Here is a 144,179-nt window from a genome sequence, read left to right as displayed (position 1 = left end):
CTGTTGAGGAGACTTCCCCTCATACAATCTCCCCCAGTCACGTCAGAAAACTCGTGGAGTCTCGAGGTGAAGGCAGGTAAGCTTCTCCACAAAACTGTTCGATGCTCTCTCTTGTTCACAGGCTCTGGGGCGGGAGTTAAGTTAATTAGTGCAGCACGATGAAAGACGATCTCGAGGCAAACACGCTGCCTCGCATCGTAGACCTAACGAAGCGTTTGGCTTTCCTTTTCTGCTTCACGCCACCGTTACCCTGACTCTGTGAAGCGCAGAGCGCAGCGCGTCGCTTGGATTGCTTAATCCCTCTTTAACACGCCGCCGGCTGAAACAGCTAGATTCCTCTCAGGCGCCGTTAATTTCTTCACACTCTGCCTGCGCGCTAACTGTGCCCTGAATGACACCCGACTATGGCGCGCTGGTATCAGGAGCCACGCTGGACTGTGTGAAGGGAAATCCCGGTGCCCGGCCCGACACCCGATAGTGGTTCCCACCGCCCTTCTCACCTTGTGGGCTGAATCACAGGAGGATAGACGCTGTAGGGTCACGACCTCTTACTAGAAGTGCTTTGAAGTCAGCACCGTTCACGCTCGCGCCGCATCAATCTTCTCCACCAGCGCTTGATTCTGACTCCGCTCTTCTTTTAAAAGCGTCTCCTCAGCTTCGCCTCCTTAAGACATCAAAACTTTTATTGACAGCATTGACTTCACCAGGGGACGACATCCGCTGTCCCTGGCACAGCTTTCCTCGTCCTCGTCGCCAAAGAATGTAGTAATTCACAGCACTACATATGAAGGTTAACAAGTTCTTTATTCATAGGTTTACAAGGATGTCGTCAGCTGTCTTCTGAGAGTGGCGCTGCTCTGTCAACATTCTAGAGCGAGCGCCTGTTGACACATGGGGTGTACCAAGTACAGCTGTAAGGGAGGGGGGAACGGGCACATGGGTGAAGGGCCAAGCCAAGGGGCTAGTTACAACACTCTGCTTCGTGATTTGTTCTTGTCGACTTTCCCGCCCTCATTTTCCTTTACTTTTCTTTATTCCTCTGCTGCCTCCTTGCTTTCGGCTCCTGCTAGCTTTCATATACAGTTCTTCACTCTCAGTTTCCCTGTTCTCATCATCTCCTCTCCCCTTCTCTCTTCGTTCCTTTTCTTGACTTCTCTCTGCTTGTCCTCTTTCCCTCCCCCTTTCCCTGCCTTCTTCTCATTAAAGCTCCCCGGTCTCAGCTGTAAGCTTCCTTCCTTCAGTATGCAGCTCACCTCCGCGTGCAGGTCTCGTTAGTGGAACCTGTTCCCTTCTTAGCATCTGAGCAGACTTCTAACTAAGCCTTTAGCATAAGCAGTGTCCCGGGGGCAGATCTCGGGGGACACCGAGCTGGGGTTACATGCCATGAAGGCCGCAGAATCTCACCAGGTGATGCAAGGAGCTCGGAAGCTGTCGTGAGGCAACTTCTCTTTTGCCTGCCCGAGCAAATACTGCACAGAAGCAACATTAGATTGAATTATTCCTGCAAAGCCCCAGCTAAATCCTCATCATTATGGAAGTTCAGGAAGGTAGCATTTATACCTTCTCGTTTGATGCCTGGCTGTTAAAATAGGACTTCCGTACCGGCTGAGGAACTGCCGTTGTGGCTGGGTTGTGTTGTAAATAGTGTTGTATAGTGTTCCAAGCTCCTACAAAGGGTTATCAGGTCTGAGTATGAGAAGCACTGCTGTTTAATATCTGATTCCTGTGATTATGGAGGATTGTGTTTCTAATGTATAAAATATTCAGGGGTGTACCTTAGTCAGTGAGTTTCCAGGGGGGCTGGTGGGTGAATCTCACAATTACCAACTGGAAACGCAGTGGGCTGGAGGGTGGAGGGATGAAATAACCAAGGTTTGGGATGGACTGTTTCCATGAGGAATAAGGTCAGTACTGATTTGCATTAGGCGGGTCTGGCACAGTCGGAGCAAAACAATGGGTTGGAATACTACTAGAGCGTTTGCCACCTAATAACTATTCACAAGTATTCATCCCATCAACTTTTGGGTGTTTGATTGGCAGTAGTGAGCCTGGAAACCTGGGACCGGTGAAGCTTTCCAAGCCAACTACTGCCAATGTTTGTAAATTCCTAAAAGCAGTACATTTGCATCAATTCAAGGAGTACGTCAGTGGGTGCAGATGTACTACTTTTTTTGATAAACCGGTCCCCCTATATGTTTATGATCCCAAGCCAAAAGATGATCATGTTAGAAACCTCTTACTGAAATGAAAACAACTAGAAAACTGACGCAGCCATAGCAGACCCGACTCAGGGTCCCCAGACCCAACTATCAAGCCAAGAATGCATTTATTTGGGGGTGTCACACCTCAAACTCCACTCGCTTCCCGCCAAAGCTACTCCTCTGAATGTATTAATACAGGCAATGGTGAGGAAAAGGGCAACATTGTTCTTTATATCTGTAACAGAACTGTGTAGTTATAATACGAATTAGTTGGTAATTTGAGGCCTGTCTTTCAAGTGTGATTGAGACTGTGACTAATGGATGTGCTAGCAAATTGTATGTGCCTGGCCCCTGTGACAGCCTTTCTAACCGAGCCATCTCTTTCTCTGTTTGTGTTTTGTGCAGGTGATGCAGAGGGTGACCACTGGAGGGTTGAGCATGCATAACCCAATCCTGGCATGCTGGCAGCCTATATTACTCCTGGTGCTGGGATCGGTCCTGTCGGGCTCTGCCACGGGGTGCCCTCGTCACTGTGAGTGCTTGGCCCAAGAGCGCTCTGTCCTTTGCCACCGCAAGAAGTTTGTGAGCATCCCCGAAGGGATCCCAACAGAGACCCGGCTCTTGGACCTGGGCAAGAACCGGATAAAGAATATCAACCAGGATGACTTTTCCAGCTACCCCCACTTGGAAGAGCTGGACCTAAATGAGAATGTTTTGAACTCCATAGAGCCTGGGGCATTCAACAATCTTTACAACCTCAGGACACTTCTCCTCCGGAACAATCGGCTGAAACTGATCCCTCTGGGGGTTTTCACTGGCCTCAGCAATCTCACCAAGCTGGACATCAGTGAAAACAAGATTGTGATACTCTTGGATCATATGTTCCAGGACTTGTTTAACCTCAAGTCTTTAGAGGTTGGGGACAATGACCTGGTCTACATATCCCACCGGGCCTTCAACGGCCTCACTAGTCTTGAACAGCTGACCTTGGAAAAGTGTAACCTGACTTACATCCCCACCGAGGCCTTGTCTCACTTACACAATCTGATCATCCTGAGGCTCCGCCATCTGAATATCAATTCCATCAGGGACCACTCCTTCAAAAAGTTGCACCGGCTCAAGGTCCTCGAAATCTCTAACTGGCCTTACCTGGATACTATGACCTCCAATTGCCTCTATGGGCTTAACCTGACCTCCCTGTCCATCACTTATTGCAATCTGACGTCCATTCCATATGTGGCAATGCGACACCTGGTGTACCTCAGGTTCCTCAATTTGTCCTACAATCCCATTCTCACAATTGAAGGCTCCATGTTGCATGACCTACTCCGGCTGCAGGAGATTCACATGGTAGGTGGGCAGCTCACCATGGTAGAGCCTTATGCCTTCCGTGGCCTCAACTACCTTCACATCCTCAATGTGTCCAACAACCTCCTCACCACCCTGGAGGAGACCGCTTTCCATTCAGTTGGGAACCTGGAGACACTGATCTTAGACAACAACCCACTTGCCTGTGACTGCCGTCTTTTCTGGGTCTTCAGGCGCCGCTGGAGGTTAAACTTCAACAAGCAGCAGCCAACATGCGCGACCCCAGAGTTTGTACAGGGAAAAGAATTCAAAGACTTCCCGGATGTGCTTTTGCCTAACTACTTCACCTGCCGCAAAGCAAAAATACGGGACCGTAAGGCCCAGCAGATCCATGTCGATGAAGGTCATACAGTGTACTTTGTTTGCAGGGCAGATGGGGACCCTCCACCCACTATCATGTGGCAGTCCCCACGTCGACAGATTCTCTCCAGCAAGACCAATGGACGCCTCACGGTCTCCCCAGATGGCACCCTTGAGGTACGCTATGCTCAGATCCAGGACAATGGTACCTACCTATGCATCGCCAGCAATGCCGGTGGCAACGATACCTCCCTGGCCCACCTGCATGTTCGCAGCTACTCCCCGGACTGGCCGCATCAACCCAATAAGACCTTTGCTTTCATCTCTAACCAGCCCAATGAGAGTGATGCCAACAGCACCCGTGCCACCGTGCCTTTCCCATTTGACATCAAGACTTTAATTATTGCCACCACTATGGGATTCATCTCTTTCCTGGGTGTCGTCCTTTTCTGCCTGGTGCTCCTGTTCTTGTGGAGTCGGGGGAAAGGCAACACCAAGCACAATATAGAGATTGAGTATGTCCCTCGCAAGTCAGATGCTGGCATCAGCTCCGCGGATGCCCCACGGAAATTTAACATGAAAATGATCTGAACTGAGGGCACTTTAAGGACAAGGAGACATCACAGATCTGCCTCGAAAGAAGGGAAGGCACGGATAAAGACACAGTTACCTCTTTTTATTTTTCTCCTTCCCTCCTCCTATGACCTTTGATCCAGCAGCCCCTCCCCCTTCCAGTCTTTTTACTCGGACCCTCCGGAGCCGGGTACTGCTGGTGCCGCTCTTCCTAAGGGCGTGATTCTGACAGACTACATGGAGTGCAGCTATGGGAGGGGGTTGGGGCTGTCCAACGCCAATCAGAGAGGGCCACCAATGAACTGAGCTCTATTACTTTACCAGTTTCAATACTTGTGGATTTTTATGGAAAACGAAATAAAAAAACATTGAAAAAAATACCTTATATCAGATCCCAATTTGCTGTGTTTGTAGGGGGCGTATAGGCCAAGGATGTGTTACTGCCACTCTCAAATGTGGATTTGTAGTAGGGTATGAATGGCTAAAAAGATACTGAATCTTAATATGGAGAGCAAATTAAAACAAAAATGTTTCTTAATCTATTGTGATGATAAAAAGTATATTGCACATGTCTTCCATATTGGACACCCAAAACCACAACGCTTCCTGAAATAAATGACACTGCCTATTTACCCCACTTACTCAAACGTCCTCAAATATGCTCTGGCATATTTCTGTGACCCCCTGAACTGACTGACCAATTGTTTTATCACTCTATTCACTCCTAAATGCCAGTCCTGTCTTTCCCTCTCCAACGTATGGCACTTCCACACCATGACCACTCACAAAACACTTTCTGTGGCCTCCACCCATAAGCGACTTGTCGACCTCTGAGCTCATGTGTGTGCTTCCCTCAGTACACTTCCATTCGCTCTACCTCCCCCTCAGGTCCTGCAAGTGTCTAGCAGAGACTGCTGCCCCACCGGGTGTCCTTTCCTATCCAGTATTTGCCACGCTTACTCCAGTTTGTTTTAAAATTGAATGCGACGCAGATTTGATTAACTATTTACGAAGAATATTTGCTCTCCTACCTCTTTCTGAGAATAAGAAAACAGTGGGTTTAGCTTTCACTTGAGAGGACATTTCCATGGTGATAATCCCAGTCTTGAAGGCTTTGCCTTTTTTTTATTAGTTTCCCAGGTCCTTAATGAGGCGAGAAGGCCTTACAAAAATATGTTGATTATTCTTACAAGTCGAAGAAAAAGTACAAAATGTTTATAAATATGTTTTATGCGAGTTAAGCATGGTTGCCCCAGCAACAAAGGAAGTTTGGCAGTTTTCCCTCATATTGTTGGGTTAGCCCAGTATGAAGTGCGATTTTATTCATGCTGTACTTGGTCATTATATTTAGATCTTCTACATAAAATGTCTGATTGTGAATTATATTTTGGTTATTACTCATTAAAGCAGCTACTGCTTCAATTATGTGCAAACTTCTAAACTCTGGAGACCTCAGTGATGTAGCCTACACCTTCTAACTGGTACAGAGGTCCTCTGGGCTCTTCCCCTGACTATCTTGTGACTTACCACCAATAAAACCAGTTCAGTGTCTTTTTTCAAGGGGCAGGTGAGGCCTATAAAATAACTGGAGGCGAGATGTCAGCGACCACAGTGGCGACCCTGATGACTCGTAAGAATTGGGAGCTGAAGATTGTGCCAGGTAAGCAGTCTTCTCATCTAGCCTCAATTTGTCTGTGCTAGGTCAAAGAGAGTTGGCCCAAACACTACCAGACAATCCACACAATCATGGGGCATTACAATGAGCACCCCAAGTGCTGGTAGTAGGAATTGTTGCAAATAATTTAGTGAGCATTTGTTGAGGGTTTATTGCATCACTTAATTCAATTACTGAAGTAGAATGACATTGAATACTTCAACTCATAGCCAATATGTCATTGTGGCATCAAATTATGGTAAAAGATGCATAGGGTGCTGTTTCTCCAATCTAATGAAAACCTATGGTATACAACGTTGACAACGCGAGCGTTACAACGAAGTACCATTACCACGCGGTTATAACAACGAAAGTTGTTACAACGAATTGCGCTGGGTGGCGCTCAAGGATAATAAATGATTTCATTTACTATCCCAACACCTTCCCTACTATCCACGGGGACTGGTGTTGGAATAGTAAATTATATTTTTTAAATTTGCGCCCCCCCAACGCAAGTCGTTGTAACGACTTGTGTTGTTACAACCGCGTTGTAATGGTACGCATGGTAATGGTACGCGTGGTAGTGACATACATCCAAACCTATTGATCGACAATCGGGCCCTTCCGTCACCCAAAGGGCCTTTAATCTGTGCTATTTTCAAGGCAAGCTTCTTTTTTACCTGACATGTGTCCACATTTTCTCTGCACTGGAAAGAGTGCAGAGAAAATTTGTGACCAATTGTCCATCTCCAGGTTTTGAGGGAACCGGAATGAGGATCGGTTGTCATCATTCGTTCCACAATGATGAGTATTTGGCAGCCATTCTGCAAATCGTTATCACATCACTGTTACTATGGCGATAACATGAAGACCAATTGGTATGGTTTGAGTCACTCTTGTCTTATGGGATGAGGTGTGGTTGTCTTCAATGTTCTTCTCCATGTTGGTTAAAGTATCAGTGAATCATAAGGTCTTTCCTAAGTTGATGGAATGAGAACTCCTGTTAGTGGTTAGTCCTTCAAGATGAGCAAAACATATTTATTTCTCCATTTCATAATTTTTGGGTACGGAGGGAAAGCCAATCCCGTTAAATGAAATCATTTTGTTTATTGATTTATTATTTCAGCTAAGAGCCTTACAATAGTTGAAACTGTGATAAAAACAACTCAAAGTACAGACTTCTTTCTTAAAAGACACATGCAATTCAACTAAGGAGCATAACAACATTAAAGCACTGCATTCCATTCCAAGAAAAACAATCTACAAATTCATCAGAAATGTTAAAATGCAAATGTAGAGGAACATTAGGAGAGTATACAGTTCAGACCGCCATTAGCAGCTCAATGCAAAATGAGATGAGCATAAAACCACATAGACAGTTATCTGATTGAATTGATGCCTATCGTGGTGAGCATCTCTCTCAAGTAGGGTCACACAGCCCATAAAAAAAGACGCTACGGAGTTGAAGACATACATATCATGCGGCCTAATCCAAGGCACCAGTGCCGATTTAACACATTTAATCCTATGAAATTTGAAAAGGGGTAGGAGCCATCGCCTACACGCAGGGTCGTACTTTTTGCAGAACATAATGAAATGAGTTACTTTGTCTACCCTCCTAAGCTGCAACCACAATGATCAGATCAGACAGCGAGCCTGTGGGTTTGAAGTAGATGATCCCTGGTCAGCATAATACCCAGCTAGAATTTAACATACAGCGTTCGCTTAAGTTCAGGGTAAACCAAATCAGTGGTGCAGCTAGGCACTTTGCCGCCCATGGCGGTTCGTGTCTTTGCCGCCCTGCGGCCGGCGCTGAGGAGCAGGGGGCACCGCCCCAAAACTCCTGCTGCCTGATGCTGACCACCCTCCCCTTTGTTAAGCCACTGTACCAAATCCAGCTACCCAGTAAAAAGAGAGCGGCCAGCGTTGTTAAAATAATTGCATATAATAGATCTATATAGAATAGGCGCTTCCTCATCTTCATGCATTCGTGATATCGGTCTTTGGTCATCCTGCCTTACTCTGCTGGGATCTACCCACAAACACTCCATCTGCAACTCATTTAAAAGATTCGGTACATGGGATGGCCATGTGCTCCCCGCCACAAACGCCACTAGAAGTAGATTCTTCCAGGATTCTTAAATATACTACTGCCTTAGGGTTACTAATCAGCCTGACCCAGTAAAGGACTCATTGGGCTGAAACTAAGTTCTGCATAAAGTGCCAGCAAGGGAGTGCCTGGCTGTAGCCTCCGAAATGCTCCTAAGAAGTTGTTCTCGCCACTTGCAGTAGGAGTACATCTGCATACCCTCAGAGCTCCATCCTGTAATGTATTGCCACCACTGCTCTTTGTCTATTTGTAAGATAACACTAATGCTTCCGGCACCTGCCTTGTGCTTGAACTTCAAAACCAAATGTGGTTGCCTTTGGAATGTGACTACTCTAGTTTAAGTTCTCGGAAAACCCGATAACCAGGTAATCAAACCGCTTAACATTTTCCAAGAGCACGCGATCGATCATAGACTTCCGCTTAAAGCTGAAGGATGGCTTCAATACCATACAGTATTCCTAAAAGCGCGTTAGTAGCCCATGGGTGGCATTTTCTGTTTTCGCCATCAGTACTGCGTCATCAGCAAATATTTGTATTGGAACCCTCCTTCTGGCTATAGTGGGGATATTTAGGGGTTCTTCTGCCAAGTAGCCTGCTACATCATTTAAAAAGAGGCTAAAAAGTAAGGGCTCCAGCCCACAGCCTTCCCAGGTGCTCCTTTCTACTGGATAAGGTTCTGTACACTCACCACCTTGGCCAGACCTAACTCTGGCCGTACTGCTAGAGTGAAGAAGCTTTAAAGCCATTACCAGAGTAATGTCAACTCCAGTATCTACCTGGGATCTCCACTATTTTTCTCCGTTTAACTAGGTCAAAAGCTTCTTTCAGGTCTAGAAATATTAGAAACAGTGAAGACTCTACACAACTGTGAATTTGTATGAGATCATGTATAGTCGGAGGGCCTGATCGATGGTCCCTTTTTGTGACTGAAAACAGGCTTGCACTTCTGTCATAATGTTGCGGGAATCCACACAGCCCTGTAGGCGGTGAGCAGAACTTTCCTAAGAGCTTTACCTGCCCCATCCAGAATGGAGATCAGGCAGTAATTGGAAGGACTGCCACAATCGCCCTTCTTGTAGATTGGTACTTTAATGGCTGAACCCCAGGAGGAAGATACGGCGTTGCCAGTAAGCGCTGAGTTGGTCATTTTTGGTAAGAACACCGGTCCTTAGATGGAACTCCTCGGGGTAAATATCAATAGGCATAAGGTCCGAGTTGGCGCCTTGTGTTTCTTTATAGCACTCAGTGCTCTTTCCACCTTCGGTACCTAGATGTCGATTGCACAAGGCCCAATGCAAAGATCTTCATGCACCAACTGGGCACCAGAGGAGCCTGTGGGATTGGCTCTATATAGATCGCTGAAATGACTGGTCCATGCAGATGGACAAACATACGTTTCCAAAATATGCACTGCCTCCTTCTCGGCCTGCTTTACCTATTCCCACAATCTTTTCGTACTTTTCACAAGCAGGACCTCCCTCAGTTCCTCCCATAATGCCAGTTGGCGTAGAGATTTGTTAGTATTTAAAAGGCTTTTATATACATCACTGTATTTCTGAAATAGCAATTCAATTGGGGGCTACAGTGTTGCCGCACTAAGGTATACAATACAGCTCTCTTCATTTTAAAACATTCTTCAATCATACCAATTAGCCCCTGTAATCCATCATCCTCCAGTAAACCCGCAGTTTTAGGTCTGATAGGCTTGGACCACAGCGCCTTCAGCTCATTTACCATTTCATTGTAAGCTGCTAAGGTCCCAATAGTTGTCAGTCAGGGATTTCATAATTATGGCCTCATACATGGCCACTATACATTCTAGTAGTTTGTTGTATTCCAATAAAGAGATCCAAAGGAATAGTTAATGTAAGATACGTTTATTGAAGAGCACAGAGATAAGGCAGCTCATCCATTGCAGGCAGTTCGATTCTCTCCCAATGAAATTCACACATGTCACAGAACACAACAACATAGAAGTTTGAAGGATGCAAAATACTTAAAGTGGCAGAATGCATTTACGATTATAATATACATAGATACATATATCTATATATTCTTAAATGTAATTTAAGAATATCACACAGATGTCAATATTCTCCTGCTACTATTATCTGGGGTGATCACAAAACTCTCCTCTCCTGGGTTGTACACGCCGGCACACAACTTGGAACACAACATCAATCAGAGTACTACAGGACCGTGGTCACTCTCCACCCTTCTGACATAGTACACATCTGTATTTTTTTAGTTTAGAAAGGTTTATTGAAATATGTATAGAAAACATGTTACAGAAAAATAATAAGGAGAATAATAACTAAACCCAATGATAACAAAAGATACAAATACGTAAGATTTCATAAATTGCAAGAATAAAACCAATATGAAAGGGAAAACAAAGTCAAAGAGTACCGTATTAAAAATAGCTTTTTTATTATTTTTTGCTTTTTTGAGTTAGAAAGACAGGAAAAGGAAGGGGAAAAAAATGAAGGAAGAAAAAGAGAGAAGGGAAAAGAAAGAAAGAAACAGAATCCAATATCGACATCACATGCTATATACTGGTAGAACTGTCCAATGACAATATAATACAAAAAGCAATAAACAGTAAACAATCCTGTAATAAGTTCGTAAATTGAAGGTATGGACAAAGCAATCATGGCGGTTGAAAAACAAAGTTAGTGTCCTTGTTATGTAGTGCAGCGGAAGAAATATAGTTAATGAGAGAAGACCAAAAGGCCTCGTTATGAATAAGTTGCTGGGAGGTGGTTACAAAGGCTCTGTATTGCCTGTGATGATGTGTGAAATCAATAACGACTAGCCTATTTGTGAATTTGTATAGACTCAAGACTGTAAAACAGGGTACAAACCCTTTTGTTTGTTCATGAAGCCCTCACCCACCAACCTGGTTGATGGCATGCTTCATCATCGGGTCCACCCAGTGACACTGAGTGTGTCCCGGGTGTGCTTCGATGCCTTAATACAGCGGAGCAGGTATGTTTCTGAGTGTGCAGTGTAGTGACGTGAAGGTGAAGGCAGGAACCACCACCCATGACCTGTGTCCCCACCTATAATACAGCGTCAAATCAAGTTTCTAGTATTATCCGCAAACATTGGAAGATAATCAATTCAGGCACCAGAGAATGGGAGACCCAGCGCTTTGCATTTAAACGTGCTAACAACCTTAAAGACAAACTAGTGTCAACACGACCACGTGCCAGTCCTAAATCTATTGACAATACAGCCCTCAACTGTTGGGGCCTCCCCAAAGTCACTGGCCATTACCTATGTAACAACTGCAGTGTGTGCCAACTCACTAAACCAACAAAAAATCTCAACCTTGAACCTGGCAAAACCTGGACACAATGCCAACACACGAACTGCAACTCCAGCAACCTTGTGTACCTCATAACATGCCCCTGCGGGCTCCGTTATGTGGGCATGACGACCCGCAAAATCAGGACTAGAGTTTTTGAACACAAAAGCACGATCAGGTGTGGCAAAAACATCAGCAGACTGACAGAGCACTACCTCATGGCACACCACACCCCCCATGACATGTCCAGGACTGTCATTTAACAATTTGGCATTAACCAAACAGACAATGACCGGATCCTTCAAACAAAAGAACAGAGATGGATCTATCACCTCTCCACCCAGCAACTGGGTTTGGGCTTGAATGACTCCATACCTTGGAGCTCGCTGAAGACATGACTTTTTTCTCCCCACATGAAACACTACTGTTGATTCCTCTGCGTGCTAGATGTCCCTCTGTTGTATTAGCCAGTTATAATACTCCAGGCCGCACAACTTAACCCTACAGCGCTTTTTAAGTCCTTTTTTCACCATTAGAGCTCTCTAATTCTCAACCGTTCATGTTACTATACCTGTACACTAATGTGTGTACACTGGATACAGCTTACATAGCCACACCCAATGCGCAGGCGCCGACATTGGGTACCGCGCATGCTCATAGCAGAATACACTACTATCCCGCCCATGGGCTTGCTCACAGCAAGAAACACTACTCTCCCGCACATGCTCAACACAGCCATGACTCAGCTTGTCCCCGCACATGAGCATGCTCACAGCAGGATACACTTCTCTCCCGCACATTTGCAGCATAGCCATGACTCAGCGTGTCCCCACACAGTCTGTTTTCTCTGTCCTACCCTGAACAGGTGTTCTGAATGATGCAGACTGCATTTAAGACACAAACACGGCCCAGGACAGTCTTACGGAGGCCGCAGAGACAACAAGAGGTTGAATGCAGACACTGACCGAAAGTTTTGTGAGTAAACCGAGCGCTTCAGCTACAAGCCGGGTAAGCTCTCTCTCCTCCACAGGTCCCTAACCCCCTGTGGCCCCTTTTTCTTTCCAGGGTCCACTCCTCCGCCGGACTACTCCATGGGGCTAATTTGGCAAAAAGCCAACACGAGGATAATCTTCCTTTCATGCACCTACCACAGTTTTTTTGTGTTGATGCGCTTATGATGTTTAGCCCACCACAAAACTTCATGTATATATGATAACTTTCACGGACTAGCTACCTAGTCCTCTCTCTCTCCTTTGATAGTGGGATATAGCCTGTGATGATAACATGGAAGATTCCACCAGGCAGAAAAAGAGACTTTGGAGGTATCTTTCCAGTTCGATGTTATAACCTGAAATGCAATGGCAATAGAAAAATCTATAAATTACCCTATTTTGCAAGCAGCCAACCAACGCTTAGAGGAACTACCCACAAATATAGAGGGAATATCAAAATGGAATGGAATGGAAGAGTATTTATATAGCGCCTAACTACCCGGAAGCCTGGTAGCGCTGAGGAAGAGGAAGTGGTTGAACAAATAAAGGCAATAGTCTTGCATACTTTTGTCCCAAAAATGAAAATATTAGGGCAAAGAAAAAAGGAATGAAGATATTTACCAGGAGTATTTTTGCAAGACCAGAAGTTAGGGGATAGGGAAGGGATACATTTAGAAACAGCCAATGAAGTTAAAAATAGTCTCTGATAAAAATAGTAAAGTGTTTGAGTAGTGCTGGCATTGCATGAAATGTGGTGAATCCGAGTCCAAATAGAGTTCCGGTTAAGTTGTATGTAGACTGAAATTACTGGAAAGAAAGAAATTGCTTAATATGTAATAGATGTTTAACCTGTAAAACACCTTTTAAAATCCAGTCTTTCCAGAAAAGAGTACGGTTGGACACTTTGATGGATTTATTATACCAAATAGAGGACTCCAAAAATAACTGAAGAGGAGAACGTAATTTGGTAAGAATCTGATCAAAAGTAGATATGAGATATGAAATAGTAGGGGAATTAAAAGAATGGGGAGGATGAGGAAGGCACTCTAGCAAAGAGAAGGGAAATAGATAAATAAGCGATTCCTCTTATTTATGCCATACTGATAAGGGAGGATCATCAGATGAGGAAAAATAGGGTAAGGCTTGTCGAAGTAGGAATGAGGATTGATATTGGCGAAAGTTGGGAAAAAAAACCCCACCTTTATCCTATGTGGCAGAGAGAGCAGAAAGAGAGATACAAGCTTGATTTTAAAGGAACCCTTATCGGTAACATAGAAAGGTAAAAATGAACTACCGGAAACGTTATCATCTTGGAGGTATCCAGCCTACCCCACCAGGACAGAAATAAAAGGGACCATTTCTCCACAATGGCAGAAATTTTAGATAAAACCTCATTCAGGTTCATTTGAACAGTTGTAGCAATTGAAGCAGAATATGTTATCCCTAAACATGTAATGCAGTTACAGTTCCATTTAAAATCCATCCCATCAAACACACTACTAAGACAATATGTATTAAGCAGAAAGAACTCAAACTTGGAAAAATGTAACTTATATCCAGAAACTGCAGCATATGAAGATAGAAAGAAGATCAACAAAAGCGGGCAAGGATGTAGAGGGATTAGAAATAAATAACAAGATATCATCAGCATAAGCAGTGAACTTAATTTCAATAGCTTTATGAGTAAAGCCACGAAAGGAAGGAAAATTTTGAAGAGAATGAAGAAAAGGCTCAAGGGAAAGAATAAAAAGTAAAGGAGACTAGGGTCAACCTTGACGAGTATCCTCGTTGTAAAGTAAATAATTAAAACATTGAAGGCCATTGACAAAAACTGAAGTAGTGGAAAAAGAATACAACAAACTAATAAGTGATAAAATGGTAGGGCCAGATTTATGCCACTTAAGGGCAAGCTGTCTTTCAAAAAAGAGTTTGGCCCTTATGGACAGAAGTGGGGTAAGGGCCCAAATGCTTTATACAAAAAGAGAAAGGAACCCACACTTCACTGTATTTCATACCATACAATTTTGGATGAAAAAGATAAACAAAGCTTAATATGTTTATCAGGGCGATTATTTACGCCGTTTTTATTCATCAATTTTATGAAAAAGGTAAATTTGGTGGATATTATTTATGACAAGAGAAATTACACTGCTATTTACGTACTGACCAAAAAAGTCGTGATGTCTACTTTTTACAACACATAAATCAAATTACATGAACAATGTGAAGACATATAACTAGTATGAACAATTTGTACAAAAAAGTGATAACATTTCAAAAAAAGAAGGGAAAGTTGTCAAGGTACTTTTCAGTGACATCAATATGAGCATTTAAGCACACGTATATTTAATCATACAAGAAATATTTGACCATAACGCAGCCTTTAACTTGAGTCTGCGAGAAAAAACAAACAACCTCTCGGAAAAAATGTTATTGGGCTATGAATTCCTAAGTATTTTATCTGTATTGCTTAGGACTTGATCCAGTTCGCCATTGGCGAACTGGATCAAGTCCTAAGCAATACAGATAAAATACTTAGGAATTCATAGCCCAATAACATTTTTTCCGAGAGGTTGTTTGTTTTTTCTCGCAGACTCAAGTTAAAGTGTGCTTAAATGCTCATATTGATGTCACTGAAAAGTACCTTGACAACTTTCCCTTCTTTTTTTGAAATGTTATCACTTTTTTGTACAAATTGTTCACACTAGTTATATGTCTTCACATTGTTCATGTAATTTGATTTATGTGTTGTAAAAAGTAGACACCACGACTTTTTTGGTCAGTACGTAAATAGCAGTGTAATTTCTCTTGTCATAAATAATATCCACCAAATTTACCTTTTTCATAAAATTGATGAATAAAAACGGCGTAAATAATCGCCCTGATAAACATATTAAGCTTTGTTTATCTTTTTCATCCAAAATTGAATGGTATGAAATACAGTGAAGTGTTGGTTCCTTTCTCTTTTTGTATAAAACTTAAGGGCACGCATCATAAAGAGCCAGTGAACACGATCAAAAGCTTTTTCCTCATCCAAGGTGATAGCTGCCATTGGGGCAGAGCTTTTGGAAGCAAGATGTATGATATTCAAAAAAGCCCTGGAATTATCCGCAATCATTCTCCCTTTAACAAAACCTGTTTGCTCATAACCAATTAAATCAAGAATAACCTTATTAATATGAAGGGCAAGGACTTTAGCAAAAATCTTACAAGCTGAATTGATTAAAGAAATGGGGCAATAATTAGTGCTGGAAGAAGGATCCTTGCCTTTCTTAGGAATGAGACAGATCATGGCTTCCAGGAAGGATCCACAAGCTTCCTTGGATGACAAGAAGTATTGAAATAAAGATAAAGGGTGAGAAAGCAAAAATTGGGAAAAGCAGAAATAAAATTCAGCCGTGAAGCCATCTACACCAGGAGATTTGTCCTTTAGAAGTAAGGCTAAGACGGACTTGATTTCAGGGAGGGAGAGATCCTCTTCTAATTTTGAACAATCAGGAAGTTCAGAGTAACGTGGGGGGAGTGCATCAAAGAAAAAATCCATCGCCGCTTCAGAGGGGGAGGATTCTGGAGTTTAAAGCATCTTGTAAAAATCTGTAAAACAGCCTAATATTTCATCATCTTTGAAATGAGCAACGGCACTAGAGTCAGTAATTTTGACCACCTTAGAGCATTGAGATTTAACCTTTAAATAATTAGCTAATAGCTTACCAGCTTTGTGAGAAGTTGGCCTGGTATATGATGATCACTATTCTAGTGAGCACCGTGCATCAGTCCAAACGACCCTTATGGTGATTGGTTGTAAGTCAACCTTATAGACCAGCTATCCTAGGGGTAGCATGAACAAAATCAGTCTTAGGCTAAACTCAAGAGGGCATGTGAAGCCAGCTGTTTTAGCATATGCAATCCTTTTAAATACCAAATGAAAGGACACCACACAATTTATATATTACAAAATATATGTATTTATTTCTAGAATAATCCCCTATACTCTTTATGAGCACAGAAGCACAACCGTTAAACAAACAACACAGTATAACATACAATAAGCTGCACAATTATGGATAGGCCAGGTGGCCTCTCAAACCATATATTAAGAAAGTGGTATAAGTACCACGTCACGAACAATGAACAGGCCTAGGGCCTTGGGAATCGCTCGGCCTACACTGGACTAACAAAGGTTAGGACATAGCAGGCCCACAGGATGCGGGTGCAGTGTCTATAGGCAACCGCGTTTACCATACAAGTGAATGGTGCTTAAAAATCAGGTTTCTGAGACTTCCGACTGGACTAGAACTTAGCCACTTAAAACCTGGAAACTAGAGGTGTAAACCACTATAGGAGCACCGGAGTTACCTCACCCACAGGAAGCGGGTGCATAGGTGCCAAAGTGTGTCGGGTTTCGTCGTGGAGTTCTATGGAGCCTGGAGGAAAAGATGCTGCAGGCGGCCAGGAGAGAAGAGTCCGGTTGGATCCAAGGGTGTATCGAAGATGAAGAGTACCTGAAAGCAGAGGGGACAGAGTGGAGAAGTGTGGCTCAATGATTAGAGCGGCAGACCCTGATGCAGAGGTCTAGCCCGGGACCAGGGTTCAATTCGCCGCCTCGGCGGGTCTTGGGCTCAAAATTCCACGGACCTGATAATTCTTGCCTCGGTGCCTATTCCAATCATGGAGTCCCACTCTCCAACTCTGGGCAATAGCTTGCTTAATCTCCACAACAGCCCCCACAACGCTAAGGATGCCTGGCCTCCACCTTGGGGGTGCCCAGGAGTGGACGCCTCACAGGGAATGCCAGGATGGGTTCCACAGTGGTATTCGTACAAGCGCCTTGAGACCCTTGCAGGTGAGTAGTGCGCTATACAAGTATACATTTTTTTTTTTACAGAATCTAGGTCACTAGCCAGTGACCAGGATGGAACCAGGACGGAACCAGGCAATGTCGGGTTGCGATCAGGTGCTGTCGAGTAGTTTGTCTCCGATGCCACGTGGACCAAGAAGAATCGAGGATGACCAGCTGGTAAATACTATCTGTCCTACGAAGGCTCTCGCTGTTGACAGTGTCGGTACTCGAATCGGAGTCACCAAGCCTTGGCAAAGGCAACCCACGCAGGACTCGAAGATGTCTTCTTGATCGGACCGGGAAGGTCAGATCGATGGCTCCTTTTCAGGGGAGCTGGGGCCAGTCTGGAGCAACCAGACCAGCAGTGTAGTTTTGATGGATCGTCGTTACAGATGCCACTAGCCAACGGGCAAGCGACCGGTCAACGCGTCAAGCAGGAAAAGTGCAAAAGGGCCCCACTCAGCACTCGGAGAGCGTGGAGAGGTGATCTTTGGAGCACAGGCTGCTCGGGGCTGGGGCTTCTCAAACCTCAAAGCACAGCGTCGAGGGAGCCTCGGGAGCTGCACAGGAAGCACTTCGTCGACTTTGCAAGATGGCCGGTCCCACATCTCACATCGCCCCCACGGGTCTAAGCTTTGCTAGGACTGTGGATCGGGCTGTTGGAAGTCTGAGAGTCCATGTCTTGTCGGTCTCTGTCGTTCGAGCTCCGGCGGGAGCAACAGCAAAGGAAGTCTCGATGCGCTGATGGTGCCTGCTTGCACAGGGTGGCCACTCCTTGACAACAAGGTAGATTCTTCAGTCTTCTACGTTGAGTATCTTATCTTGTCTTATCTTAGGTGAAATTTGTAAAGGGCACTGACGCCGAGGCTTCCTGGCGCTGAGAGACAGAGTAAGTGAGTGAGGGGGAAACCAGAATAGCGGGATTCTAAATAGAGGGAGGAAAAAGGTGAGTTTTAAGTAGTTTTCTGAAGTTCAAAAGAGATGAGGAAGATTTGCTGGAGAGAATGAGGGGGTTCCAAAGTCCCGGGGCTAAGTAGGAGAAACGGCGGCCGCCAAGTTTCTTGGTTCTGATTTTGGGGCTGGCTAACAGGTGACAGTGGGCAGATCGGAGGTCACGCTGTGGACAGTAGGGGCGGATAAGAGATTTTACAAACGCAGGGCCGGGACAGTGGAGGGTTTTGAAAGTGAGGCAAGCCACCTTGAAGGCTGCCCTTTGGTCTATTGGGAGCCAATGAAGACTGTGAAGTAGGGGTTTGGCTGATTGCTATCTGGGGTGTTATGAATTAAGCGGGCCGCTTGATTCTGGACAACCTGGAGGCGGTGTTTCAGGGTTGATGGGAGTCCATGGTAGATGGAGTTAGAGAAGTCCAGACGGGAGAGCGCAAGTGAGATAACAACTTGGGTAAGTGCAGCAGGGGGAAGTAGGTGCGGACTTTGCGGATCTTCCGGAGCTGGTACATGCAGGAAGATATTACCGCTCCCACCTGTGCTCTGAGAGAAAGTTCAGCGTCAATGATCACTCCCAGACTCTTTACCACTTTCACCGGGATTGGGGGGGAGCCCAGCTCCAGAGGCCAGAACTGCGGCCCCCAGTGAGCGTGACTGAGTCCCGGGAGGAGGAGCTCAGTTTTCCCGGGTTAAGTTTCAATTGGTTCTGGTTCATCCAACATTGGATGTGGATCATGACTGCGTGAAATGTGTTGATGGCATGAGGTGAATTGAGCGGAAGGATGATCTGTAAGTCGTCAGCATAATTGTAGACGACGATGTCCCATTTCTGAAGAGATTGGATCAGGGGCCGGAGGTATAGATTAAATAAAAGTGGTGATAGGGAGGAGCCCTCGGGGACTCCACAACGCGTGGGGGTTTTAGTGGCAGTGTAGGACCCCAGGCGGACCGCCTGTGTTCTTCCAGTAAGGAAGGACTTGACCCAGTCAGAAGCGGTGCCCTGGATGCCAGTCTGCCCGACACGGTGGAGAAGGATGTTATGGTCCACCGTGTCGAACGCGGCTGACAGATCCAGGCAGTGAGTAGGATGTCGAAGGGTCCAGAATTTCATTTCAAAGTTTCAGTCAGGATGATCTAAGTTGCATTGGCAGAGCTCCTACCTTTATTCCAAATCAAGGGGCTGGATCACCTGCTAGGTCCCTCCTATGGGTGGGACCCAGGAAGGGGGTGGTTACACCCCTTTCCCTTTGTCCAGTTTCGTGCCAGAGCTGGGGCTGGAGTGCCCCAGCACCGGTTTGAACTGGACTATGCATGGGACGCTTTGTGCGCCCCAGGCAGTGTCTAGTTTCTTTCAGCCCTCCCTGCCCCAATCCACTATCTCCTGTCTGGGGTGGTGTAACACCACCCTGTGACAGGATACCATTTGTCCAGGCCTCCCCTGCTGAAGTTTCGGTCAGCAGCAGGAGGCCAGACTTGTGTCGGTGGCAGCAGCATCCATTTTGTGATTCTGAGGCTCTGGTTAGATTTAACCGCGTTTAAGCAAAGTAACATGTCTTCTCCCTCTAGAAGAATGGAATGCTACCCCCGTCGTCAGAACTGGCAAGGGGGTAGTATTCCAAAGCGTATGACACCTTACACGACATTTTTCGATAAAGCCAAACCAAAGTTAGCAAGTAACTGCGAGGATTATAATGCACTTAAGAGTATATGGTATCGCAATATTCCAGAACAGCTAATGGAGTTGGTCCCGAAAGCTGCAGACAGGCCCAGCTCATGCTAGAGCACCATCTCACATAAAACCAAGCACTCTGCCTCCAGGATTGTTAAGGCCTGCCATAGGAGTGACTTATAGGTGTATATGTGTCCAGATATAGGTTTAGATATAGGTATACTATATCTAAGCAAGGGGTGATTACACCACCTTGCCCCAGCTGAGTGATCAGCCAGTTGTGTCAGATTGGATAGCCAGCCAGGGGTGGCAAAAGATATGCTGCAGCCCCTGGTAGGCCTTGGATGCACCTATGCCCTGGGTACCTATAGTACGCTGTACAGGGGCTGATAAGGTGTCCCAATATCCAATTGGAGATGTACCTAGGGTACATGGAGTCCATTTTACAGAGAGAGCAGATAGCCTGGGACCCTGATTAACAGGATCCTAGGCCAACTAAGTCGAAAACCAGCTAAACACTAGGCAAAAAATCTGGGGTAACCATAGTCAGGTATCCACCTTCCTACAAGATTTGTTACGACCAATGTAGAATTAAGAATTAATCTTAAGTAAGGTGCTCGAAGCCTCCTCGTTGATTTTTTTTATTGAAGAACATCTTAGCTTGAATTGTTTTTTTTAAGGTTGTCCTCATTATTGGACGTGATGTAGGCATGTTCTAGACGCTTGATATAGGCTAGTAGCGAAGCAGTCTTTTCTGCACTGCTTCTTTTTAGTTGCAACATTATCAATATTAAAAATTCTGGCTGTAGCCCTAAAGGCATCGCAAATAGTGGAAAAAGGAATATTCGGAAAGGCATTCTTCAAGAAGAAATTTAGCAAGAACTCTTTGAAACGTTCCAGGAATTTAGGGTCCTTGAGTAAATAATTATTAAAACGCCATCTACGTGATTTGGAGGATTCAGAGGAAAGATCTAGATTGATCAAAACTAGAGCGTGATCGGAAATAAGAATGGACCCATTATCCGCATGAGTTAAATTAGGAAGGAGAGAAGGGCTCAAAAAGATATAATAAATTCTAGAGGAAGATTTATGAGTAGGAGAGTAGAAAGAGCATTCTAATTTGTCTGGATGAGATATTCTCCAAACGTCAACCAACCCTCTTGATTGAATTGTAGTCATAAAAAATGTTTGCATTTTGTTGGGGATGTATCCTGCATTAGATTTCCTATCTGTGAAGGGGCCCATGACTTGATTACAGTCCCCACCCACTAATAAGTTGAGATCGGGACAGGAGTGGAGAGTAAGTGACATATTCTTCCTCAATTGTACGTCAACACCAGTAGGGCCATAGATATTAAGAAGGGAAATGGGGGAACCATTTAAAATGAGGTGTAAAAGAAGCCATCTACATCCCTCTCTTCTTTTTGCACAACAAGGCAAAGTGATTTATGAATCAAAGTAATCACTCCATTTTTTCTATCCTTGGATGAGGAAAAAACAAAAGAAATATCCAACCCATTGATTTTTAGGAGAGTTAATCTCATTATCTGTAAGATGAGTCTCTTGAAACATTACTATTTTACACTGCAACCTAGACAAATGTGAGAGAACCCTCTGCTTTTTAACGGGATTGCGTAATCCCTTTACATTCCATGAAACAATACGAACATTTTCAGTCATGGTAACCAGGAGAAAGCACAATTAAACAACAGGATAAGCAATATATAGCATTTAGAGATATCTGGAACATTTGATAAAACTGAAAAAAAATAGTAAACATATGGTGAACACAGAAATGCATGTATTAAATAACATTAAGGAATACATATTGAAGTGCAAGGAGAACAATTGATAGTAAAATGAAGAGAGAGGTGAAAAGAATGGAGATAAGTTAGCATAATGCATTACAGGAAAGGAAGAAATGTTGTCAGAGAACAGTAAGAAGACAGTAAAGAGGTAGAAAAGATAGAATAGGTAAATGATAGATAAAGTAAAGCTGACAAGAAGCCCAAAGACTTCAGTCAAGAAAAACAGTATAAATAGCCAGAGTAAAGAAAATAAAATGTGTGAACGGGAAGCTGAAAAAGAAAGAAAGACGGCCACACCAACCAGGACAACCGAGAGCAACCAGAGCCAAATACTAGAGAAACAGATAAGAAAATGAGGAACCAATTATGAGAACAATACAGTGAAAGAGATTAACTACATAACAGACCTGAACCCATGAACGTTAAGCAGGCAAACAACAACAACCATAATATGAGAAAAATTACTAAACACTAACCATACTTGAGGGTAACTGAGAACATTAGGATTAAAACGGAGAGGCGGGAGAGAAGGAAACATCTAGGGAATGGGTCTGAACATGAGGTAAGCACATCTGTGGAAAAAGACATAAAAAAACAGTAAGAGTTAAAACCGACCATTATAACAAACAAACTACCATAGACTAGAAAAAATAACTGCAAAAAAACGAGACCAGCAACATTGGGAGAATTACAACATATTCAAAGAGATATGAAAAAGAGATGAACTCAGGGAACATAAAACATAATACATACAACAAGTTGATCAGGTCCCTCCAAAGTCCATCTCATCCCCTTTATGACAAGAAATAAATTGTCTTAAGTCTTCAGGACGGTCGAAAGATTAGGACTTCTCTTTGTAAGTGACTTTAAAGTAACAAGGATGTATCAAGCCGTATCTGGCATTTATGAAACTACGCGCCGGGCGGAGAGAGAGAAACTCCTTGTGATGAATTGCAGTAGCACGGGCAACATCTTGAGAAAAGACCTTCTGACCAGACCATAACATCTGTTTTCTTTGTTTGGCCACTGAAAGGATCATTATCAGTTCAGTATATTCCAGAAATAAGACGATTATCCATCTGGGACGATTGGTTGACATTCAAGCAGAAGAAGAACCTCTAGATTTAGGACCAATGCGGTGATCACCTTGCAGATTGAGATTACATCCTTCCTTAAGACCAACAATTTTGGCAATAAGTGTCTTTAAGAAGGCGATCATATCGGACCCTTCCTCCCCCTCAGGAATGCCATAAATTCGAAGATTATTGCGCCTATTGCGGTTTTCTAAATCCGCCGTTTGCGTTTTGAGAAGCTTTAGCCATGGCAGCAACCGCAGGGATCAGATCTTGAGTGTCACTAATTCTCTGCTCCATCTCCAATACTCTAGAATCTAGATTACACCATTTCTGATTCAACCTCTGAAGAGTAGCATTGGTTTCAATAACAAAGGGTTTAATCAGCTCAATCTCCTCCATCAGATCTTCCAGAGAGATGGGTAGTGGAGACTTGGTAGGCGAACTAGGTTCTTTCTTGTGTCGTTTGGGAGGGGCAGCAGGGTTGGAATCCTTGTGGAGAGAAGACATACTAGATGCAGTTATTTTTCAGGCCAAACGAAGAAGATGAATCCATATGGCAAGGAGTAAATATGCAAAAAAGTGTACAGAGGATGAGCAAAAAAAATAAAGGCAGAATAAGACAGTTAAAAAGGCAGCAAAAGGCAATAATGAAGATAGCTCCTCTGAAAATCACCTTACACAGCAGTGGCACAACAGCAGAAACCACTAATGCCCAAATGAAAACCAAAAAGTCAATTACTGTGGCCAATTGTAATGATCACAAGCATACAGTTGAAGGAGACTCGCAGTGTGCAGAATAATCCAGTGATTAAAAACAGCAGAGTAATCATGAGGAAAAGAACCAGAGAAAACAAGTCTTGAGAGGACGAAATAAAGTTTGCAGGGTTTCATTATTAAGCAGTTAGTTGTCCCCAGCACAGAAAAGAAGAGAAAATTCGCCCTTTTTATTATTTCGTTTTTTCTGTTTAAAAAAAAAGGAAAACCAATTTTTGAAGATCCGCTCCGCTCTTGCAGTAGCGCAGGAAACTATCTGTTGAGGAGAAATTGCAGCTGCGACACACCGCAATCAAAATGGCGGGCTCCACCGGCAGTTATGAGGGGAGTGCGGCGCACGGAGCAAAATGTGGAAGGCAGCGCTGAAAATGTCTGAAAATGTAGCTACCTGAGCTCTGGCGCCGGCTCCCCTATTTCGACAGGTTCATGCGGCGTGGAACATGGTGAGAAGGCTTCAAAATGCAAAACTGCTCAAGTCACGGAGCGGAGCCTCCGCCGGTTGTGGCCATCTTTGAAGCGACTCAAGCCACGCCCTGCACACATCTGTATTGACTATAAAACAGTCAATTGATGACAAACTTCCCACGTTTTCAAAGGTCGTGATAGCAGTGCTATCAGAGGTGGCGTGACTGTCAATAAAATGCAAATGATTATTTATGAGGAAATTGGAGAATGCACCACCTTTTTTGGTAGATTTAAAATAACTCAGGGCTGTCTCAGGAATACCTAGACAACAATCTTCCATTGGGACCTCACTGGATTTGATAGCATCAGATGGTTGTGTATTGAAATCTCCACAAATCATTACCAGATACTTCCCCTATTTGCCCACCTCTGTTAACTAACAATCAACCACATCCTCCCTAACACTGCCGGTATAAGAGACAAAATTCCCTCAAATAACCTCAAATAACCTGGACCTCTGGGTACCACCCCAGTGTTGTGTTTACATTCAAAATTTCAACCACACCACCTTCAGGGCTGGTGAACTACATACTCACATGTTGTACATTAGGCATCAAACGAACAGCCCCCAATTGCTCTATCCTGCATTTCAGTTTACAAGATACCCACACAGCCAGCCCTCCCTAAGACTGCCTCTTTCTGGAACGGGACAGCCTGAGTGCTAATGTCAAGGAAACCATTTGCACCTATTCCCTTGATGACCTATGCTTCCTGAAAGCAGCATATGGTGTATCGATCAATAAACTTCAGCCAGTCCTCGTCATTCATTATACTAGCCAGGCCCGCAATGGCCCAGGATTAAACATACATAGATTAATTACCAGTCCTGCCCATCACACTGAACTTAGATAACCCATTTGATCATGGCTGCAGATATGGAGGACTGGATCTTCTATACTCAATCGATCTTCCCTCTAGTAAACACTCTAAAGCTGGTGACCAAATGTTCCTCCTATCCAGTACAGTCAATCGTGGCCTCTTTAATGCCAGGGTTTGGAAGCGTACTTTTTCTGGCGTTATTACCCACAGGTGCTCATGGGCTACTCCACTGGAGATTGATAAATCGCTCTTCAACATCTGTTCAGATTATCTATAAATAGAGAGATGCTCAGGACCAGGGCGGACTGCATGTGGCCAGTGCTGCCCTGATAAAACTGCTTCTACTCAGTCAAAGGCGAAGCAGAGCAGACCATCTACCCACATAAGGTGAAAGTCATAAATATGACTAAGCACCAAACTAGTGATATCGGGCGGTGTGAACTTTTCCTTGGAAGAATGGGCGTTGTTCACTATCTTCAAATCACCTGACGTGACCAGTCATAGCTCAGGAATTTCATAGAAAAGAGCTAACAATATTGATCTATTAAGGGGCGCTGCAGAGCCACTATCTGGGAAGATATTGATACATTCCAGGCAGCAATGGGCTGTTGTCCGGTCAGCTTTGGTAGTATTATCTTGCAGGGAACCTTTATTTGTAATTCTGCTACCACATCTGTTCCTGATCCTACAAAAATTAGGAATAAAGGGTTAAGGCTGGACGCTGGCCCTGGTTCCGCTGTGGGGCAGACGCCTGGCCTGCAGGGCCAGACGACCCACAGGCCTTTGCACAAGAGTAATTGAATTTCCAGTCTCCAATCACAGATCGTCTGTGGCTCCTCTGCAGCTCTTTTCATAGGTCGACATTTTTTCTTGAGTTACCTTTTCCTTTTAGATTAGGCTAGATGTTTGTTTGGGCCTTACAAATCATCTGATCTTGGGCCACCAACACACTGTTGAGATGTATCTATTATGGGGTGCGGAGTGTTATTTGTATCTCTTATATCATTTGGAACTCTTGTGGCATAATTGGGGGTTGAGTCTAGAGCAATCAAACGCTCTGTTGATGCTTGGGGCCAGTCCATCGTTGTGCCCCTTGGGCTGGAGAATAGCCACTTTATTGAGTATGCAGAAAAGATAGGGTCAGTCCTACTCTTTTTGTTGCATTTACTCTTCATCCCTGTGCTCACAGGGCTTGTGGTGGCACTTGCGCTTATAGCAGTGTTAATCTGCAGTGCAGAACTCCCCTGATTACAAGATACGGTACCGGAACTCCCAGGAACTGCTACCCTTAGCTTGAACTCACAATCGTTTGCGTCACGATTGATTTCCGCCCTTGACACTTGATGTCAGTATTGGAGCGGTCAGTAGTTATATTATCCTTAGTGTCCGCATTTTTTGATTTGTTTGTCAGATGGACTGGCGAATTGGGCATGACATAATCCGGGCCAGTATCAACCTTCGTAATAAGTCTCGTGTTGGAAGTTGTTTTAGGGCTGCCGTGCTTCCTGGCTCAGTTTGGATGTTGAACTGGGAGGCTGCGTCTTGGTTTCTGCCTTCAAGCACTAGGGCACGTAGTATCAGCAGTGACCCTTTGTGTTCGGACCTGCCTAGTGGCTTCTCTAGAAGCGAGAGTATTGAGGATAGAATCTGTTGAGGGCATTCATGGCTTCTGAGATGATAAAATCTTGTGAAGCCCATGAGTTGGGAGAGATCAGTGGTGGCTGGTGATCTTTTAATGTGGTAGGGCTGCAGGGCAGGGGGAGGGGGTCATGGAGATTTTTTTTTAAAAGCAACACAACCGCATACAAACTCACAAAAGCACGCTAACTACAGATCTGATAAACAAAAAACCTCCCTGTGAACATATTAAACAAAGCCAGGCCTCAAAACAGCTACACGCGGAAAACAAGCACAGGGACATACTGTCCTTCACACTCACACTATGGATGAAGTGTCCCCACTCACTTAAGCCAGCACTATCACAAACATACCTGCCTTGTGTCATAGCAAACACACCAGCAGCCCTCTCACAAACATACAAGATTAAGTCACACACTGCTCCCCTAGACTTTACACGCAACCTTTGTCTCTCAGATGCACACATCCAACACCTCAGTTACTCCAAGAGTTACACCTGGACCACGTCAGAAACGGGAATACACTTAAGCCCTCTCATGGCAGACACGTTCATGTATTCTATACCCTCCCGCTTCCGCACCCTTCTCACATCAGATGCCTGGTTGTGGAGTAAAGAAAAGTTCACGGTACCTCCTGCTGGGCTTCCAGAGATTTCAGCGCTGAAAAATGTTGATTTATAGATCTATAGGTGCAGAGAGGAAGCCCGACAATACCGCCCAAAAAAATGCCCTCACCCACCTTTAGAATTCTTGTCTGCTGCTGCATACCCTAACATCCAGCCGCTTGTTGCTCTTAATAATTCATTCTGATATTGCGCTTACTAACGTGGATTATTACATTGATTTTGCATCAGTAGCACTTTAAAATGGGATCCGGGAGGCTAGTAACGTGGTTTTATTTGGGTTCACTGCGTTCCGACCCTTTCAAACTCTCCTGGCCAGCCTCACTAATGCAATAAACCCTTGGAAAGTTTTTTTGATCGATGCTGCCATCAGTCAAAAGTTGTTCTTGATTTGATTGTTTTTCCGGGTTTTATGAAATAAAGATCATCCAGCTTGCTGAATATAGGAAATAATTAGAAAGGGAAGTGTCGGGCAGTGTCTGCCAGCGGCAGCGACGTCAATTTTTGGAGCAGCCTTCATTTGTAGTTTTTTTTATTTATTTTTTTTAAATGTGTTTTTATTGCAGAGTTAGAGACCACAGAATACAATTAGTCAACCAGTCCACTCGTGACATCCCCCCCGGTCAATGGTAAAACGTATATCGTACACAGCCATTCAGCCCGCATCCCGGAGGCCGGGCGGCATAATACTCCACTCAGTAGGAAAACATCACGGTGCGCGTCCCATAGGGACCATGGTTGATATGTCGTTTTACGTATCTGCTTTTACCCCCCCACCCTCAACATTGCTCCCGTCAGCCATCCCAGTTGTGTGATCAGTGGTACTGTCCATGTCGGGACCTACCCCGAGCGCTGTAAGTCTATCATGCCTGGCCGCTCCCCCAAGCCATTTCTCGCTCCGCACAGTACCCTACCGGCCAACTGAACTCAAGGCGCCCTAGCAGACGACCAGTTATTTGGCTTCCGACCCACCCCAAACTCCCACTAACCTACCCCCCCGAAACCCCCCCCTGGCAACTGCTAAGGTGTATGCCTCGTCCCGACGTGTTGGATGGATCCACTACAGTGTAAGTTACAATTCTGTTTATGTTCGCCCCGCAGTGTCCGCTGGCTTAGTTCTCTCCGTCCTCATCCTCCACCAAAGAATCACGCAAAGCCTGCACCACCAACTCCCACGCACGCGCTGCATCCAAAGCCTTCTCATTCCAATCTTAACAGCCTGCTTCATCCGGAGCACACTCTCGCATTCAGACCACCGCAGCAATTCATTCTTCCATCTACGCAGTGACGGCCCACCCCTGGACTTCCAATGCCACGATATTTCTCTTTGCGCCAGTATCAGACCCAGATCAATAAATTTGCTCGTCACCTTGGTGTGTTTGGTGTGCGGGAACCAGAGCAACAAGCATGCCGCCATATCGAATTCCACCTCCCTGTCAGTCACATCGTTTAGGAGGTCCCCCACCTCCGCCCAGTAGGCCTCCAGGTGCGAGCACCCCCAGAACATATGATCCATGTCCGCTCCCGGAGACGAACACCGCGGGCAGCGGGCGTCCGGTACCTGAAAATACCGCTGTATCTTCTCGGGGGTTAAGTAGGCCCTATGGAGCACGTAGAAATGCACTTGCTGGAAGCGCGCATTTCTCGTGCCTTTCCACGTGCGCCGCAAGATGTGGCCCCACGCCGTGTCCGGTATGGGCCGGCCCACACTCTCCTCCCATTTAGCCTTGAGCCCCTGGAGCGGTTCCAGTCCCTCATTCAGCATCCTGTTATGGAGGCATGTCACAGCCTTGAACGTACCCGCCGCCATTACCACATACTGGCACGCCATAGTCGTGGTCGGTTCCAGGAGCCCCCCTTTCCAGTGCTTCTGTATAGCAGCCACCACCGCCGCGTGCAGGAGGAACCCCCCGTCGGGCAGCCCGAACTGTTCCCGAAGCGCTTCGAACGGTGCTAGAGCCCCATCGATGTACAGGTCACCCACCACCTGTGGACCCGCCTCCTCCCAATCCAGCAATGGTGACCAATCTCCCCCGTGCCGCAGTGCCGTCAGCATACCGATCGGGATCTCCAGTGCATAAGGCCGCGTCGCCTTCGCTCTCCTAAGGCTCCTCTGCCAGCACAGCCGGAGTGTTCGTTCCTCCATAGTGAGGCCCCGTAACTCAAGTCTCTGCTGCATGACAATATAGGACAGCACATGACGTTGTATCCCCCGGTCTCGGTCCTCCTCCGGACCCCTAAACACCCTAGCCACGTTCTGCGTGAGGACCTGTAACTGTGCCGCCAAATAATATAGCTCAAAATCGGGCACAGCCATACCCCCTTCTATCTTGGGGCGAAGTAGCGTGCTCAGCGCCACTCTACGGCGGCCATGCCCCCATAGGAAGCCAATAATCATTGACCTCAGGTCTCTAAAGATCCCTTGAGGAATCCAGATAGGCAACGTCCGGAAGTAGTACAGGAAGCGGGGGAGCGCCACCATTTTTAAAAGAGCGATCCTACCCAGAACCGTCAGCGGGAGGGTCGACCAGAAGGACATGCTGCCCCTCAGTGCCCGGACACAACGACCAATGTTGCCCTCCAATAAATCCGCAGTCGCGTGATAGATGCGGACTCCCAGATAGGTGAAGCAAGATGGCTCCCAGACCACACCCAGATCACGACCAGGGTTGGGCGACTCCGCTCTCAGCGGAAACACACAGGTCTTCGCCCAGTTGACCTTAAGGCCCGATAGCCGGCCAAACTCCGACAGCAGGTCCATCGCTCCTTCCAGGGCCCGCGCCGTGTCGTCGAGGTACAGGAGCAGGTCATCCGCATACAACGATATATAATGCTGCTGCCCGCCGCTGGCTATCCCCGCGTACCTGTCGCCCGACCTCGCATGGACCGCCAAAGGCTCCATCGCCAGAGCAAACAATAGGGGGGATAGGGAGCACCCCTGTCGCGTGCCCCTACCCACCGGGTATGCCGCAGACACCAGACCGCCCAAGCGCACCCTCGCCGTCGCCGAGGCATATAAGACCCTCGTCCACCGGCGGAACCCCTCTCCCATGCCAAACCTCTCCAACACTCCATCCAGGAAAGACCATTCTAAACTATCAAAGGCCTTCTCGATGTCCACGGACAGGACCGCTGGAGCCCCTTCCCCATCCAAGATGGCGTCCATTATTCCCACTAGGCGGCGAATATTCAGCGCCGTGCTCCTCGTGGGTATAAACCCAGCCTGATCCCTGTGCACCAGGCCCGTCATGTGTGGGGCCAGTCTGGTGGCTAGGATTCGGCTCAGGATCTTGTAATCTACCGTCAGCATGGATAGCGGGCGATAGGACCTCACATCCGTTGCATCCCTGCCAGGCTTTAGGAGCGGTACAATCAAGGCCTCTCGCATGGACCCAGGCAGTCCCCCCGCCTCATAAGCCTCCGTGTACACCACCAGAAGCCTAGGAGCCAGGCTGTCGACATACTGTTGATAAAATTCAATCGGCAATCCGTCCACCCCGGGCGTTTTATTACGAGCCATATGTTTAATGGCCACCCGTATTTCAGTGAGCGTGATCGGGCCGCCCAGCTCCTTCGCGTCCTCTTCGTCTAGGACCGGAAGCTGCCTCTCCCCTAGGTACTCTGCTATTTCCTGGACCCCCACTCCCAGCTGACTCTGGTATAATTCCTGATAGTACACCCGGAAACATTCCAACACCGCTGCCTGGGAATACACCATCTCCCCCCGTGCATTGCTAATGCTAAGGACCGGGCAGCCCCTAAGTTCCGGGTTAGCAAGTCTGGCCAAGAGGGTGCCCACCTTGTCCCTTTCTGCATGCGCTCTGTTGACGTACTGCCTGTAGTCGTAACACCTCAAACGTTCCGTCTCGGTGGCGACCACTTCCTTCGCTTCCAATAACTGGGTCTGTAAGTCCAGCCGGGTCGGCCTGCGGCGCTCCAGATCCCTCAAAGTCTCTTCCGCTTTCATGAGTGCATTCAACACAGTCGTACGAGCATTCGAAAACCTACCCAAACACACCCCTCTCACCACCACTTTCATTGCATCCCATTCAGTGGACCTACTCGTGGCCGTGCCCTCATTCTCGCCAAAATAGCTGTCAATGCCTTGCTGGACCGCGTCGCTGAATACTGAGTCCTCCAGCGTCTCCGGCCGAAGCCGCCATGTTGGTATCGCTGAGCGCTCCCGCTGCCACTGAATGTGTACCAATAGGGGGTTATGATCTGAGATGGTCCTAGCTAGGTACTCCGTATGGGAAATCAATGGGGCTAAGGACCCACCGCAGAGCACCGAATCTATCCTGACATGCAGATCGTGGAGAGCAGAGTAAAAGGAATAATCCCCGGTGTCTCTGTGCTGCTCCCGCCATACATCCAGCAACCCCCATCTGTCCTGCCAATCCTTCCTGTGCATGGCCAACCTGCGCACCGGGGAGTCTACCAGGGGGGGATGGGACCTATCCAGAGCCACATCCATGATCGAATTGAAGTCCCCCCCTAACACTATCGGGCCCGCCAGGAAAGAGGCCAAGGACCCAGAGAGGCCATCAAAGTATCGAGCCTGATCAGTGTTCGGCGCATACACACAGCAGAGAACCACGTCCCTACCATACAGCCTCCCCTCCACCGCCACGAACCGACCATCAGGGTCCACCACTTGATTCAGCACTTGAAATGGAATCCCCGCCCTCACCCAGATCAACACCCCCCTGGCATACGCTGAGTAAATGGTGCCAAACACCTGGCCCCGCCATCTTTTTTGCAATGCAGCGCACTCTTTTTTGGTTAGATGAGTTTCCTGTAGCATAGCAATCTGAACCCCCCTACGCACCAGGTATGCATGTACTTTGTGGCGTTTAACCATAGTTCGCAGCCCCCGGACATTCCACGTCAGGCATTTCAAATTAGGTAATGTCCCCATACCAACATCGAACAGTCCGATTCAAATGACAAAGGTTCACAACCCCCCCAAAGCAGTTGCCCCCCCCGAACACACCCTGAACAGAAAAACACCCCAAACCCCACTCCCCAGGACAGAGCACACGAACCCAATGTCAGCCCCCATCCAAACCTTGAACCAACTTCCCACACTCCTACCCTGTGGTCTCCACCACAGTAGGCCTTAAGGGCCCAAGGGGGGTGAGTTACCGCCGACCCCAGCTAGCGGAGCCCGCGCCCCGCGCCTTCATCCCCTACTAAGCGCTCAGCCCCCCTTCCCGGCAACCCGCCCATTACCAACAGGATACCACCCTACCATTAAGTCTCGATCAAGTCCCAAAACAGTCTCAGCCGCAAAATATTCCATCAGATGTCTGGGGGGTCACTACCGGCCCCTTCGAGCTTTCCGCTTCTGAGAGGTCGTCTCCCGTTCTGCTGCCTTCCCCGCCCGAGTCCGTTCCTGCCAGTTCACTGTTCTGTTGCGACCCCGTAATGGCCGCCGTCGCTGCGAGCGCATCCCTCTTCTCCGCCGCCATTTGAGCCTCCCGTTTCTCCCGCTGGCGCCTGTTGCGGGACCTGATGCGCTGCGATTGTCTGATCCGGGGTGGCTTTGGCTGATCTCGCCTGCTTTTATGCGACCTGTCCGTCCCCGCTCTATACGACTCCAGCCACTGCCAAACTTCGTCCGGAGTCTGAAAAAAGTGCGCAGTGCCATCCAGGATGATCCGCAGCTTGGCCGGGTAGAGCAAGGAATATTGGATGCCTTCCTCCCGGAGCTCTTTCTTCACCGCTAGGAACGATGCCCTGTTCTTCTGGACCGCCTGGGTGTAGTCCGGGAAAATCGTGACCCTACTGTTTTCCACCTCATATGGGCCCGACATCCTAGCCCGCTGGATGAGGAGATCCCGGTCCTTATAGTGGAGGAGCCGCACCACCATCGGTCGGGGGGGGCGGCCAAGCCCTGGCGGGCGAGCAGGCACCCGGTGGGCTCGCTCCAGAGTGAAGGAAGGAGTAAGCCCCTCCGGCGCCACCACTGTGCGGAACCAGGTCTCCATGTAGGCCACCGCATCCTCCCCCTCAATCCGTTCCGGCAGGCCCACGACCCGCACGTTGTTCCGTCTATTGCGGCCTTCGGCGTCCTCCGCCCGTCGTTCCAGCGAGTCCAACCGGGCCAATATGTCCGTGATCCTGTGTTCCGCGGTCACCACCGATGGCTTCAGGTCCAGTAACAGCTGATCATGGTCCTTGACCCTATCCGCCAGCTTCGCGTGGTCCGCTCGCAATAGCCCCAGTCCCGTGGCCACTTGGGCAATGTCCTGGTGCAGCGCCTCCTTGGTCGAGGTGATCGCATCGAGTATGGCGTCCAAACGTCGGTTCAGCCGCTGCTCCTGGTCCAACTCCGGCGAGGGAATCTCGCCCATCCGAGTCGATGTCGCCGGGTCCCCCTCAGCGCGCTCCTCAGCCACCAGCCCTTCGGCCGCCGCCATTCCAGGGAACTGCGTCACAGGCCCAAGAGCCCTTCTAGCTTCTGCATTCGTAGTCCAGTGCCAACTCCCCGGCACCGAGCAGTGTCAAATGCCACCGCCGATGCCCTCAGGATCAATGACCAGCTTGGCGAGCACTGTTCAGCCGACCCCCTCGGAAGCCTGAGGGGGGAAGGATAGATCTAGAGATGGCGGCCAGCGAGGGTCCCCAAGGTCTGGGCGGGGCGAGTCACTGTACCCTGATCTCTGGATCCAGCACCGCTGGTCCTAGTGCCTCGATCTATCGGTTGCAGGACCTCCTGCCAGTCGGCGACAACTCGGCCCAAAGCTGAAGTCCGGGGCCGCCCGACCTCCTCGCCGCCATTTTCTTCTCACTCTCGGCAACACCTCAGCCGTCGCCTCAACTCGATCTCCTCGGGGCCAGCAGTCCCCCAACAACTCTCCGATCGTGCCCGGCTGTCCCCTTACACTTCAGGGGGCAGGAGCGTCGACCTCGGGTCGCCCAGGGTACAGAAAACAGGAGAATTAGCGGGATTCCGCGCGGAGCTGCGAGCTCACACCGCCATCCCGATCGGCGTCCAAGCCACGCCCCCCCGGTGTCAGTCAGCCTTCATTTGTAGTTACTGTAAAGTGTTAGAGAGGCTCGCTCCACTGCATCGCAGTGATTGGTCTATGCTGATGTAAATGGGAAAATCTCACAGGCTGCACTTTACGACATCTACAGCGTACATGTCTCTATAAAACGGAAACATGCACACTGTATCTGTTTCCAGCATGTGACCTGGTATCAGTGATTGCGCCTGAGGCTGTCACATGCACTGCTTCCAACCCAAGCGGTCCCTGACTGACACTCTCCCTTGGGAAGCCCGGGCTGCAGCCTGAAGCGCCTAATCAGTCGGAGAGGGCTGGTTTCATCAAGGGAGAGGAGGGGCCTTACACTCCGGCAGGACGCAGAATCAAGGGCTTAAATCAGACAAGCCCTGAAAATCCTGCGACACGTGCAGTAAGTGCATGAGCCTGTCTGGGACTAGACTGCCTGGCCCTCGCGCAGAGCGATGGTCAGTATGTCATGAGCTTTGCTGATTGCTGAGCAAGGAGCACTTACTGCAGGTAGGGTTCATGGTATTAAAAAAAAAGTGCCAAGAAATATGGAGGGCGTAGCCCCACGCCCTGTAATAGAAACCGCCCCTGGGAGAGATACTTCCAGCGAACTGGTTTACCTGGATGCTCTGTAAAATTGAGTCGTCAAGGTGGGGATCCCCAATGGAGGTTCTGTTACTTTCCACAGGAGTGGTATCAGACTCACCCTGGTCCTCCCTATAGCCATTGAGTGTATTAATACTGCCAGAGAAATTCCCAGCCTCCTCTGCGCTCTTCCTCCCACGTATTGTCACACTTACTGGAACATCGGGAAGAGTGTAGTCGAGGAACATTAAAGAACTATTGCACAAGTAGTCGCTAACTGAACATGTGTCTTCCCGATGCCACACAGCGCTGCAGGGCTTTGGATTGTACAATCCCTGTATCGGCGTTTAGATGGTTCAAGAGGAGAAGGATCCCTGGTTTGGCTGAACTTCCTAGCGGACGCCACATGCTCGGTCAATAACAGCTCCCTTGAACTATGCAGGTCGTCCGTTTAGCAGCATGACCTTGCTTGAACTTGTTCTTGTGCCTTGGCTGTTTGGTCGGCTGGATCATCTCCAATCTCACAGGCAGCACCTTTCGGGATTGCTTTGCCGCATTTAACTGCGCTGGGTAGGCCGATCCTCTTTTGAGGAGTGCCATTCCCAACTCAATCAAGGTGCCAGGTCAGCTTCCCTCCAAGATCTCGGGACTTGGTGCGGCTTTAGTGGTTGGCTTAAGTGCGGGCTCCTTTTAGATCTTCTGGTAGAAGTGTGTGAATAGCTTAGGTGCCAGTTTACTCGTTTTACTGGCAGTCCAGGAAATGGCAGGGGCAGCCTCTGCAGACTCTGTACACATGTTCCGCCACAGGTTCAGGGACACCTGTTGGCATGATTGTAATTGCCTTCTGCATGCTTTCCCTTCATTTTGGTTAAGTTGCAAGTAATTTACTTTATACTCTTTACGGGCATCTGGGGACCACATGTTTGATGTGCCTACTTTTTTTTGTCTCAGGGCAGGGCAGCACAGGCTTGTTGTTACTAGGGGGAGGATATCCAGGAGGGTTGGAGGGGATGGTGAGGCTGGGCATTTGCTGCATTGGCCGCTTGTGGAAGGCAAGCACAGGTCGAGTAGCTAGTGGGCAGGAGCTAATCCCTGGCCGCAAGCTGCACCCAACCCTAGTCGGGCTGCTTCTGCAGTCAAGCGGCTCAACCTAATGCAATGGCTCTACCGCCACTGCTCCCCCGGTTAGTGCTGCCACTGCTACACTGCTGGCTTGAATGTGCTTAAATTCTCCCACAGGCCAGGTGAGGCCCCCGTGGTACTCAGCACCTGGTTTACTCACCTCAAAGCATGGTGACTTCTCCAAGGCAACACTGGTGGGGCTGCAATGGCTAGGCAGTCTGGTTGAGGCGCAGGGCCGGCCTTTATCAATGGCAGCCGATCAGCCAGGGCAGGGCTCAGCCCAAGCCACAGGCGCCTCGGGACAGCCCCGGCGGCTGCAGCTGCAAGAGCCGACCGGGCCGGGCAAATGGGCCATGGGCCAGGAGAGATGCAGGGGTCCAAGCATCAATCACAGGAGCGAGTGGAGCCACAGTGCAAATGGAAATCTGCGTCCTCATGTCTCAGCGTCTCGTTAAATGTAATCATTCTTACAGGAATACATTAAGAACAAATTATCATGCATCTGTAATCCTATCATCCGGAAACTATGTCACACTATTGTAGGCAGTGCCAAAGCCCTAATCAGAATAGAAAGGAGCTGGAGCTTAACCCAGAAGTTGCTAACTTCAGAGCTAGTGCAACATTGGACATAGTCCTTTCCATGTCTCTGTCTACCATTTGGTGAGAAAGTTCAGAATAAAAGAATAGAGTCATTGTTACGCATGGAGCAGGACAGTCAGTAATTACTTCGGCCTGGGCACCACTGCTACATGTTGTATTGGACACTGGTTCACAAGTGGTGCTGATGGTTTGATATCCAAAGACGCAATAGTGAAGGATACACGAGACGTAGGGCATATTGTGCAAACGCAGTTAACAGCGCGAGAAGAAAACAAATAAAAATGGCTAGTCTAAGAGGTTCTGGTGGAAGAAAACCAATACATGCTTTTAAGGACCAAGGTGATGGAGTTCAATGAAATTTATCTAATGCGGTTGTTGCCACTGTGTGAGCAGAAAGCCAACATTATGGTATTGCTGAGAGATGCTGGCAGAGAAAAAAACACATTTGGGGAAAGTGAGCTTCCAAGCATAAAAGGAAGACATATAGGGGACAATCTTCATGTCTGTGTAGTGCTTACTGCCACATTCATCCACCTTGTAGTCTCTAGGGCTTTAAAGAGCTTAGCCCAATATCACACAGTGAGCAAATTTAATTAGACCCATAGTAACCATCAATCCCTGACTCTAATCTACTCCATGTACAGAAGTTTATTTCCAGGGTGACCCAGTTGATTCCCTAGAGCAATCGGTGATTAGACTTCATACAAATATAATCAATACCTTAATACAAAAATATAAACAAACAGGCATTGCCAAAGCCAATAGGTCTGGCTTTAAAAGAAAATGAAATAAAAAGAAAAAGAAAAGAAAAAAAAAGAAAACATATCACCACCTAAATGTGGCAGCCATATGGTGCAATAAAGGTTTTAATGAATAAAATCACCATTGCATATAATTTATTAGAACAGTATAGATGCTTTCCACCACCCACACATAACCCTTTTTAGCTTTAATCTATATCACAGGACAGTAGCTTTGCCTGATGGTTGAGGTCCTATCTTCTCACACTCTAGGCCTCCCCCTTAGCTATTCATGCCTTCAGAAAATCTCGTCTTCTGCTGACAAAAAAATCAAAAAAATCTGCCTCCTCAGAAACTCATAAGTATCTTTCTTAGATAGAATATAATTTCCACAGTACATATTACGATAACATTTAAGAAAATGTGTAAGTATGCTCAAAGCCGTCCTTAGACTATTAAGTCCCAAAATCGTTTTGATAACATTTAGTATGGGCCTTGGTTTAACCATCGAGGTTATATATGAGCCTATTAATTTCCCAGAATAGATCCTCCATATGTTATTTATTTTTTCAAATGTACTGTTTAGAAGTTCTTTAATGCTCATATTTTTGACTTCATCCTTCTCTGCTTGCAGCACTAATATATTTACCCAAGATGAGTTTTGTTGCAACCTCAGTTTTGGTTATGATAATGGCCTACTCTTGCTCAGTCAATGCCTGATTTTTTATTTTCCTTTTACTACTGCCTTTATTAACCAACACCTCATCCCTTGATATGCATTATTGCATTCTAAAAAACAACCAGCATTCCTCTCAAATGTCTGGGTAAGTTAGGTGCGTTATTGGCTCTTCAATGTTTCATATTTGTAAACTTCAAGAGACCTTGATTACCCACATATTCTATATTTATCAAGGCATGATGTGATAACAAAGGGGGTATAATAGGTCAAAACCTAAACTTAAAAGTAGTATATATCAACTAATAATCTAGCACAGCTTTACTCTTCTATTTCAAACTAAATTAAGTATATTCTTGCTTTTCTGATGCATTTGCCTCTAGATATCCATTAGATCATGATATCTTTGAGGAGTCTCCCTCATTTTACTTTCTCTTTATAAAGGATTCATTTTAGCTGAGAATTTGCTTTTGAGTTATTGTTGAAATCTCCTTTATAAATTATTGGTAGGGGAAAACGTGTTAAACCTATAATGATTTCCTCTAAAGTTAGAGGGTCATCTGCTAGGGATCTGTAGTATCTCCAAACTATGTTGGTACTCTACGCCTGCAGTAATACAATTACCCCCCCCCCCAACTTGTCCAGAGTCACTTTCTTACTTTCCTGCCTTGATTTCTCATTATTATTATTCCCACCTTCTAACTGCTGCTGAAGTGTGAAAGTAGATAATTTATTTTTATCTTTTTATATATGTTTAATGACATTTTTTTAATTACAATACAAAGACATTGTTCAGCAGCAAAACGTAGTAGCATATTCAATGTGACGTCAGCATCATACACAAATAACAGTGGTGGACAATCAAATAACTGCATCATATACTTGTACATAATTGTGGACCCCTTCCTGTCCCGCAACCCGTACACCCACCATAGGAGATCATTGTGAATCAGAGAGCGAGAGTTCATAATGTGTGAGCCACGGTTTCCATATTTTCCAAAACTTTTTGGGACAACTCCATGCTTTATAAGTCGTCTTTTCCCCCCTTTTTTCCATTCAATCAGAGATGGGTTCGCCGTTGCCCTCATGCTTTAGCCAGGTTGTCTTTCGTCACCACTAATCCTAGTTGAAGTAGGGTTAACTTTGGTTTGAGGAGGTCAATTTCGGTGGATATTCCCAGCAGAACAAACTGGGGCTATGCGGAATCATCTCTCCCAGGACAGTTCCTAGTTCTTCCAACAGGGTGGCCCAATACAGTTGAATCTTGGAACAGTCCCACACCGTGTGAAAGAATGTACTCACAGATGCCCTACAGCGCAAGCAATTCAGTGTTTCCACCCTCTCTATGCGGTGCAGTCGCGCTCTGTCATAGTATGCTCTATGCAGGTACTTGAATGGAATAAGTCGGAGCCTGGACTTAATGGCCATCTCTCGAGGATGCATCAACGCCATTTCTTAATCTAAGTCTTCCCCCTCAACAAGCTCCGACTCCCATTTCGCCCGCAGCTTCTGCAAAGTGTCTGGCTTATTATTAATTATCGTTCTATATGTCCAAGAAACAGCCTTCTCCTCCAGCTGTTACTTCTTATCTTTGTAGAAATGTCTCGTTTTTTTCCCTGCTTATCCCACTCCCAAAACTCCTTCCATTTTCCACTCCTTTTACCCTTATACTCAAATCCTCGTATTTGGAAAACTGGGAAGCGGTGTGCTCACCCATCCCTTTTTATGGAATCCACTGTAAGTGCGTTCAGTGCGGAGGTAAATAAATAGTGATAGAGCCTAGTGCATAGCCTAAGCTATAAACCAATATGCAAACTGATATCTCTTAAACAATTTTTACCATTAAAGTCAAAGGAAAACAAAATACAAATATTCAAATACCATATAGCAAGTGAATACAATTTTATGATTTTTTTTTTTAGTTCAGTGACTTAAAAAAATTCTCTAATGCTTTACAATCCTAGTGCCTCACCATGATAATACAAGAAACTTCTTAATGTTCACACTGCTGAGTCTACAGTTCAGACTTATAATTAGAAATTGTATGTATTTGTTTAAAGGTTTTCCCTGTGCTCTAGAGATTTTAGACAGAAACCTTTGTACCACCTCAACATCTTCATAGACTTGACAAATCACTGTTTCACAACATTTTCATCTTAGACTGCTGATTGTACGATTTGATTTTGGACCCCACAGCCTTAAACTCTATTGATATGTTTCTCATGTGCTTTCCCTGTAAGTACTCTTGATTAACAAATTTACAGAAAGCTTGAAAATGAACCCTGTAGGAGCTTTTGTTGATCTAGCCCTCAAAGCCTCTGCTCTTTCTCCAAAGCATTGTAGAAATAGCCAATGAACGTTTGAGCTTGACCATTCTCTCAATTTCTCTGAAATGATATTCTCTGGACGTTGGCAATCATTAGATCTTATTTTTCCTAGCTTGATCTAGGTAATAAAGTTCCATTGATCAGATGTATAAGGTACTTCGACATAAAAGATCTTAGATACTAGCCCACAAACCTGAGGTTAGATATCCATTATTGGTTTTTTAGGCTTTCTATTTTCATAAAAATATTTTTGGGATATATGTTCTAGTGTTTTATCCTGTGAGACTTGTGCCAAAATCTCCCATTCTATTCTTTTCTGCTGAGATCTAGTCCCATGTAGGGCATCTCACGAAGAGCTCTCCAACAGCCCTTTGTTGGAATGGATCTTTCAACTATTTGTTTTTTTCTTCCTGTAGGATATTCTTCCACAAGGACATTGTAGGATCTTTCAAGCAGTTGTGGGGGGTTTATATGAGCCAGGGTTTTCATATGCCCAGAATCTAAATTAGATCAAACCTCCCAACCATTTCCACCTCCTTCATTTGCAAGTTTAAAATCTGAGTTAAACACTGCGACTGAGGTGTTGTGGGTTTCTCCAGTTGCAATGGGTTGATTAGTATTTAGCTGTTTTTACAGGATTCCAATGATTTACTTCCAACTTCATTCAGCAGGCCTTACAAATCTGCTACTACTCTCATGTATCTAAGTGCCAAAAATGTTTACTATAGATTCTGTAATGAGAAGGATATTGTTCATGAGGAGTACTGATTCTTTTAAGTAGGATTTTGGCTTTTTGTAAATATTCTAGGACCTGTTTCTTGAAAGCTGCCCCTAGGGACTGGTCCTGTTGTCTCTAATGAAGTCCATCGATTAACCCCTTCGATGCTTGTGACGGAACCATTCCATCATCAGTCACGGTTGGGCTGTGCTGATGACGGAAAGGTTCTGTCACAACCACACCCATTTCAATGAGGGACAGCACAGGAGGGGAATTCCATTAGCAGCGAAGGTGTTAAGTGATTTGCTGTGAAGACAGACATGGTAGGCTTCTTCTAAATTGGCTATCAAGAAGATTTTTGCCTATAGGTTATGAAATATGTTTTTTCCCCGAGCTGGCGCCATTATCACTCTCCCTCGACGAAGCTACCAGAGCTGTAAAACCAAATTTGTAGGACTGTCCTGCTTTGAACCCAATCTTGATATGATGGGAGATTATTAACATTACCGTTATTATTATTATTGCATCCTATAGAGTGCTCAGCTTCCCTGGAAGGTTTCCCTGCGCTGGACCAAGGTAGGATGAATCAAGCCCATATGTTAGAGCAACCAGGTCTTCGAGTTCCTGCAGAACACAGTGTGGAAGGTACAACTTCACAAAGATTCTGAGAGGTCATTCCATAGCTTTGGACCTACATATTCATAGGAATGACCTCACATGCAAATCAGATGGATCCTAGGCACTTTGCAGACAGACTGGTTGAGTGATTGAAGCATGCTCACAGGCTGGTAGGGCACCACCACATCTTGAATGTATCTTGGCCCTTTGCTGGATCCAGCCTTGTGCATTTACCCAAGGCTTTAAACTGTATTCGCTTATTCACAGTCATCCAGTGGAGAAGATTAAACACAGAATCACAGTTCTCAAGGTGAGAGAGTAGCCTGGCTGCAGCATTCTGGGCTACTTGCATGCACCGGATGTGTGCCTCATCTATTTCCAGTTATAAGATGTTTCTGTCAGCAGTGGCCCATGCTGCTGTCTTCCTGGTTGTCTGTGGAACCCCCTCAACCCTAACCCGGCCCCACCACTCGTACCTGCACGGGCCGCTTCTGGTTTCCATAGCCAATTCATTAAAGAATCAAGGCTTAGATCGCTGTTTTTTGGGTTGATGGTCGACCCACACTGAAAATCTTTTTTTACCCACCTCAGCACTGCGAAGCACTTGGAAGCCACCTTGGCTAACTGCCACTTCATTGATAGCCTCTTGTCCAGCCAGAAGCCAAGGTTCTTTTTCCAGTTCCGGAAGAGGTCCAAGAGCCTCCAGCAAATTCTGAGGACCGCATAACCAAGGGTTTTTGCCCAGAACTGATGACCTTGGTCTCCTCGCTGTTAAGCTTGAGTGAGTTTTTACCCATTCAGGTAGAGAACCTGCTCAAGCAAAGGTTCAAGGCTCTGGTGCTGTATCCCTGTGGAGATAACCGGGAGCATATAATGTGTATGTCATCTGCATATGAAAACAGTGTTAGTCCACAAAGTTCCACCACATCCGCAAACACTCGAAGTGCAGGCACTGGCTGAGAAGACCTAGAATAAATGGTCTTCCAGGCACAAGGTCATCCAGGCTAAAGCTGTACGCTGTAGACTCAGTGTCATTAGCCTTTCCAGGAGGACGGAATGAGACGCAGAGTCGCAAGCCGCACTGAGACCTAATAAGATGAGCGCTGCTGTGTTCCCTCATCCAGGTGTCATCTCAGATGTCTTTGACTCCTAGGAGGGCAGATACGGTGCTGTGTCCAGCCCTAAAGCCCGACTGCAACGTGTGGAGAAAGTTTTGAACTTTGAACAAAAGTGGTAAGCTGCAAGTTCACATGCTTCCCAAAAAAGGATGGGCAGCATTGAGATCTGTCTAAAATTAGATCAGTTGGTGAGGTCAAGGTTGGGGTTTATTAGAAGCTGTAAAACCATGGCATGTTTCCAAGCTAGAGGTATGAGTCCCTCTGACAGTGAGTGAGGAGTTGAGCAGTCCGACCACTATTTGAAGTATTTCTTGGTCCAAGAGATGAGTTAAGACAGAGGGAGAGGATCGAGGGGTGTGCCTGATTTAATTGACCGAAGTAGGGTCAGAAACTTAGGGGTGTCCAACAAGGACAGTGACTCCATTTTTGGTGCGGCAAAAGGTGCATATGATACATTTTTTCATGTCTTGGTATATGATCCCAAGTGCTGTTGCTGGGGCTGAAGTTAGAAGCCTGCCCACCAGCCGTGTGAACCTTCAAGACGTGAAGCTGTATATCAGCCACCTACTTAATGAAGAAGAGGGCCAGTTCTTCCCACTGGTTTTAAGACAGCAAAGCCATCAAAGATCTTATACTTGGGTCTAAAAGTTCCTTGACCAGGTTAAAAAGTATATCCGGGTAGTTTTGGGAATTCACAATTTTATCTGAATAGAATCCCGCCCTAGTAGCCTTACAGCACTCATGGTATTTTTTCAAAGCTGATTTATACTATGTTTTTTAGTCCTCATCGTAGGACTTTCTCCATTCTCTATCTAAATTCTTGCAATGTTTTTTTCTCTAAATGAAGGGCTTTTCTGAACAATGGGGAAGCAGGATGGATTCTCAGTGAAAACCTCGATTGCCACTAGAGAGTTTATGATCCAATGATCGACTAGGAATGGATATAGGTCCGCTGTCTGTTTCAGATCTGGTGCAGTGCAGGTGTGCATTCAGAGCGAGGGCGTCTTGTATTGACCAATTCCTGGATTTGCTCAGGGCTGTGGCTGCTCTTGTAGAAGGGGTTGCCTGGTTCCTGACGAAAAACAGCGCTGCCAGATGGTATGACCAGGGTAGCGGCAAGGGTGGGCCTGTAGTGAGATCCATGATATTGGAGAAGATGGAGTCATGGATGTGGCCTGCTTCATGTATAGGTGCTGAGTTGATAAGACCTAAATTCAGCACACTCAGATCCTCTGTATATGTCATAGCCAGATTACATGTGTGAGCTACAAGGTGGATGTTAAGATTGCCTAAGAGTTTAAAATTGGCACATTTCAGAACATAGGGGGCTAGTAGGTCGGGATCCGCCATACACCAGTTCCCTGCATATCCTGGAATGCAGTAGATCAGAGCCCCGGATGCTGTGAGTTTGTTTGTGAGACATAATGAAAAAAATACAAAGCTTTTCATTCCGGGATGGGTAGCTCATGTACTTTGCATCAGGATTTGTTCTTAAAACTAATGTGTGTCCCGCCTGCTGCCCTACCCTGCCAATCCCTTCTAAGAATGCCATAATTGGATGGAAGTGCAGAGAAAATGTCTGGTAGAGATGCCTCATTCAGACATGTTTCTGTTAGAAACAAGTCTTTCCGAACTTTGTCCCAGAAGAAAATTAAATATGTGCTGCTGATGCTTAGGGAGGGATTGGCAATTAGTATTGAAGTAGCTGAAATCACTTCCTGGAATACTACTAGATGTTCCTGCTTAATTGCTAGGCTAGTTGTGAATGCAAGCAGTGCTTCCTGGGCTGACAAGATGGCTGCTATCAAAGGGCCCAGCTAAGAAGTTACAGTGAGCACAGCTTAGCGGGCATACCTGCGGGTCCAGAGAAGTCATGCACACTTTAGAACAGGCTGGCCGAAGAGCCGGAAGTTGTTTAGAAGTAAACACCAGTCTTTCTTGCTGGCAAGATGCAGGGTTCCTGGGCACTGGGCCCGTTCAGGCACAGGCGGCAGACAGGCATACCTTAGGCGTGCCTTTGGCACACCAGCGACGCACCCGTGCCACAGCCGGTCTATGTAGGGCCGAACCGCTAACTCGAGTGGACTTGTGACACATCAAAGATGGTCGCAAGTGTGTAACCAAGCGGGCACTTAACATGTGCTCTATGCTTCGAGAATGAGTTTCTTGAAAATTAAAAGGCTTCAGGTCCCCTAACTTAAGCATAAAAGTAAACATAGAAGGGAATTCTTTTAAAATATAACACTCCCACACACAGCGTAGTGGTATCTCAGGGCGACACCCTACCAGGATCTAAGCAGTCCGTACCACGGCTGCTCTATGCAGTGCCAAGCGTGTCAAAGCTAAACTGGTAACTCAAGTGGAAACCCATAACATGAAAGATGCCCGCAAGTGTGTGACGAAGTGGGCACCTAAACAAGTGTTCTATGCTTCAAGAATGAGTTTCTTAAAACTCTAAATGGCCTGAGGTCCCCTCCACTTATTCATAAAAAGCAATAAAGTACACCAGCACAGGAATAATTTAAAAATATAACATTCCCACGCAGAGCGTAACGGTACCTCAGGGTGACATCCTACCTGCAATTAAACAGTCCGTGCTGTGACAGCTCTATGTAGGGCCAAGAGGCTAAACCGCTAACTTGAGTGGGCACGGCCCAGGGCCAGACTGGCTACCGGGCGTTTTGGTGTGCTGCCATGATTTCGTTGATGGGGACCTCCGTGTGCTTAAAACCTTTTGTTTTGCTTTGTTTATTTAGAAGCACACGGAGGTCCCCATCAGCAAAATCAGCCTCCACTGCAGTGAAATCAGCCTCTAACTTGGCAGCACCCAAAATGCCCGGTTGCCAGTCCGGCCTTGGGTTACGCGGCACATCAAAGATGACCACAAGTATGTAATGAAGCGGTAATTTAAGCATGTCCTCTACGCTTTGTGAATATATTTCTTAAAAATCAAAAGGCCCCAGGTCCCCCTACCTAAGCATAAAAGTGCACAAACACCGGAATCATTTCAAAATATAACACTCCCACACACATCACAACGGTGCCTCAGAGCAGCACCCCACCTGGATGAAGGAGAAGAAAATAAGAAAAACTGTTCCTGTTGATTCAGTACAGAGACATTTTTTACCTCTGCTTGATTGGAGCTTCTGGGGCTAGTAATTTCAGAGAAACACTTGCCTTGTCAGTAGTAACTGGCTTTACCAAGTTTTCACACAGCTGTATAGATACTTGGTACTCTCCCTTGATCCTACAAATCTTCAACACCTGAGTTAACTAGCATGGGCTCCCCGGATCCATGGTTTGTGGTCACAGATGCAACAGGGCTTTCAAGGTTGGTGGGGCATGTAAAGAGATAGCTGAGGATAGCAGGATCTTCATGAAATTCTTAGGGCCTCATTTATAGTATGGTAGGTGGTCCACCGTACATCAGGGTGGCAAAGGAAACTGCATCTGCTACTCTGGTCAGACTACCACTCACTATATTTTGAGACCAGTGCTGGCCCTTCAGAGAAATGTACCTCTGAAGGTACTGAAAGTTTGATGAGTGGCATTCATGTTTTAGGTGGCCACTCAGCAAACCTTTTTGTTTTAAAAAAAAACAAGATCTCCAAGTCAGAATGTGTTTTGAAAGTCAACAAAAAATACTCTGCTCTTGGAAGTTTACTACCAAGATGTAGGGGTAATATTTCTATTTTTTAGTTTGGGACCACCAGAGTTTTTCTGACAGCCCCAAACAACTGAAAAAAGACATTAGACCACTGGTTCTAAAAGGCCTACACCGATGTCCCCAAATCTGTTGGGCACAACTAGTGAGGACCACTGCCATCAAAAACATGATGCTCCTTCAAACTCTAAATAGAGCTGGAGGGCCATCTGTTAAGCACACTGTCAGTTTAACAGATAAGGTATGCTGCCACATTTGTGAGGGAGTCCCCTATTCCTCCAACTCCTTGATCCACATGCCCACCAAAAACTTTGTCAAATTAGTACTGCCTAAAGGTTGATCTGTGTCATGGTTGGCTCCATCTTGTTTGACAACCTCATCTTCACCACCACCCCATCTTCTCAAAAGTCCACCTAGATTTGTGGAAGGTTTACTTAATCACTCCCTGCCCTTCCCAGGTTTTGGTGACCTCTTATGTGACCGGCCACCAAAGTCCTTTGTTAAATTCACCCCACTCCTCACCCACCGTAGTTTGGAATAGATTTCAATTCTAATGGACCAGGAAGACAAAGTGATCTATTTCTGTGGTGTCTCTGCCTTAGAGTGCTGCACGCCTGACATTTTCTGCTTCTTTATTCCTGTTTGCACAGAGTTGGTGCTTGTGCTGTATCTTGCCTTTTCTCCATCAGAGTCTGAGAAACCCATCGATCTTCCCAGTGCGTAATTTGCAAAGAAATAAGTGCCCGGGCTCTCGTCAGGTGGGCACCTCAACCTACACCACCCATTGCCCTGCTAGCACTACCAATGACAGTACACAAAAAACTACTAACCATCACACTCCTACATGTGTGACAATTCAGACTATTCCAGGCCCCCAAAGCTATAAGATTAGCATGGGCGGCAGGTAACAGTCAATTTTAACGTATATTTAATTAGTAAACAACCGTTGTTGTGCTCACTCTAAATCACCATGTGGAAGATTGTCTTAAGTGCGGGTGCTGCCAATTAACTGCCAGTGCCAAGCACCGGCTCAAATTAAGTACTGGATCTTCCTGAGGGAGCAAAGAGGTGTTGGCAGTGCTGCACAGTCTGCTTTACCTGAGGCGGGAAGGGCCTGCTCGGAGCTCAGACACAGCTCCCTCCTACAAACTGTGGTGTCATCTGGAATTAAGCTTCAGGTATTTATTTAACTTATAAAGCGCACTACCTCCAAAAAGGCATCCTGGCGCTGTTGACTCAAGATAAGAAGATGAACCGGAGCCGACATCCGACTAGGTTTTAGGAAACAACCAGGTTTTGAGTCTCCTTCTAAAGACACATAGATCACTAACTTGCCTTCGCGCCAGACGGAGTTGATTGCAAAGTTTGGCAGCAGCGTACCCAAAGGTACGACCACCTGCCCTGACTTTCCTAACTCTGGGAATTATCATAAGTCTTGCTAAAGAAGAGCGGAGGCATCTCGCAGGAGCATACCACTCAAACTTTCTCTGCATAGACACAGGCCCCAACCTATGCAAGGCATTAAACACTATGCAGAGAGACTTGAACTGGACTCTTTGTCTAAGCGGAAGCCAGGTGTGCGACTCTGCAGTGCCAGCTGTGCCAGGAGAGATCCTTCCATTCGTCCCATAATTTTCAAAGGCAAACCCTGACGGTGAGCAACAGTAAAAACCAAATAATGCTGAACCCAACATGGTAAATGGCTCACATAGTGAGGGGAGCATTACTTTTTTTATTTTCAAAATGAAAATCCAGTTTCGGGATTTTCTTTATAAAAAAAAAAAAGAATATTGTTTGATGTAGGGTCACATCACGCTGATGCAGCCCTGCGCCAAACAGCAGATTGCAGTGACAGAATGGTTTATACATGGCACCAGCTTGCCATTGATTTATAAATTGGGCTATCGGGACACCTACCAGGGTGACACTGGTATTAACTCCGTCGCCCTGGCAAAACAGCACAAATATCTTGAACATTAGTGAAATATTGCAGCACAGATAACAGGTGAATTTGCCAGATCACTTTGTGAGTCAACTTAGCATTCACCAAGGAAGGGGTGGCGGCGACCAGCCCACTCACCAACCAGGACAATGATGAGGAAGAGGAACCCTAAAACACCGAGGCAAAGCAAACGCTGAGCAGGTAAACATTCTGGATAGGAAGGACGAGAAGCATAGAACAACCTCACAAGAAATCATGACCGGTTACTTCATAAACAGGAAGTAACCGGAAGGAGAACCGATAAAGGGGAGAAACATAAGAGAGTGAGAGGCTGCAAAGCCTGGATGGACAACTAGCGAGATGAAGGATCACCACAACAATGCCGCTCTTCCTGGCAAACACACAATAGGAAGGGGCAGCTCTGCTCCTGCGCTGCCATGAAGACCCTGGAAGTGTTTATGCTCTCGGTAAAGAGGTACGTTCTAGTCTGTTTCCTATTCACCACTGACTAGTCGTTCATCGTTTCCACTATCCAGTTCTTAATTTGTAAATGAAGTGGTGCCGGTGCTCAAAAAAGCTCTGCTCTGAAACTCACAGCTGGTGCAATTAAATGTGAGCATGCGGAATTCCAAGGCCGTATATTCTTAAATCCACTTAATGCATCTTTATTTCGCTAACAGACACCACATACGCCTTTATCTCACTTCTGCTTGTCCCTGCTGTCTCCTTTTGTGAATGTGTTTATGTCTTTCGCTTACTCCGTCTTTCCACTGTCTACATTTTTTCCTCTATTGCTCTCGGTAAATGTCTGATGCAGATAAATAAGTACCAGCCCCCAACAATAGGTGCCGGTGTCCCCCACCGGAAACCACAGGCCCAAATTAAGCGCTGCCATTATCTTCTAGAACTAAATTGAAATTTAGAGTGAAGGTCTCTGGGTCCATTATGTGATGTTCAGCATCTCAAAACATCTGATTGGGTTTTTCTGCTGTAAATTAAGGGCTGCCCTGTTTCAGGTGAACGAAACCTGGCACCTATACTTCCAGATCAAATCTGCTGTATGGATGTCAGACCCAGGGTTCAGCATAAGCACATTACAGAGCACGCAACAAAGACGTGCTCACAATCAATAGCAGTGTTACTGACTGTCACAGGCACTGAAATAAATAATAATGACTCAAACAGACTTGTGAAGAGTGACATTGGGATTCCACAGTCACTAAAATGTGTGGGCTGGAGTGCAATAGAAGATCATACATGGAAATGTTGGAAGCATTCTCCAAACACATCGTGGCAGGGTAATCAAGGGCTCTTTGCTGTCACCTGCACTACTCAATGCGCATTTATTTGAGATTTTTCTAATAGTGTGGCTCTTATTCATATTGCGTGTCAGTGTGTTTTACGGGCAATAACTCAAAATAAAAGGCTGTAGCTTGAAGTATAAAATGGGGAACTTACATGTAATCAAGAATTCCAAAAGCAATGCCAGAGGAACTCTGATGTTGACGCACGGTAGAAAGAGAAGTACGTAATATTCAAATTGTAATATACATTCTGGTCATCCTGACACCACGCAATCTCATCTGAATGGAAGGGCATAGTTTAAAACCAGTCAAGGACACTCGGCTCTGAATACATTTTCACATGTAACATACATGTCAAATCAGACTAACAATAGCTCCATCTAACTCAATGTCAGTAAAGCAAACTCAATCTTAATTGTTGCAAAAGTTGTTGCACACACACCATATTCCATCCAACTAGAGTGGCCAGATGTGGCCACCCCACATGGCAACTTATTGCACTGGGATCCTTCTGGATAAGGATCCGCAGAAGCAGATTCACACGTGAGACCCAGGATGTCTTTGACAAGCCTTTCAGGGGGCATACCGGTCCTAATCACACCCCTCAGTTTGCATGTGGGGGTGGAGGTGCACCCCAGTTCATGCCTGAGTGCCAGCATGACACCAACTGTAGGTGCTGTTATTTCTTAGTTGTAGATTTATAAAGAGAAAGGAAACATATAAATCTGCATCTGATATTTTTAATTGACTGCACACAAAGGAGTGCTCAGGCCCCATAAGTATCTCCCACATAGCAATCCATGTACAGGTCATGAAATACCAAACTCAACAGACAAGCCTTCATCCTGCAACCACATCTTATAACCAAAGTACCCCAAGAACATTGCGGGGGCGAGATTTTGATCGATACCTTATCACTATTGATCTAAACCCCGATCTGGTCGACTGGACCTTTATTGCCTGTCATTGAGGGAAGAAAGTGCATCCTTTACCAAGTTAGTTCACCCAATAATGGACTCCGCTCCGAAGGATCACAGACAACGTCTAGCTTTCAAAGGTTTATTATATAGTCAGAATAAGCTGCAAGTACAGGCATCTCAGAATGAGATTCACAAGATATACGGGCCCAATTACATACATGTGCTCTCTGAAAACCCTCAGACGAGCAAAGAAGACTACAAGTACAAGTTCTAGGAATAACAAAGCTATCAACATAGACACGTATTGAGATCTCTCCGACATTTAATTTGGAGGAAAAACACCGGTTAGGCTGTCCCTACCCTGCTCTAGATGGTATCCCTACTTAACCAAGTCCCAACCTATCAAAAGGTGTCAGCGGTGAATGACCCCCTAGGGAAGTCACCCACTCTTAGTCTCTTTGTGAAAACCTACAATTCTCCAGTCATGACCCCTCTCTGCCTACCCATCCGCTCTCTAGAGGGTCCTCAGGCATCTGCTCTAACTCCACCCAGGGGTGCTGTCCCTAATACAAAACAGTCAACAACATTTGGGACGCCCCTCGTGAGACGCCCCTCACGTGGTGTATTTTCTGGCTTTTTCCATGCTGCTTTGTGTTGGGCCTCGTGCGTAAGAGTTGACCTTGCTTCTCAGACTCTTCTCCGGCCCACTGATACCCCTTAAAACATTCCGGAACCCTCCTCCATGTCTGGGCCTTTTCCTGAACAAACCTCTATTCATTTCTCTTATAATTGGATCCCCCCTTTCTCTTGCAGACAGACAAGATCCCAATTCTCATAGACTTCCAAAAAGGTCTGCAACATTTCTCGGCCCAGACTAATACGTGTAAATCAAAGTCTATACATTTCAGGCCTACAGCATTTCTCATAATGATTATAACATTCAAATCCTACATTAATTAATAGCATGTTAATACTCTTGTTCTATTATCCAGTAAACACATCTATAAATCATGGCCCAACAATTCTTATTGCTAAAGCATTAGTGCAATCCATGTCGTGAAAGGAAACACCTTCCCCATCCCTTCCATCTCTGGCCCTGAGGCCTACCACGTTCTACGTTTACCCGCATGCCATCTTACATTTTAGCAGCTACACGACATGGATTCAGGAATTATCACGTCTAATAAAATCATATGATTTCACACATTTCTGCATTAGTTCCACTTCTACTTAAATTTCTAAGTTAACTACACATTTCAGAATATGGTTGCAGGTACTATTAGCACTCATGGCATTTCTCTTCATGACTTGTGCTTACTACGTGTAAGTGTGATGTACTTATACATTTAGGTCAGTTTGCGCTCTCTCAGTTCCCCCCTTTGATGACCTCTCGGGGTCATCACTAACATTTAAACTGCAGTGATTGCTAGCATACCTCGTTTCTGCGTTTCCAGAGCCCTCAGACTCCTGTACTGGTTATCTTGTATGGCAGCCAATCTCTGCAGCTGTTCCTCTCGAGCCTTTTCAATTCTCCTGGCTCTGTACCATTTGAATACCCTCACCAATCCCCACAACACGATCCCACAGATCAATATTATGATGATAGGTTTCAGGATATACCACACAAAGCTTTTGCCTAATGAGGTGAGCCAACCTCCAGCTTCACTCATCCCGTGGCCCACCTTTTCCCAGACATTTTCTCTACTCAGGTCTTCGATCTCCTTGTGAATATCAGTTATGTTCCTAATAACTTTCTCAAGGGGTTTGGAATTGTCTGGAATGTAGGTACAACATTCCTGGACCTTCAAAGCCTTACAGACTCCGCCCTCTTTTGCTAATAAGACGTCTAAGGCAAGACGGTTCTGAAGAACCATAGCCCTTATCGATTGCATCTCTCCTTCTACCAGCATTAAGGACTGAGCAGTGCTGGCAGACAACCTGTCTACGACTGTTGCCAGTCGTCTAATTTTGACATCATTAAGGATTAGTCCCAACATAGGGAACACAGCTCCAAATACATCTCCGACCATTTCTGCGTCTCCTATATCTCTCCTTCCTCTCAATGATGTCTTGCCCTCGATGATCTCTAAGTCTTGGGCATGATATATTTTGGGGAAGATAATTGCCAGGTAACATGATCCATACCAGTTATCATGTAGTCTCACGTAGGCATTCCTTCCACAAACAAAATATACATTTGGAATCACTTGCATTCCCTTCAGGAAATCTTTGGTGTAATACTCTAAGTTGAAAGCATGTTCACAGCTGACTTCTCCCACGTATACATTTTCATAATACGTTTTAGCTCGGTGAAGACATAACTTTCCTCTCTGCGTTCTATCTAAAGCTATTGGACCACTACTACCCTTTCTTTTATGTGCCTTCTCTTCCTCGGTCCAATCTGTTTTCCATTGTCCAGATTTTTTCAAAATCTTTTGTCTCCTGTATCGATCATCCACCTGCCCTATGAACTTCTTCTCGACTTCTGACACCTTGCATGTCAGGTTATTTCTACGGGCATGTGAAGTATCTAAAGTAATCCAAGGAATGAAGAACTTGGCCAATCTGTCTTCGCTCTTCCAGTAGTCCCATTTGTTCATCTGCTTATAATTTGGGACTTCTGGCAACACTGAGTCATAATTGGAGAAATAGTATTCAAAACTATCTCTCCCATAAAATATACTAAGCAATATGCTACATGTAATGCCATATGTCAGCGGGAGGTGATGATATCTAATGCCTTCATCTACAGACGCCGGCAACTGCATGCAGACGTAGCAGTCTTTTACCTCCATGGCATCCACGTATTCATATAGAAGTTTAGCGTAAGCATTTGACCTAAAGTCGCCTTGGGACTCATCTACGTGTAACCTGCGAGCTTCTGCAGCTAATAACGCTTTCTCTTGAGTGTTTTCCCCCTTCTCACCAGCAACGGTGGGTGTAGGTGTTTCTACAGATTTCACATCGGTTACCTTTGCCTCTTCCTCATGTCCCTCTACATAAGAAACTGTGACTACTAAAACTATTAATATTATCACTCCTACTATTAGTGTGCCTATTATACATTTAACTCTGCGGTTCGGGGTGTCGGCTTCCATTTCGTCAGACAGTATGGCTCTCTCGTATCTCAGCACAAAGTTCTTTTCTTCTCGTTCCTTTACAGTCTCTTTTACTCCTTTTGTCCTTAAAACCACACAACTGGAAACTGACAACCTTCTTCGCAAAAGGTCCTTTAATAGTTCAATACAGACAACCCTAGCCCTTCTCCGTCAACTCAAGGGAAGGTTCCTAAGATTCTCTGCTTCCTGGGCGCTAGGTAATCTTCTTTTTCTTCTTGCTTATTTACAAAGTCTCTAAGCATCCACAATCAGGTTTGTGCCTGCTGCTTCGACAGCATAGTTCAATATTTCCAAACGAAGATTGTGCTCTTCATGGGCTGTTATCTTGGTACCAAAATCGGGGAATTGCAATTCTGTGAAAAACATGTGCTTTATCTTACTGAGGCGGGGAGGTCTGGGGAGCATGAATGTCAGTGACCCTTCTTGTTCTATTCCGGGTACTAACAGTCGTATCTCCACTGTGATGATGGGCTCAGAGCTGGACACCACCACCGCTCGTATCCTCCCTGTTTTCTGTTCCAAAGACATTTGTCGCCAGATATGTCCACTCAGGGGTGGAGTATCTTCGGTTAGGCACACGCACTCTTCTTGACCTTCTCAAGTCCGGTGCTTCAGCGCCCTGAGCACCTTCTTCCGGGTCGGAATCCTCTGATATCGGAGGAAGGGTTCTCTCTGGAGTTGACCTCAGGCTAGAGCTCCTTCTTTGCGGCCAACTAGCTTCTCCACGTACCCTTCTACTCCTTCTGGTCTGTTCACTTTCTCTGTCAGACCGATCAGGGTCTGACTCGTACTCCCAGCTACTTTCTCCTTCAGTAGCGTCGTCCGTTTCGCTGTTGTGCTGACCGTATTCAGCTTGGTCAGACTCGTACCCTTCTTCTGTTGGCACCTCTACAGCTTGGCTAGCCCCCTCTATGGCTTCTCGGTCCTCAGCTGGACGTCTATCCGAGAGAGGAGCTGTTTCTTCCAGAGGTGCTGGAACCCTCCGCGTATGTGACGCGTGGATCCAATTGGGCAGGCCTCCCACCTTCACAGCAGTGTTCGTGATCAGGATGATCTGGAAGGGCCCACGTCAACGAACATCCAGGCAGCTACTCCTCACGTGCTTGCGCACAAGCACCCAGTCTCCAGGGCACAGGTCGTGGCACAGGTCCTGGCACGATGGAACTTCGGCAGCCTGCACCTGAAGGGACACAGAATGAATGGCGTCAGACAGCCCCTTGCAATAATCCAGGATCATATCATCTGTGATGTTTAACAGTGCAGTAGTTGGTACAGACGGCAACCTCATTGCTCTCCCCTTCAACACCTCATGAGGTGACAGCCCCGTTCTTCTATCTGGAGTACTACGGAGGCTCATAAGGACCAATGGCAAAGCGTCAGGCCAACTCAGAGACGTAGATGCACACACTTTTGCAAGTCTGGCCTTAATGGTGCTATTTATCTGTTCCACAATTCCTGAGGCTTCTGGTCGATAGCTGCAATGCAATTTCTGATCTATGTTCAGAGCCGCACAAATCATTTTCACAAGCGAGCTGTTGAAATGCGTTCCCCTATCTGATTCCAAAGAGGCCGGCACCCCGAAGCGCGGAATGAGCTCCCTAAGCAGTAACTTAGCCACTGTGAGGGTGTCGCACCTACGTGTAGGGTATGCCTCAACCCATCTGGAGAATACGTAAACAACCACCAGGACATAACGGAGGCGGTTGCACCTCGGCAATTCGATGAAATCCAATTGCATGCGATTGAATGGGCCCCCCGACCTCCCTATGTGGCTCAGTGCAACTGGTGTCTTTTTCCCTACATTCAACTGCTGACAGGTCACACAACGCTGGCACACTGCTTCTGCTGCTACTCTGAACTTAGGATTGTACCACGTCTGTCTAAAAACTCTCAACATAGCGTCCCTCCCTAGGTGTACAGGACCATGGATTTGTCTAGCCATTGGGCTCACCATCTCATTTGGTAACACTGCTCTGCCGTCTGCTGAGACCCAGAAATGAGCCTCACCCACCACACAGCCTGCCTTTTCCCATGTTTCTTTTTCAAAATCAGGAGCATTTTCTTGCATGCACTTCAATTCATCCCAAGAGTCGACAGTCTCCAGTATCATAGCTAATTCAGTTCTTACATCTATTCCACCCACTTCCACCTCTGTGAAAGAGTACCCTTGTTCTGCACAAAACCGTGCGACTTCGTCGGCATATCTATTGCCTTGTGACACGAAGTCCATGTTTCTGGTATGTGCGGTGCATTTCACAACTGCGATACCTGCTGGGCATTGCAACGCTTCTAACAACAAGCGCACAAACTCTCCATTGCGAATGGGAGAGCCTGAAGAGGTCATGAACCCTCTTTGAGACCACAACTGCCCGTAATCATGAACTACCCCGTAACCATATTGGCTGTCGGTGTATATGGTGACTCGAATTTGATTGCTTGCCAAGCAAGCACGCGTCAGGGCAATAATCTCGGCTACCTGAGCGGAGTGTACTCCTTCCAGGTATCCCGCTTCCACAACTCCAGTAATTGTACAAACAGCGTAAGCTGCTCTCAACTGCCCAACTTCGTCTCTTACACATGAGCCATCGACAAAGAAAATTTCGTCTGGATCAGTCAGTGGCTCATCTACGATGTCGGGTCTTGGTTTGGTGCATAGTTCAGTCACATCGAGGTAGTCATGGTCTGTACATTCATCATCGTCTATGTCATTTGGGAGTGGCATCAAGGTGGCAGGGTTCAAAACAGAGCATCTCCTGAGGGTCACGTTCTCTGCAGCAAGAATAACTTGCTCATAGCGCGTGAGCCTGCTATTGGTCAGATGCTGTGTTTTGGTCCTGGTCATCAACAGTTCAACAGAATGGGGCACGTATACCTCTAACGGGTGCCCCATAACAATATTTTCACATCTCTCAATGCTGACACCCGTTGCAGCAACGGATTTGAGACATCCGGGCAACGCTGCGGCTACTGGGTCTAAAGTAGCCGAGAAGTAAGCAACTGGTCTACGGGCATTCCCATGGATTTGGACTAACACAGACAACGCGCAACCCTCTCTCTCACAACAGTAGAGCAAAAATGGTTTATCGTAATCAGGCATTCCCAATGCCGGAGCACGACACAGGTCCTCTCGCAGCTGTAAGAATGCCATCAAACAGTCTTTGTCCCATGGTACCGGATCACTCACCTCCTTGTGCGTCAGTTTTTGCAAGGGTTTTGCTTTCAGTGAAAAGTTCGCAATCCACTGTCGGCAATAACCCACCATCCCTAGGAACATCCTGACTTCTCTCTGTGTCTTAGGCGCATTCATTTTCATGATCGCCTCTATCCTGTCTGGTGATACTTTTCGTTTGCCTTTCTCAATTCTGTGTCCCAAGTACTGCACTTCTGTCAGGCAGTACTGTAACTTTCCCGGGGACACCTTGTGCCCATTTGCAGCTAGGTGATTTAACAAAGCAATGGAGTCCTCCCTGCAAGCTTCTTCTGTTTCTGACGCCACAAGGAGGTCGTCTATGTACTGGACCAGAACTGACTTCTGGGGCAGCACTAGACTCTCAAGATTTTTCTTCAAAAGCTGGTTAAAGATCGATGGGCTCTCTGTATACCCCTGAGGAATACAACACCATGTTAGAACGCGACCTTCCAGCTTAAATGCGAAAAGAAAGTGGCTTTCTTCGTCCAGAGGGATCGAAAAGAAAGCCTGACAAAGATCAATCACAGTGAACCACTCAGCTTGGAATGGTATCTGAAACAGTATCACTGATGGATTCGGTACCACTGGACAACATGAAACAACAATATTATTAATCTTTCGGAGGTCCTGCACTATCCGGAATTTCCCATTTGGTTTCTGCAAACCCATAATCGGGGAGTTACATGGACTACCCACGATTTCCTTCAGTATTCCCTGCTTAATCATGGACTCGATCACGGGTTTTATACCTGCAATCGTTTCTGGAGTTAATTTGTATTGGGGTGTTCTCGGAAACTCAGCATGTGGTTTCACTACAATTTTCACTGGGTCCACCCCTTTGACCAATCCAATCTCTTGCCCAGTGAAGTCCCATACTTCTGGTGCCACTGTCTCTCTCAAGTCCCAGGGGAGCTCGTCTACTGTCAAAGTGGGGTACAGCTCCACACAGATTCTTGAATTTGCGACTTTGAAGTCAGCATCGTCGTCATTGGTCAATACTTCCACTCCTTGCGGGGTGCAGTATATAGTGCAATTTAACTTGCACAAAAGATCTCTTCCTAGCAGACATACCGGACTAGAATCGCAAACCACAAATTGATGCTCATCGCTGTACTTCCCTATTTTCACCTGTACTGGTTCTGTCAATTGGCTGGTTATTCTCCTGTTTGTGACCCCCACCACTTGTATGGTCTCTCCAGACATAGGCAGGTCTGGAACTGCAGCTGATCTGATCGTGGATCGAGTGGCTCCTGTGTCCACTAGGAATGTCGTGGGGCACCCTGCTACTTCTGCCTCGACGTAGGGTCCCCTCTGATCTACCTCCAAGGCTGCCCCGAGGGTGCAGTCCTCTCTCTCCACTCTCTGTCCAGTTAGTGGATCTACGTAATAGCATTCCTCTCCACCTACAAACAGAGGCATCTGTCTATATGTCTTGCCCATAGTCCCTACTCTGGGTGGCTGTGGGAACTGGGCTCGGGGAGGAGGACCCCCCCCTTTGAGCACCTTTCCCTGGTATGGCGTTACCCCTCTTGTAGGCGCACTCTGGACCTCTTCCTCCTCTAGCTCTTGTTCTCCTATTTCAACGGTATAGGGACACTCGCGTTTCCAATGCCCCACCTCGTTACACTGGTGGCACCTAGTCGTTTTCTTCAAGGCAGCTATGTCTATTCTAGGTTTAAAGGTGGAGTTCTCCTCACTACCCTTGTTCTGGCTATACTGTTTCTTGCCTCCAGTACCGGTTCCTTGTTGCTGTTGCTGCGGTCCCCCCTTCCCGGCTGCCTGCATCTGTACCACCATCAGTTTCTCCTTTAGTTTCTTTGCTTTGGAGTCTATCTCATCACAGCAGTACCTGGCATACCTCAGTATTTCATCTAGGGGTTTATTTTGCCAGCAAATCAAGTGTTGCTGAATCATTAAACTAATATCCGGTCTCAAACCCAGGACGAATTTGGACACAAATTGCCCTATGTCCTTTGGATCCATTACATCCAGACCGCTATACTGTTTAAACGCTTTCAACAATCTCTCATAATATTCGTGAACTGTCTCTTTGGGTTCCTGTCTGGTTCGGTCTATTTTGACCCAATCTATGTCTTGCATTGGCACTTTCTCTTTCAGCCAAGTCATCACTCTCTCGAATTTTGCCATCACAATCTCGGACGGCCCATTAGTCTTAGCATCTCTCTCCGGCTCCGTTGTGGGCCACTCAGCGCTAACCTTGCATGCCGTCCACAAATCTCCTGGCACTACAATGTCAAACAGCGTGTTCAGATCTATCCATAGGACCTTTGATATTTTTACAAATCTCTCAACCTGCTTGTACCACTCCACTGGGTTTTCCCGCAATTTGGGGAAGGAGGTGGTAAAAGCAGCTAAGTCTCCCCTACTCCAAGGGACGTGCACATAGTTCCCATTTGCGACTTCACGCAAAGGGTATGCCTCTATTCCCTGCAGTCTTCCTGGCGTCATACCAAGCGTGGTTCTCCTGACGGTCCCCTTCTTGGACCACCTCTCTTCCCACTTATCTAGTGCCCTCCATGTCCTGATTCCAGTGATCAATTCCCTTATGTGTGTTTTCAATCCTATTGTTCTCCTCTCATCTAGGTCTCGATCTGAATAATGTAGCCTGTGGTTCCCCTGTAATGCTTTGGTCTTTGACAGGTCCACCATATATTTGCCTGCTAGTTCGACTAACTTCTCATGAATTGCTCTCGCTTTTCGAGTGATGTCCTTTGCCATGAACAGTATTTCATCTTGCTCATACATTTCCATCCTTTCTAAAGGCAGGGTACCATCTACCATGTCATCCAGGTCTGACCTTAAGCTGGCGACATCGAGTCTCTTGGCTTTTATCTCAGCTCGTAGTATCTCTTTCGAAGGGGGCTCACTGGTTTCTCTACCATCCCAACTTCGAGCCCTACGTTTGGGCTCGGGAGAGTTAATGAGTGCCCTCCCTTGCTCCCATCTTTCCAGGTCCCATGCTCGGCCATCCGATCTTGGAAGGTGATGGAACACTGGCCTGTTACCCCCAATCTTGCTCTGCCCATTCTCTCTTTCTTCTCTCCTTTCGCAGTAGGACTCTCTGCTATTCTCTCTCTGGTCGCCCTCCTCTCTCTGTCTAGTATCACTCAGTATCCGATACGATCCTTCCTGGTTGCCCATATTCCCTGGACTGCGCTCATGTCCGTCATCACAGGGACTATGGCGCGGCCTCTCACAACTCCCATTCTGTTCTCTGGTGCCGGGCACACAGTGGGTACACTTAAAGCTGTTTCTGTACTCTTGCGTTCTCCTTTCCCCTTCACTGAGTATCGGGCGGGACACCCCTCCACTCTCGTGGCCCCCGTTTTCCAGGTCTGATCTACCTCCACTCCGGGCCCAGTGGGTGCCTCCCCTACTGCCCTTCTCCCTCCCGTCCCACTCCGGGCTGCTCTCCCCAGCCCCGCAGTGAGTCCGGGCTCCGCTATCCTGGCTTTCCCTTTCAGCTTCCGCAGCTATGATGCTCTTGTGAGCCTCGACTGCCTCATCCCACTTCTTCATGTACTCGTTTAGCTCCTGAAAGGATTTTCGTTCAGATCCCCTCATATCCACTGGCCATCTATGGCCCCCAGGATCCCCTCCTGGATCCTCTGCTGTGTGTACCGGGGTGCTCCACTCTCTTGGTATCGGCATCTGACTTGGGGAATTGATCGTATCGTTCCTTCTTGCCATTTCTGCTCTTTCTCTGTCCCTCCGTACCCGTTCCTCCCCTCTAGCTCTCTCTGGGTCATATATCGATACTATAGGACCTATGGTAACAGGTACCTGTAGTGCATCTGGCAATGCGTAGGATGTGGCACACTCCGTTTCCGGCGCCCTTTGTACCACAAACCTCCCGACTACCTGCTGCACCTGACTAGGCTGGGACAGTTCTTTCTTTGCAGCGGGATCCCAATCTGAACTGGGAAGTGGCCCATGCTCTCCTGCATTGCCCCCCTCCTTTTCACTATGCTCGACATCTCCCCCTGCTCTGTTATACGGGGGTGGCCTGTCTGTCAATAATCTATTTATCAGGCTGTCCTCTGTTTCGCTCTCATCATCTTCTTCTAGGGGGCTCTTGTTCCCGGGCATCTCTAACACTGGATACAATTTATTTACTTCCATGTTATGCACCCTCCATCTTTTAGCGTCCGCATCCCACTTGGCATCCTGCACTGCTCTTACCGATCGTTTCACCCATTCCTGTCGTCTGTTCAGGTTCTTTTCGTGCGCTGCCCTAATCCATGCATTAAGGGCTTCAAACTGGGTCGGTCTAGGCAAGGGTCTCATTGAGGTCATAACTGCTTTTAGTCGGTGTAGCACTTCTAATCTAAACGTCCCGTACTTCGGGAACGTCAGTTCCTCATTTCCTTCTGTAATCTTACTCCACTCTGATATCCACAAGATCGTATGCAGCCCAACATTTACTGCCATGTAACGAGCCGGCGTACCCTCCGGCGGGGCTTCTTCCCCTTCATACGATCCCCGCCTCTCTTTTTTAAACGCCGCTCTCAACCATTTAAAACACTTCATAATTATACGCACAATTTCCAGCCTCAATACTCTGTTTACTTCCTGATGACAATCCACCAATCCTAGCGCGGCTTTGCTAGCTTGGCCTATCGCAGCGCGGTCTTTCTCCGGCCGGCCAATCCCAGCGCGGTACTTTCTGACGTCTTTGCTAGCTGGCCTATCGCAGCGCGGTCTTTCTCCGGCCGGCCAATCCCAGCGCGGCACTTTCTGACGTCACTCGTCTCCGCTTCGCAGCAGCACCCCTCCTTTCTCAGCTCTTCTCCCGGTCATGCATGCGTCCCATTCATACACTGAAAAGAAATGACTACTTCCGACCAAGCGGTCACTTCCCTCGACTGTACGTCCACAGTCTATCTGTAATTGTCAATACAACTGACGAAATGTCTATCGTCTCTCTGATAGGTTCTTTACACACACAGTAACCTCCGACCAGCGTCCGTTACTCACGCACTCACTCTTACGTTCCCCCTATCTCGGTCTTTCGGGTGATCAATGGTACCTCATGACCCCCTTCACACTAATTGACAATTACTCTGGGTGTCCGATACACCCGAACCACTTAAGCTCTCCTTGAACTTAAGATTTCCACCGGTTGCGCGCGCTCACAACCTGTTCCACAGTCTCTCTACAGGCATTCAACTCCGCCAGACATTACAACATAGATACAACACAAAAACACCGCAATCTAGCACGCATGACCCTTTATACTCACTCTCGACCGATACTGCTGCTTTTCTGTCTCACGTCATCCGGACCTTCTTCGGCAGGTGGTTCTTCCGATCATCGGTCTCTAGGGGCCTTGGGGTAATCTAACCTGGCCTAGATCACCTTCCTCAAGAAGGCAACCATCCTCTATAGCTACCAACTGCGGGGGCGAGATTTTGATCGATACCTTATCACTATTGATCTAAACCCCGATCTGGTCGACTGGACCTTTATTGCCTGTCATTGAGGGAAGAAAGTGCATCCTTTACCAAGTTAGTTCACCCAATAATGGACTCCGCTCCGAAGGATCACAGACAACGTCTAGCTTTCAAAGGTTTATTATATAGTCAGAATAAGCTGCAAGTACAGGCATCTCAGAATGAGATTCACAAGATATACGGGCCCAATTACATACATGTGCTCTCTGAAAACCCTCAGACGAGCAAAGAAGACTACAAGTACAAGTTCTAGGAATAACAAAGCTATCAACATAGACACGTATTGAGATCTCTCCGACATTTAATTTGGAGGAAAAACACCGGTTAGGCTGTCCCTACCCTGCTCTAGATGGTATCCCTACTTAACCAAGTCCCAACCTATCAAAAGGTGTCAGCGGTGAATGACCCCCTAGGGAAGTCACCCACTCTTAGTCTCTTTGTGAAAACCTACAATTCTCCAGTCATGACCCCTCTCTGCCTACCCATCCGCTCTCTAGAGGGTCCTCAGGCATCTGCTCTAACTCCACCCAGGGGTGCTGTCCCTAATACAAAACAGTCAACAACATTTGGGACGCCCCTCGTGAGACGCCCCTCACGTGGTGTATTTTCTGGCTTTTTCCATGCTGCTTTGTGTTGGGCCTCATGCGTAAGAGTTGACCTTGCTTCTCAGACTCTTCTCCAGCCCACTGATACCCCTTAAAACATTCCGGAACCCTCCTCCATGTCTGGGCCTTTTCCTGAACAAACCTCTATTCATTTCTCTTATAATTGGATCCCCCCTTTCTCTTGCAGACAGACATCTGCGGCCAAGATCCCAATTCTCATAGACTTCCAAAAAGGTCTGCAACATTTCTCGGCCCAGACTAATACGTGTAAATCAAAGTCTATACATTTCAGGCATACAGCATTTCTCATAATGATTATAACATTCAAATCCTACATTAATTAATAGCATGTTAATACTCTTGTTCTATTATCCAGTAAACACATCTATAAATCATGGCCCAACAATTCTTATTGCTAAAGCATTAGTGCAATCCATGTCGTGAAAGGAAACACCTTCCCCATCCCTTCCATCTCTGGCCCTGAGGCCTACCACGTTCTACGTTTACCCGCATGCCATCTTACATTTTAGCAGCTACACGACATGGATTCAGGAATTATCACGTCTAATAAAATCATATGATTTCACACATTTCTGCATTAGTTCCACTTCTACTTAAATTTCTAAGTTAACTACACATTTCAGAATATGGTTGCAGGTACTATTAGCACTCATGGCATTTCTCTTCATGACTTGTGCTTACTACGTGTAAGTGTGATGTACTTATACATTTAGGTCAGTTTGCGCTCTCTCAACATCAAGAAACGTCTGGGTACAGGGAGACATATGAAAGAAAGAGTAGGATTAAGGACCACATAAGACACCAGAGCAATGGACAGCTGATATCCCCTTGTACCTGCCAACTTACAAAACATATTTTTCCATCTGAGAAGGGGCAGGCCTTGGAGGGGGAAGGGCGGGGTGCTGGGATCAACCTAGGAAGCACCCTGCCACCTGCCCTGCCCCTCCTCCCACCATCATCCCTTCCAAAAAAAGAAAAAAAAGCTTGCTGCTGAGGCCCTTGCCGGCGCTCTAGGGTGTTTTCACACAAATGAGCTGGAAACCCACTCTGTGTAGTGGTTTTCTGCTGTCTTTCCTACCACCGTGTAATATAGGCTGCTCGCCGTGTGAATGCGTGAAGGGAGCCGATATCGTGTGGCACACGGCGGCACCGTGTGAGTTGGCCGGTCTGTCACTTGAAGTTCAGACACATAGCAACAGAGACTTGGCTCTGCAGCAGGACTTAGTTGATTATCCAGAAAAATGGTTTATCCTACAGAGGTCATGGGAGGAAGCGGGAAAACATCCAATGCCTTGAGATGCTGTGTGAATCGATGGCGTTTATTTCTGGAGCCTCGCAGAGTGCTCCTAGGCTGGCATATGGGTGGCAATTCACACAAAAATAAATTGCATACACTTAAAATTAAATTGCTACCACTTTATTTGCAAAAGTGGGTTCAGTCCTCATACTGGCGACTTCAATGTTGTAAATGAATTGCTTGCGCTTCAATGTAAATGCATGGTCCAATGCCCCAGTCTTGTTTGCACAGCTGGTGCGTGTCCCAGGTGGGGCCTTAATCCGACAGCTGATGGGGCTGGTTAATAAAGTCAGCGAGGAGACTAGAGTGCAGCAGGTGCAGTGTCTGTAGAGCTGGGCTGCTGGTGCATGGTGCAGAGAGAACCCCAGGACAGGAGTCAGGCAGAGAGCCTTTCATTGGATACACGGACTGGGCTAGGGTGCGGGTCGGTCCTACATCTTGAATATCAGTCAACAAAGGGAGAGAGAGGGTTCAAGGGCACTCTTAGACCCCAGTCAGTAAGTACATAAACAAAGGAAGAGTGTCCTACATCTTGAATAGCCTGGGATCTGAGGGATTCCGGATCAGAAGCGCAGAAGCACCGGGACTGGGGCGAAGGGACCTGAGAGGAAATGTGTCTAGTGTTTTCCAGCGCTAGGTGGTACAGTCAAGGTCAAGAGCGTTACATGTGCCCTTACATGTGCTGTTACATGTACCGTTACATGTGCTTCTGTACTTTGTCTTTGGTGCCAGCAGGGCTGGGGCTGATTCTTCCTCTATTATTTTTCCAATGGTGTGAGAAGCAAGTATATTGTATCCTAGGGACAGTCGGGAGTGTGGGGCCAGGGTTCAGCTGCTGAGGTGGTCCTGGGTGGTGGAGCCATACAGGTGAAATTGGTTGATCAAGAGTGTGGGGCCAGTGTGCTGTTTTAGGAGGGAAAGTAAATAACACACAAGGAGGGGGCATATCTGGACACGGGTGGTTAGTGACCGAGCTGGGGACAAGTGGATTGTGAGGGCTGTGGCAGATGTCCTTGAAGCAGGTTGATAGTGACAGGTGGGGTAGGCATGTAATGGGTACGAGTCAGACATGGGTTCTGGGCCAGGTGGTTAGTGAGTAAAGTGTGTGCAGAGGTGAAGAGCGGCCAGGTAGTATCTGGTGTCTAGTGAATAAAGTGTGGGCAGAGGTGGGTAGTGGAAAGATAGTGTCATGTGGTTAGCGAATAAAGTGTGGGCAGAGGCGGGGAGTGGACAGATAGTATCAGGTGGTTAATGAATAAAGTGTGAGCAGAGTTGTGCAGTGGACAAATAGTATTGGGTGGGTAATGAAAAAAGTGTGAGCAGATGTATGGAGTGGACAGATAGTGTCATGTGGTTAGTAAATAAAGTGTGGGCAGAGGTGAAAGTGGACAGATAGTATCAGGTTGTTAGTGAATACAGTGTGGGCAGAAGTGGGGAGTGGACAGGTGGTTAGTGAATAAAGTGTGGGGAGCAGACCAATAGTATCAGGTGGGTAGTGAATAAAGTGTGGGCAGATGTGGGTAGTGGACAGGTAATATCAGGTAGTTAGTGAATAAAGTGTGGGCAGAAGTGAGGAGTGGCCAGATAGTATCAGGTGGTCAGTGAATAAAGTGTGAGCAGAGGTGCCGAGTGAGCAGAGATATGGAGTTATAAAAGGGGGCAATTCAATCGATAACCTTTAAGTATTGCCCGGCGTTAGTCGCCTCTCATACCACTCGATAATTATCAAACAAAGAGGCAGGCGCTGGAGACTGGAAGGCAGGAAACAGAAGTTTATTCCGTCGGAGCAGAACACATCAGATCAGACAACAGGTTATCTTCTCGAGGTGCTCTGACCGCATCTCAGAGGCCTGGCCTCTTATACGCAGGTTTATGGTCTTTATTGCGGTTTATTACATGTGGCACATTCTTGCAAATACTTTGAAGTGCGGAAAGACATCCTCGGAATCCCCGCTTCAGGCCCGTTCCCACACATATCTACAGTAGAAGTCCCCACCCCGATCTCAGTAGGTGATGACTGTCCCGCAGCTGGACATTCCGCCGGTTCCTGGAATGTAGGATGCTGATCGGATCTCATGGGGTCGGAGCTTTGATCAATCATAGCTCCTTTGAAGAGGGGCAACTTCTTACAGTAGGGGGCAATAAACTGCATCCGCAGGACCAGCTGATGGCCTAGGATCGGGTCGGACAATCGGGCACAGAGGAAGGGGGTTTATCAAAGGATGCATGATCATGAAAGGGATGGGGGGAGGTGTTAGCCGGGTACGGGATGTGGTTCTGAGGCAGGGCCGCGCTGAAGGGGTGGTTTATGGCCCAAGCATGTGAGAGCGGGGGCTGTCAGTGCGCTGGGGATGCTTGCGAGGTCAGAGATAGACGCGCTGGCGATCGGCAGTGGGCAGAGAGGCCATGGTACTCAAAATGGCTGCTGCTTACGCGCACGTATGAGCCTGAAAAAGGGACAAGATCGCGCTGATAATGTTTACGCCGCAATCTAGATTTTAACAGAGTGGACAGATAGTGTCATGTGGTTAGTGAATAGCGTATAGGCAGAGGTGGGGAGTGGACAGATAGTATCAGGTGGTTAGTAAATAAAATGTGGGCAGGGGCTGGTAGTGGACCGATAGAATCAGGTGGAATAAAGTGTGGGCCAAGGTGGGGAGTGGACAGATAGTATCTGGTGTTTAATTAATAAAGTGTGGGCAGAGGAGGGGAGTGGACAAATAGTATCAGGTGGTTAGTGAATAAAGTGTGGGCAGAGGTGGGTAGTGGACCCATAGTATCAGGTGGTTAGTGAAAAAAGTGTGGGCAGAGGTAGGGAGTGGACAGATAGTAGTGGGTTATTAGTGAATAAAGTGTGAGCAGAGGTGGGAGTGGACAGACAGTATCAGGTGGTTAGTGAATAAGTGTGGGCAGAGGTGGGGAGTGTACAGATAGTATCAGGTGGTTAGTGAATAAAGTGTGGGGGAGATAGGTAGTGAGTGGACAGATAGCATCAGGTGGTTAGTGAATAAGGTGTGGACAGATAGCAGTGGGTGGTTAGTGAATAAAGTGTGGGAAGAGGTGGAATTGGACAGATAGTATCAGGTGGTTGGTGAATAACGTGTAGGCAGAGGTAGGGAATGGACGGAGAGTATCAAGTGGTGTATACAGTGTGGGCAGCGGTGGGGAATGCACATGTGGTTAGTAAATAAAGTGTGGGCCGAGGTGGGGAGTGGACAGATAGTATCAGGTGTTTAATGAATAAAGTGTGTGCAGTGGTGGGAAGTGGAAAGTAGTGTCAGGTGGTTAGTGAATAAAGTGTGGGCAGGGAGGTGGAGTGAACAGAGTGGACTGCTACGCCCGCTCTTAGTACCTTACACCCATCTGCGCAATTAGCGCTCACTAGGTCAACATCTTGTGACTATCCCTCGAACAAAGCTCTGCCGTATGGGTAGCCGTTCCTTCAAAGTTCTGGGGGCAAAACTTTGGAACTCCCTACCACTGAATATTCGCTCCCTGAATAACTTGTCCTTCTTCCGGAAGGCAATTAAAACTCATTTGTTCCCTCTGTCCTAGGCCATCTCGCTGTTCCCTCTCATTCCCCTCAGCTGTTATTTCATGGTTCTTAGCGCCGGGACGCCTCGTTGCTGGGGCAGCTGTTCGCGCTTAAACAAATACATAACATAACATAGCATAACATGATATCAGGTGGTCAGTGAATACAGCGTGGGCAAGGGTGGGGAGCCGACAGGTGGTTAGTGGGTAAAGTGTGGGCAGAGGTGGGGGGAGTGGACAGGTGGTTAGTGATTAAAGTGTGGGCAGAGGAGGGGAGTGGACAGATAGCATCAGGTAGTTAGTGAATAAAGTATGGGCAGAGGTGGGGAGTGGACAGATAGAATCAGGTCATCAGTGAATAAAGTGTGGGCAGAGGTGGGGAGCGGACAAGTGGTTAGTGCATAAAGTGTGAGCAGAGGTGTGGAGTGGACAGGTAGTATCAGGGTTATGGCCTCAGGTGGGTAAAGAAAGAGGTGGGGGCAGGTTGGAAATGACAGGTGAGGTAATGAGAGACATGAATAGAGTGGAAGCAGGTGGGTAGTGAAGGACGTGGGACAGAAATGTGGGTGGGCAAATAAAGATTGGGCAGGTTTAGGTGCAGATGGATAGCGGCTGAAGTTGGGCATGTGGGATAGTGGAGAGGCTGGTAGTGAATGAGTGCGGAACGAAGTGTTGGCTGAGTGTATTGTACACATTTATCATAGTAGAGGTGCCTCCGGTCTCAGCACTGGATGACTGTAACCAGAGGTAGCAGTCATATTTGTCTTGTTATAGATTATATCACAGTCAGCAAATGCAGGGATGTGCAAGCAGAAGTGACAGTACTGTACCATCTCCCAATATCTGTCACTGTGCTATTCCCTGCAACCATCCCCATCCCTGTGACTCCCTGTGAAAGACCTCACATGTGGTCAGCCATCCTTCTCCAAAACAGGTCAGTCTTGATAACCCCCCAAAAGTGATGACTGAAGTCCTTCTGGGCTTACATGTTCAAAGTAGAGGCAAAGCGTCTAATCAGAAACCTCGCTAAAACTAGGGATGTCAGAATATCTATTCGCATCTTGAGATAGAATGCAAAGTTGTTCAGGATTGAACAGGCAAACTTGCCTTAAGAATGAAGTTCTTTGGTGGGCATCACTCATGTAGTCGTTCGCCTTTTCAAGGGCATTCTCAAATGTTTCATTGAGCTGTGTCGAATTTGTTTTTTTCTGAGCGAGAATCATTTTTGTCCCTGCAGTACTGTCAAGGAACAGACGCAGTGACTCCAGAGTGATAACTAAATCATTTGTTGAGTTCATATGGAGGTCCTCTAAACAATCATGCACCTTGATGGTAACTGGTGTCAGACTCTGGAATGGGTCCATCAGACCTGAAACTGAAACTACAACTGAACTTTAATACAATTCTTGTTGTCGCTTTTCAGAATCCTTTGCAGATTTTCAAGTAAATTGAGGGAGACTTGCTGACTTGCGGAGAAGTGTGGCTCAATGGTTAGAGTGGCAGACCGTGATGCAGAGGTCTGGCCCAGGACCAGGGTTCAATTCCCCCCTCGGCGGGTCTTGGGCTCAATTTCCTCGGACCTGATAATTTTCGCCTTGGTGCCTATTCTAATCATGGGTCCCACTCTGCAACTCTGGACAATAGCTTGCTTAATCTCCACAATGGCCCCAACAGCGCTAGGATGCCTGGCTGCACCTTGGGGGTGCCCAGGAGTGGGCGCCTCACAGGGAAAAAGCCAGGAAGGGTTCCACAGCGGTATGCGTACAAGCGCCGGAGAGACCCCGTGTGGCGTGATTCGGGCGCTATACAAGTACTACAACATTTACATGTACAATCTGAGGTGCAACAACCCCAGTTTATGCATCAAAGTCTTGCAGTAGTTCTGGATTGCAGCAAATGAAGAATTATCTGGGTTCTCCAAGGGTCAGATGGCATTCTCTGTTTCATTCCATGGGCCTCTGCAAGGTGTTGTAGGTGCCTCCGCTTTCTGCTACCAGCCTTGTAAATGATTTTAAAAATATACAGCATGTGTTGTATTGAGCTCCACAAAAGCATTCTGGAATGACTTTGCAACAAGGTACATAATGTGCACCAAGTGATGTGTTTTGAGTTGGTGTATAGATTTTTCAACACAGTGTTATATGCCTTTAGCATGTATGCAACATTGCCTGGGTTAAAGAAAATGTCATTCTGAATGACAATGTTGTAATCTGTGAGGGCTTGCACAACTTCTTGTACTACAGTCCCATGGTTACACTGCGGGCACTGTGTCTGCCAGGTGGGTCTGGATCCCGCTTTCACCCTGTGATGAGACCATTGCAAATAAAACTATGGCTCTGTTGCTCTGAAGAGGAGACTAGCAAACTATCCCTTGGAGGCACTTCTGGTAGCCCTGGGTTTAGATGCAGATGCAGGGCTCAACAGTAGGGCTGGCCTGAGAAGGTTCAAGTCAGGCTCCAGGTAGCAAAGCGGTCCTTCCAGGTACAGCTGCAGCCTGGCAGAGTGTGCAAAAGGTCCTCTGAGGGTCCTCCCTCAGGTCCAGTAGTGAACTGAAAAGTGAGTCTGAAGGTCCAATTTATATTCCCTAGTGCCCTTCTCTTGGAAGATGGAAGAAGCTTCTAGAAAGTTTCTTTGAAGTTCTTTGACTTTCTTGACTCCCCTAACCTGGAGGCAAGCTGGCTGCAGCAACAATACAGGATTGTTAGGCCCATTGTGAGGAGACAAGACACCACCAAATCAGGTGCAAGTGGGACTGTGCTCAGCTCCATCCCCCGTCCTGCCAGTTAATGGCCCATTGAGGCACACCTAATTCCACAACAAGACTAAAGTGGGGGAAGCAGAGAAACTGCAGCACTTGCCAACCAGGACAAACAATACCTGCTCTTGGGTTTCCCAGTTTTAGCAGCAGCAGTCTTCTCTTCTGTCTTTGCTCTTCTATCTTCCTCTCTCTTTGGGCACTGAAGCCGACATCAGAGACAACAATGCTGAGGTGGCTTTAGGGAGATGCGGTTTTGCAGCAGGTAGGTGAGTGACTAAATAAACACCTCACCAGTGTTCTGACCCTCCTTTTATATGGCTAAGTGGCAAACATTGGGCCAATAAAAAGAGGGGGTCACTTTTTGGGAGTTTCTCAAGCACTTTTGTAAAAAGAGCAGACATTTACAAAAATACCAATTTTGTGATTTTCGTTTTTTTGCAAACCACAGAAGTATGAAATGCCTTGATATGGGTTACATAGCTCTGTATTGGGGATACATACGAGAAATAGGGCTGTTAGGCAACGACCTACAGTCCAATCCATATAGGTAAACTAGTTTAAAAAAGCTAACCTTTTCACAACTTTGGTAATGAGATCATGCCAGCAAAGTGTGTGTCGATAAGGGGAAAAGCAGTTTTCTAATAATGGGAAAACAATTGGGGAACTTCCAACGTAAAATGGTTACAGACTACAAATTGTATATCAAAATAAAAAAAAATATTATACTCAAGATCACAAAAAATATATAAATGATACAGCTATTTGTATAGTGCAGTAATCGTATGGAGTGGCAGAAAACATTTCAGTAAAAAAGCATGCAATTCAACAAAAAGCATTTCTTCAAAAATTGCTTGAAAAAAAAATAGCACTTCATCAAATCTAAAGGAAAATGTAAACATTGTTTCAAATGTCATTTAGGAAAATGAATGGTACACAGATCACCTTAAATATCAACAGTAAACAAGACAGTTAAAGAAAAATCCCCACTGGCAACCGGTAACAACAATATGACCGTAAGAAACAAAAAGGAAAAATTAGAATTAGAAAAAAGAATGAAAATTAGACATGTACCTTTATTAAGTTTCCCAGGACTTATCTAGAGATTGGACCAAATCTCGGCTCCTGGAAAAACGTTGGCGTGAGTTATATGGATCAAAAGCAACACTAAAGTTGAAAATAGGCCAAAGGGCAATAACCCGAATACTTTACCCATGCAGGGCTCCAGGGACCATGCATGAAAGTGACTGGAACCCAGGATCATTCATGAACATGCGATATAACAATTTATGAAATGGTTATGAAATGCCTGCATTCTTTTGAACTATTGCTAACATTTTCAGGATGGGCTTTTTTGAGCCATTACCTAGTGTTTCTGGATGCTCCTTAATGGGGACATTGTACCAATAGAACCAGTGTGCAACAGCCACAAGGTTATGGCTCCCTTCAGGATTCCAACATTCCAATTCATTAGACACCCAGAACAGATTGTAGCATCCTCTGGGCAGAGGCATAAGGCAAAATGATGAACTTCCCTGCAGAACGTGACGAGGAGCCCCCGAGTCTCCTATTCTTACAGATTTTGATTGGTCTTTGGCTAAATAGAGGCCCCCTGGAGCGTTAGAGGGCCCCTTGAAGTGCTGGTGCCCACTGCGCCGCAGGAGATTCCAGGGCCTGCATATGCCCCCACCCCCGGGCACATAACACACTGCTCAGACCTCAACTGGCCAAAAGACCTCCAAAAAGAAAACACAAAAACACATCCTCGCAACAGATTATGTTCCACGCCTCTGGTTCGTCATTCAGGACATTTTCGCAATCTAGTTGTGGAGCAAGTATTTCCCAACAGCAGCTCTTCAAATAGTTCTTGATCCATGCTAAAGTATTCCATTTTGTCAAATACTAAACTCTCAGCAAGTGGCGCGCACGGTCTTTTAAACAAGAATCCTCCAATACTATTGGACCAAGGAAACTAGCCAGTGTAAGACAGTTTTCCCTAGAAACGTACCTGTTTTACTACTCTAGGAGGTCTTTAAAGGTGTGAGGTATGTGCCTTCCAGCACTCCGAATGCCTCACAGAATTCCGGAAACAATAACACTTCTATAAAAACCAAAAACACAAATTAAACTGCAGCTTTCCTTGCGAGAAGAACAAAGCCATTTTCAAGTATCTATTATAGGTGCACAAAATTGTGACATTTTGTTTTGTTTAACTTGCTGAAATTTTTCGAAAAATTCAAAATTGTTTGAAAATTCACTTTGAGTTACCTCACAAGAAAATTTCACGAAAGTGATTAAAATATAATAGAAGAATAAGAGACATGATCCAAATATATAATGCGAGGAGTGTTGCCATCGCATTATATGGGGCGGGCTGTGGGGCTATACTAACACTGACTCATTGCAAAGGGAGGAAAATTGTTTTGTTAAAAAATTGCTATGTGTTCCCACATCAGCCTCCACTGATTTGATCCATAGGGAAGCTGGGGTTGCCCACTTAAGTGACCTAATTTTTTTTAGGCAACTAATGTTCTGGCGTGCCATCTGGATTAAGGAAGAGAGAGCCTTTAACCAGTCTGTCATTGGGGTTTGTCTCAAATTGGATAATTTTTTGAAGATACCATGGTTCAAATATATTGTGGACAGTTTTCAAATTATATATGGACTCAATATAGTGGCTGATCCAGGCTCTGCTAGTAACTATTCAAAGTCAATCATGAAACAAATTTTCATTATGCATAGAGCCCAAAAAAGTGTAGCATCCAGTGGACACCTCACTTCAGTTATTTTGTACAATAAATATATGAAAAGCAAGGGCCCCCAATTGTACTTGAGCCAGGTAACCAGACCAGCACATAGGTTTGTTCTGACTAGACTTAGACTTGGGTTGGCCCATGGATTGGTGGCTTTCCCACAATTAAAAAAGCATCCAGTTGGACCATGCCCATGCGATGGTCACTCGAAACAGAGCACCCTGCACTTTATGTTAATTTGTACTCTCTATATGAACTTGAGGATTTTTTATCTAAAACCAATTTTTTAAAAATATGCTATTTTTAATGTTGATGATGCTATGAAATTGATTTATGAACTGAATTCTCCGGACAAATGTTTTTATATTGCCACGTTTTAATGTAAGTCAATGCAGCTTAGGAAAAGCATGATTTTTTAATCCTGTTTTATCTGTATAATTATGTAATCATTTTGCTTATGTGCTTTTATGGTCATTGAATAAAGCTTCATGAAATGAAATGAAAATGATTAAAATATATTTAGAAGTCGTATGAGAAACAAGCAAAGCATCAGGCTCAAGGATGAAATGTCTGTTGCTAGACGTTTTCTGCTTGAACTTGTCTCCTGTGGGAAAAACGTGTCCAAAATACTGCCACCGAGAAATTCATGTTATTTAACATAAAACAAAACTTTCGAATTTCAATGGTGTAATAGACAGTGCCTCTGGTGAATCCCTAGAATGCAACATTTCCCTCTGGTTGCAAAGCCACCCAGGTGCCGGGCAGGCCTTCTTACACAGGAATCAGATTGTCCTTAAGGACCCTTGCTGCGTTCCGCCCTATGGGGTACTTAGTTCTGTCACTGCTGCCACATGTTCTCCCAGGCACAGCTGCCGAAGGGGATCCTCGTCACTAGTGTAGACAATTACCCTTTAGAGTTGCTGCCCGACTGTTAGGAAGTTGACATTTACTTGCGCATATTTTTTAGAAACAAAATATATTTCAAATCTATTTGTGGAATTGTAGCTTGGGAACAATCTGTGCATACTCTTCAAAATCCTGTCATCTTCCACCACCAGCCCTGAAATTAACCATAATTTAATATTTCCAGGGAAAGGAGGGTGCAGACTCAGAGATCAATGTGGCCCTCAATACCTCGGGGACCTTTCTCAAGTTTGTTTGAATAAAACATGTTCTGCAGCACAAACCCATCAATTTACCTCACAAAGCAAGCCTTATCTACAAATACAGTGAACGTACAGTATACGACTTAATTTAAGAACACCTGTTCGTGACGGCACAGGTGAAGCCAGACACAAGCTAGAAGGAGCTACATTGAAAGTGAAGGGAATGTTGGGGCGGAGCTTGGTTGGTAGGGTTACATCCCCAGAGGATATTCAATTGCTAGGTGTTCAAAAAGCAAAAAATTAAATTTGCATCAGGGCAGGTGGAGTTTCTCTTGCATAATTACACGTTTGAGACCTAAACAGGCAGAACAAGGTCTCTTTTAAGGGTGACGTTGACTAGCAATTTGGGCTCATCTGTCTCTTCTGTCCAGGCACACAACTAATTTCAATATGGTAGGGTTCTGTCTCTAAATGAGTCACGAGCAAACAAACGAAGGAATGGAATGCTGTGCAGAATGCTTAGCTATGGTCAGGAGTTGAGCAACAGAGCTGATTTGAGTGTTACAAGAACCCTGATGGAACTCTTGAAAGTCTCACGAGCAGAATTCTTTTAAAAAGTTAGCTTTTCTCATTGAGCGCAATTTTACTGCTGTCAGGGAGACACACTTTGCAGAATCTGGAACGCAGCTTCGTTGTTAAAAATATGAATTTTAATTTAGGGTTGTCAGCAATCGGAGGATGGATTGCAATTTGAAGCAGTTTTGAATATTAATCAAGGCTCCGGGACACGGGGGGAGATGAAAACTCTGGATCCCATTAGGATCATTACCCACCGCCCCAGTCTGCGGGTGTACATTGTAGTTTGCTTTATGGGATAAAATGGTACTTTTTATCCTGTACAGCAGTGCAGTCGGCGCCCTGCCTCTGCTCTGGTAGATTAACCAGGGGCTGGAATTCCTGCCGTCCAGACGCTGCGTCTTCTGGTTGGGAGCTCTCATGAGAGCAATTTCGAGGTAAATGACTCTGAAGAAAGTTAAAACGATCTTAAATTGTTTAAAGTAGATTCATGAGGCCCATAAACAGTTTTAAGCTGTTAAGCTGAAGTGTTTCAAAAATCAATAGTTTCCTTTTATAAATAATATTTGGCTGAGTGTAGTGAGATGCAGTGGACATTATCGAACCTTGCTGGGAATGGTGGCTTCAGTGACCCTCATCGGTGCCTAAGATCAATGCTCGTTGGCCATGACCAATGCTGCTGCCCCTCATTACCTTTATTGGCCACCGTCAGTAATGCCCTGACACTGTGCAAGAGACACATTCGGCGGTGGTGATCCAGGCTCAATGGAGGTCAAACACCGACCGTACTGGAAAAACAATGCGCAGCAATGGCTGCCCCCAGTCAGTCGCTCCCTGCATTGCTCAAATATATTCTACATTATTGATTGACAATGCACAGTAACTACCACACCATAGGCTGGCTACAGTTGGACTTAGCACTGATCTACTAGAAGGGCACGCTGCAGACACGCCATGCACCCCTCCCCTGTTGATACTGCAATACCATCACCCATATTGATAGACCACACTCTGCGGGGCCTGTGTGGCTGAAACATTGTCCGCGATGTCGGCAATGTTCATCTGTCATTATTGTTATCATTGAGTTATTACCACCATTTTCACAGGCCACTAACCTTCTACTATGATAGGTAATGCTCAATGATGCTCAGTGGTGTTTAGCAATGACCTGCGGTGGTATTTAGCCAAAGGAGCTGCTGTTCTTGTCTATTTAACCAGCAGCAAAGCCGCTCTACTGTGATGAGCCCCGTTGTTCATCCATTGTTGGCACCTGCTCACTTGGTGGAAGAAGTGCCCCACTATGTAAATCCCTGTTCAAGTGCAAAGAGAAGAGCACACTTTGCCACAACTAGTCGATAGTTCAGTAGCAGCCACTACAAAGCGTGGGTGGTGCGGTGGTGGATTGGGGTAAAACAAATACAAATAAAGTGACTTACCTGTGTGCCGCTGGGTGCTGCCACTTCTGCTCCATCTCCTCAGTGCCGCAACAGGAAGCTCCTAGTCTCCCAGAATCCCCTGTACAATCGCAACGCTGCTTTACAGCAGTGTTGTGATTGGTCTGAGTGGACGCTGTGCATGTTCCTCACAAGGCTCTGTAATGCAGCCTGGTGGGGAAGATGCAAAGTGCTCATGACGGTTTGATCGGCCCTCTTTGGTTGCTTTGGTTGTGCTTTACACTCATCCCCTGCCCCCAGCACTGATCAGCCCGGCCCACCTGCACTGCTCCGCACCCGAGCAGGAATAAAAACTAAAACGATAATAACATTAGTTATCGTTTTAGTTTTCCTTTTCACACTGCTCGCAGTGGGGTGACAATCCTCCGCATTAGCGGAGGATCCGCCCTAGCGATAGTTATCAATATGGTTAAATCACAGTCATCCATATAAACTACATTAAGGTTGGCCTCATCACATTAACTATTAACCCCTTCACTGCAGGGTGTTTTCCCCCCGCTGTGCAGGGGGAAGGGGGGCCGCGTGCAGTGCCACTGTGCTTGTGACAAGCTCAGCTCGTCATGAGGCACAGTGGAGCTGCACTCATGATGAGCTGAGTTCGTCACAGCCACACCCGTTTTGGAACGTTCAGCACAGCGGGGTAATTATCCCCGCATGCAAACGTTACAACGGCCGTGAGGAGCTCAGCTCGCCATGAGTGCAGCTCAACCGTGCCTCATGACGAGCTGATCTCGTCACAAGCACTCAACGGGTTAACCAACCACAGTCAGTTTTCCTCGGGCACAACCTACACTCATCATCAGCCTCAGTCAACATGCCTCAAACATAGTCACTTGACATCCAGTGACATTGCTTAACTAAGGCTAGAACTGGTCAGTTTTACCCAGTGCTACTTCATCACTGTCAACATTGTTAAACTACATTTGACACTATTCAACCAAGGTTGAGATGTACTCGATGATGCCTTGGTTCCGGTCATCATTATATAGTGCATTTCTGATGCAGTAGAGAAGCAGTTACGAAAAAAACAGGGAAACGGCCATTACAACGAAGCCTTTGCAACAAAATCGTTAACCACGCATGCAGTACAACGCATGCGTGGTTAACACGAAAGCCTTTATCACGCATACCTTTACTACGAGGTTTGTAGTAAAGGTATATGTGGTAAAGGTAAAAGGTAAAAAAAGGGGGGCTTGGGGGGGTCTCCCCCCCCCAAAAAAGAAACTCACCTGAAGTCACGTCGGGTATCAGCGTCGTTTAAGAGAAAACGGAAAATAAACTTCCGCTTTCTCTTAACGACGTATGACGTCACCACGCTAGTAATTCTGGTAAATGTTATGCGTGGTAAACGAATTCCGTTGTAACGCATGCGTGGTAAAGGCATGCGTTGCAACGGAATTCGTTGGAACGTCATATATTCGTACTCGATGATGCCTTGGTTCCGGTCATCATTATATAGTGCATTTCTGATGCAGTAGAGAAGCAGTTACGAAAAAAACAGGCTGGTTTCCACAAGGGTAGAAGATGTGTTGATTAGAATTTTAATCTACTCAGCATTTTAAAGGAGTGCGTGGAGTGGCAGAGACAACTGTACTTCAACTGTATTTATTTTGAGAAATGCCTTTCACAGCATCCACCATGACACCCTTGGTGTACACTGAGAGCCCCTGGCATACTGCAGCAGATAGTTCTCCTCATCAAAGGGTCTATGATACTTTAGTCTGCAAGGTGGGAGATAGTGAATATGGCTTTGGAGTCAAGACCAATATGAGACAGGGATGCATGATGTCGGTATTGCTTTTCAACTTAGTCATCGAATGGCTGATGCGACGCACAACAGAAGACCAGGTTTCAGATGAACATTATTCTCAACACTGGAGTACCTTTTTTTTTATAATTAATTTGTATTAAACTTGTTCATCGAAATGCAATATATATACGAAACAGTGGAGACAGAGTACACCTTACAGCAGGTATATATGCTTGCAGATTCATGATACAATACAGAAGGGGAACAATGTTATGGGGTAGGGGTTTCCTCCTGGGCAACACACAGGTGTGTGGGGGGGGGGTACAAATGTCTCTGTGGTAACTATTCCAAGGACTCCATATCCAAGACCACTTTTTGGGACAGCCTCATGCCACATAGACTGTCTTCGCCCTGAACTCACACCAGTCTAGGTCTTTTTTCCAAGCTTCAATTCTAGTTGGATGCGTGGCTCCCCACAGTTGTGCTGTATTTCTCTTCGCTAACATGAGCCCCAGTGTGACTGATTGCTTGTTGTAGGCAGAGAGGTTGGTGGGCTCCCATACATTCAATATGCATCGCCGAGCCTCCACGTGCAGGTCAAGTGTGAGAACTTCCCTGAAAATGTTGTGTATGCTACGCCAGTATGCTTGTATGAGGTCACACTCCCACAGTATGTGCATGAATGTGCCCTCCCTTCCACACCGTTGCCTACAATCGCCTGCATCTGCTCTCCCCATTCAAACTAAACCAGGCCCTGTAACATAGGTTCTGTCTGGAGGACCTTGTTAGTGTGGATGAACTAGCCTGGCTCTCTCCTCTCTCACATACCAGTATATGCAGGAAAATACATTTACCCTCAACATCTATGCACAGTAAGTGTACCTGAAAACCAAAATGAAAAAAATCAGAAGCCATGACCTCAACAGCCCAAACCCTCCATGATGATAGTGGATGTAGAGGACCTAGCCCTGACTGAAGCATTCAACTACTGAGGCAGTACTATCAGACATGATGAAGGGGCAGGCAGTGCTATCAAGAACAGGCTGAACAAGACTAGAAATGCCTTGAGGATGCTGAATAATGTGTGGAGGTAATCTAAATACAACACCAAGTTTAGGCTTTACCAGAGCAGCATTCTGTCCATACTCTTGTATGAATACGAATGCAGGTGTATGATGAAGAGCAACATCACCAAACAGCCAGCCCTCCACACCAGTAACTTGAGAAAATCTCCAACCAGGGAAATGCTCACCAGATGCAAGCAAGAGAACATGGACACTAGCTCAAGGCAATCTTGCATAATAATCACACTCAAAGCAATGAATTCTGGATTAATCTGTGTTAATGCGCCAGCCGCATTAGAAACAAGCCGATCCACAAACATAGATAATCTTCTAATTTTCACATCATTCATTACCACAGCAATAGATGGAATCATAGCTCCTAATACATCTAATATTGTCAGACTAAAACCATATTTCACTCTCCGTAAACCAACAGCATCTCTCATTTAATTCAAATGATGAACTCTAAAAAATACTAAAGCCAAAAGCAACAATCTACCCAATGACTTGTTCGGTTGAAATGAGCAGTCTTACCACATACAAATGAATCTCTCTAAAATCAGCTACTCACCAATCAGCAAATCACCACTGACAATATAACTCCTTTAACACTCACTCTCTTCTATATATCCTACAACATCTACTAATCTGACTTCTATCGGTCCAAACTGCTAAGACAGGTCTTCCCTAGACCGGAAACAAGCATCCTGGGACATGATTCGGGTAACACCCCTCATCAGTCAGGGTAGCTTGAATCCAGTGGCAAACTGAGAAAGAGACCCACGTCTGGGCATACCCTGCCAACTTAGGGCAAACAAAGCAAACAAAAAGGAGATGATTGGCGGAGAGCTGAAACTTCTCAGGCACTCACCCCAGTCACAGATCTTGGTTGAATCCATCATCGTTCTTTAGCTAACTTTGCCACTCCAGCATTTCCGGTACAGGGAGGACCTGGCTTGGCAGTTTAGGATGGACTGTTCCCATGAGGCACAGGGTCAAGACTGATTTGCATATGGCTGGGTCTGAACTGAGGTGGAGAAGGCAGGTCCATCATCTTCTTGTGTTTGCTTAGTATATTTAATAAGCAATAGTTTCTGTCACCATATTTGTCTGATTTCAGTGCTTTGTTAGAGGGCCGTCCTATTTCTAAAGATATTGCTAATCAAGTTACCAATAGAAAATATTTTAATACAGTTGCACAAACTAACGACAATACTAAACAGACAAAGAGGGAGTATGTCTGTAGTATGAGTAAAGAAGAGACTCACAGGGTCAAGACTGATTTGCATGTAGCTGTGTCTGAACTGGGGTGGTGAAGTGAGCTAAAGAACGATGATGGATTCAACCTAGACCGAGGTTGAGTGTCTGAAAAGTTTCAGCGCTCCGTCCATCATCTACTTGTGTTTGCTTTGTTCGCCCTAAGTTGGCAGGGTATGCCCAGACGTGGGTCTGTTGCTCACTTTGCCACTGGATTCAAGCTAGCCTGGCTGATGAGGGCTGTTAGCCCAAAACCAGTCCCAGGATGCTTGTTTCTGTTCCAGGGAAGACATGGCTTGGCAGTTCAGGCTGGGCTGTTCCCATGAGGCACAAGGTCAAGACTGATGTGCATATTGCTGTGTCTGAACTGGGGTGGCGAAGTGAGCTAAAGAACGATGATGGATTCAACCCAGATCTGTGACTGTGGGTGAGTGTCTGAAAACTTTCAGTGCTCCGTCTATCATCGACTTGTGATTGCTTTGTTCGCCCTAAGTTGGCTGGGTATGCCCAGACGTGGGTCCCTTGCTCACTTTGCCACTGAATTCAAGCTAGCCTGGCTGATGAGGGCTGTTAGCCCGAAACCAATCCCAGGATGCTTGTTTCCGGTCCAGGGAAGACCTGGCTTGGCAGTTCGGGCTGGACTGTTCCCATGAGACACAGGGTCAAAACTGATTTGCATATAGCAGTGTCTGAACTGGGGTGGCAAAGTGAGCTAAGGAACAATGATGGATGATTTAACCTAGATCTTTGACTTGGGTGAGTTTCTGAAAAGTTTCAGCGCTCCATCCATCATTTACTTGTGTTTATTTAATTAAATATGTTATGTTATGTTATTAAGTTTTATTAAGCGCGAACAGCTGCCCCAGCAACGAGGCGTCCCGGCGCTAAACCATAACAGTAACCTGAGCGAGGGAAGGGAAAGGAAGGACAGAAAGGGATTAGGATGGGGAGAATAGAATATACTAGCAACAACATTACAGAATAAACCATAAGACATCGGCTGCAAATATGTTGCTCCTTCACCTACAGAAGAAGGAAGAAAGGTGCATACTATACAATTCTTAACCCCCATAATATCAACATATTCTCTCAACATTATTGCATAGATATTATCAATAAACTACCTAACTAATCTTTCCCCATGTTTCATTGTATTGGGCTCAATTTCATTATGTATTGTAGTTAGTTCAACCTATGTGGGAACAAATCCAGTTGGAGAAATGTAAATGTTGTGTATTTTATATAGCGCACTTCTACCCGGAGGCCTCGTAGCGCTGTATTCATACCACTGTGGAACCCATCCTGGCTTTCCTGTGAAATGTCCACTCCTGGGCACCCCCAAGGTGAAGCCAGGCATCCACAGCGCTGCTGGGGCCGTTGTGGAGATTAAGAAAGCTATTGCCCAGAGTCACAGAGTGGGACCCATGATTAGACTAGGCACCGAGGCGAGAATTATCAGGTCCGGGGAAATTGAGTCTAAGAGCCGCCGAGGCGGGAATTGAACCCCTGTCCCGGGCCAGACCTCTGCATCAGGGTCTGCCGCTCTAACCATTGAGCCACGCTACTGCTAATAGTATCACTATTAGTGAAATCATCATAGTAATTTGACAGCATCTGCTGCATGCCATTTCTATTAAGACAAAAAAAATAAAGAATTTCTGAACTCAAAAATCAATCTCCAAGAAAACTCTTTTTTAGAGTAATAATACATCTTCTTTTCTTCGTTTTTAAACAATAATCAAAACAAAATCACACTTCAAAAGTTATTTTTCTAAGTTTTCAGTTCACTTTCTCAATTCCTCATCTGGATCCTTCTGAAAATATAAACTCTTCAATGCAACACTTCTTTTAAGAGGAATCAGCAGCAGTGTATCCAGTTATAGTCTGCCTCACCTGACTCTACTTCAGACACAGATGCAAGATACTCCCATTCAGGTGAAGTGTACCTCCTGTTCTGGATTCTCTTTCTACTTGGTATTTTGGCAACTGCTGATTCACTATCACTATTCTCTAGATTTATTTCAATTCATTTTGGGTTTCCTCTAACTCGCTCTAATCTGTCATTTTCCCTGTGTTTTCTCTTGCAAGTTTTCTTTGCTGCCTTAGAAGATATGTTTCTTGTACCTGCAATCCTTACTGTAGCTAAGACTTCTTCACTCACTTCCGAACTTGTTCTTTGTTCAATGTCAGAAATTGGGTTTTAGGTTCAGGAAGTTGCGAAGCCTTCTCAGGTAACAGCCACTATCCTTATCACTGTGAACAACGCAAGCTAAATTAATCCTCTGGTAGCTTGGCACAAAAGCAGAAGTGCTTAAATTAGAGGCACTGTGTAAAGTATTTATGCCAAACAACAAGAGAGTGTTAATATAAACATCAGATGCAGTAGACAAGAAAAAATATTTTCAAAATACTTCTAAACCTTAGAAAAGGATTGTTATTCCAGTAGGAAAAATAGAGTGCACGTGCTCAGAGATCTAGCTAAAAGGACCCTCAGGCCCCAGCTTAACGCTGGTAGCCAGTTGTCTTCATCGGGTCCTCCTTAGTTGCTAGGAAAAGTGAAAGTGCGTTAAAAAGAGTGTGGACTACTCCTCAAGACTATTTTAATGAGAGGGTAGCTTTAACTCTATTAAAACCAATGTTTGAAAAACGTGATTATTTTTCAGGACTACTAAGAGGTTGTGCAAATTTGAACCAATGAGTCCCTTGATTATGTGAAAGAAGAAAAAGAAAAGTGATAAAATACGGTCACCATGTTTCTGCTTATTGAGCAATAACTCAGCTCAGCATTCGTCAGGACCAAAAAGTAAAATACAATACCGCTCGATGGTCGGAACACCCTAAAGCGCTCAGACCTAAAGAGTGGTTACAAGGAACAATACGACCTGCAGTTGTCGAAGCTCCTTTAGGAAATTCTTCCCCAATTTCAATTAACTCCTCATTATAGGAGAAACGGAAAAAATCTGTAAAAATAGACAAATACACAAAGGCGTCCACATTACAAGCCCTTGAAAAGATACATCTACATTGGTAGTCTCTGATCATGTGCATGCGCCTACTGAGACCATGTTACGTGCGCTTTGAGAAAAAATTTTTTCCTTCAAACTATTAGTAGGAAAAAACATGCTAGTAATGTAACTATTGTGCATGCAGCATTTCAAACAACGTCTTAACTTTGTCCGTTGTGCGTAGGATACCCACTAAAAGTAAGTGTTTACATAAAAACAGTGCTCGACGAACCATCTATATGGTTTGGAAACTAAAGTGATAACACCAGAAACCCCTTCACAAAGAGCATCTAGGGCACAGTACACTCCAAAAGAGGAAAAATCGGCCAGACACTTACATCATATCATGGTTTAGTGAGCCCCATGGGCGTAGCGGCAGGAGGAAATTTTCACGTTTGGATCTAACGTGAAAACAACGGGAATGAGTTTTTCTATCATCTCAGAACCGCTAATAACACAATAATGGACTGTCGTTGCTAAAAGTGGAGATAAACTTACTAGTTTCCAAACGGCTCCCCGCTGGAAAACCTACGACAGCCACATCCGCCGCCCGTATCAACAACCGCGGTACTGGAGCTGCTGGTGATTTAAAACACAGGAAATGCGGAATGCGTGTGAGGCGGTGCTGCCGATCACGTGTCCAACGTGATCACATCACGGTCTTAAAGGCGCCGGTTTGTTTACAGACGCGATGGAAGGAAATATTTATAAATTGATGAACTTATGAAAGAATACCACAAGAAACTCAGCAGGTGGAGGCTGATTGTTGTTAGTCAGTCGGATTATAATCACAAACCGAACTGTTAATCTTATTATGGTTGGCCCATCTAAGATGATATTTGGTCATAGTATGATCAATCCAAACCTTTTTACAAATATCAAAGGAGTTTCTCTAATCCTTTATTCTGTAGTCCTGAGCTGAAGAAACTGCGGGTATTGGAGACAGATAAACAATAGGTAAACATGGTGGATAGATCATCTATCTACGCATGACTGATCCCCAGGGGATATCGTCGTTAAGGCCATGTATGTGGGTAGACAGACGATATATCCATCGCTGCTCCTTTTCGAACAGTGTCCCCTCATTGCTTGAATTCAACTGTTCAATTATTACCCATTTTACATCATTTGGGCAGTCGCCATGTTCGAGAAAATGGGTAGTCAGCTTTGTGGTGTTTCTGCCGCACCGGATATTACTGCGATGTTCTCCTATTCGCGTTTTAATTCTCCTGGTGGTCATCCCTACGTATCTGAGCTAAGACTTCTTCACTCACTTCCGAACTTGTTCTTTGTTCAATGTCAGAAATTGGGTTTTAGGTTCAGGAAGTTGCGAAGCCTTCTCAGGTAACAGCCACTATCCTTATTACTGTGAACAACGCAAGCTAAATTAATCCTCTGGTAGCTTGGCACAAAAGCAGAAGTGCTTAAATTAGAGGCACTGTGTAAAGTATTTATGCCAAACAACAAGAGAGTGTTAATATAAACATCAGATGCAGTAGACAAGAAAAATTATTTTCAAAATACTTCTAAACCTTAGAAAAGGATTGTTATTCCAGTAGGAAAAATAGAGTGCACGTGCTCAGAGATCTAGCAAAAAGGACCCTCAGGCCCCAGCTTAACGCTGGTAGCCAGTTGTCTTCATCGGGTCCTCCTTAGTTGCTAGGAAAAGTGAAAGTGCGTTAAAAAGAGTGTGGACTACTCCTCAAGACTATTTTAATGAGAGGGTAGCTTTAACTCTATTAAAACCAATGTTTGAAAAACGTGATTATTTTTCAGGACTACTAAGAGGTTGTGCAAATTTGAACCAATGAGTCCCTTGATTATGTGAAAGAAGAAAAAGAAAAGTGATAAAATACGGTCAACATGTTTCTGCTTATTGAGCAATAACTCAGCTCAGCATTCGTCAGGACCAAAAAGTAAAATACAATACCGCTCGATGGTCGGAACACCCTAAAGCGCTCAGACCTAAAGAGTGGTTACAAGGAACAATACGACCTGCAGTTGTCGAAGCTCCTTTAGGAAATTCTTCCCCAATTTTAATTAACTACTCATTATAGGAGAAACGGAAAAAATCTGTAAGAATAAACAAATACACAAAGGCGTCCACATTACAAGCCCTTGAAAAGATACATCTACATTGGTAGTCTCTGATCATGTGCATGCGCCTACTGAGACCATGTTACGTGCTCTTTGAGAAAAAAAAATTTCCTTCAAACTATTAGTAGGAAAAAACATGCTAGTAATGTAACTATTGTGCATGCAGCATTTCAAACAACGTCTTAACTTTGTCCGTTGTGCGTAGGATACCCACTAAAAGTAAGTGTTTACATAAAAACAGTGCTCGACGAACCATCTATATGGTTTGGAAACTAAAGTGATAACACCAGAAACATCTTCACAAAGAGCATCTAGGGCACAGTACACTCCAAAAGAGGAAAAATCGGCCAGACACTTACATCATATCATGGTTTAGTGAACCCCATGGGCGTAGCGGCAGGAGGAAATCTTCACGTTTGGATCTAACGTGAAAACAACGGGAATGAGTTTTTCTATCATCTCAGAACCGCTAATAACACAATAATGGACTGTCGTTGCTAAAAGTGGAGATAAACTTACTAGTTTCCAAACGGCTCCCCGCTGGAAAACCTACAACAGCACATCCGCCGCCCGTATCAACAACCGCGGTACTGGAGCCGCTGGTGATTTAAAACACAGGAAATGCGGAATGCGTGTGAGGCGGTGCTGCCGATCACGTGTCCAACGTGATCACATCACGATCTTAAAGGCGCCGGTTTGTTTACAGACGCGATGGAAGGAAATATTTATAAATTGATGAACTTATGAAAGAATACCACAAGAAACGCAGCAGGTGGAGGCTGATTGTTGTTAGTCAGTCGGATTATAATCACAAACCGAACTGTTAATCTTATTATGGTTGGCCCATCTAAGATGATATTTGGTCATAGTATGATCAATCCAAACCTTTTTACAAATATCAAAGGAGTTTCTCTAATCCTTTATTCTGTAGTCCTGAGCTGAAGAAACTGCGGGTATTGGAGACAGATAAACAATAGGTAAATATGGTGGATAGATCATTTATCTACGCATGACTGATCCCCAGGGGACATCGTCGTTAAGGCCATGTATGTGGGTAGACAGACGATATATCCATCGCTGCTCCTTTTCGAACAGTGTCCCCTCATTGCTTAAATTCAACTGTTCAATTATTACCCATTTTACATCATTTGGGCAGTGGCCATGTTCGAGAAAATGGGTAGTCAGCTTTGTGGTGTTTCTGCCGCACCGGATATTACTGCGATGTTCTCCTATTCGCGTTTTAATTCTCCTGGTGGTCATCCCTACGTATCTGAGTCCGCAGGGGCATGTAATCAAGTAGATGACGTTACTTGAATTACAATTGGTGTGACATCGCAGGTGCCATGTTTTCCCCTTTTCTAGATGTAGGGTTTTTGTAGTCAATGTTAAGTGGCACACACTGCATCCCCCACAGGGGAAATGACCAGTTATAGAGGGCAAACCCCAGGCATTCGAAACAGTGGCATCTTGCTTGGGTTGATTAGTTCTTGTGGGGGTATGTACCAATGCATCTTGCAAACTCCTTTCTTTCTTGTACGAGAATAATGGTTTCTGCCAGTTTCGACCATTATGTCACACTTACTAAAACTGGGGATCGGTTAACGAGTAAAACTTATTATAAACCCACTAGCAGAAATAATCTCCTTCACTTCGTTAGTTTTCACCCGCGTTCATTGCGTGAAAACCTCCCTTTCGGCCAATATCTACGAGTACGTAGAAATTGTAGTAATCTTGTGGATTTTAACACACAAGCGGATGATTTAACAACAAAACTTGAACAGAGCGGTTATCCCAAAAAGATACTACAAAAGAGCCGAAAAAGAGCGAGAAATAATAATAGGGAAGCACTGCTGGAAGACAATGTCAAAGATAATGAATCTGATGTTCCTCTGACATGTGTGACAACCTACAGTAACATCTCCAACTCTGTAAGTCGTTGCATTGAGAAACACTGGCAAATTCTGACGAGTAATGGTCGAAACTGGCAGAAACCATTATTCTCGTACAAGAAAGAAAGGAGTATATGGATTTATAAGGGGCATGAGAGTGTTTTTTCTGACCCTTTCTCTCTTGTTCTTGGAATTAAAGTATTTATGCAGCATTTAAACAGTAACAAAGTAATAATACAACACAAGAAAAATCAAACACACCAATTTAGAAAAATATCAAAATATATTCAATTATTTTATACCAAAACAACAAAAATCCAATTGGTTAGAACTGGCAATTTAAAAGATTTAAGGTACCTGTTGTACCTTAAAGCACAATGTGTCACTCACGGTTATCTAGTCGTGCGAGACTGTGTAAAGTCACAAGTTCAGGCAAACTGCAATGGAGCTCAGGCTGGATATCGGGATCAAGTTAGTTCCTCTGGAAAAGGTACCTTCTATAGTCCAGATCATAGGGATCCATTTGTGGTTGACGAGGCTGCCTGGAGTAGAGAGTGCGTCGGGGGCGGTCGTCACTGTAGCGCGAAGGGCAGGCCAGGCGTTGTGTACGGTCCTCGCTTTAATGGGAAGATCCTGTCAGGTGTTGCTGATGGTTGTTGCTGGAGATTTGCATTGGCCGTCACCACGGGCTGTCGATGCTGTAAGGGGAAGTGCAGATCTTGCGTTGCCGGTCATCAAGGCCTTCACTTTAGTGTGAAGAGTCAGGTTCACGAGAAGTTCACGTTAGCAATTGCCGTGGATGGCAACATCTTGGCGCAAACAGGCGCACTCGTGAAGAACCCAAAACCTTCTCCTTTTCTTCAAGGAGTTCAACTGATGCCACAGCAAGGGTCTGGGACTAGAATGTCCTGCCTCCTTGCCTTGGTCCCAGTCTGCCTGGGTGTACAATCGGATAGTGTGAAGTCTTTTGTGTGTGAACTGAGCCAATGGCTCTGAAAAACAAATGTAGTAGGTGACATCTCCACTCCTCATCTTGCCTGATATGGCCCATCCTGCCAACACCCATACCTTCTATTGTGACACTGTCTGAGAGGAATACACAAAGGCCAACGCCTACTACCCCTAATCATGTGACCCAGGAACATGCTGCATGCACCTAATGGTTAGGACAAGAACCTCACAACTTTCTAAAAGTGGCATTCTCAGAATTGTGACCAACCTTACCATTATAGAGGATTTTAAATTACAATTCCCCAGGCACCAAGCATGACTTTTGTACCTACTCCCAATCAAATGTTATGACTTGTTAAATATAATATGGTAACCTAAAGTTATCCTATGGGAGAGGTATGCCTTGCAGTAGTGATAAACCAATTTAAGGGTGTTTCACTCCCAGAAAATAGAAAACTTGAAGGTACATGTCAAACTTCATAAATATACGGCACCCTGCCCTTGGGGCTGTGTAGGGCCTACCCTAGGAATGAGATATATATGTGCACATATATACACACACTGCAAAAAATTGTAAATTGATACTTGTATAGCGCACTACTCACCCGCAAGGGTCTCAAGGCGCTTGTACGAATACCGCTGTGGAACCCATCCTGGCTTTCCCTGTGAGGTGTCCACTCCTGGGCACCCCCAAGGTGGAGGCCAGGCATCCTTAGCATTGTGGGGGCCATTGTGGAGATTAAGCAAGCTATTGCCCAGAGTTGCAGAGTGGGACTCCATGATTGGAATAGGCACCGAGGCGAGAATTATCACGTCCATGGAATTTTGAGCCCAAGACCCGCAGAGGCGGGGAATTGAACCCTGGTCCCGGGCTAGACCTCTGCATCAGGGTCTGCCGCTCTAATCATTGAGCCACACTTCTCCACTGCAGGCCCACTAGCCACTAGTAGCATTTAATTTACAGGTCTTGGGTATATAGGGTACCACTTTACTAGGGATTTACATGAAAACTAAATGTGGCAATTGGCTGTAAGCTATTTTTACCAGAGAGTACAAGCACTTTAGCACTGGTTAGCAGTTCAGTTGTCAACAAAAACAAATTAAATGAAAATAGGAGTGAAGGCAAAAGGTTTGGGTATGACCCTGCAGAGAGCGCCAAGCTCAACAGGCAGCATCAGCAACTCGACTCACTGCGAACTGCTTTCTTTAACTGGGGTTCTCGTGAGTCAAAATTTCAGCTGGAGCTTCTCACTAGGTGGATCAGAGACTATCTGTTCTTGGTCCTGCTCTTCACTCTGATTCTCAATTTGAAAGTGGCCACTGGTACCTTCACCTGAATCTTCACTTTCATCAGCAACTTCGCCATTTTCAAATGTTTCTTGCCTACCCTCTTGATCCAAACTTCGAGTTTGAGCCAGATTTGTCACTGCCATTCTCACTCTTCTCGTATCAGCTGTGTTGATCCAGTGTGGGATACTGGCACACTTCACATCAGTGTTAGTCACATGCACTCCTTGATATGGTCCCTTCCAGTGTTCCCCAAGGAAGCTCTTGCAGACATGCCTCTTCACCAAGATCCAGTCTCCTGGCTGCAGTGGATGACAGAGTTTCTTTTGTCGGTACTGTTGCCAAATTCACCTCAGAAGAGACAGATTTCACCACATCAGCTAGACCTTTGTAGTAATCCAAAACAATGTTATCAATTATTGACAGTAGTGTTGCTGAAGGTATGTAGGGCTGGCTTTGCCCATAAACACTTCATGTGGCGAGAGTCTATTCTTTTCAACTGGATACTTCTAATGTTCGGTTAATCAGAAAAAAGTGGACACTTGTTACACCTTCTAACCTTCGGTTCAAAGGATGAAGAATACCCTCAAAAACTCAATGCAATCGGAGGTGCGGTATATATGGTTCATCCGCCTCGCATTGTAGTTGCGGCAGTTATCATCGGGTTATCTTCTGTGTGTAAACTGCCGGCCTCACCCGAGGCACCTCTGGGTTATTTGGTGCAGTGTCCAGAGATATGAGGGTTTCCCCACTATACACAGTGCAAAGAAAGAGTGACAAAAAAGGTGATGTGCAAAAATAATTTAAAAAATGGAAGTAGCCGCAAGGATTTATTGAGGGGTATATTTCCACTGTTGGTTAAAATAGGACTATACTTTTTTGCAGACCGGGTTACTGGGTCTGTTGGTATTTATTGAGAAAGCGTCGACATGTTTCAGCTCCTTGGGCCCTAGGGGTCTATGGAGCCTTCGTCAGGACTTATACACACACAAAACATAGATGTTATACTCACACTATTTGTGCGGTATCTGTTTATCAATTTTTCATTATCTGTAAAGAAATTACATGTTATTATGCAAGTACATATTAGTAGTCACAAAATTATTTCTTCGCATTTGGGGTAACATGGATAAACATTGTTTTTTAGTAAAACAAGTTTAAATACTGCTTTGCATTATAAGGGCAGAATTGCGAGGTGAGTGGGTTCAGTTTTGGCTATTAGCAAGGAGATAGGAAAACTCAGTAGGTATCATGAAAAGGTATGATGATCATACGTGCAAATAGTTAGCAACAACATTTGTATATTTTTGAAACTGGTTGTTATGCGCAAAAGAAATGTGTGGGGCGCATTAATAAGATTGGGACGCCGTGATATATTAAGGTAAAAACCTCCTTGTTATAGGCAATGACAGTGCGCTGTTTAATGCGGCATGTTCGGCAGGATCTAAAGTTTTCTTTGCCAGGGAAAATGCTGCGTGCTACTTATTACGCGCGTTTGTACAAAATGGGGTTAAAGCGCAGTACGGCGATTTACCTTAATTATGTGGATGTTGTTCCACTACGGGGGTTCGCTTGTTTGAGGCCCAGAGCAGTTGACAAGAGACGGAATAGAATTTTAAGCGAACGCTGCTTCAGAACGATCTTACCGGTATAGCGGGTGTGTCTGTCTCAGGCGCCATTACCCGCGTGGAAGGAGTATCCCAACTTGTGCTGGCTCTGCCCCCGGATATCTCTGGTGTTCCGGTAGCTCAGTTTTTAAAGGAGCCATATTACGAGAAGTGGAATATTTAAAGGGGCCTCATTAAATGAATGAAAGAGCGCCGTATTGTATAACCAGATATTGAATTGCTCGTATACTCGTGTCGCCTCAATGTTTAAACATAAGATTTTAAAAAGAAGGGGGAGGAGGGGGAGCCTGGTATACTCTTTCTGAGGTTTAGTATTCGAGTACACGCTGAAGTCCGAATGGTGTAAGCTGAAGTATGCTTATAGAGATACGTGAATGTTTTGTAGGTGGGTTATTTTGCAAAATGGTGCCATGCTATGTCATCGTTAAGACCATATTCACAAGTACGCAAACGGTCAACCCACCGTTGCTCTTTCTCATATAACACCTTCTCTGCATTGTTTGACTTGTCGTACAGCATTTCGATCACTGTCCAGTGCATATCATCACAGGAATGATTCATTTCTGTGAAGTGTGAACACATTTTGGTGGTATTTTTCGTAAGCCTGATATTACTTTTGTGTTCACTAATTCTGGTTTTAATTTTACGACAGGTCATCCCTATATACTGTTTTTTACAGGGGCAGCTCACCATATATATAACATGGGAGGAATTGCATGTGGTGTGTTGTTTTTGTGTCCATAAAAAATTCTCAGATAACTGTAGTGTTTTTGAGGCAGATGTTGTTTTGCAGGCTGCACAGCTCCCACATGGATAATGTCCTGTTACTGGCGTCATTGTGATATCTCTTGTTTCTATTGGTAGTTTCTGTTTTTGTGGGCGTGTATGTACCAAAGTGTCCTTAAGATTCTTCGATCTGCGATTGGCAAACCTAGGTCTTGGCCAATTAAATTTGCCTGTATTTACAATGTGCCAGTTCTTATTTACCAATTTCTGTACAGCATATGTAGCTGGGTTGAAGGTCGTCACACAGGTTGTGAGATCTGGTGTTGGCTCCTTCTGATGAGTTTGTAGGAGGCACTCTCTAGGTTGGTTATCAGCTCTTTTCTTGCATTTCCTGATCGTTTTTTCTGTGTAGTCTCTGTCTTTCAGTTTTAGGCTGAGTACCTCTGATTGATTTTTATAGTCCTCACTTTTACTGCAATTTCTTTTGAGCCTTAGAAATTGACTATACGGTAAGTTATCCCTAAGGGGTTTAGGGTGAAAACTTTTATTTGATAATAGGCTATTTTTAGCCGTTGGTTTTGTATAGGTCTTGGTTTGCAGTGTGTTTTTTTCGATGAAGATAGTGAGGTCCAGGAAATCCAGTTGTTTATTGTTGCAAGTATAGGTGAAGTTGAGCCAAGGATCCAAGCTATTGAGCCACATGATGAAAGTAGGCAGGTCTTTTTTAATGTCCCAAATCAGAAATATATCATCTATATATCTCTTCCAGTATAAAATACTGGAAGAGAAAGGATTTGTTTCATTTAGGACATGTTGGGATTCAAATTGGCTCACATATAATCCGGCCACCGAAGGCGCAAAGGCGCTGCCCATGGAGGTTCCATGGACTTGCATGTACAGGTCACCGTCATATTCAAAGAAATTCTGTTTTAACGCCATTTTGCAGCATTGGAGGATGAAGTGTCTGGGTGTATTATAGTGCCATTCCTCCATATACAATACATCTTCCAGCATCTGTAGGGTTTCATCTTGTGGTAGACTGGTAAATAATGACTCAACATCTAGTCCAACCAAAGTCATGGTGTTCTGATCAAAAGGAGTATCCATAATCTGCACTAGAAGGTCCCTGGTATCTTTTATATAGGTTTCTGTTTTTTGTACCAGGGGTTTGAGAAACTCATCAGCAAATTTAGATAGGGGCTCTAAGACCGAACCTATCCCTGAGACGATAGGTCTTCCAGGGGGCGGTGACCTGTTCTTATGGGTTTTTGGGAGGGAATAAAAATATGGGATTTTTGGTTCTTTTTGTATGAGGAATTCTGCTTCCTTTTTTGAAATCCACATTTTTATCTCTGCCTCATACACCATGATGGAAATGGCGTTTTGTAGTCTGTCTGTGGGATCGATGTCTATCTTCTCATAGAATCTGGTGTCCGACAAAAGGGCTAGGCACTGTTGGTCATAATCAGATTTGTTAAGGATTACTGTGCCTCCGCCCTTGTCGGCTGGTTTAACTACAATACTGTCATTGTTCCTTAGAGTTTCTAGAGCCAAGCGTTCCTTCTTTGTGAGGTTTTGGTAAGTTCTTTTGTCATTTTTAGTTATTGTGTCTACTCCTTTTAGTAAGGCTTGTTCGAAGGTCTGGAACTCTGGTGGTACACTCCCTGTCGGGGGGTTGAAGGTTGATTTCCTTCTTAGTTGGGTATCTCCGTCACTGGGAGGTGTTTCCTTTCCCGAAAAGAAGGCTTTTAATTTGAGAGTTCTGCAAAATTCTGATAACTCACATTTGAGTTTGAAGGTATCTGTTTTTGGGGTCGGCACAAAACCCAAACCCTTATTCAGGACAGAGTTCTGCTCTTCCGTTAGTTCAATATTGGAGAGATTCACAATTAGGGATTGGTCTTGCTTGTTGATGGCTGGGCAGCCGCCATGCTCCGCGTCTGTACATTTCTCTGCTGGTCGCGCCAAGTTATTGACTTTCTTTTTCCTCTGGTTTTGTTGTGGCCCCTGGATAAAAAAGGCTGTTCTTGTTGGTGCGCACCTTGTTGGCCTGTCATAAGGTGATCTCCAGTGTGTTGCATCTGTTGCATCCCTTGGTTGTAGGGGTCCATCCATCCACCATATTGTGGAATAAACGGTTGGAAATATGGTATGTTAAAGTTCTGGCGATATGGTCGTTGCCATCGGTTGCCCCTTCTGGGTCGTTGGTATCTGAAATCGTTTCGACCTCTTTTGTTGGTGTTGTCATCAGAACTGTGGGATGAATTGATGGAGGAGTTTTTGCCAATGGATTCATCATCTGAAGTCAGGTCTTGAGGGTTATAATCGTCCTTGGTGTAGGGATGCATCTTTTCCTGACTAAACTTTTTTAGATCTTTTCCCAGTTTTTGAAGTTTACTCTGCATGATAAATTCCTTTGTTTCTTCTAGTTCTTTATTGATTTCATCCAACCTTTTCTTAAAGACTAGTGGGTTTATTCCATTCTTTAGCTTGTTTTCACATTCTTGGATCTCTGCTAAAAGTGCTTCCGAGAGACGTTTGGCTGTCTTGATTATTAGCACAAGATAATCTAAGGTGCATTTCCAAGAAATGGAGGACCAGTCTTTGCGGAATAACAAATCATGTAGGAAAATACGTGGTGCGTTGCTTACCCATAGCCCCTTTGGTGCAGTTTTAGCTCTCAAATACTCAGTCATAATTATGCCATGTATGGCGGTTCTGATTTGTTCACGCTTCTTTTCTGTCAATGACTCCCAATCGTCTGTTTTTGCCAGTGCCTCGACAAGGTCTGTATTTTGTAAAAGAGGTTGCCCTGCCAAAATTTCGTCTATATCACTTGCATCAAAACTGAGACCCACGTTGCCCTCCATGGTGCCTTGATTGCTTAAAAAATTGAAAGAAATCCCGCAGCTGTGCGCTGCTTATATATGTTCATCAGAAATAGAGGGATGAGGAAAAATAGTGTCCGTTTCTTTCCCCAGGTATTAGATGCGGTTAATCAGAAAAAAGTGGACACTTGTTACACCTTCTAACCTTCGGTTCAAAGGATGAAGAGTACCCTCAAAAACTCAATGCAATCGGAGGTGCAGTATATATGGTTCATCCGCCCCGCATTGTAGTTGCGGCAGTTATCATCGGGTTATCTTCTGTGTTTAAACTGCCGGCCTCACCCGAGGCACCTCTGGGTTATTTGGTGCAGTGTCCAGAGATATGAGGGTTTCCCCACTATACACAGTGCAAAGAAAGAGTGACAAAAAAGGTGATGTGCAAAAATAATTTTAAAAATGGAAGTAGCCCCAAGGATTTATTGAGGGGTATATTTCCACTGTTGGTTAAAATAGGACTATACTTTTTTGCAGACCGGGTTACTGGGTCTGTTGGTATTTATTGAGAAAGCGTCGACATGTTTCAGCTCCTTGGGCCCTAGGGGTCTTTGGAGCCTTCGTCAGGACTTATACACACACAAAACATAGATGTTATACTCACACTATTTGTGCGGTATTTGTTTATCAATTTTTCATTATCTGTAAAGAAATTACATGTTATTATGCAAGTACATATTAGTAGTTACAAAACGATTTCTTCGCATTTGGGGTAACGTGGATAAACATTGTTATGCGCAAAAGAAATGTGTGGGGCGCATAACAACCAGTTTCAAAAATATACAAATGTTGTTGCTAACTATATGCACGTATGATCATCATACCTTTTCATGATACCTACTGAGTTTTCCTATCTCCTTGCTAATAGCCAAAACTGAACCCACTCACCTCGCAATTCTGCCCTTATAATGCAAAGCAGTATTTAAACTTGTTTTACTAAAAAACAATGTTTATCCACGTTACCCCAAATGCGAAGAAATCGTTTTGTGACTACTAATATGTACTTGCATAATAACATGTAATTTCTTTACAGATAATGAAAAATTGATAAACAGATACCGCACAAATAGTGTGAGTATAACATCTATGTTTTGTGTGTGTATAAGTCCTGACGAAGGCTCCATAGACCCCTAGGGCCCAAGGAGCTGAAACATGTCGACGCTTTCTCAATAAATACCAACAGACCCAGTAACCCGGTCTGCAAAAAAGTATAGTCCTATTTTAACCAACAGTGGAAATATACCCCTCAATAAATCCTTGGGGCTACTTCCATTTTTAAAATTATTTTTGCACATCACCTTTTTTGTCACTCTTTCTTTGCACTGTGTATAGTGGGGAAACCCTCATATCTCTGGACACTGCACCAAATAACCCAGAGGTGCCTCGGGTGAGGCCGGCAGTTTACACACAGAAGATAACCCGATGATAACTGCCGCAACTACAATGCGGGGCGGATGAACCATATATACCGCACCTCCGATTGCATTGAGTTTTTGAGGGTACTCTTCATCCTTTAAACCGAAGGTTAGAAGGTATAACAAGTGTCCACTTTTTTCTGATTAACCGCATCTAATACCTGGGGAAAGAAACGGACACTATTTTTCCTCATCCCTCTATTTCTGATGAACATATATAAGCAGCGCACAGCTGCGGGATTTCTTTCAATTTTTTAAGCAATCAAGGCACCATGGAGGGCAACGCGGGTCTCAGTTTTGATGCAAGTGATATAGACGAAATTTTGGCAGGGCAACCTCTTTTACAAAATACGGACCTTGTTGAGGCACTGGCAAAAACAGACGATTGGGAGTCATTGACAGAAAAGAAGCGTGAACAAATCAGAACCGCCATACATGGCATAATTATGACTGAGTATTTGAGAGCTAAAACTGCACCAAAGGGGCTATGGGTAAGCAACGCACCACATATTTTCCTACATGATTTGTTATTCCGCAAAGACTGGTCCTCCATTTCTTGGAAATGCACCTTAGATTATCTTGTGCTAATAATCAAGACAGCCAAACGTCTCTCGGAAGCACTTTTAGCAGAGATCCAAGAATGTGAAAACAAGCTAAAGAATGGAATAAACCCACTAGTCTTTAAGAAAAGGTTGGATGAAATCAATAAAGAACTAGAAGAAACAAAGGAATTTATCATGCAGAGTAAACTTCAAAAACTGGGAAAAGATCTAAAAAAGTTTAGTCAGGAAAAGATGCATCCCTACACCAAGGACGATTATAACCCTCAAGACCTGACTTCAGATGATGAATCCATTGGCAAAAACTCCTCCATCAATTCATCCCACAGTTCTGATGACAACACCAACAAAAGAGGTCGAAACGATTTCAGATACCAACGACCCAGAAGGGGCAACCGATGGCAACAACCATATCGCCAGAACTTTAACATACCATATTTCCCACCGTTTATTCCACAATATGGTGGATGGATGGACCCCTACAACCAAGGGATGCAACAGGTGCAACACACTGGAGATCACCTTATGACAGGCCAACAAGGTGCGCACCAACAAGAACAGCCTTTTTTATCCAGGGGCCACAACCAAACCAGAGGAAAAAGAAAGTCAATAACTTGGCGCGACCAGCAGAGAAATGTACAGACGCGGAGCATGGCGGCTGGCCAGCCATCAACAAGCAAGACCAATCCCTAATTGTGAATCTCTCCAATATTGAACTAACGGAAGAGCAGAACTCTGTCCTGAATAAGGGTTTGGGTTTTGTGCCGACCCCAAAAACAGATACCTTCAAACTCAAATGTGAGTTATCAGAATTTTGCAGAACTCTCAAATTAAAAGCCTTCTTTTCGGGAAAGGAAACACCTCCCAGTGACGGAGATACCCAACTAAGAAGGAAATCAACCTTCAACCCCCCGACAGGGAGTGTACCACCAGAGTTCCAGACCTTCGAACAAGCCTTACTAAAAGGAGTAGACACAATAACTAAAAATGACAAAAGAACTTACCAAAACCTCACAAAGAAGGAACGCTTGGCTCTAGAAACTCTAAGGAACAATGACAGTATTGTAATTAAACCAGCCGACAAGGGCGGAGGCACAGTAATCCTTAACAAATCTGATTATGACCAACAGTGCCTAGCCCTTTTGTCGGACACCAGATTCTATGAGAAGATAGACATCGATCCCACAGAAAGACTACAAAACGCCATTTCCATCATGGTGTATGAGGCAGAGATAAAAATGTGGATTTCAAAAAAGGAAGCAGAATTCCTCATACAAAAAGAACCAAAAATCCCATATTTTTATTCCCTCCCAAAAACCCATAAGAACAGGTCACCGCCCCCTGGAAGACCTATCGTCTCAGGGATAGGTTCGGTCTTAGAGCCCCTATCTAAATTTGCTGATGAGTTTCTCAAACCCCTGGTACAAAAAACAGAAACCTATATAAAAGATACCAGGGACCTTCTAGTGCAGATTATGGATACTCCTTTTGATCAGAACACCATGACTTTGGTTGGACTAGATGTTGAGTCATTATTTACCAGTCTACCACAAGATGAAACCCTACAGATGCTGGAAGATGTATTGTATATGGAGGAATGGCACTATAATACACCCAGACACTTCATCCTCCAATGCTGCAAAATGGCTTTAAAACAGAATTTCTTTGAAAATGACGGTGACCTGTACATGCAAGTCCATGGAACCTCCATGGGCAGCGCCTTTGCGCCTTCGGTGGCCGGATTATATGTGAGCCAATTTGAATCCCAACATGTCCTAAATGAAACAAATCCTTTCTCTTCCAGTATTTTATACTGGAAGAGATATATAGATGATATATTCTGATTTGGGACATTAAAAAAGACCTGCCTACTTTCATCATGTGGCTCAATAGCTTGGATCCTTGGCTCAACTTCACCTATACTTGCAACAATAAACAACTGGATTTCCTGGACCTCACTATCTTCATCGAAAAAAACACACTGCAAACCAAGACCTATACAAAACCAACGGCTAAAAATAGCCTATTATCGTATAAAAGTTTTCACCCTAAACCCCTTAGGGATAACTTACCGTATAGTCAATTTCTAAGGCTCAAAAGAAATTGCAGTAAAAGTGAGGACTATAAAAATCAATCAGAGGTACTCAGCCTAAAACTGAAAGACAGAGACTACACAGAAAAAACGATCAGGAAATGCAAGAAAAGAGCTGATAACCAACCTAGAGAGTGCCTCCTACAAACTCATCAGAAGGAGCCAACACCAGATCTCACAACCTGTGTGACGACCTTCAACCCAGCTACATATGCTGTACAGAAATTGGTAAATAAGAACTGGCACATTGTAAATACAGGCAAATTTAATTGGCCAAGACCTAGGTTTGCCAATCGCAGATCGAAGAATCTTAAGGACACTTTGGTACATACACGCCCACAAAAACAGAAACTACCAATAGAAACATGAGATATCACAATGACGCCAGTAACAGGACATTATCCATGTGGGAGCTGTGCAGCCTGCAAAACAACATCTGCCTCAAAAACACTACAGTTATCTGAGAATTTTTTATGGACACAAAAACAACACACCACATGCAATTCCTCCCATGTTATATATATGGTGAGCTGCCCCTGTAAAAAACAGTATATAGGGATGACATGTCGTAAAATTAAAACCAGAATTAGTGAATACAAAAGTAATATCAGGCTTAAGAAAAATACCACCAAAATGTGTTCACACTTCACAGAAATGAATCATTCCTGTGATGATATGCACTGGACAGTGATCGAAATGCTGTACGACAAGTCAAACAATGCAGAGAAGGTGTTATATGAGAAAGAGCAACGGTGGGTTGACCGTTTGCGTACTTGTGAATATGGTCTTAACGATGACATAGTGTGAAAGTTAAAGAAATTGATGTACATAGACAGCATTCATTCCCCTTCTTCTCCCACTCCTCTCCCTGTGGGCACCATGGATACTGTAAATTATTGACCGTATCACCCTGCCAGTAAGAGCCCGTACCCCTATGCATATGTACAGCCATTCTGGGCACCATGGCCTTTTTACCCATTGGAATCCCCGGCTTCCCTCCTGCGCGTATCTTGCACCCCCTCTCTCATGTATAGACCATGAACCCCTTTCCCTTTGCGCGACCCTGATGTGAAAGGCAACCCTCCTGCTTGACCCAGGCATTCCCCATTTCCCTCTCGAAGAAGCATCCTTCGCCTCAGCTGACATAGCCCCCCAGCTGTATCTGACTGCCCCTGTTCTCCCATGTACAGGTCATAGGATCTCTCTCTCTCTCTCTGTGCGACTCGGACCCTGCGCGCACCCTGACCCCCTCCCTCTCCTCACATGGGCAAGTCATAAACCTTCTTCTTCTGCACGACCCTGTCCTTGAGAGTCACGGCCGCGCCTGACCAACACCTCCTTCCCTTCCATGAATGCCCCTCTGTTGACAAGCCTTCCCTCCGCGCTCGATTGTCCACGCAGGCATGAATACCACTCCTTTGATGACCCCTTCCCCCGAGTCCGGCTGACCACACATGTCCGAGGCCATCGCCTAAGCCAGGAGATACCATTTACTGCCCTTATTGTATGCCTAGCCACCCCACCCCCTGGGCCATGATCAGGCGTACACATCCTACGAAACACTCAGCTGCGTGATTGCCCTCCCCTCTTATCAGCAGGTCAAGGGTCCCCATTGTGAACGTATGTGGAGTAGGATCACCACGAGGATTATAGGGATGTCTTTCTTTTGCGTCATACTGTCCTGATTGTTTTATCAAGTGTTTTGTAAGATATAAAAGCAAGAGTCTCAGCTCACTTGTTAGAGCACCTCCCGATGACACCTTGCTTCGTGTCTGAAATGACTGGCTCTCCTCATGAGAATTAAACTCTGTTCTTGATTCCTGCATCCAGCGCCCGTCTCTTTATTTGATAACTATTCAGAATGGGAACTAAGAGGCGTCTTGCGCCAGCAGCCTGGGCATCGATAGGATTATGGGCTCATTTTCTACAATTGGCGTCCCAACGCGGGGTCCATCAGTGACATAGGGTTCGGTAAGAAAGATCCAGACGAAGAAGTGAACGTCTAAAATGATCGGAGTATACCTGCCTTGAGAGGGCCCTAGCCCGGCTGCCGATCAAAAGAACTTCACCAATTCTGAAAGGACCTCTCTTGAGTGACCTATTGTCCTGACTGGAATCCCACAGGAATGCTACATGGAGTAAGAGAACGATCGGGCGCTGGAAGGAGGAAGGCGAAGAACTGCCCACACGGTCCGGTCCGGGTAAGGTCGCGTAAATGCGACAAATTGTGAAATAATTGTTTTGGATAATACTAGTATTACGCTTTGTTGAAACCCTCTGGAGATTCACTGTCTGCAAACGGAGAAAACAACAGGCTCTCTCTCTCTGCAAGCAGTGAAGGATAGGTAACGCAGACTTTTGTCCCCATTGTAATCCGTCGTGCTTATCTTCCTCCCCCACTGTTTCCCGAACTGTCGTTCGTGGATTATTGTCTGGAGATTCTTTGTCTGCAAACAGGGAAGAACAAGGTCTCGCTTTGCAGGTAGAGAAAGAGTGGGCAACGATAACTTTTCGTGCCCACTTATTCTCCCCACTGAATTGTTTGATTGGCCGATTATTCGGTATTGGTTCGTTTGAGGTATTCACCGCCGCCAAACAACGGAGAATAGAAATATTCTGCCTAGTCTTTGCCCGCCGTGATAAGATAGGTAATGCAGACTTTTGTCCCCGTTGTAATCCGTCATGCCTATCTTCTCCCCATTGGTTGGTAGCCTGTTTAGCCCGGACCGCTTATTGGAGTCGAACCATCCAGCTCCACTGGAGGGCACATCTAATAAGGACCTGTTCATTAAAGTGTGGACTAGTCGCTATAGCTTATAATAGGTTATGGCATAAAAATAAAAAGAAAAGGAGTTGAGCGAAATCAGTAGGCCACTGAGGAGTTATCAACTTCGCTAAAAATAAAATAAGAAACGTTAGAAATAACCCGTAATAAGAAACATAAAAATGGCGAGGGAAGACAAGCTTGACACCAAGGCAAGCCACGAGGTAGCTAGGTTCCGTTGCCTATTCCAGCCCTAAAACATGTCTGCCTCATTGCCCACCACACCCAAATAACGGTCACACGAAATAGAAACAATTCAATAGGTACCTACCCCCATTCCGGAAGCTCCCGAAGTGCAACAGGTCCGCGGTTACGCCCATCCGGAAGGCGAGGCCTCGAGGCACGAGGGACTCGCCTGGCCACGGTCAGGAGGAGATGATGTTGGGCAGGCGGTCCAAAGAATGGCAGAGACCTCTCCTTCTCTCCTCTTCTGCTGCCCTGCAGGCCACGGGGGGGGGCTGTCTTGCCTCAGCCACCGACTACCCCCCCCTTCCGTCTCTCGCCTGGTCCGACTCACGAAGAAGGCCGAGGCCGGGGGCGAGAACGGCGGCAAGTCAAGTGGTCCCGCCACATGTCAAATTCCTGGATAGTTACAGGTAGTGCCGCCACATGCCATCGCCTGCATAGTGACAAGTAGTCCCGCCACATTTCAAATTCCTGGAGAGTTGGAGGTAGTCCCGCCACATGTCAAAAGGGGGGGGGGCTGTCTTGCCTCGGCCACCGACCACCCCCCCCCCCATCTTCAATGGCTGGCACGGCCAATATCGAAGCGACGGAGCTGAGGAACGGCGCGGGGTCGCTGGAAGGGGGAGGCGGCGCGAACGAGCCTCCCCCACCTCCCTCCAGGTGGAGGCTTCCAGCGACACCCCAATGCTCTTACTTAAAGAGGGTCAACATCAAAAAGCGGTCTTCTGCCCAGGACGGGCACACGCTCCATATCGTCTCTCCTCGACCTTGAAGATTCTATAAGAGCCGGGGGGCCCCCGACCCCCCTGCATGGGTGCCCCCGCCCCCTTCACTGGGAACCACGACATCGGTGCAACTCCTGCCGGCGCCAGCCTCGGATTGGAAATGGCTAAAATGCAGCCACGGCACAGACTTGTTCAGTTCCGGAGGAACACCAGAATGACCCGGTAGGAAAATCGTTGCCGCCCTCCCCACTCGTTGACTAATGGTCCATGTTTGTTAGACTGTTAACCACATAGCACAAAACTTTTTGAACTGCCAACGGAAGGTTCTGGGCCAACCATGCGAGACTAGAGACACTCTGACTGTACTGGAACTCGCCTGACCCCACCCAAAATGGCGCCGACACAAAATGAGACGTTTTGAATAAACTTTGTTGCACCCTGATTGCGCAAGCTTTTTGCCCCGAGATATATATAACGTTATGGATAATGAAAGTAGATATGAAGGATATTGAGTATGTGCTTGGACAATGAATTGACTTAGGGTGGGTACTGATTATGAGTTGGGAAATGAATTGGTGCAATTTAGGTAATGAATGAACATTGGATAATGTATTTATGAATTTATTAAAGATGAATTACTGACATGCATCATGTTTGCTCTGTAGGGGATTTTAATACGATTTTTTTGCACTGCCGCACTTTATGCAATGAACTGCCGCCAGCTTTGTTCTTCCTATGTACAGTTCCAATCTGCTCCGTGGCCAGTCCACTGGGTTGTAGGCCTGTATTTATACATCAACACTTTTTATTAAAAGTATTTTTAAAACGAAAGCATAGTTGTAGCGGTTGCATTAATGAGTTTTGAATGTATTACTACTGTGAGCAACGAGAAAGTATGATGAAGGTTAAAGGTTAAAAAGGACCCGATATTTAGCAGCCACACTATGTGTCACAGGCAGCCGGAAAAGTGCTTTAGAAGCCCTAAAACGACACCACAGAAATGCCACCTGACCGCCACCCTTGTACCCGATCAAAAGGGGTTACGACCAAGTAACTCATGTAGATACGCAGATCGTCAATGATTATCTGTCTGACATTACTGGTCCCTCTGGGCTTAAACGCCGGGATAGTAGAGAAATGCACTACGTGGAGATAGGTCGAGTATGTGGTAGGTAAAAACATTTCCGGATTACTGCATGCTGATGAGGTTTGAATATTGCCCCCCCCACCCCTTCTTTCTCCTCCCTTCTGCAGGTCACGTCGGAACCTTGGCTGATGTATGGAAGGACGATGACCGAACCGCCAATGAGAAGGGGAAGAAGGGAATATGAGCATGGTCCTTATGACAAATAAAAGTTTTTAAAAAAGACGTAGACTTAAACATGACTGTTCCTCCTTAGAACATAGCAACTGGGAGGACGGACTGACATAGAAACTGGACAGGTACTGAATGACGAAAAATTGACTAGAAACGACGCGTTAAATAATGTAACTGGACGTTATGACTAGGTAGGGAAAGGACAAAGAAAAATATACGGGTAAGGGTTACCACGGCACCACCCGCCTAGGAAGTTAGAAATGTTGCCGATGTTCAAAATGCACTGCCCCCTTTCTCACACTCTTATAGATACAGCCAAGCTGTCCGACTGTTTTCCCGATCAATACTTGCCGTTGTCTCAGCCTGGAGAACTTCCCACCAAAGGAGGGAACAGAAAAATGGTTTAAGATCCAACCATGGGTAACTAGCGCGACCAGGTTAATTTCTGATCAACCAACCGAGGTGTGAGTATTGGTAATTGGGAACGCTCGCAGGCGTGACAAGCGAGAAGGGAAAGGGGGGAAGGGTAGAAAGAGCTAAGCACGTAGATAAATAGGATAGTAAAGATACGTAGGATATATATAAAAACAGATCTTGTAGACTAATAATTGTTTCCTGTCCTGTCGTGAATGTCTTATATATGTGTAATGCCTGTGCTGTCTTCCCTGTCTGAGTTTGTGTGTGTAATGTACGGATTTATGTCTTCCCTCTGTCTGTATTTGCATGTTACCTGACCTTTGCTGTTCTGTGTTGTGAGCGCACTAAATGACCTATTTTCGTACACGTCTCTCTCTCTCTCTCTCTCTCTCTCACCACCCCCTTATCTCTCTCTCTCCCTCTCTCTCTCTCTCTCTTTACATGTCATACGTGTACCGAATGGCTCGTTTAGATTGCGGACGACTCTCACTCTCTATGAGAGTCTCCCTATTTTCTCTCCCTCTTTTTGGTAAAATTGTGCCCCACCGGCACCAGTCTGATTTGATACTTATTGAACGCGGAGGTGTTCAGCGAAATTGACCGAAATAAAAATGATTGTAACTTGCCATATTACTACCTCTCCTTTCTACAAAAATAAATGAACGTGAATTGGCTGAGAAGGAAAGGACAGGTAAGACGACTAAAGCCCCCCAAATCTGGCCATTTATAGGGGAACTGTATGTCAATGGCACCTTATGTCTGTTCTTCAGAGACGAACGCCAACGTCTAGATTGACACCCAATGCCCAGATTGCCCCACCCCTTCGCACCCAAGCGCGAGCGCCCGAAGTATACCCTCCCCATTTGATAGACCCCAGCTGCTGTCCCGGATATAAACATGATGACCATGAGTAGCTGTTGACCCTCGAGAAAACTTTGTTTTGCCCGACTCTCGACGATAGCGCCCCCACCCTGTTTGAAAAGGTTAGCCAGTCCTGAAGGGAAATGCTCCGCTAATGTTGAAAATGATGTAATGCACAGTTGATGGAAATATTATCTTGTCCTCACTTGAATTATAAATGGGCCGATGAATAAACCTGCCATAAACTCAGTAGGAATGCTGACGCATGCACTGCTTGGTAATAGACCTCTGACTGTGACCGATGAGCATAAACTCTCAAATGGGTAGAATTGAGGGAGGAATTCATATGCGCAGATATCTTCTTCTGCCATTTCTCTAAAACGTTGTCTTGTACCTATTCAAAGATTCACGATCACCGAAGGAGATGGGTCAGATGTGACGTACAGCCTGACTGCAGATCTTGGGACACGTATGACATCGACCAAAGGTGGAGCTGCAGAGCAACAAGACACGGGACGAGACCGCAATTTCAACGTGGAAAATGAAAAATGACGGGCCGCCTTGAAGCCCTCCGACTGCTAACCCACGTGTGCCTGGAGTCTCCGTCCGCCTTCTTTGGGCCCGATTGATGGGCCTGCCTGCTTGTTATCCTTTGCTCCCTTGGTCCCTTTTGTGTGTCCTAGGAACTCTGACCCAACTCCGCGCTCTCTCTCTCTCCTATCGACTATTTGAACCACATTCACCCTCTTTCCCACGTGACTTTTTTGCCAAAGGAAAGAACTGCATTCATATGGGAATAGGGTGTTGCCACAGAACTATAGGTGCCGAGCACAAGGCGCCGCCAAACGGATTGTTTAGGGAACAGGTCTGTGGTCTAACAGCAGAGGACTGACCGCACCCTGCAACGCGTAAGGATAGAACCGAGCTGGACCCATAGCTCCACCGCCGGTGCTCAACAGCGCCAACGAAAGTACCCGGATTAGAGCCTACCAGTGATGGCTCGCTGATAAAAAGACACTGTGACGAAGAAATATTGTGTATTGAACTGAATTCCGCTCTCAACTACCTGGTCAAAACTGTTCATTGGTCACATTATTAAGTTAGAAAGATTTATGCTATGTAGTGCGTTTAATTGTCAGGAACACAACGAAAATGTTATTCCCTATGTACTGCATTCTGCCCATCACCTTAACTGTCTATGATCGTACGCCACATGTTAGTATCAACAAAATGCTAATTCATCAACGATGCCTGTCTACCTGTAAACCCGTCAGTTGCAAAAATGACTGCTGTTATGTAAAAAGGGGCGACTGTGAAAGTTAAAGAAATTGATGTACATAGACAGCATTCATTCCCCTTCTTCTCCCACTCCTCTCCCTGTGGGCACCATGGATACTGTAAATTATTGACCGTATCACCCTGCCAGTAAGAGCCCGTACCCCTATGCATATGTACAGCCATTCTGGGCACCATGGCCTTTTTACCCATTGGAATCCCCGGCTTCCCTCCTGCGCGTATCTTGCACCCCCTCTCTCATGTATAGACCATGAACCCCTTTCCCTTTGCGCGACCCTGATGTGAAAGGCAACCCTCCTGCTTGACCCAGGCATTCCCCATTTCCCTCTCGAAGAAGCATCCTTCGCCTCAGCTGACATAGCCCCCAAGCTGTATCTGACTGCCCCTGTTCTCCCATGTACAGGTCATAGGATCTCTCTCTCTCTCTCTGTGCGACTCGGACCCTGCGCGCACCCTGACCCCCTCCCTCTCCTCACATGGGCAAGTCATAAACCTTCTTCTTCTGCACGACCCTGTCTTTGAGAGTCAAGGCCGCGCCTGACCAACACCTCCTTCCCTTCCATGAATGCCCCTCTGTTGACAAGCCTTCCCTCCGCGCTCGATTGTCCACGCAGGCATGAATACCACTCCTTTGATGACCCCTTCCCCCGAGTCCGGCTGACCACACATGTCCGAGGCCATCGCCTAAGCCAGGAGATACCATTTACTGCCCTTATTGTATGCCTAGCCACCCCACCCCCTGGGCCATGATCAGGCGTACACATCCTACGAAACACTCAGCTGCGTGATTGCCCTCCCCTCTTATCAGCAGGTCAAGGGTCCCCATTGTGAACGTATGTGGAGTAGGATCACCACGAGGATTATAGGGATGTCTTTCTTTTGCGTCATACTGTCCTGATTGTTTTATCAAGTGTTTTGTAAGATATAAAAGCAAGAGTCTCAGCTCACTTGTTAGAGCACCTCCCGATGACACCTTGCTTCGTGTCTGAAATGACTGGCTCTCCTCATGAGAATTAAACTCTGTTCTTGATTCCTGCATCCAGCGCCCGTCTCTTTATTTGATAACTATTCAGAATGGGAACTAAGAGGCGTCTTGCGCCAGCAGCCTGGGCATCGATAGGATTATGGGCTCATTTTCTACAATAGCATGGCACCATTTTGCAAAATAACCCACCTACAAAACATTCACGTATCTCTATAAGCATACTTCAGCTTACACCATTCGGACTTCAGCGTGTACTCTAATACTAAACCTCAGAAAGAGTATACCAGGCTCCCCCTCCTCCCCCATCTTTTTAAAATCTTATGTTTAAACATTGAGGCGACACGAGTATACGAGCAATTCAATATCTGGTTATACAATACGGCGCTCTTTCATTCATTTAATGAGGCCCCTTTAAATATTCCACTTCTCGTAACATGGCTCCTTTAAAAACTGAGCTACCGGAACGCCAGAGATATCCGGGGGCAGAGCCAGCACAAGTTGGGATACTCCTTCCACGCGGGTAATGGCGCCTGAGACAGACACACCCGCTATACCGGTAAGATCGTTCTGAAGCAGCGTTCGCTTAAAATTCTATTCCGTCTCTTGTCAACAGCTCTGGGCCTCAAACAAGCGAACCCCCGTAGTGGAACAACATCCACATAATTAAGGTAAATCGCCGTACTGCGCTTTAACCCCATTTTGTATAAACGCGCGTAATAAGTAGCACGCAGCATTTTCCCTGGCAAAGAAAACTTTAGATCCTGCCGAACATGCCGCATTAAACAGCGCTCTGTCATTGCCTATAACAAGGAGGTTTTTACCTTAATATATCACGGCGTCCCAATCTTATTAATGCGCCCCACACATTTCTTTTGCGCATAACAACCAGTTTCAAAAATATACAAATGTTGTTGCTAACTATATGCACGTATGATCATCATACCTTTTCATGATACCTACTGAGTTTTCCTATCTCCTTGCTAATAGCCAAAACTGAACCCACTCACCTCGCAATTCTGCCCTTATAATGCAAAGCAGTATTTAAACTTGTTTTACTAAAAAACAATGTTTATCCACGTTACCCCAAATGCGAAGAAATCGTTTTGTGACTACTAATATGTACTTGCATAATAACATGTAATTTCTTTACAGATAATGAAAAATTGATAAACAGATACCGCACAAATAGTGTGAGTATAACATCTATGTTTTGTGTGTGTATAAGTCCTGACGAAGGCTCCATAGACCCCTAGGGCCCAAGGAGCTGAAACATGTCGACGCTTTCTCAATAAATACCAACAGACCCAGTAACCCGGTCTGCAAAAACGTATAGTCCTATTTTAACCAACAGTGGAAATATACCCCTCAATAAATCCTTGGGGCTACTTCCATTTTTTAAATTATTTTTGCACATCACCTTTTTTGTCACTCTTTCTTTGCACTGTGTATAGTGGGGAAACCCTCATATCTCTGGACACTGCACCAAATAACCCAGAGGTGCCTCGGGTGAGGCCGGCAGTTTACACACAGAAGATAACCCGATGATAACTGCCGCAACTACAATGCGGGGCGGATGAACCATATATACCGCACCGCCGATTGCATTGAGTTTTTGAGGGTACTCTTCATCCTTTGAACCGAAGGTTAGAAGGTGTAACAAGTGTCCACTTTTTTCTGATTAACCGCATCTAATACCTGGGGAAAGAAACGGACACTATTTTTCCTCATCCCTCTATTTCTGATGAACATACTTCTAATGTTCCTCAAAACAAGAGGAAAAGCATCAGACCATTTAAAAAAAATTGGATGCACATACTTTGGCCAGCTTATTTTTGATGAACGTGTTCATCTTCTCTACAAGGCAAGATGATTGCGGATGATAACTACAATGGAACTGCTTGTCAATCAGGATAGCTGTTGAAATTATCAATGTAAGGATATAATTTTGAATGTCTCAATAGACGTTTGGCAGGCCAAAACATGAAATTCAATTAATTCCCTTAACATGAGTTTGGCAAATGTCATATTGTCACATCTGTGAGTAGGATAGGCCTCAGACCATTTAAAGAATAAGCATACAATCACAAGACCATAAATGCTGGCCATTATAAACTGGCACCTCAATGAAGTGTGCCTAAAGTCTATTAGGCCATCTGATTTGCCAATATGATTCCTAATGACAATTAATCTCTTTCCCTGCCAAACATTCCTGATGGAGTACCAGAAAATGTCACAAACCCCCTTTGTGACCAAAGCTGCCCAAAATCATGCATATCTCCAAATCCATACTGGCTGTCTGCGTACATTGTCACATTCAAGGCATTTGTAATGCAACAAGCGCGTCAGTGTAATCAACTTTGCCACTTTTGCTGAAGGTATGTTAGGAAGATATGATGCTTAAATAAGTTCAGAAATAGAACAGACTGCATAAGCAGCTTTCATTGTTCCTATATGGTCTGCCAGAAAAGAACAATTCACAAACAAAATCATCTCAGCCAATACCAAAAGGAATATCCTAATATCTGATCTTGGTTTGGTACATAATTATGTGGCTTTGGCACAATCATGTTCTGGTTCATCATCAGCATTATTATTATTTTCTTCATTGCTGTCTGAAACTGGTAGCAGCATTGTATGATTTTTTACACCTGCTTGAGATGCATTAATCTGCCAATATGATTTGTTCATAGCTTGTGAGGGGACTGTTTGTTATATATGGGTTAGCAAAGGTTCGACTGAATGGGGAACAAACACAATGTGTTAGAAATAAAATAACAAACATGAACATTGTCGGCGCCATCTTGCCTAACAAGAGCCTCTGCTTGCACGTAAGCGGCAACCATTTTAGACATCACGGCCATTTCATACTCTGTTGATCAACTGTATGTCACCCTGATCTCGCTTTCATCCCCCAGCGCTCTGACTAAGCCTGAGCAAATGTACTGGGGTTGTAAAACCTTGTCATCATGACAATGCCCCGGAGTCACTTCCCGCGCCAAACCTGTTTGTCCTTTCATCCTCCATGCACAGGCAAGCCCCTTTGATAACCTCCCTCCCTGCACCTGGCCACTCAATCCGGTCCCAGGCACTAACCGACCCCTGTGGACATTGTTTATTAGCTACCCACGGCAAGGCTTGTTTCACCAACAAAGGGGCCTGACTTAATCAATAACCCAAACCCTTAGATCTGACCGATCCCACGTGTTTTTGGATCCTGTCGGAATGTCCAGCTGCGAGATATTGATCATCTGTTACATCTGGGTGGGGGACCATGTCTGCTAGGTTTGTGTGGGAACTAGCTTGAGGCGGGGATTCAAAAGATGTTTTAACTATGCAATAAACTGATGTCAGGAATGTTTGACCATGCAATAAATGGACAAAAACGTGTATAAAAGGCCATGCCACAGAGATGCAGGCAGAGCACCTACTGACGATAGCCCCGGTGTCCGATGTGATGTGTTCTCCTCCTGGAGTAATAAACCTGTTCTTCACCTTCCAATTATCAGCGCCTGCCTCGTTATTTTGATAGCTAAATATTAAGGTGAATTAGAGGTGGTTTGCACCGAGCGGCATCGAAAGTCTTGGGAGTCACGCTGCTTTTCATCAAAAGAGCATATTTCCCATTACCATACCTTCTATGTGTTCAATTGCAAAGCAAACAGCTGCAAATTCTTTTAGGCAATGAGGGAGCTCCACAGCTTTTGAATTCAGCACAGCAGAAAAATATGTAACATGTCTCATAACACCCTCATGTTTTTGAATAAAAATAGACAATGAGCACCCAGTCTTCTTGTGCAGGAAAAGGGAAAACTCACTAATCATAGGGCAGGTGCACTGCACAAATTTTCTCGTACTTCTCGGAAGGCCTTCATGCATTTATCTTCAAAATGGCACCGGATCCTTGATATCACCTATTACAGGCTTCACAGTTAGGTAAAGGTTTGTAACCTACTAACAGTAGACAACTATTCCGAGAAACATCCCCTCCTCCCTCCACATGGTTGAATTATTCATCTTCAGGACTGCAAAAATGTGTTATTTTGAGACTTTCCTTTCTCCTTTTTTAATGTGATGACAAAGTGACAATTGTCAGCAAGATGATCCAGAACTATAATTGTGACTAGCTTACAGTCTTCTTTTCTCCTTAATACTACAAGCAGGCCATTAATGTATTGGACCAAGACTGAATTACAGGGCAACTGCTAGTGCTCTAAATCTTTCTTCAGAAGTGTACTAAAAATCGAGGGCATTCCAGTTGATCCCGGTAGAATTCGACACCAAACGAGGACTTTGTCTAGGAATCGGAATGTTACAAGATATTGGCAATCCTCATACAAAGTAATGGAGAAGAACAATTGACATAAGACTCTTACTGTTTCAACTCCTCCATCTTCTGATGTGTCTGCTACTGTCCCTGCTGAGCCTCCTACAGAGAATGAGATTAATATTGGACTTTTAAAGACGTTTAAAGATTGAGTTAGGGAAAATCCAACAGAGAACAGTCGATTTAACCCCTTCCATGCTGGTGACGAGCTCAGCTCGTCATGCAGTACAGTGCTCCTGTGCTCATGACGAGCTGAGCTCGTCATGAACAATGGGAATAAATGAGTTCCAGCACAGGAGGAAAATCCTGATTCCTGAACAGAGAAGCAGCAAGGTATGTGAAAGAAGCACCTGATAAACTTTAGGAATTAGCTGATGAATATGAGGTTGATGTAAGCAGGATGAGGAATGAATCGAGAAGTTATAAAATGTATTTGAGTATAGCGGAGGTAAAAGAATTGGGTTTAGTGACATTGCTGGCTCACATTAAGGGTTTAGTTGAGAACACTATAGAACTCAGAGTCTTGGTGAGACCTGAAGTAGTACAGAGAAAAGTGCAAGAAGAAAGTTACTACTAAAGGAAAGGTAAGGAGGCAGTAAAAACGTGAAGGTAATCATTAGTGATTCAGAACCAAAAACAGGAACTATGAGCATGTGCCATGGACTAGAAGTGATCTTTATGCTTTTATGACGAATTGTTCAACATTGACAAAAGTATCCTGATAAAAGATATAAGGAGGTTCATAGATTAGTGACAATTTCAAAATATGCTTTAGATTTATTTGGATACGTTATTTTAAATTGTTTTCCCTAGAGATTTATGGACAGAGTGTAAAGCTGCTGTTGCTTCTTGGCCAACTAGGGACACAGCTAGAGTTGTGCCTAATAATATTTTAGCTGAGGTGGTTGATGATAAATGTGGTAAAAGATCATTTTAAACAGAAAATGTCAGAGAAAAGTTAACTGAGCGAAGAATATGAGAGCTACACAAGAGCTGAAAGAGTTAGTACATGCTCATTATGAAAGGTTTAGGTGCAGATTTATAGCAAGTACAGTGCAGTTGAAGAGCCTGCGAAAGAAGCCTTAGTGGATTTGTATTAGGTTCACTTTGGGGTTTGCGTCCTAATCTTAGTTCACAAACTCAGCAGAGTGTGATGCGCTGGCATATATAGGTTATTGGTGAGATCTTGAAATACAATACATAATGCAGTGACTGTTTTGACACAAAGCAGAAAAAGATGAAAGGGAAGTTTATGATTGCACAGAGAAAGCAGATTCAGATAAACAACAGAAATCTGACTATGGGTTCTGATTCAAATTTTGTAATCAATTGATCAGACTTGTAGAGCATGACTTTACCCCCAAGGGGTCTCTAGGGACTAATGTTCTTTGTGCATTGGTCAAAGAGCCATGTCTTGAGCTTGTTCCTGAACACTTCCAGCAAAGGGGTGGTTCGAAGGTGGAGGTCTTTCCAGGACCTGGAGAGGTAAGAGAAAGAACAACCTCCTCATCGGCTCTTGTAGAAAATGTTGAAAATAATGGAGCACATCTTATGCTAGGTGTTAGGATGGTCAAATTAGATGATACTACAGCAGTGTCATAGCAGAGCATATGTGAATAATTCTACAGTGAATGCAAATATGAATTTGCTTAAAAAGAGCACTGCTTCCCGTTTCTGTGGCAAAATCAGGCACTGGAAACACTCGAATTGAAATAGAACATTTATTATAGAGCAGGATAGAGGGAGTTGGCTCTCATACTGTATATATTATCAGGTATCGGGATTATATCACCTTCAATGAATCTCTAGAGCCCAAAATAAGTCTGAAGGAGATAGAGGTAACTATAAATAGGCTCCCAGTAGGTAAGACGCCTGGCCTCGACAAAATCCCCGGTGACCTTCATAAAGATCAAACTGGGATTTAGGTCCCTTACCTCTATCTGCTATTTAATGCTATTTTACAGGGCGCCAAATTACCTGCCACATGGGTTGGAGCCGAGATTATACCAGTCTTCAAAAAAGGTTCCCCTCTTCTCCAGCTCAATTATCGCCCGATCAGTCTGATCGATGTGAGCCAAAAACTATTCTCACGTATCATTCTTGATCGGCTCCATAATTGGATGGAAGAACGGCAGATTCTCAGCCTCTTTCAGGTGGGTTTTAGGGAAAAGACGTCCACGGTCGACCAGCTATTAAGGCTCCAACTACTTTACTGGAAGACCGTGAGAGTAGAGGGTGGCTGCCTCTACTTAATTTTCGTCGACCTCAAAACTGCCTTTGATCTGGTGCCCCGAAATGTTTTTGGGGATGTTTTGGAGGACATGAGGGTACCTACTGATCTCCTTAACATCATTAGGAGACTCCATTCAGATAACTTTGCCCAAGTCAGGAGTGGTAAATTGTGTAGCTTTACATCTAAAATCCCAGTCAATAGAGGAGTCAGACAAGGGTTCGTACTGGCACCTACTTTATTTTGTCTCTTCATTAATGGTTTGATTGCCCACCTTAAAGGTGTAAAAGACATTGACGCCCCAAAATTGAGAGGCGAACAGGTGGTGGCACTAATGTTTTCAGACAACACTCTTCTGTTGTCAAAATCTCCCATGGGAATTCAACGTGCCCTGGACAGCTTTGCGAATTTTTGTCATATAAGGGGGTTAGAGATTATTACTCAAAAAACCAAATTCATGGTCTGCAATCCAACTAAGACCAGATGTCCCAGTCCCTCTCTGAATGGCGTAGCTTTGGACAGGGTCACTGTTTTTGATTACCTTAGTATCACTCTTACGGACAAAATGGACTGGGCACCCCAAATGGCAAAGGCTAAACTGAGACTAGCCCAGATTACGGGTGGTATTTTAAAATTACTTCGAGATTCCTCATCTAAGCCAGTAGCATCGATTATTGAAATCCATAAAGCCCAAGCCAGGGGATCAATCCTATATGGAGCAGAACTGTGGGGCCATTGCCAGGTGGGTGGTATTAGTAAGACCGAAAACCAATTTCCAAGATCTTTGCTGGCCCTCCTATCTAGTACCCCCCTCACCCCATTGAGAATGGACCTGGTTATTAGACATTTAGAAGAGGAAGTTGCCCTACGCCCCATTATTTACTGGCGTATGTTGTGGGCGACCCCTGAACTAATTCATTTTAGAACAGCTCTGGAAGAGTTATTAATCCTCCCTGGGTCAGAGAGAATACCTTGGCTTGTTTTTATAAAAAAGGAATGTGTGAGATTAGACTTGCCTGGCCTCTGGTATAATCCTCCTGTTGTCTGCGCCTAGTTGTCCCATCTTGAATTGATCAAGCTGGATCGCAGAAAAAGACTAGAAGCCATCCTTGGTAATTCTTCTCTGGGCCAACTTACAGTTCAGTTTCTTAATCTTGAAGATGCTTATATAGTAGAACCATTCTTAGATGAAATTTTCCCTCCTACAGCGAGGAAGTATTATCTTCAATTTAGATATGGAACCCTTCCGGTAAAGACCTTCGCCAATAAATGGCCGAACACCAAAATGGTAGAATGTCCAAAGTGTGGGGCAAATGAGGAATCTGAGTCCCATATTTTCTTTTTTTGCCCGACTTACAAAACCATACGGCAACGTTGGCTTATCCAACTCTGTAAAAATTTAGGCTTCAGACATTATAAAGAGGCCCTCAGAATACTCAAAGAAATACTTCTATCCCAGTTGGATTCTCAGTTTCACGCTTTATTGACGCTATGTGGCGAAGGAGAAGATCTTATCTGTAGAGGGAAATGATTTATGTTCAGTATCTAAGTGTTTTTAATGTTGTACAGTTTTTTAAATGTTTATATTTGTATTTATTATTAGTGCTCTTGAATAGTGTGTTTAAGAAATGTTTTGGATGGTTACTATGTATCTTTTATGATCTTTCATTCGAAATAAAGTTTATTTGACTGACTGACTGTATATATTACTAGACCCATCCAGATCTAATTCAGAATTATTTTGTTCCTAAGATGTAGCAAAACAAAAATCAGATACAGAGATACAGACACAGGTTGCCCCAACCCTACCAACTTCTGTGCAGAATGTGCACAAACAAGGGCAACTCCACATTAATGTGCCTGTAGTTCCAATGAGGCACCAAAACATAAGAAACAAGATACCTTATAACCCAGAGTACCAACAGACTCCATTGTGTCTGAATAATGACTTTACTCAATTTTCGCCAGAGACAAATTCACAATCACAGTGCCTGAGATGGGAGGGGGATTGCATGCTAAATGCAGTCCTAAAGTTAAGAAGAAATGGCTCATATGTAGATAGTGAGGTGAATAGCCACCCTGTATTATTCTTGACCTATACTGGTGCTACCTGCTCTACAGTTCATTATGTAGAGGTTCCAAACCCAGCCCTCATCAGAAAGAGCAGGCCAAGTGGAGGAATTTGTAATAAATAAATGATTAATCATGTTAAGGCAGCTGTCTGAGTTCAAATAGGGTCAATGGAGAATAATCATCAGTTAATGTTGTGTGATGCGTGTCCTGTTAATTTGCCTTGTGAGATGAACTGCAAGACTTACTGCACACGTGATCATGTTGCAATTAAAACCCAAGATCAAGATTGAGGGCCTGACTTACTAACCTATTACGAAACTCAGTGCAGCCAGGCAACCTGCTGCTCCACGTAAAATTGGAGAAAGCAGAAATGTGCCATATCAACTAAGATATGGCTCACTTCTGTTCTCTCATAGAGCTGGCACACTGAGTTCAGCCTAGTGCCAACACAGGCACCCTTGAACCACAGTGATAATTGTTTGTGGGCAGGAAGAGATACGTTCCTGCATAATGACAATTCTTCCAGGCATTTTCCTCTTTCTATGTGTGCTGCAGAGCACACATGCATGTACCGCACACAGAAAGAAGAAATAACAGGACAAAATAAGATTTTTTACCATGTCACGCCATTCTCTGTGAGGCGTAGCAATTTCACACAATCCCATATTTACAAAAGGTTTAAATCTGGGATTGCTTGAAATCAATGAGTGGATGCTGCGGGAAGGCCCATTCTCCACCCATGGAAAACCTTGCAGAGCAAAATGCACCTCAATGCAGCGCACACAACCTCGTTGGATTGCATTTCATTACAAAGCCACACATTGCAGTGCAAATAGCCCCTTGTTTGGCTTTGCAAATATCTACTAGCATTCTGCATTGTGCCTAAACCACAAGAGTGATGCAACCACAACACAGTATGTTAGTAATTCTGGCCCACAGTGTTTAAAATCTAGGCACAAGGCTCAAGAGTTCAGTTGTTTTTAGTTCTTACTAAAGATGGCATTTCAGAATGTTTCATTGTTTGATGATGTCAATAAGACACACTGTCAAAGAAGTGGTATGAGATTTCCCAGATAAAGAGATAAGATGGATACAAATGCCAAAAAAGTCAAAATGCAGATTAGGCCCAATTCTGTTTTTCCTAAGATTAGGAAATACAGACATTCAATGGAAGCAGAGAGGAAGGAATAGAAGCAATTATAGGACAATGTGGGGCATATTATCAAGGGGGTTTATCTCCGCTTTTTTGGCTTTAAAAGCCAAGAAAGCGGAGATAAAATTATCTCCCTATTACCAAGCTGTCGCTAACACCAGTTAGCGACAGCTAGTAGGAGATAGCGACCATCTTGGGCCCCACTTTGCATGTCAGTGATATTTATCACTAATGAGATGCAAAGTGGGCGTGCCAAGATGTTAGAGACTGAAAACAGTCGCTAACATCGCTATCTCCTATTACCAACTTTTGGAGATATTCGCGCTAAGCGGGAATATCTCCAAAAGCTAACACCTGCCCTGAGCAGTTCTTAGCCATGTTATCCAATGGGAGGTGGATAACATGGCTAAGAGCATTTGCTCGATAATGCATGAATATCGCTGACTTTTCAGCGATATTCATGCATTTCGGCCGTTTTTTATCGCATTTGCGATAAACCTTGTTAATAGCAAGGTTTATCTGCGATAAAAATCGCCGATGTGCGGCGATAATTTTTGTCTCTAAACAAGTTAGAGACAAAAATTATCGCTAGTTGTTGGTAATATGCCCCAATGTATTCTACAGGAACTGCTTGGGAGCCCTTGAAAACTTTCCTGCGCTGGGCATTAGAAAACCAAGTTGTAAGTGGAGAATAGTAAAGACCTTAGAAAACTAAACCAAAGAGTTATCCCTTGTTGTTTGGTAGGACCAAATTCTGCTGTGATTGTTTCAGATTCCTGCAGATGCAGAATGGTTAACTGTGTTTATTACAAAATTCAAAAAGGTACAAAAACAGAAATCTTGAAGTGCAGATGCAAGACCAAGATTGCCCTGAAGATTCTGAGTATAGGGCTATACAAAATAGTATGAACATCAATAATTATTCTAGGTCCCAATGATCAGCAGAATCAGTAAGAAGTCGGGCAGCATCCCTAGTAGCATTGAAAAGTTTTCTGACTTACCTCCAAATTTGAGGGTTTATATAGAAATTATTATCAGAGCATAACGAAAACTGAAAATGTATCATGGTGTGAGGAAAGAAATGACAGTTTTGACAAATAAGAGCAGTAGTTTTTATAGTTTACTACCATATAATCATCATCTCTATACATGAATTTTGATTTAGCCCCTCTATGCTATTGTCATCCGGATTTGGCAGGGCAAACTAGTTGCAAAATGACAGTGAACTGTTGTGAATGAATGCAGAACACTGAGTGAGCAGAAGAGACCTTGAGTGGTTGAAACTTTCCCTGACTCAAATCGAAATATAAAAGGTATTATAGAGCAGGATAGAGCGAGTTGGGCCAGAGACTGTATACATTACTAGACCCATGTTGGACAGGTTTACTTCAAGAACAGCGAGAACAACGTGTTAAGTAATGAACGCAGGAATGAAGTAAGTTCAAATATTTATTCAGGAAAATGTGTCCATCAAGAGAGCAGCCTTCCCTCAGTCCTTCTCTCCGAACAGCTGCATCAACGAATGCAGATTGTCAGATGAGAACAACTGAAGGTTAGAATGCCCCATTAAACAATAACAAAAACAGTATGACCGATACGTATCTCGTACTACAACACGAGGTAACTTATTTCTTAAAGAAACATAACACAACACATCTTCCTCCTAATACAGAATAAAAAAAATATTAATTAGACAGATCATCACAAACAAAATCTTTTAACCATACAGGTTTAGTGCGGGCACGCACAGAACGATTAATACCGGTATCTTCACCATGAGAGATGTTGGTATTCAAGGTGACACCAGTATTAACTACAGTATCAGGTGTTAGTGTCAGATGTTCCTGCAATATTAGATGTTCCAGATGTTCTTGCAATATTAGATATTCCAGCACAAACACTAGTATCAACCATGCTCCTCTTCATAGTACCTGTTCGGAAAGGATAAACAGGCACATGTTGCTATCTTGAAAGAAGTTTTAGACATCTTAGAACAGAAAGGTTTAACTATAGAACACACTAAGTGCAAATTCGCTGTGAAGTCTATTACATATCTTGGACATGTCATCAGTGGTGAGGGAATTTCTACTAAACCTGCTCTTGTTGATTCTGTGTTGAATGCCCCACACCCAAAAAACAAAGATGAGGTAAGATCATTTGTTGGTCTGGTTGAGATTTACTCGAAATTTGTGAGAAAATTATCGAGCAAAATTTTTAACATTTGACAATTTGTTGAAATAAAAAAGAATTGCTAAGGATTAGCGGCAATGGCATGATTGAGCATTTCAATAGAGTTTTAAAGAATGCCATACAATCTGCCATCAGTAATAATTGTGATTGGGAATTGCAGTTGTTCAAGACAGTCTGGATGTATAGAACTTCACCTCATGATGTCTTAGGTACATCACCTTTTGATTGTTAAGTAATGAACGCAGGAATGAAGTTCAAATATTTATTCAGGAAAATTAGTCCATCAACGGAGCAGCCTTCCCTAAGTACTTCTCTGTGACCAGCTGCATCAACGAATGCAGATTGTCAGTTGAGAACAACCGAAGGTTAGAATGCCCCATTAAACAATAACAAAAACAGTATGACCAATACGTATCTCGTGCTACAACACGAGGTAACTTATTTCTTAATGAAACACAACACAACACAATGTCAATGGAAATAAAAAGACATGAATTTGCTTGACTGTGTCCATCAGAAATAATAAACAGTGAATGTGCAGCATGAGACTTCCATTTTGAACAAGTTGCCATTGGGGACTAACTAAGGCCTCGTTAGTATGAGCCACAAAAAGTATTTTAACAGGCCATAAAAAATATCTTAAAAACAATAGCACTATTTAAGTGTACACATATAAAATCAAGTGTAGATTCACATTTTGCACGTTGTTAATAATACACAAATTTAGAAATGCACAATAACTCTGACACAGGTAATGTACATGCTCAAAATTACCTGCTTCCCTTGTGATATCAATGCACCAGTTGACTTACAGGGACCATCCACTGTAAAGAAAAAAGTGAGTTATCTTTACCCAGTTCTTCGTTGCTAACAATTACTTACAGTAGGCTTTTCAGAATGTTTGATGATGTCATTTTGAGTTTTGAGACCTATTGGGACGTCGTGCACTGGTTGGCCATTTAACTGTAATAGTATTAAGTGTCCAAATATTCACCCCTGTGTTTTCTTAGATCACTAAACAGCCAAAAGAAGTACATCCCAAAGAAATGACATTAGTGATACCTGCTGCGGGAACTTGCTCCTGGGCAGCAGCTCTGACAACCTTGATGATATCATTACTGGAGGAGGATACATTCTATTTGGGTTATAATGGACCGCTTGCTTGTCACCATAAAAAACACTGGGATACAAAGCACTGCACAGTGCTGCTTTGCAAAGTTTACTATTAATAACATCTTTGTGATGTGAAGGAAAATCTTGCGTGCTTGGGGTTCCTGCAGATCAAGGTAATTATTGAGGTAAGTGTGGTCAGCTGCCTTAGCTAACTCTAGCAGGGCACATGAAAGAAGGCTTGTTTTCGTGGTCAGACTTAACCAGCTGGCCACAGGCGAGCTAAGACTTTAAAGGAAGCACTTATAAAAGCCCTTTGGTATCTGTGCACTGAAACAGTTGGCTCTGTTCGGAACATTCTCTTCTTTGTCCAAATCTAAAGACACTCCAGAGGACTCTACAAGAGGAAAACTATGAAACGAGGCAATAGAAAATCATTACAAGGAAAGGACGCTGGAACTGTTGAGCGATCAGTTCTCGGAGGTAATAAAAAGGTCTTATTTTCTGAAAAAAACCTTAAAGAAAGATCTGTGAAATCAAATGCCGACGGAACAATATGAGATGACCCGGGTGACAGTAAATGGTCCGAGTTCTAGGAAACTGAACAGTATCTGCTCAGCGGGTGATGTTGCTTGCAAAGGCCCTGGGTTGATCAAAAACCTCTTTGACTGCCAATCTTTCATGTCCTTAGTGGGGCAATGCTTGCTCCAAACACCTTTCACCGTCGTATCATGAAAACAGGCTTCTGGACCTGGCGATTTGTGACAATAATGCCTTGGCACATTTGCTTTTTGGGATTTTGTTATAGTGGCGATGAGTTCTTTTTTCATGCTGCGTTATTGCAAAGTGATTCTGTACTGCGGTTGTTTTATTTTGTTCTGTTTTAACTATTTTGTTGTGATATCTTATGTTTTAGTTGCTTAGTTGTTATGTTGCGTTTACTATTATGCTCTGTTGTTTACTTTAGCAATGTCAACTAATACTGCAACATTTTCTGCCAAATGCAGGACATCCCTTGAATGTTCCTGTGACTGCCAACAACTTAGCATAGCCTAAGGTGGTAAAATAGTCACTCCTCCCGTTCTTTAACTACTTAAAATACTAGTCAGCCCAACATTTGCACAGACTGACCCTTAACTTAGTGCGCCACTGCTCACTTTATGTGATTCAGTTCTTGATCTTTGACTGATGACCTGACAGAAAAAAGGATTGTGACCCGACCTAGGAGCAACTTTTGGTTCCCGGATTGGTGCCCAAGTACATGTGATGAGATGTGATGGGTCCGTCTGCACTTTCTCTCTGCATAAGTTAACTTGAGCTCACTGCTGTGAATCACCAGCCCTCCAGAACCAAGGGCCTCATTTATGAGAAATGACGCATCGCTGCGTGAAAGCAGCGATGCGTCACTTCTCAGTGCGCACTCCTTGCGACATTCCTGATGCGTCATATTTACAGTATGATGCATCATGGCGCAAGGAGTTACAGATGCGTCAGTATTTCTGATGTATTTATAAGCGCAAAAGTGACGCGTTGCTGGAGTGTGTCACAAAAGTGACGCAACTCCAGCAATGCGTCCTTTCACATGGGGCAAGCCCCATGTGAAAGGGCCTGCATCAGTCTTACGCCTGCTGTGAGGCAGACGCAAGATTTTGATGCAACGGCGTCCTAAAAGTGACGCAGTGAAATCTCATAGATTTCACTGCGTCACTTCTACTACCCTTCCTTGCGTCAATACGCCCCCCCCCCCCCTTGAATACATTATACCTGGCGCAGGTATAATATGGCGCAGGGGTTTACAAAGTGACGCATCTACCTAGATGCGTCACTTTGTAAATATGGCGCAGCAAGGTGCATTTTTTACACCAAAAAGTGACGCACCGGCGGCGTAAAAGTGACGCACAGCCTCATAAATGAGGCCCAAAAAGTTTTATTACAGTAGTTTGCATGTTACTGTTCGCTCCTTCAGACATGGGATCTCTGCACATGGGATGGATGGGATGGGTGCTGTGGGGGATGTTTAGGCAGAAGGGAGGGTGAAGGGCGGTCTGTGGAGATCACATTACTCAGAGGGCAGGTGGGAACAAGTGAACAGCAGTGCTAAATATGATGACTCGAAAGAGTTTTCAGAGAAGCGGAAGCTTAGAAAAGTGGGCCCCTGTTACTAGGGGGAAGCCACACTATCCAGCTATGTGATGTGTGCCCAGCAGGTAACAGAAAACCAGACCCAAAAGAGATCAGTAGAAACTGTAGGACAAACAATCTACACCACCTAAAATAAATGGAGCGATAAATCTTGCTCATTTCGGACCTAGACAGACCGTCTTCGGAGGCACTGGTTACCTACAAGATATACATCTGCATTTCCAAATACTATTCCTCTGTCCCAGGAGGCCTCCTTACACGCAGTCAAGCACGCTTCTGTTGCTTTCAGAGGCACGGGCCCGTTGCTGGTGTGACTTGGACCCGAATTATTTCTGAAAGCTCTGCTCCCTGGACGCCTCTTCCGCGGCGCTTTACTTCCAGCTTGACTGCCAGTGCCGGCTTCCGGCCTTTCAGATTATTCCCGAAGCCGTGCCTCCGAAGACGTGTTTGTTGTAACAACCTTCTGCTCAGTCAAATCTAAATCTACAAGACCAAGGAGGAAGCGAATGGGCAGTTGGACAAGTTTGATTTGGCGTGACAGTGTGCCAGGCCTCCCTGCGGCCCCGGCGAACGTCGTGCGGAAGGACCAGTGATGTTGCTATGGAGGCTCCAGGGGAAGCAAAGATGCAGTCTAGTCTTTCCCCGGGGGTCGTTCGCGCAGGGAGGGGCCAGGCTGGGGAGGGAGGGGTGGGGTTTGGGGGGTGGGGTATAAGAATGAAGGAGAGGAAGGCGACTTCCTTTTCATGCATTCTGGTATTGCTGGGTGGGGAACAGTTTTCTGAGGAGAGAATAGGGCGGTTGGAGCGGTGGCAATTACGTGGTGTGGTGGTTGTGGTCTGGCGTCGGCGGTGCGGTGTTCCGGTGGAGGCACTGGTCGGTGGTGAGGTTCGTGGCGGCGGTGGGTTGTTGGGCGAGTGGTGGCATGTTGGGGGTGTCGGCAGAGGCGGTACGGGAGGTGTTGTGTGTGCTGGGGAGGGCAGGGCGGGAGGATCAGCTGTGGCCGGGGGTATTGCAGGAGGCCTGGGTCAGGCTTGAGAGGGCGCCGCAGGCGGCTTCGGTGGGGGTGCGTGCAGCGGTGATCGCCTGCCAGGAGGACTTGGCTCTGGCAGGCATAGGCGTGTCATGTAGGGGGCGGGGCTCCAGGTTCAGAGGAGCGGCGTGCAGAGGCCGGTGCAAGAGCCTGCCTTGGCGTGTGTGGACAGCCAGAGAGCGTAGTGCGGCGGGCGCCCGGGGCGGGGGTACTATTGACCCCCCGCGAGCGAGGAGGCAGCAGCACTGTCGGTGGAGTCCCTGGAGCAGGGAAGCAGACAGGCGGGGGGTTTCTGGGGTGAGCAGGGGGGCTGATGCTGCAGGCGGGGGTGGGGGTCCAGTGCTTGTGGGGTAGAGCGGGAGGTGGGTAGTGAAGGGGAGGAGGCGGCTTGCATGGAGGGTGAGCTCAGGGTGAAGGAGTGGGGCCCCTGGACCTTTCGGTAAGCTTTCGTTCCAGCACACCGGTAGCCGATGGGCCTGGGGGTAGGCCCCATATTGATATCTTGGAGGAGGACAGGCCTGGGGGAGCTGGGGGTACTGTGGGGGCCACACCTTGGAGGAGCATGCAGGGGGTGGGTCCCAGGGGCTACTGCCCACCTTTGCTGGGCCAATGGGAGGCCATGGATTTGGAGGCCAAGATTAGGGAGCAGAGGCGCCTAGTTCAAGAGGCTGATGCCCGGTGGGCAGAATTGGAGGCTATCAGGGATAGAGCTGACTGGAAGGAGGAGATGGGGGGCCCTCCTACACCTACATCTGAGGAGGAGTTTTGGGCAGAGCAGGAAGAAGCAGAGAGCACAGGTAGGGCAAGGGGTGCTCAGGTGGGGGGTAGGGGTGTCAGGCAGGGGCAGTTAGGGACGGCCAGGATGGCAGTGAGGCCCAGCAATGCCAGAGCCTGCCCGGCCGGGTTGGTGCGACCTGGAGGGTAGGGGGGTTCCCAGCTGGTGGAGGTCAGCAGAGGGGTGGTAGGTTCGGCGGGCGCAAGACGGCTCCTGGGCGCCGCCTTGAAGCAGCAGGGAAGTCTGCGGCGGCTCTCCCTCCATCGCGGGATCAGTCCTGGGTGGGGTGTGTTGAAAGGACGATGGGGAGTGGTGGGCAAGTGCAGAAAGGTGTGAAAAGAGCGGTACGTGAAGTGGTGCGGAAGCCAGTGGAGGATGAATGGGAGCTGGATTTGGACTATGGTGCAGAGAGCGATGAGTTGGAGGAGGGTGAAGTGAGAGATGACGTGGACAGGACGGGGGGGATGGCACAGGGCAACAGTGGACTTGGTGTCTTGCAGGCCCCTCGGAAGAAGACGGGGAGAGCGAAGGCACCTACAGCAAAGCCCAGCAGTTCAGAGCAACGGCCGGAAGGGACGTAGGCAAATCTGACAGGTGAGGGTGCTTGGTGGGCTTCATGGGAGGAGGGCCCGAGAGAGGGCAGGAAGAAGGCGTGCAGGTCAGTGGGAGTGGTGGAGGGGTCACTGAGGGACGTGGGGGGAGTGGGGGCCAGAGCGCCAAAGCCGGGGGCGTTGCGGCTGCAACAGGTAAGACGGTGGTGACGATAGGGGTACAGACGGACAAGCCTGGGGCGGAGGACAGGACGGACGGGAAAGAGGACAAGGATGAGAAAGGGGGGATAAGCATCAGCAGAAACTGCCCTATATGGGTTTGGCCATGGCTTTGGGATCTCACTTGTCGGAAAAGATTAAGGGTAGGATTTGGAAGCAGGAATACGTGGATGTGTTCAAGTTACTGCACAGGGAAGTTCAGGCGAAGGAAGGTTCGAAGGAGGAAGAATGGGATTTGACCAGGCGGCCCCAGGTCCCTGTGAATATGGAGAATTGAACGTCGGCATTTTTAATGTAAGCAAGCATCTACTGTGAAAAGCACATGGATAGGGCTATTCCACTGTTAAAATACATGGACATTATCAGAAAGTATCAGTTACAGTTTGGGGGTTTCGCTTGGCTGAGTTATGAGGAGAAATTTAGGGCCTGGATTAGTGTGAATCCTGAAAAACCTTGGGGGAAATTGATCAGGAGCTGTGGATGCAGTGGATGGCATCGACACACTCGTTGGCTTCCACGCACACGGCTAGTGGGCTACCAGTTCCCTATTGGTCCTATCCGCCGCGGCCCGCCCAGTCTGGGTTGAGAGGAGTGGTCACCCCTGCAGGGCACACAGCTCCAGTGACCAAACCCGGCCCCAACACGACAGGTGCTTGCTGGAGCTACAACAAGGCCTATTGCTCGCGATACCCTTGTAAGTTTAAAAACGAGTGCTCCAAATGCGGAGGGCGACACGCGGTCACTCAGTGTTTCTCATTGGCCACACCTTCAGAGCAGTGGCAAACCACAAAGGCGAAGGGTAGGGGACAGCCTGGTCAGAAGGGCGCCTACTCCGGTTAAGGTGGAGGCGATGGCCCAGTGGCTCGTGTGTTACCCCGACAGAGAGGCAGCTTTAAAATTGCAGTGGCGTTTCACGGAGGGCTTTCGTGTGGGCTGTCAAGGACCGAGGGTGCAGAGATGGGCGGTTAACCTTAAGTCAGTGAAAGAATTGCCTAGAGTAGTGGGTGCCAAGTTGCAGAAAGAAGGGGCGGAGGGTAGAGTGGCAGGCCCCTTTGTGGAGTGGCCCCTGGAGCATCTGATTATTTCATCGTTGGGAGTAGTACCAAAGAAATAGGAGGGTGAGTTTTGTATGATTCATCACCTTTCCTGGCCAGAAGGTCAGTCCGTCAATGATTTCATTGCGGAGGTAGATTCCCGAGTGCTCTAGGCTTCGGTGGATGATGCAATTTGCCTGGTGCGAGTGAGCGGGCAGGGGGCAGAAATGGTTTAATGCGATATCAAATCAGCCTTCCGTCTGCTGCCGATTCATCCGGCGGATTTCGCTCTCCTGGGCATGCAGTTTGCAGGGGCCATCTATGTAGACAAGGTCTTACCCATGGGGTGTGCCATTTCTTGCACGCTTTTTGAAGTTTTTAGCACCTTTTTTCAGTGGGCTTTTACTCAAAGTAGCAGGCATCGGAATATGACGCACTACTTGGATGACTTCCTGTTCATCGGGACTGAGCATTCCGGGGACTGTGGCAGGGCCCTGTCACATTTCCAGGACATGGCTCTGCACTTTGGAGTACCCTTGGCACCGGAAAAGACGTCTGGGCCTAGCTCTTGCTTGACATTCTTAGGGATTGAGCTGGACTCCGTTCAGTGGAGGGCCCGCCACCCCCAGGCTAGGGTGGCGGAAATTCAGGCATGTCTGTTGTAGGCCATTGGGGAAAAGAGGATTGCGCTGCGAGCCATCCAGTAATCAATCAATCAGAGTACTACTTACCCGTGAGGGTCTCAAGGCGCTATGGGGTGGGGGGGTGCTGCTACTGCTCGAAGAACCAGGTCTTGAGGAGTCTTCTGAAGGCGAGTAGTTCTTGGGTCTGCCGTATGTGGGTAGGGAGGGTGTTCCTGGCATTGGAGGCGAGGTAGGAGAAGGATCTGCCACCGAATGTCGTTCGTTGGATGCGGGGGACATCGGTGAGGGCGAGGCTAGCGGAGCGGAGCTGGCGGGTGGGGGTGTAGAAGCTGAGTCTGCTGTTCAGGTAGGCTGGGTGAGGAGCTTGAAGGTGATCCTCTTGTCGACGGGGAACCAGTGTAGGTCTCTCAGGTGGGGGGTGATGTGGCTACGGCGGTGGACGTTGACGATCAGTCGAGGGAGGCGTTTTGGATGCGTTGTAGTCGTCGTAGATGTTTGGCTGGGATTCCTGCATAGAGTGGGTTGCCGCAGTCCAGTCTTGTGCTGACGAGGGCCTGTGTCACAGTTCTTCTTGTTTCGGTCGGGATCCACGTGTAGATCCTGCGGAGCATGCGGAGGGTGTTGTAGCAGGAGGAGGAGATGGCGTTGACCTGCTTAGACATGGAGTGGGAGGAGTCGAGGATGAATCCTAGGTTGCATGCATGGTCAGTGGGTGTTGGTGCTGTTCCCAGTGTGGTCGGCCACCAGGAGTCATCCCAGACTGAGGGGGTGGGTCCGAGGATGAGGACCTCCGTCTTGTCCGAGTTCAGATTCAGGCGGCTGCTCCTCATCCAGTCGGCGACGGCCTTCATTCCCTCATTGAGGTTGGTTTTGGCGGTGTGTGGGTCCTTGGTGGGAGAGAGGATGAGCTGGGTGTCGTCGGCACAGGGGATGAAGTTGAGGTTGTGATGGCAGGCCACTTGTGCGAGGGGGGCCATGTAGACATTGATCAGCGTCGGGCTGAGAGATGAGCCCTGGGGGATGCCGCAGATGATGTCGGTGGCTTCGGATCGGAAGGGTGGGAGGCGGACGCTCTGGGTTCTGCCGGAGAGGAAGGACGTGGTCTAGTCAAGGGCCTTCTCTTGGATTTCGGCTTCTAGGAGGCGTGTCTTTAGAGGGCGATGGCAGACTGTGTCGAAGGCGGCTGACAGGTCCAGGAGGATGAGGGCTGATGTTTCGCTGTTGCCTAGTTGGCGCCTGATGTTGTCTGTGGCGGCGATGAGGGCTGTCTCGGTGCTGTGGTTTCGTCTGATTCCGGACTGGGACGGGTCCAAGATGTTGTTGTCTTCCAGGTGGCAGGCCAATTGCATGTTGACGATTTTCTCGATGACCTTTGCCGGGAATGGGAGCAGGAAGATGGGCCGGAAGTTCTTGAGGTTCTTGGGATCCGCCTTGGGCTTCATGAGGAGGGCGTTGATTTTGGCGTGCTTCCATTTTTCCGGAATGGTCACTGTTTGGAAGGAGATGTTGATGACCTTCTGTAGTTGGGGTGCGATGGCTGCGTCTGCTTTGTTCAATACGTGGTGTGGGCACGGGCCTAACGGAGATCCTGAGTGGATGGAGTTCATGACCTTGCGTGTCTCGTCATCGTTGACGATTGATCAGGAGGTCAGGCAGTTGGCGCTGGTAGTGTTCACTGGGGAGGTGGAGCCTGGCGTAGTCGGGGGGTCGTGGTGTTGAAGCTGTCATGGATGTCAGCAATCTTGCGGTGGAAGAAGATGGCTAGTGAGTCTCACAGTTCTTGTGAGGGCGGGATGTCAATGGCGTTGGCGCTGGGGTTGGAGAGTTCCTTTACGATGCTGAAGAGCTCCTTGCTGTCGTGTGCATTGTTATCCAAGCGGTCTTTGAAGGAGGATCCCTTGGCTAATCTGATGAGGTGGTGATGTCTGCGGGTGGCGTCCTTTTGGGCTGCGTGGTTGTCCGGTGTGCGTTCCTGGAGCCATATCTTCTCTAGTTTCCGGCATGGGCCTTTGGAGGTCTGGAGCTCGGGGTGAACCAGGTGGTTCTCGAGTTGGAGTGGCTGTTGGAGGGTTTCTTGAGCGGGCCAGGGTGTTGGCGCAGGCGTCGATCCACTGTCTGAGGTTGCAGGCTGCGGCGTCTGGGTTGGTGGGGTCGGCGGGTGGGTTCTGGGCAAGGGTAGATATCAACTGGTCTTCAGTGACTTTGCTCCAGCAGCAGCGAGGCAGCTGTTGGGTGCGGTGGTGCGTGGTTGGTTTCTTGAAGGTGAAATGGATGCAGCGGTGGTCGTTTCAGTGGAGTTCGGTGGTGTGGTCAAAGGCGAAGTGGGTACCTGTGGAGAAGACGGTGTCCAGCGTGTGGCCGGTGGCATGGGTGGGTGCGGTGATGAGGTGTCTGAGGTCAAGGTTGGCGAGGTTGTCGATCAGGGTGGCAGAGTTGGCGTTGTTGTTGTTCTCGAGGTGGAAGTTCAGGTCCCCCAGGAGGATGTAGTCCGTGGAGGTGAGTGCGTGGGTGCTGGCGCGGTCGGCGATGGAGTCGCTAAACTGAGCCCGGGGTCCAGGGGGTCTGTAGATGAGTGTTCATCTGAGGGTGGTGTTGGGGTCGTTGTGGATCCAGAAGTGGAGGTGTTCGGCGGTGTTCAGGGTGTCACCTGCGTGGGTGGCGACCTTGAGGGTGGGCTTGTGGACAATGGCTATTCCTCCTCCGATTCCGTTGGCGCGATCCCTGCGGGTGATCTTGTAGCCGTCCGGGATGGCTATGGTGATGTCGGGCGCCGAGGAGTCGTTCCACCAGGTCTCAGTCAGGAAGGCCACGTCTGGGGCTTAGGTGTTGAGCAGATCCCAGAGCTCGACGGTGTGTTTGCGTGCGGAGCGGGTGTTGAGGAGTATGCAGCGGATGTGGTTGGGTCCAGTCCTTGGAGGTTTGGTGGCTCTGTCGCAGGTGAAGCTGCTGGTGTGGCAGGAGAAGGGTCCGTGGGTCAGTTTCTGGGCGGCCTGGAAGCAGGTGTGGTTTTGGGCGGCGTTGAGTGCGTGGAGGGTGCTGGCGTCGTAGTGGAGTCTGGTGTCGTGGCATTCGCGGGCCTAGGGGTTCTGGCGGTGGGTGCAGTCAAGGGGCACGGACAGGCGCAACTGTTGGAGTTTTTGAACTTTGCATGCAGGGTGGTGCGAGCTGGGCGGACTTTTTGCAGGCGGTTCGGCATGGCCATGTCGGGGGCATTGTTACCACATCACAGGGTCTGGATCTCCATGGGGATGCGGGCTGACTTGCGGACAAGGCTGACATTCCTCTCGGACTTCAATGGGGTGTCTTTGGATTTTGTCGAGGAGAGGACTGTTTGGTAGATTCAGATATACTCAGATGCAGCGGGGGCAGCAGGTTTTGGACTCTTCTGGGACGGCAGATGGTGTGCGGAGGAGTGGCCAGCGCAGTGGTTTGCAGCAGGGAAGGAGCATTGCGTTTTGGGAATTTTTTCCCCTGTTGGTGGCAGTTGTGGGGGGCGGAATTCCAGAACAGATCAGTGTTGTTTCATGTGGACAATATGACGGTGGTCGAGTTGGTCAACCGACAGAGGGCAAGGGACCTGAGAGTGTTGCGGCTGTTGAGGGGGTTTATGCTGCGCTGCCTGAGGTTGAATGTGATCTTTCGAGCCAAGCATGTCCCTGGAGCGAATATTGACATTGCGGATGCTTTGTCTCATTCGCAGTGGCAGCGTTTCCGGAGGTTGGCGCCTGGAGCGTACCAGCACAAGACCAGATTGCCGGCCGGCCTCTGGGCCTTGGGGGAGTGAGAGTGTTAGGACTGGTGGAGAAATCTCTGGCAGACTCAACGAGACGAACGTACAGACTGGCATGGGAAGAGTTTGTGTCCTTTATGGGGTGGAGGTTGGTTGAGGCAAAGGGAGTTCCTTCAGCAATAGAGCAAGGGGTTTTGCGGTTTGCGTTACACTGTATTGACATAGAGCTGTCATCTGGGGGGCACTTAGGTAAGCAGTGACTTTTGATCTACTGGTCCCTTTAGTTGAGGTGTTACCAGTGTGTTGTTACAATAGTTTTGAGGCACAGCTGTTTAGGCTTTGTATGGTGTGGATGTTTTTTGGGGCATTTAGGGTTTCGGAGTTGTTGGGGACAAGGTCCAGGAGTGGTAGGAGGTTTGAGGAGGTCAGGTTGGAGTTGGGGCGACTGGAAATTTGGTTGAGCCAGTCCAAGACGTATCAGTTGGGGAGGGGAAAGTGGGTCTGGTTGTGTGAGAGCGGATGGGGCGGAGTGTGCCCGGTGACTGAGTGGAGGTCGTTCGTGCAGCTGGTAGGGGTGGCAAAGAGATATTTTGTCATGAATCTGGAGTAAGGGTTACGTCGGCACAGCTGTTGGCGGTGTTGTGCATGGCAGTGGATAGGTTGGGTCTGAATCCGGCAGGTTTTGGGACTCATTCTTTTTGAATTGGGGCAGCAACTGCAGCGGCACGGTTGGGTTGGTCGTGGGAAAGAATACAGCAGGCAGGTAGATGGAAGTCTCGGTGTTGTGAGCGGTATGTCAGGAAGTAGGATGTTGGGGGCTAAGGCTGGGGATGGTGGGATGTTGAGGTTGACTGTATTTGAGGATGTGTATTAAACTATTTTTCTTTTGTCGGTTGCATGGGCGGACCGGGGGCCAAGACAGTCACATGGATTGTGGGGCATTCCTTTGTGCACTGGGCATCGAAATACGCAGAGCAGCAGGTGTATGGCCGTAAACTGGGACTCAATGGACAGCAGCATGATGTGCACTGGTGGGGAAAAGGGGGGATGCGATGGGGGGCACTATTGCCCTGGCTCGCGAAGATGGTTTCGCAGAGAGGATGCCCGGATTTGTTGATCATTCACTTGAGGGAAAATGACTTGATACAGCTGTCTGGTTTGGCGCTCTTACAGCTAATGCAGAGGGACCTGGAAGTGATGAAACAGAGGTTATCTGGGGCTTGCATTGCTTGGACTGAATTTATCCCCAGGAGAGTTTGGAGGGGGGCGAATAGGCATGGGGCAGTCGAGAAGGCTCGGAGGAAATAGAACAGGGCAATGAGGGTTTTTTGTGAGACCAAAGACATTAAGGTCGCCCACCCTGGACTACGACTTGAAGAAAGGTTGCTTTTTAGGGATGACGGAGTGCATCTTTTGACGCTTGGGAATGCGTATTATATGATGGAAGTGCGTGATGTGGTGAGCAAGCTGTGGAACGAGGCGATCTGGTGCCGCAGGGATGTCTGAAAGGTGGCTGCGAATGATGCACAGTGACTCTCTGACTGGGGGGGCAGGCAACCGCCCTAAAGGGGGTTCCCTGGTTGGCGGTATTTGGGAGGTGTGGGGGAGTCACTAGCGGGGACACCAACCTCTCGTGGGGGGAGGAGTGAATGATGGGAGGGCAACTGGTGGAATGAGAGTTGTGCCAGGATGCGAAGAGAGATTGGAAGAAAGGACGAAGAATGGAAGGTGGCATGGAGTGGATTAGAAGGAGAGGCTGGAGTGTATGAAGATGGAATTGATGTTGGGGGGGAGATTTAGTTGTTGTTGATGGTTGTATTTGTTGTTCATGTTTGTGCAGCCTGGTCCTAATAAATGGCCTTTTACGCTTAACAACAGTGTGGCCTGATTATTGCGCGATGGAGGGCCCCAGGGGAAGCAAAGACGCAGTCTAGTCTTCCCCTAGGGTCTTTCGCGCAGGGAGGGGCCAGGCTGGGGAGGAAGGGGTAGGGTCTGGGGGGTGGGGTATAAGAATGCAGGAGAGGAAGGAGACTTCCTCTTCCTGCATTCTGGCATTGCTGGGTGGGGAACAGTTTTCTGCGGCCACCCTACAGTTATTAGGGCTCGGGGCTAGGGTTGGCTGAGCGTGCCAGTCTAGGACGGGCTGCGGGGTTGGTGGTATTTGGGAAGGGTGGGGGAGTCACTAGCAGGCAGTGCTTAATTTGTGCCGGTGCTTTCCGGTGCTCAGCACCGGCACTTATTTGTCAGGGCCGGGTCTACGAGCGATATTAGTTGCTGCCTGCTCAGTGCTCACTGAGTTCACATGGGTCTCCCTGGTGGTGGCGCAGAGCTGATATTGCACGTGAATGTCCTTTAAATATTTCAAATTGGACCCTGCTGATGCCCGACCTATTAAGAGACACACACACACACTGTCAGAAATCGGCGCCTGGGTCCCTAGCCTCAGTTCATGGGTCACTACAATCAATCACAGTAGTGCTACGGTGCTACAAATGACGCCTGGAAAAATTATTAGTCTGCCCCGTCCCTCCTTGGCAAATCATCAAGTTTGGTTCCCCAGTCGGACCAATGATCACTGTTTTCGCCCTCGGCCCTCCCCAGCATACTGCGCAGCCTCAGCACAAATCGCCCGCCGAAGACAGAAGACGGAAGCGGCGTGTTGCGCAGCAGGCCTCGGGTAAATTCAAACAAAAAGGCAGTGTCAGTAATATGTAGTCCCGCGATTATCAGTTTGCTAATAGGGGGCAGCCCGGTCCCTGCTGCAGTCAGGCAGCAGTCATGCTAGGTAAGATGCGTTGCCGTGTTGGGGACAGTAACTCTTTCTGCAACATGTAACTTTACCCACCGATATACATCCCATCTAGTGTGTTTTTATTCTTTTTTGCAACAGAAATCACTTGTGTCATGTTTTTTATGTCATCTATAAACTTGATTCATTTATTATAATTGCACACGTTTGCCCGAAGGCATCATGGCGGTAGAAGTTCTAAAATCAGTAAACTAGGGCATAATTGATGTTTAGCTGTACTTATTTAAACTTATTGTTATATGCTACGTTTCATTTCTCATGCTCCTGACCCGTCTGCACAGGTTTATGGTCCTGATCGCTTTACTCAATATTAATATTAAAATTCATACAGTCATCACATGTTTGCTTTTGTATCACAATGCAATATACGGCGCTCTGAAACCTGGACGTGGTGGAAATGGCGCTACGGAAATCAATACATAAATAGTTAATGACTAAATATTTCCTTGCAGAAAAGACCTATATAAACAGGTGCGATACGAATGCATTATGCTACATGGCTACTGATTGCTCATATTCTCCCGATGAGTTACAGAGCAAAATCCATATTGGGAGTATCATTAAAACAAAATATGAAAAATGTAAACCCAAAGCAGGGAGCACTCAGCCCCTAATGCACTGGAGCATGCAGGTCGTTTTAACAGCATTAAAGTCCCCTGGACAAAGCAATGCACAGGCCACGCCTACACAACCACTCACAGGAAGAAAAGTGTTAATTGGAAAATTAGTATTCAATTCTGGTCTGCATGGGCCGTTAAACATTTTTCTTCCTGTGAGTGGTTGTGTAGGCGTGGCCTGTGTAGCCTTCAGCTTAGCCCAACATGCCTTCTCTGGTTCTAAGAATGTAATCCGCATTACCATGGTCCTCATGTTCAATAATTCCTCTAGGCCCAGGGCTTTGCTATAAAATCACCATCTCCACAGCGCACCGCCAGGGCTGGTTGGCGAATCTGAAGCCTCATTGAAGCCCTTCCTGGTTTGAAAGGACTGGATGCGGCCGCTCTGCTATTCAGACAGCTTGCCACTATCCATGGGCATTGGTGCATAACTCTGCATGGAAGTGAATGTCCGACTTTCCTCTCCATGCCCCTTTTGCCAATAAGTGCGTTAACCTCTTCGGTGCCTCACTGCACCCCCCTTACCCCCCTCAAGCCCACTGCCCTTCACCTCCTGGTCCATTTATCGTGCAAATACAATCCAATCCCCGCGTTTACCAGAGTCCGTTTCAAGCGTGGAACTTTAAACTGTGGTGGCAGAATTCCACTTGTTAGCAGGTAGGCGCTCTCGTTCTTTCTGGGACATTTTTACAAAAAGATCCTTAGTTTCTGTCATGAGATATCTTTTCCCCCAGTTGAGAAGTGATCCTCACAAGTGTCCTGCTGCTTTCCTGATGTTCTGTTGCTGTTATTTTACAATGTAATAATACAATTAACACCCCTTTACTAAAAGGAACATGATCAAGGATTAGGAATGCCAGTGTACTGGCTCGGCAAAGTTAATTGCAATCATGCATCCATCTATTCATTCAACATTTATTGTACTTGGCCCATTTTTCAGGGTCATCCCAGAACTTTCTGCCTTCCTCCGGTATTTTGTCTGACCTGTTGTTGGTGGTTTTAGGACTCTGGGCACTTCATCACTGCTGTTTAGTGTTAAAGTGCAAGTGATCTCTGACTGACCAAGTAAGACAATATGCAAATGACCTCATGACATCCCAACATAGTGCTATAAAATAAATAAAATAGGGCTATTTAAATTATTTGTGGAAATACTGGGACAGACTAACGCATCTGACAGTCTTACAGTGTCTGCATTTATATACAGGGACAGAACAAAGGTAAAACCCTGCTTCTCTTAAGTACCTGTAGAGAGAAGGCAAGCTGTGTGCCTTAGTTTCCCTCAATGGCATTTACATTTAAATGTAAGGTTCCAGGCAACTCCCAGTCAGCATATATAAACAAAAGGAGGCCGGATGGCCCCTTAACTTCGGCCCAGCTGGAGGTGAAAAAAAGCCCCCTCCCTGCCTGCACGTTGCTGCTGGGAATGGAAAGCAGGCAACGTGCAGGTGCTGCTCAATGTGTCCAGGTGTCTGAAAATTACACCGGGACAAGTTCAGCATATTCCTGTGGGGCCAAACTTCTTGGCAGGGGGAATGGCGTCCACCGTGTGAAAAAAGTAGGGGAACGCTGTGTACCCTGACTCAAGCCCTGCCTATCAGTCCCTTGTAAAGTGGTATCTCATATACCCAGGGTCAGTAAATTAAATGCTACCAGTGGGCTTGTAGCGCTGCTTGCGCCACCAACCAAAGTAGCCATTCAAACCTGTCTCAGGCCTCTGCCATTGCATGGCATGCACACGCAGTTAGCTGCCGCTGTGACATGGCACATAAAGTGGTTGACATGTCCGGGCACCCCTTTTACTACATATCAGTCACCCCTAAGGTAGGCCCTAGCTAGCCCTTTGGGCAGGGTGCGGTGTAGATAAAAAGTAGAGAACAGTGGTCCCTATTCAGGGAGAATACAGTGTGATAGATAACCATACACTAGAATAGAATGTATGTCTTTTGTCCAGCCGGACAAGAATTTATTTTCATAATATTTTTCAAAAGTAGTATCAAATAAAACATTCAGATGACAAGTGGGCACAGCCGTGACCCACAGTACACAAGACAGAACAACGAACACACAATTGGCCAAAAGGCAAACCAAAATGGGTCTGTACACTTGTACTCAGTATAGACAGACACAAATTATTCATTTAACACCGTTGCAGAATGTGTTATAGCTTGAGTCTGGTGCATAAGGTGTTAGTGTGTCGACGACGTTTCGATGCCAACCTTAAATATAGGGCATCATCTTCAGGACAAACAAATAATGCATTGCTGTCTTGATAATAATGTATCACACCTTTTTTTTACAATTGTAAAGTGGCAGAGAATCAACGGTTCACTATGGGCGCGAGGGCGCTCAGCATCTGGACTTTGGGGGTTGCTGGCACCAGCAGGATCAATTCTGTTTGCTTAATGGCAGAAAGTCCTGTTGGGTGCTGTGTGCCAGCTGTAGGAAAATGCACGATCGCATTACTTCAGTGAGTGTGGGCAGTATCGCCGTATCTGCTTCGGAGTTTCAATGGAGGACATGTGCCTTAACTGTGTGGCATGTCTTGGAAGTGACAAACAGCCTATGTGGTTTCTCACTGCTGTGAGGCTGCCCTCTCATAGGAATGCATTGGGGATTTCCTGATATGTGCTTCAGTGGTAATTCCTGACATGAGAGGAGTAGCGTAATCAAGTTTGATATGTTTGGAAGAGTGGTGATAAATGCTTCGTACTGGTGTTTGCAGAATTATTATCACTATTTTAGAAATTACACTTTTAGAAGTAGCAAACACAAGGAGATGATGGACGGAGCGCTGAAACTTCTCTGACACCCACCCCGAGTCACAGATCTGGGTTGAATCCATCATCATTCTTTAGCTCACTTTGCCACCCCAGTTCAGACACAGCTATATGCAAATCAGTCTTGACCCTGTGCCTCATGGGAACGGTCCTAGGATGCCTGTTTCCCATTCAAGGAAGACCTGGCTCTGCAGTTCGGGCTGGACTGTTCCCATAAGGCTCAGGGTCGAAACTAATTGGCATATAGCTGGGTCTGAACTGAGGTGGCGAAGTGAGCTAAAGAACGATGATGGATTTAACCCAGATCTGTGACTGGGGATGAGTGTCTAAAAAGTTTCAGCGCCCCGTCCATCATCTCCTTGTGTTTGCTTTGTTCGCCCTAAGTTGGCAGAGTATGTCCAGACATGGGTCCCTTACTCACTTTTCCACTGGATTCAAGCTAGCCTGGCTGATGAGAGGTGTTACCCTGAAACCGGTCCAAGGATGCTTGTTTCTGGTTCAGGAAAGACCTGGCTTGGCAGTTCGGGTTGGACTGTTCCCATAAGGCACAGGGTCACAACTGATTTGCATTTAGCTGGGTCTGAACTGAGGTGGCGCCGTGAGCTAAAAATTGATGATGGAGTCAACCCAGATTTGTGACTGGGGTGTGTATCTAAAAAGTTTCAGTGCTCCGTCCATCGTCTCCTTGGGTTTACTTTTAGAAGTAGGCCTTTCTATGTTCTATGTGTCTTTGTGCCCACCTGTTGTATATTGACTGTCTGGCCTCAGAGTGACTAGGGCTGGGGAGGTGCAGTGTCTCCAGAGGGTTTGGGTGAGTCAGCCCTTGGCTGAATAGGCCTGATCTATATTTGGAGTGGTGGGAGGAGTAGTGCCTGAATATGGCTGTGCCTGCCTTCCATAATGATGGCTTCCTCCCTGTGGTGTGTCCAGGGCCAGGACCTACACTGACAATAGAGGTGGGTGTGTACTTGAAAAGATGTGTGTGAGTGCCCCCAGACTGGTTTGTACTGGGCACAGAGCCCTATACCGGGGGGAAAGAATAAAGGCAAATGGTGGTATAAATATTGGGGCTGTGACCCCATGTGAACTGTTGCTTACTCGGATCTGAAGGAAGGACACTGTGCTAGGAGGAACTGCCTTTGGGGTCCAAGCCACTGCTGACTGGGGGGCTAAAGTAGCCCCCCTCGCTAAGGCTGGCCTGCCTGTGGTGCCTGGTTTCCTGCGCATGGACTGGAAGAGATAGAGCAAGGGGAGCCCTGTGCTGTCAGCTTTCCCTCCCTGATCGCTGCTTGGTGAGGGCTGTATTCTGTGCCTCAGGAGTGCTTTCTGGAGAGAGTAACCAGTGAAGTGCAGCCCCTTTCCCCTGCCACTAGGGAGAAAGAGTGGGGAGTGCTGCATTCTTGTAGCCCCTGAAGTGTGGGGTCCTGCCCACTAGAAATGCATGGTGGGCGCTCTTCCAGACATTCCCTAAGCCAGAGAAGTGGGCTTGTCTTCTGAACGCAGCGGGAGAGACCGCGCCGCAAACAGGAAGTCAGGCGGCTGTAGCCTGATTGTGGACGGGGCCCTACAGGATGAACGGAGCCGGAGCCTAGCATGCTTCTGTGGCCACACGAAGGAAATTAGGCAGCTGTAGCCTGCTTGTGGGCTGGGCTGGGCTGGGCTGGTAGCAAGAATGAGTCTGAACCTCGTGGGCTCCTGGTGCAGTGCAGAGGAGGGTCCGCTTCCCGGCAAGAGACAGAGGTGAGGTGCCCTGTTCCCTTTGTTTTACCGGAGCCTTGCGGGCTCCATTCTGCAACTTCCTGCCTCCCCCACCTGGTAGAGGGAGAGGCAGGCCTCCCATAGCTCACAGTCTCTCAGGTCAGTGGTATCTGGGAGGGCCTCCTACAATGGGGGGGTTGCCCGACGTTGGGACCGACTGCTCTGGCCGTTTTTTGTTGGCTCCAGGTATGGGAGCGAGATCAGTGTCTACAGCTGCACCGTCGGAACGCGTGCCATTGCAGGAGGGACACACGCAGTTGGAAGAGCCCTTACATTTGAAATGGGCATTTGGGGGAAAGTTCATGACGGGTCCTCGAGGATAAGACTGTCTGATGTACGCCCCTGTTGTTTGGTTAGACATAATGCAATTAGGTGATGTGTGCAACTTGTAAGTGATTCCCGTACACTGATGATGTGATTTACACCTAATGCTTATTCCTAGGGTACGCACGGCTGCAAGTGTCTTTAGTGCACTACAGATAGCTGTGATGTTTACATATTATGACATGTTATGGAACTGATTCGCTGCTGATGATAAGTTATGCCTAAAGGTAGCATGCTAAGTGCACCCTTACCAGTAGTTACTGGTTGCCCTCACTAACTGGGAGATATGTGATGTTATGACAGTGGCCCGATTGGTCCTGTATTGTATATAATCCCTGTAAAGTCATGCCAAGTGCCAGGTGGCACATTGTATATATGTGATTGCGTTCTAATGTCTTTTATGGATAATACAAAGGCTATTTTTACATAAACCTGTGTGGAAGTTTCTTTTGTGGTGTGCCTAGTGTGTCACTGCTTTGTGAGTGTGTTGTGCAAACGCTTTACACATTGCTCTGGGATAAGCCTGACTGCTCTGCTTAGCTACCAAGGGGGTGAGCAGACGTTATCTTCCACGCATAACTCGCTTGCCCTGACTGTAGTGGTGGTTTCTGCCTGGCTTAGGCACGTGCCCTAGCCAACCAGAAATCCCATTTCTAACAACATTATTCTGTCATTCATTCAGGCAGCAAAGTGATCAATTTTTCAACCCCTAAACCCATCCCTCATGCACAAAGGATCATCCACAATTTCACATGTGTGCATCTCCGGACTACATTCTAATGATAAGATCACAGTATCACATGGTAAACATTCTAAGCCCCAATACAACACATCCCTTCCTTCAACCCAACCACCAAACACCCCTATCAAGCCGTAATTAAAACAAAGGCAAAGAGGAGATCAGCGATAATATATAATCCTACAAATAATAACAAGATGGAAAGAGAAACAAGGCAGGCAGGAGAGAAGCAGCTGAACTTCGTTGGAGAGATGAAAAGAACTGATAAAAGGTGGACTTATTGAAAGGAGGGGAGCTGAGCTGTTCTGGTAAGACAATGTGAAAGAAGAATGAGCAGAGAAGTAAGTAGAGTTTGCAAGAGAGCAATGGATGTTTGGAGTATGAATGCAGCAAGAGTGCCATGGCTGAAAATGAATAGATCACACTTTTGACAAACCATGGGGATAAATTACATAGGCCAGAATTACAGGAAATTATGTACTGACTTCCATTAATAGACCCAAACAACAGTTGCACTGGCTGCGTGGTACAAAAACTCAACTTCATATCTAAACTCCAAGTCTGCTAACTTTAAATATCTTTATTCTGGTTAGAGTATTCAAGTATAGGAATAGAACAGCGCCCTACATGTCTAGCCAGAAAGTGACAAAAAGGTGAGCAGGTTTTGAGTGTCTAAAGGAATTGAGGGGAACAATTTGTTTCAAATGCACACATGTACATATAAATAAATATACACACAAGTACACCACCCCGAAGGCAGCCAACCCCATGCCGTGTGGGGCCTTTGGCCATGCACGGCGTGGAGTTGTCCACTCAGCCTTGCTGGCGGCCAGGCCCTGCATCCAACACTTTAGTGCCGCTCCCCCTCCCCAACCCACTTCGGGTCCCTGGGACCCCATCCTTGAGTCATTTAATGGGGAAGGGGTACACGCCCCACGCTGCTTCAGTCCCCTTGGGTCCCCATCCCCAAGAGCCAAAACTATTTCTAAAAGGGGATGGGGATGCATGGCTCCCCTTCCCGAACCACAAGGGACCTTGAGAACCCCAAACCCCGAGAACTTAAAGTGAAGGGGGTGCATGGTCCCCCTCCCCAAGCCATTAGTGGTTTCAGAGAATTATGGGGCAGGCATGCAATCCCCCCCTGAGCCGTTATATAGGCCCCAGGGACCCCATCTCCTGTTGCAGAATTCCCAGAAAATTGGGAGGAGGCTGAGCAGCCCTTTCCCAAATCTTATTAGGCCCTGGGGACCCTGTCCCCAAGTCGACCACCTTTTAAAAGGGGAGGAGGGTCTGTCTTAAGTTAAGATAAGTACCCTAGGGCCCACCAGGGGCAGCCACCAAACAACAATTTGAGGGGCAAGGGGGGTGCCCGCATTGCTCCCTTCCAGAAGGAGCAAGTGTTCTGCATGCTCCCACCAGGCGGGAGCAATCTGTATATCCATGCCCACAGGAGTGCGGGCAATAAAACAGACTTCTGCTCCCACCTAAAGCTCTAGCTAGTGACAGCAGATATGTCTTCCCTGCCTGCACTCCTGGAGGCTGGGAAGACACGTTTTCTCCCACCCAGCCGGAGATCTAAAAATGCTCCCATTGGGCAGGTGCAAACATATGCTTCCCTGCCAGCACTGATGCGGGCAGTAAAACTACTGATCATGGATTCCCCATGGTCTTTTAGTCCTCCTCTGCTCATATTATACATCTCTGTTGTGCATGGGGTCACAGGAGCCTCAAGGATGGTTGGGGGCCATGTGCCCCCTTCCCAAGAGAAATATTTGGGTACCTCCTCTGGACACTGGCCCACCCCGGATTTTTTTTTAGAGTGGCATCCCTACTTTTTCAAAGCCCATTTTGTCGCAGATACTCTGGATTTGCACAAAAATGTTAAAAACAAATTGGGCCCAAGGCAGACTCTCTGGGACCGCACCAACAGGCCCAGGGGGTCAGGGTATCCCTATCCTGCCCCAAATGTCTTTATTTACCTGTTTAGTTAGAACTCCATACTGAGTACTGAGTCCAAAGGTGGCTGCTACCACATCAATGTTGATGTAGTGGCAGCCAATCACATCTCTCCATGAAATATGTCGGGTCCTTCAATCTTCTGTGGCATGATATATATGCAAAGGTTTTGAGCATTATTGACTCAAAAACAAATTAACGGATTTACAATAAATCACAAAAAGCACTCCTTCTGGACCAAAATCTAGCTTTCTGCCAAATTTGGTGTAAATATGTTCAGCAGTTTGGATTGTAGCTATGTCTAAGGTTCCTATGGAAAAATTAAAATCCTTTTAGGATCCCCTCTTTTATTAAGGTTCCCATTGGCCAGATCAACTCGAAACTTTCCAAAATTGGATATCAGGCGAAGAAAATAATTTTTTGAACAGTTTTGTGAAGATTCGTCAAACGGCACCAAAGATATTAGCAACCTAAAAAATGCATTTCCTATGGAAACATGATCCTAACTATTCATTGCACCCTCCTTGCGACACCATGGATGTGCCTTATTTACACTGCTGTGCTCTATGTCGCAAGTATTGACCAGATACGTCAAGAATCCTGACATATCTGGTGGCAGAGTAATGATGCAATGCTAAATTGTGTCAGTAACGTGACGCAACTATAGCAATGTGTCATTACACTTGGGACGAGTCCCATGTGAAAGGCCCTGTATCATTCTATACTCCTGCTTGAAGCAGGCATACAGATTTAACGCAGTCAAGTCGTATAAGTGGTGCAGTGAAATCTCAGAGATTTCACTGCGCCAATTCTAGGAGTCTTTTTACCAGGGAACGCCCACCCTGCATACATTGTACCTGACAGGGGTATTATTTAGAGCAGGCATTTACAAAGTGATGCATCTGCCTAGATGTGGCACTTTGTAAATTGGGCACAGTATGGAACATTGATTATGTCGCTGCAGCATCACTGAAAACTAGCACAAAAGTGGCATAAAGTCTTCATAAATAATGGCCTTTTTGTTTTGTCGATAACTTTGGGGCCGCTTGACGAATCTTCATTACATTTCTATTCTTATACTTTAGTTAGTTTAGCGGCTGTATTGAAAGTTTTGGGGTGATCCGTCAATCGAGGGCCGAGAAACAAAGGGGGTCCCAAAACACCTTTGCCCATGTCTATGGGGATTTTTCATCTTTTGAATACTACTACAAGCTGAACTATGGAAAGGAATTACAACAAATCTGGCAAGAAGCTAGCTATCGGTCCAGAAAGCACACTTTTTGTGATTTGGTGTAAATTCATTCAGTAGTTTTAGAGATATCAAAGTGCAAAAAATATAGATATCTAGGGACGCGGATCCTCCCACACCAAAGGACCTCACTGGCTGGCCACACCTTCCGAGAAAAGTTGTGGCCACCATTTTATTTTATCTGGGAATGGTCCTCGAGCTCACATTTGGACAGTTTGGGGTTAGAATACAGACTCCCTGACCCCATGGAGGGATTTAAGTGGGGTGAAAGCTTAAATTATTATGCTAAAATGCGTGATATTTTTCAAACTCCGTGGATCCTCATGAGGTGTTCAGTATGACCTCTTTCCCCTGTTGAACTGGGAATCCTGGCGCAACTCTTCAAAGACCCTGCCCGCTTTGTCCATCACCCTGCAAATGCTCTTCCTGATGCAATATTTGTTGGAGCATGAAGTCCTCTTGGATGCTGATGATAATAATAATAAAAATTATAATAGACATTTATAGAGCGTGCAGCTACCTCCACTGAGGTGTCTTGGTGCTAGATGCTGAGGGTCCTTCCGGGAGTTAGATGCTAAGGGTCCTTGGGGGTAAGAACACCTCCTGTTACCTCCAGTAAGTCCCACACAGCTGAATTTCTGAGAGTGCATCGGAGGCCCCACCCTTGTCTCCACCACTCCGCAAACGCACCTCCTGGTGCACTACTGGTTGGGGGATGAAGTACTCTTGGATGCTGAGGGTCGTTGGCGGCGAAGAACCCCTCCTATCACCTCCAATAAGTCCCACAAAGTGAGATTGCTAAGAGCTCATCGGAGGGCCAGCCCCCTTTTTCCACCACTCTGCAAACGTGCCTCCTGGATGCGCTACTGGTTGCGGGATGAAGTCTCCTTTGGGTACTGAGGGTACTTGGGGGCCAAGAACCCCACCTGTCACCTCCCGTAAGTCCCACACAGCATTATTGCAGAGCACTCGTTCGAGCCCCGCCCCCTCTATCCACCACTCTACAAACGTTCTTCTGGGTTAACTACAGGTGGGGGTATGATCTCCCCTTGGATGCTGAGGGTCCTTGGGGGCCAAGAACCTCTCCTTTTATCACCAGTAAGCCCCACAACGGGATAACCGA

General features: G+C 46.1%; 1 protein-coding gene across 3 annotated transcripts in view; it reads left to right on the top strand.

Moving 5' to 3' along the window:
* Positions 1-4,827, top strand: part of LINGO1 (leucine rich repeat and Ig domain containing 1) — a 922,926-nt gene extending 918,099 nt beyond the window's left edge. For all 3 annotated transcript variants that reach the window (XM_086959297.1, XM_086959298.1, XM_086959296.1), the window contains one exon: positions 2,607-4,827. In XM_086959297.1, the coding sequence (XP_086815423.1) occupies positions 2,607-4,460 (1,854 nt within the window). In that variant the 3' untranslated portion in view covers positions 4,461-4,827. The remainder of the gene's footprint in view (positions 1-2,606) is intronic.
* The last annotated feature ends 139,352 nt before the right edge of the window (positions 4,828-144,179 follow it).

This window comes from Lissotriton vulgaris, chromosome 2_2, assembly GCF_964263255.1.
Source record: "Lissotriton vulgaris chromosome 2_2, aLisVul1.2, whole genome shotgun sequence".
In the NCBI taxonomy this organism is placed as follows: domain Eukaryota; kingdom Metazoa; phylum Chordata; class Amphibia; order Caudata; family Salamandridae; genus Lissotriton; species Lissotriton vulgaris.
The sequence above is the reverse complement of the archived record's forward strand: the minus strand, read 5'-3'. Positions and strand labels throughout refer to the sequence as shown.